The 131,194-nt window shown below is 43.7% G+C and overlaps 1 protein-coding gene across 2 annotated transcripts; it reads right to left on the reverse strand.

Moving 5' to 3' along the window:
• Positions 1 to 23,956: 23,956 nt before the first annotated feature.
• Positions 23,957 to 120,494, reverse strand: Pax3 (paired box 3). Of its 2 annotated transcripts, none has more exons than XM_087564406.1 (9): positions 120,026 to 120,200; positions 118,616 to 118,851; positions 117,208 to 117,334; positions 115,921 to 116,055; positions 55,179 to 55,384; positions 45,047 to 45,212; positions 44,049 to 44,263; positions 26,029 to 26,275; positions 23,957 to 25,538 (listed from the first exon to the last, which is right to left on the reverse strand). In XM_087564406.1, the coding sequence occupies exons 1-9, from the start codon at positions 120,108 to 120,110 to the stop codon at positions 25,504 to 25,506; spliced, it is 1,452 nt and encodes a 483-aa protein (XP_087420532.1). In that variant the 5' UTR covers positions 120,111 to 120,200; the 3' UTR covers positions 23,957 to 25,503.
• Positions 120,495 to 131,194: the final 10,700 nt, after the last annotated feature.

Here is a 131,194-nt window from a genome sequence, read left to right on the forward strand (position 1 = left end):
AAAGTGCTAGGAATCCAGCTAAGACTAGACAGAATAGGGACGAGAGAAGTGAGGGAAATGGAGGCATCGGATAAAAATGGGGTAGGAGAGAAAATTCTAAAGAATATAGAAAATTCAATATTGAATATATTCAATGTGTGGAAAATGAAAGGGAAGTGTGTTTTGGATGATGGCGTGTTCTCTGAACTAGCACTGCCTAAGATTTCAGGTAAATTCATTCAAAAGTACACAATGAAAAAGCAGTAAGATCAGATCCCACATAAAACTACCGATAGGAAAAAACAAAACAAAACAAAACAAAAAGCAAGAAACAAGTCTGTTGTTCCCCAGCAGATCAAAGCAAAGCTCAAAATAAAAATCTACAGCTCATCAAATACCAATGTTGATGGTCTAGGGAGAAACATGACAGAATTCAAGAGAGAATTAACAGCAAAGGAAAACTGTTTTAGAAACGATGGCTGAACTAGACTCAGTAGACACAACAGAGACGCTTTATGAGAAATAGAGGGGGAAGAGGGGAAAGGTCCTCTGTGTGAATTGGGAAGATGAAGTCAAAGGCTAGAAGGTTTTCGAAGCTAAGCAAAGGAAATCCCACTGAGAGGTGGGAGTACGCCCTGAAGAAGAAAGCTGAAAGGAGGGAGTGGAATGAGTATTTTAAAACTGTAATTCTGCAAACATTCCTGGTAGAAAATTTGTAAGAGTCCCAAGAACACGGAACTATTAGAGCAGGGACAATCACACTGTGCCCATCCTAGTAAAATGTCTAGTGTTTAAAGTAAAAGGTTCCTGAGTGCTGTGTGAGTCACAAGGCATGCGATTTTTAAATGGGAGGAAATTAGATTATCATCAGAGTTTTTAGTGGGGACATTTGTGGGACGAGGAAAGGGACTGACGTACTTAGTGCTCTCAAGGAGGGAAGTGGGTAGGCACAAACCGGAGTCTCAAGTGCAGAGAGGTCAGGGAAACTGCTACCGGACAACTGAAGGAAGATAAAGCCCCTCCTAAAAAAAATCTACTAGAAACAACCTTGAGGCAAGCAAAATGACTAGAGACCTCAGCCTGAGGCCTGGGGATGGTGTAACTTAGAGAACAGAGACAAGACAACAAACCCAACAAGAGAAAGATGGCCACGCAAGTGGCTGCGTGTTCTCGCAGTGAAATGTGGGAGACTAAAGACCGGATAGTCTAAATCATAAAAATAACTGGTTTTGGTAATTAGAATTGGCAAAAGCCTTGTTAGTGTTGTTTTTATGAGATCCTTGTGTGAGTCATGTGGGGAAAGGCAAATGAATATTTATGAGATTCTAATTCTGTTGTCTTCTGCATCCCCCAGAAATACGGTCCTTAGTAAAGAAGAAAGGAAGGGTGAGCATAGGGCTTGGGAGTGTGGCACCACGCGGGAAAGACTGCAATACAATGCTCAGACAATACTGACGTGGTAAAGGCTTTACTACCAATACACCATATATTTTTACATTTATCTATTTGGGGGCACGCGGGAGCAGCAGCGTGTATGGAGGTCAGGGAATGACCTTTGAGAGCGGTACTCTACTTTTACCCCGTGGGTTCTGGGCTAAAACTCAGGTCATCAGGCTTTTCTGGGGAAGCCATCTACCTAAGCCAACCTACCAGCCCTTTCCATCTCCCTCTGGCTCAGTAATGTTGGTAATAACACTAGGACTTGTCTCCTGGAATGTCTATAACGCACAAAACAATGCGAGAGCCTTTTCTTTCAGTACATGGTTCCTCTCTATAGCCCTGGCTATCCTGAAACTCGCTACGTAGACCAGGTTGGCCTCGAATTCACAAAGACTCCCCTGCCTCTGCCTCCCAAGTTCTGGGATCTGCGACCACACTTGACTAGAAGCTTTAGCTGACGGTCTTTACTATTATTTTTTCTAGGAATTTTATCTGGGTTAATAAATTCAGCGGGGCTAACTGAAGCCGGTAGCATCTTTCTCTATAACAATAAACGCAATTGTTAAGAAATCTCACACGCTGGCTGTCAGCTGTTCATCCATCACAGCTCATTTAGTTTTATATATCTTTTTTGCCTCCTTCTTCTCCACATGAACTCTCCATATCCAAAGTATAAACACCTAAGCTGTACCGACAACCTAAATCGTTACAGTGTGTTACACTAAAGGAGTAAATAACCATTTATGCACTAAGATAGGAGCGGTCACTGACGTGGGCCACTAGGTCCAGTTCTCCAGCTCACACTGAAGTTAAGCAAGCTGACTTGGGACTGTGAGCAAAACTGATCAGCGGTCATCAGCAGGTGACGGGCTGAACGGAACTGTCTGATTAACCTTCCGCTTGGGCCAAACTGGGCAGTCCCTGGTCTCAGTCACCAGCACGTCTCCACACAACAGCCAGAGCAAATTCTTACAAACAAAAATCCAAAGGGGGCCCTGTTGGTAGTCTAGAGGTAAGTACAGCTGCCTTCCAAGAATCAAAATGGTCCAGCACAACCTTTAAGGTGTAAATGCAATCCAATGTTCCGATTGGCCCACGGAGCCTTGGAGAATGAGGATTTTCCCAGCTTTTCCAAACTCACAACCTACTCTCACCTCTTTCCGTATCCCAACCTGTCTTTACTTTGTTCTCCTCTCCAGGTTTCCGGATCTTTTGTCTAGAACCTGCTTCCCCCGGATCATCACCCAGTCATCTATTTCTTTCATTCAAGCAGCTCGCTTCTCACCAGTGCAGGCACACCAGGTCCAGCCACTCCTTCACAATAGCCCTACCAACCCACTCTTGCTTGGTTTGTCTTTTTATCTTTGTAACTCAACTTGACAACCATGGCTCGCCTGTCTCTTGCATTACTATACAGACTTCACAAGATTAGTCGGGTCTGTGTCACATATCTCTGTCTCTCTGGATCCTAGAAGAGTACTTGACTTATAGTAAAGAATTAACACACACACACACACACATACACACACACACACACGCATGTGTTATATATATCATATATAAATATATAATATATTCCATATATTACCTATAACACATATTATATATTTATATAATTGTATATATTTATAGGGAATATATCATATGTAAATGTTATATATAATATATAAGTATATAATATTTATATATAATACATACTATTCACTATGTCAGATACTCTTTTAGGATCCCAAGAGACAGACAATGTGTAAAACAGACATTTTATATATATAAACAGACATATATGGCTTTGGTAAAGCTGAACTGGAACAATAAGAGAGGCAGGGATGGTGTCACAGATGTGAAGTCCTCTCTATGTATTGGTGTCTACAGTGCAAGGTTCGTTGGTACCAAGTGTGATTCCCACAACTCCTTCAAGATAGACCCTCAAACAAGTTGTGTTCAAAACAACTACAGAGGAAGCCTTGATTTGGCCACCCATCTCAAAGAAGTCATTGTCTTGGTACATGTGGGATATTACAACACAATGCAATTAGCTGATTGGCTTTAAATAACAATAACATTTCATAATGTCCTGAAGGCTTTGGCATCCAGGATTAAAGCAGCAGCAGCAGACTACATCTCTAGTAAAGACCATCACTGTGAATTAGTGATATTAGTCCCTTTGGCCAAAATATTTCCCAAGATCCCCACTTTCTAGTACTATTACCTTTGTGCTTCAATATGTGAATTTTGAAGGGACATAATCATTTTCTCCACTGAAATAATTAAGCCAGGAAACAAAAGACACTGTGCATAAATAAATATTAAATATAACATGCCTTTGCCTTAGCTTAATTTGTATCGAAAGTATACTTTTGTGTATTCATAAGAATGACTCATATCATTAAATAACAACCAATGAGAATCAGAGCAGCTCTGTGTTAGAAGATTCTCGAATAGTTCCAAATCATGGAAAGGAAAAATGTCAGCTTTCAACTCCCCGCTCTCCGTGCAAGGCCAGAACACAGCCCTGTAATTATGTCCTGCAGATGCTGTGCTAATAATTTTCCCATTGCATATGAATTCAATTGGGGGGGAGGAGAGGGATGAGGGGAGAGTTGATACATTTACATATTTGGTGGTATTCCTTCATAGGAAGGCTAAAAACATGGTTTGCTGCCCTGTGTAGACTCTCTGAGTTAATTTCCAAGGAAAGCAAAAACCCATGGTCTTTGTGGCCAGATAATATCAGAAGTGACAAATTCCTTCGAACAATTCACACTCCTGATGTAAGTTGGTTTTCTGCCTTTTCCTGCCTGTAATTTAAAAGAACATAATCCAAGAGAAACAGTACTAGTGCCCCACGATAAATTAGTGGTGTGTTAGTTCCCACCCAATCTTCCCGGACTTACGAAATCAAAGGGGAAGTCACATGGGCCAGGCTGCTGCTTAATGGGACAGCAAAAGTGAATCAAGTTTGGTTTTGTTTGGCTTTTGGAAGTTGATCTTTGTTTCTTTTGCTTCCAACATCACCTGCATTTAGGCAATAATTTTGTCTTACGAGGCTGGACTTAACCACAAAAGGGAAAAAAAGTGTTTGCATCCTTCTAAGATAGGCAGGAGATGTCTAGTTCTTAACACCCATATTTTTGTTTTAGAGTTCAAAGAATCCTTTCTTTTTCAAAGCAATAGTTCTCTGCCGTGAGCTGGTCACACCCTTGTTCCAGTGCTAATTCTTATTAAATGTCTGCTTTTTAAACTATCTTCCTTTGAAATGGCTTTCTCGAAGCAGCCATAACCCAACGAGACACTTGGTGCCCGGAAGAGAAAAGCAACGTGACAACGTAAAGGAAGGACCAAGACATCCGCATATGGTTTGGATTTCGGGTTTTCTCTGCTGCATTTTTTGACTTGACTTTCCCAGCTCCTTTCCTGCCGTTTAGACGTACGGAGAGCTGTCAGGGTCTAGTTTTCTTCTCCAGACTGCAGCTTCCTTCAAGAGTGAGTGAGCTGCTTCCTGTGAGTGTCCTTCAGTGAGACACATTCTTCTCACTCACTGACTTCCAACTCCTTGACTGGGGATAACGGTGTACTCCCAAATCATGAGAACCCAGCGACAAAGTTTCTATTTCCAAACTGAAACTAAAATGCCTTGTGGACCGAAAAAAACATCTCAATGTTCTTTGCAGCCTTACTTGAAACATATTTTAATAATTGAGTAACAAGCTGGCTCCACTCCGAATGTTCTACCAGAAAAGTGATGTTTAAAATGACCAATTGGTCTTACATACGGATAAATTTCAAACAAAACTCTCCTCTTGTAGGATTTTTCCCTGTGGAAAATAGGAAGTATAAAAGCCATATTCTAAAATCTTAGGAATAGACTCAAACTTTTCCTGTGTTCAGCTCAGTTCTCAAACGAGAGAGCCCATAGTATAACTTCAATCAGAAGGAAAGGGAAACCTATCTTTACTTCATCAGATGCTAAAATCCCCCATAATCCTGTAGTCGACAGCATGGGCAAATGTCAGGGTTTGGTGTTTGTTTCCTTGTTTGTTGTCTTATTTTTGGGTTTTTACTTCTGGGAATTTTGTTTGGTTGGTTCATTCCGTTTGGTTTTGGTTTGGGGCTTTGGGTAGTTGGTCGTAAATCATTTCCCACTCCCCCACGTGCTATTAGACGCCCGGTCTCCCATAGATCCTAACTTGTTATTGTATTTTTACCAGCAAAGCCATTCCAAAGTTAATTGTTGTTTTACACAGTAGTGAAACCCTATCACAGCGACAAAACACACTCAGAGCACACACCCCCTCCGTCTTCGAGCAACGACAATACCAGCTGTTCCTGCCAATGACCCCGGTCCTTGAGGCCGAGCACACCCCCTTTGAAGTGGAGCGCACCTCTGTGACCCTCGTGTCCTTCACTTGGAACTGTTTCCCTAAGCCTGACCCTTGAACTGATTGTCTGATGACTAATTCACGTGCTAGAGCAAGGTAAACGGTATCACTGACCCGCCTGCGTTTGTCATTAAGGGTTTGTAGTAAAAAGAGAGATGAAAGAGAAAGGCGTAATATTAAACCAGCAGCCAAACATTGTAGGATATGTTTTGAAAATGTGATATATAAAAGAAACGGGCAACTCACTGTAAATAAGACTTTCAAGTTCTGGGAGAAGACTGAATATAGATTAGCCCTGGATTCTTCACTGGTCCCAGACCACTGGCTACTGGAGCTCAAAGTATACCAAATTGTATTAACATCCCCATGATGCAAATCTCAAAATCATATCTGAAAGATGTAAAGATCAACTGTTTAAAAGATTCTAGGATCTGAAAGCAGGCTGGCCGGCCACCACTCTTACCATAACCAAACCTGGCACCAACACTAAAGAAGAGTGTGTATGCTGACACTTCTGAATGAAAAGCTGCTTGAACCATTAAATACATTGTCAGCTTTATGGAGTTTAGATAACCTCCTCTTTTACTTGGGTCGGCAGAAGATGAAAACTCTGTTTTTAAACTTCTTATTGTGAGAAACAATTGAATTAAACGTTATTTTGTCAGCAAGATTTGCATTTCTATTAATACTGGGAAAGGCGGTTCACAAATGCCACCGTGAAACTTCTTTAGAGAAATAGCAAGGCCTCTAAATGTGGATAACGGGTCTTTGAACAGACTCTAAAGACTGGCTTCCGTAGACTGGACCAATTCTTTTAAAGCAATACATAATGGGAAGTCAAATAAACGGGGTGGGGCAGAATGGTAAGATTAAAAAGAGAGTAAAAGATTAAAAGAGGGAAAGAATATAAGGAAAATTCAAAAGGGAAAAAGATCAAAAAGGGGGATTAACCATGTTACTTGTTGTTTTTCAGAAATTAAAAAAGTATGGTGGATGAGGAGTTTGTTTCCTTTCGGCCCAAGAAAAAAATGCCAATTATAGTAGCTAAACTGCCCGGATCACATATCGATCGGTATGCTTTGGAAATGCGAGAAATGGATGGGAAATATAAACACAGGGCAATAGCTTACAGTTATGTTATGAATTAAGCCAGAAAAATATCAAGATTTAGTCACTGAATAAGCTGCCAAGGTTAATTTTCCCTGATGAATTTGAGCAAGATCAGATAGAAACAATAGTGCGGGAGTCTCCTGAGGCAAGCAGCAGCCCTCTGCCTCCTGGAAGCCAGCTCCTCAGTCTCTCAGGGAGGGAACGCAAAGTAAAGCAAAACAAAACCAGCCTAAGAGAGTGTATCGAGGAGTAATGAAGTCCTGAAAGCCACCCTTATTGAATTCATGTGATCAGTGCCCTGAGTTCTGAGGATAGATCTCTGATAATAAGATAAAACCAGACAGTGGAGTCTTAGTCACTTAATGGTGGCTCTTAGATACCAGGATCTTTGGGCTTTTCTTCCTATATACTTTTGAAGGGAGACATTAAACTACAATGCTCTTCAAGATACACAGGCCGTTTGGCTTGTATTTATTAACCAACCTGGTGAGATTAATTTGGTACATCATTGAACGGAAGATAGATTCTGTTAAATGTGCATGTGTGGGGGGGTGTACTGTGGTGTGGGTGAGTTGTGACATGTGTGTATATGGTATGTGTGGTGTAATGTATGGTGTAGTGTGGTGTGTGTGTGGTGTGGTGGCTGTGTGTGTCTGTGTGTCTGTGTGTGTGTGTGTGTGTGTGTGTGTGTGGTATGTGTGTGGTGTATGTATATACTGTGGTGTGGGTGAGTTGTGACATGTGTATATATGGTGTGTGTGGTGTGATTCTGTGTGTGTGGTGTATATGTAGTATGTGTGTGGTGTATGTGTATACTGTGGTGTGGGTGAGTTGTGACATGTGTGTATGGTGTGTGTGGTGTGGTTCTGTGTGTGTGGTGTATATGTAATATGTGTGTGGTGTATGTGTGTACTGTGGTGTGAGCGTGCTGTGACATGTGTGTATGGTATGTGTGGTGTAGTGTGTGTGTGTGTGTGTGTATGGTGTGTATAGTGTGTGTGATGTGTTTTGTATGTGTAATATGTGTGTTTGGTATGTGTATGGTGTGGTATCTGTGTGTGTGTATGGTGCGTGGTGTGTGTGTATATTGTTTAGGTCATTCATGGTTATCCATTTCTTTCTCCTTTTTTTTTTTTTTTTAATTTTCAGGTAAGGTCTGGGGCTAGAATCCAGAGCTGCATGCCTGCTGGCCAATGTCTCACAACTAAGTGAGAGTCCCAGTTCTTGTATTCGTTATTTATGGGTTTTTTCCCCCTTATCTCTGTATTTCCTCTGGGGTCTGACTTTGTTCTCTTTTTTGCTCTAGTCTATCTAAAACTTAGTCTTTTTGTTTTCTTTTTACTAGTAGATCGTTTTGACTACCAAGTATTTACTGCTTGAAAAAAAAGATAAAACCCTGTAACTTTGCAGAACTGAAAAGGAAAAGGCAGTAAAATAGAATTTATAGAAGAGAAAGAATAATAGGAAAAAAATTAAAGCTATGTGTCGCTCTGAAGCTAAAAAGAAGTCGAAAGGGCTGGATAGGAATGGTAAATTATCTTCTGCAATTAGGTTTGTTTTTTGTTTTGTTTTTTAATGTCCGCTGATTCTACCATTTAGATGGTCCGAACATGACCTCCATGGAGTTTTCTGTGGTGCATGCACCTACCATACCATTTCATGGAACTTTGAGAAGCATTCAAGAGCATCTGCTCCTTCTGTTATAAAAGATGCCAAACTTGGTACTGACTCAGAGGCACTTTTTGTCTTTGTTCAGATTTCTCTTAAAAGAGAAATAGCATCAGAGCACAGCCATCCAGGAAAAGCACTGAGTTGTGTATGAATTTGCTCCCCCTTTGCCGCAGTCAAAGGGCACAAGCTCTCTGCTCCTGCAAGTGCCTCTATAAACAGTTACTTTACCTCCTGCCGCGCCCATCCTGCTCTGCCCTCCATGCAGTAGCTGGGGGAGGGAGTCAGTGTGGCCAAATGCTGAAGGGAGAAAAAAGATAGCTTCAGGCAGGGAGCACAAAGCCCAATGAAAATAAAGCTGCTATCCATAGCCATTCCCCTTCCAGGGGAGCCTGCCCCATGGAAATGGAGGGACCAACGTGCAATTACCAAGAGTTGACTACTTTCTATCCATATCCAACCAGAAAGGGCACAAAGGGGAAATGGCAAGCAGATCACTGCAATGTTATGTGTCAGTCACATATCATGCACTGGTAAATAAAATACTAAAAAGAGAGACATGTTGGGTGTGCTCCTCTGTATATAAGAAATGGAATGGACAGATATTCTCGACTTTGGGGGACTAGACAGAAATGTTCCGTCCTTTCTCGTTAATGCCTCTTCTGGGGCTGGTGACAGTGGAATGGAGTGGATATTCTATATGTAATAAAATAACCAAAAGGAGGCAATGTATATGTTTTCCCCCATTCCTATTTTTAGCCACCTTTTGCTCATGAATTTACTCTTTTGAACGACCCCGTGGGGTCTTGGAAGATGTCAGAAAGCATGGAGTGAGTGAAGGCTTTCATGTCAACCAAGAAAAATAAAGTTGTGAATATCTGGGGAGTTAAGGTTTGAAGAAGGACAACCATGGAAAGAGTGTAAAGGCTCAGGCCTAGGAAGATGGCTCAAGGGTAGGGCGCATGCCTACCATGTATGAGGCCGTAGGTTCAAGTCTCCATGACACAAAGCATGCGTAGACCCTGAGGTAGATAAGAAGCCTGTGTGGTTACAGAAGATTGGAATAAAAGACAGGGAGGCTGGGGGTCAATTGAAACCAAATAGCATTTTGCAGATACTGAAACTTAGAGGAAGAAAACTGTCACATATGGACCATGGTGTGCCTAGGTGTGCATGTGTCCACCACTCAATGTACACATGCAGATCACAAACAACAGTTTGGATGAGAAAGTCATACAAATCAACTAAAGCCACGACTTACAATACATTTAGAAGGGCTCCTCTGGCTGCTGTGTGTGAAGCGGCAGACTGGGCAGGGGGCGGGGCAGGGGATTAGAAGCCAATTTCTTTCAGGAAACAATAAGGAGAAATCTAAGAAAGACTGGGTTCTGGCTCAAACAGAATGTCGGCACCAGAAGTGATAAAAGGTTATTAGACTCGAGACACACATTGGAATGCAAGGTCAATGCTATTTTCTATGGAGAACATGGTGGAAGTGTCCTGTGCCTGCTCGGTGAACACGTGGTGGTAACGTTTGCTCAGACGGGGAATAATCCACTGAGAAGCAAATTGTCACAAAGAGAGGAAACGATGCTTCCGTTTCAGATCCATTAAGTTTAAACTTCTTCATTGGCTCCGGCCTGGAGAGTCCAGGGCCCATGGAACAGAGGCTGTGCGGTTTGTTCTGGTTGATGAGGTATAAAAGGAAGCCAAGCATATCATTCTAGTAGATACACAAATGTGGGCAACGCCACAATCTTCATGGCTACCGAGTAGAGATCGGATCAAAAAGAAAAACTTTAGGGCAACGCTCTTTGAACCAAGAGAGTCTTGGCCCCATCAATGGGTCATAAAATTAACAAGGATCGTGACTGAAATTCTTTTAATGAAAAATTAGTGGGATGGGATAGGATAGAATGAAATATAGAACAGGGAAAAGAAAAGAAACATGGAAGGGAATCCTATGCATACGCCTAGCAAAATCCATAGAGATAAAAAGCTAAAACTAATCATCATAGTGTAGGTGCCAATGACAGCAAAAACGAGATGAATACACGCACAGGCAAATAATACTTCATATTTGCTTATGTGTCTCCCATTTGACTTTCCAGTGGGTAATTTCCTGTTAGGGATTAGGAAGCAGAAATGATACCATTAAACCTTAAGTAATAAACGAATACCACTCCTACAGAATTACACCCACTTCTTCTATAGGATGTGTGTGTGTGTGTGTGTGTGTGTGTGTGTGTGTGTACACCCAAGGGACCCCAAGGTGGGATAATTTTGTACTTCTATATCCATACCCCTCTACTCATATTTTTATGCATTATTCATTTAAGATCATGAAACTAATAAAGCACAACTTTTTCTTCTATAAAATTTAGGTTAAGTGAAAACAGAAAAGATGCCGAAGGAAGTGAGAGCGGTGGCTCAGTGGTTAAAGCGCACACCGCCCCTGCAGAGGGCCTGAGTTCGGTTCTCAGCAGCCCCATCAGGCAGCCTCAACCACCTGTCACTCGAGCTGCAGGGGATCAGAGGCTTCTTTTGAACTCTAAATGCACTGCAGTCACGTGTACACACCCATGTGCAGAGACACGCGAATACACACGATTAAAAACTAAATGCAGAAAAGACAAGAAGACATGCTTCCGCTACATTTGAGGACTGGCTAAGTATTGTCTCCTATCATAACAAGCTTCATGAGACAAGCCCTAGATTCAATCCCTTTAAGCACTCACACAGCAAATGTATCAAACAGCCCATTAGGCTGTAAGCAAAGCAAAATACTCCCAGTCAATTTTCCCGGCAACCCTGGGAGGGATGAATTAATAGCTTCATTTTATCACTGAGAAAAACCAAAGCTCCTAAGGTTTAATGAGTTGCCTATTCAGCTAATCAGTGGGAATTTGGATTACAAAGCGGATCTTTCTGAAGCCAAGGCAAGCTGGTTCTCGTTACATGATGCCATGACGGCTTCATCGAAGTGAACTGTCTGCCTTGTTCATCAAAGAAAGAGATGGCCAGAGCCCTGCTTCTCTCTCGGAAATCAGATGGTCATGAGGATTATAGCACATCTTGTAGATAAACACTAACGTGGAAAGACTATAGAATACAATACAGAAGGTTCTCCCATGTGTACTACGCAGAAACAAAACAATCCAGCAACCCAAACCCGATAGACTAGTGTTTGCTCAGTATTCTATTTGAGTAGCAAACAGGGGTGGGGGGTGGGGGGCACATACAAGTGTAGAGTTACATACACACTTCATCTGTTTGAATATGAACAGAGCATGTTGAGCAGAGCCTCATTTAAGGCTCTGTGTGGGCAGATAAAACAGGAGGTCAATGCTATAAAATAAAATTGCTTTTCGTATTCTCCCAAATGTGCTTCTCAGCTGTGTAGTAGTCACCGGTGCTACAGTTCATGTCATCCCACGTTCTCCTTGCCGTGTGCTGGAAATGCATGTCCCCTGGGTTGCCTGTGTGGCTTGCTTTGGTCTGTAAAAAGTAAGCAGAAATGCTGGGTACCATGTCTGCGCACAAGTTGGGAGAACAAGTACCCAACTTACTACATCCCCTCTCCTACGCCAGCCACACTGGAACAGAGATATTAACAGGGACCTTCAACAGCCCGGGTTCTGCGTCACTGTGATGGGCTAAGCTGTCCTGGAAGCAGCACACACGCAGAGACTGTGGCAAAGGGTCCTCTGACACTGCTATGCTGCTGGGCCGTCTACTGTGACAGGATCACCCAGACATCTTGGCTGATAGGACATAAAAAAGGGATGAATAAAGAGAAACAAAACATAAAACTTAGTCTCACTTCTAAACATTAATGTGATTTAAAATAATGAATCGATTTATTCATTAAATAAGTATTAACTGAGCACCTAATATATCCTTTGGCGTTATACACATAGAGGAAGGACCGTTGAAAATGACAGACAAGAAGCTGGACAGAATTCAGCGGCTAAGAGCACTTACTTTTCTTGTAGAAGACCCAGGTTCATGTCTCAGAACCCATAAGGCAGCTCATAATCTCGTATAATAACTCTAGTTCTGGGGAATCAGATATTCTCTTCTGACCTCTGTGGGCTCTTGGACTCTTTGACAGATAGATGATAGATAGATAGATAGATAGATAGATAGATAGATAGATAGATAGATAGATAGATAGATAGATAGACAGACAGAGATTCAGACAGACGTGCACACACACTGAAAAAACCCTTTAAAATGTATCAAATGAGAGCATACTCTCACATAAGCAAATAAATTAGTAATAAGGTAACAGATAAGGATGCAGTGTTCCTGTCAATCTAAGCCTCATGGTTTCACTGACAGGAGCCAGATGCATGATGGACCTAGAGGGCCAGAGGGCCCTCTGGGAAGAAATCCCTGAGCAGACGGTTAAAACTTTCCTGGTAGCTCTAAAACCACCAGGAAGTTTCTTTAGACTTTCCTGTAGTCTCCAGATTTCTGCAAGAAGGCCTATATTTCGTTTTAAGTCAGAACAGCACCATAAAAGACTAAGCAACGGTGAGTAGAATGGTGGGATAATCGAGGGCTCAGCTAGCAAACCCAAGAGGCCCAGGCTTCCTCCAGAAAGCGCAGGCTCAGATTCAGTTACACCTGCAGATGGAAACGATAGAGACCTAAGTGGATGCAGAAGCAAAAGTTGGCACCTCTGTAAGGAGAGGAGGCCCCCCCAATTGAAAAGCTATCCATAAAACATCCATCAAGGCAGCAGTAAAAGGAGTGAAATGTGTACATGCATAAAAGCAATTGAAAACATGTCTGCCTAATTATACAGACAGAGATATCAGGATGAGTGCTGAAAGGGAGTGAAAAGTGAAAACTGGGAAATCTAGAGTCTCCATCCTAATGGAGGCCAACTCCAGAGCTGTCAAGATGGCCCCAGGGCCAAATGCCACCCATTAGGAAAACATTAAAGAGTTAATACGTCTGCGGGAACACAGGCAAAGGACGAGGGTCTGAGAGAGGCCAGCCACGTGTCTGTTTTTATTGGCAATTGCCCTTTCATATTTCTGCACGAAGCTCTAACTTGATTAAATCATTCGGCAAAGGTCAAGTGGGCTGTGCCTTTTCTGAACGACTTTCCTGTTTTGTGACACAGACTGAGAAACTGGACCATATACAAATCCAAAGACTGAGACATATTGCTATCCAGATGTTGATTTCCGGTGGGATGATATCAGCCATCGGGACAGTGGAGTTTTCCTTGAATTTTTTTTTTTTTTTTTGGTTCTTTTTTTCGGAGCTGGGTACCAAACCCAGGGCCTTGCGCTTCCTAGGTAAGCGCTCTACCACTGAGCTAAATCCCCAGCCCCTGGGACAGTGGAGTTTTACACGATGTCAATTCCAGCTAACTCCTTCAATGCCTGTATGTCTTTGGAAACCCATTTTGCACGTCTTTGGAAACCCACTTTGAACTATGTATCAGTACAAGAAGAAACCAGTTCCTGTGCAAATGGATAAGGATCTACCACAGTCAACACTTTCCCCCAGGTCATTTTACTCCAAGACAACACTCCTTAAGCTGCATAATTCTCTTGGTAAATATGGCTCCCCCAGCCCCCATCCTATTAGGACAAAGGGTTTGAGACTTTGAATGGCTGACCAGTTTAAAGGAGGATCCCAATATTTAAATTCCTGTTATAAAACATTTCAGAAATAGGACCTCATTTTTCTTTCAACATGCCTAACAAGTAGGTAAGGCCAGATATTGCAATTTATGGCCTCTGTGGGCTCTTGGATGTATATGATGTGTGTATATACATAGTCAGACAGACAGCACACACACACACACACACACACACACACACACACACACACACACACACACACGGTGAAAATAAATAGTTTTTAAAATATATTGTAGTGAAGGGAAGAAAACCAGAATATCAATTTTTGCAAATGTTTGAGTGAATGACAAGAGGCCTTTTCTCTCTTACTGTCACCGGTACATTGGCCTCTATGCCTTATGCTCTTCCTCATTAAGAAGCATGGTATTCTGCCTTTTGTCTCTACCCAGTGAGTAAAGAAAGAAAATTAACACATGTTGGAATCACACTACAGGTCTTAGAACTCTTTTAAAACACAGCAAATGAACCCAATTAACCTTTCCGTCCTTGGGGATGAGATTACTCTCTCAGTTTCTACTTGAATTGTAAGTGGCCACTCAGAGACATTACTGGCTAACAGAACATGTCAATTAGCCACAGACAAAGCAGAAGCTAACCCTGCGTCTGGCTGGTTCTACAGCCAACACATGCAGGTCAAGTTTCCTAGTGCTAGTTACCTGGCGTTTCCAATGCTGCCTCCTTCCAGTGCTATCATCCCTAAGGATGGAAGACAGATGTCCCCCCTCTACTGGAAGGCTTGGTCAGTTTCCCATCTCATATAAAATCTAATGCAAGCTCCAGACTCTGGCCTCCAGCCTGGCCAGCCTCAAATAGACCAGAAACAAGGTCCTAAGTTCAGTATCTCAAACAAACAAAACTGTGTCTGAAATCTAGCCACCATGCATATCATGCCCTCTGTCTAGGAGATCACTGTGTTTTCTGGGATCCTTCCTTCTCCTTCCTTGCTTTTGTAGCCATCTCTATCCATGCCAACTTCAGAAGGCAGAAACCCAAGTCTGGTGCCAAAACATCTTAGTGACATTTAGAAAGATTCTTTCCCCACTGTCTTAGTTAGGGTTTTTACTGCTGTGAACAGACACCATGACCAAGGCAACTCTTGTAAAGGACAACATTCAGTTGGGGCTGGCTTACAGGTTCAGAGGATCAGTTCATTATCATCAAGGTGAGACCACGGCAGCGTCTAGGCAGGCCTGGTACAGGAGGAGCTGAGAGCTCTCCCTCTTCATCTGAAGGCTGCTAACAGAATACTGACTTCTGGGCAGCTAGGATGAGGGTCTTAGAACCCACACCCACAGTGACACACTTACTCCAACAAGGCCACACCTTCTAATCCTGCCACTCCCTGGGCCAAGCATATACAGACCATCACATCCGGTAAGGTCACTGTTGCAGGTATCAGGAATCTGTGCCTATCTCTCTGAATGACACGGTTCAAACCGAAGCCATCATCCATGCATGATGCCATCCCCTTGTACACTGGACCATGCGGAAGTCGCTGCGATCTTACAGTAGTCAGTAAATACTCGCTTTGTTTCTCCAGTCACGTGACAGCCAAACAGCTCCCTTGAGCCAGGTATCACTCCTTAGTTAAGGTGTGTTTACCCCATCTATCTATTATACCGCTCCACTAGAGCATCGCTGAGTGGCTGTGTCCCCCAGTGCACCCTTTATCCACAGATTTTTACTTGCACACATTCATTGCTGCAAGCTGGTCTGGTTTAAGGCCTCTGGTTTCTGCTATGCTATGGACACCGGATCTTCACCTGGACTCCTCTATGTTATCCTGCTGTTGCTCTGTGTCGTGGAGATACTGCAGCTTTGAAGATCTTCAGGACCAGCCCCATTCACAGGCTCCAACAGTTCAATCTCACCCCAAGTTGGTTCACAAAGCACAGGAAACTCTCCGTGACATCTTACCTACCTGCTTCCATATCTGGGACCGTGTGCTCCAGGTCAGGCTTGGGAATCTCTCCAGATGCTGTTTAAATGTTAACTTACTTGTGTGCTCATCATTCTGCCTCCCACTTGTTGATGTAAAGGAACAGCTCCCACTTGAGCCACCGCAGCATGGACTCTCAAGACTCACATTTCATTAGAAATCAAATCATATAGAAACTCCGAGAAGACGCCGTCCTAGTCACAGATGTGGAATTGGTGTGTGAACTTGCACTGTGTCAAATGGAAAACTCATTAATTTATCAGTGACTCCAGTGCAGCTTGGACATCCCTTTCTACCGTCATCGAGGCTAACCTCCATCGCCACCCGCATCCCCAAATCCTCTTCTACAGCTAAGGTGGAGCTGTAGGTATTATTAATATAGAGCAATCCCAGCTACCAGAAACTACCCTAAAAACTGACTCCACGTTCTATTAAAGCAGTAACATAATCCCTCACAGGACTCAGAAATCTAGTTTCTCTCATAAGCATAAGCAAGGTGGCGGAGTTAGGCCAGCAGTAAGCGCATGCTTAGAGCTTGCTCAAGAGATAGTCTAACTAAAGCATGGTCTGAGAAAGCATCTACCAACACAAAAATACCCATGGAGACATTGTCAGGCCTCAGGGTACCGTTCATCTCTAGCATAAATGTAAGAGTAAAGGACAAGCAAAAGAAAAAAATGGGTGAGATGGGAACCTAAGCAAAACACATAGTTATACACATAAATCAGTGTGGTGTGTGTGTGTGTGTGTGTGTGTGTGTGTGTGTGTGTGTGTGTGTGTGTGTGAGTGTGTGGTTTGAGGGTTAAGAAATTATTGTTTCCTGTTTGGGGAATTGTGAACAGAGCAGTTTTCCGCAAATAGAAGAAACAGAACACATAAAAGTCTAGTAATTTAGGCTAAATCATGAGAGTCACCAAAAAGTATTAGGAATTATGGTGGGCACATACAGAAATGAGGCTGTGATGCAAGATCTGGCAAAAGTAGCACTTTTGCTTCTTTCTAAGTTTTTTTGCTAAAAAAAAAAAAGAAGAAGAAGAAGACATTTGAAATGTGAGCTGGGGAGACATGTCAGTGTAAGTACTCACCAGGTAAGCTCAAAGACCCAAGTTCAGCTCCCTGGCACCCACTAAAAGCTAAGTGAGGCGCCACGTGTCTGTGATCCTAGCACTGGGGAGGCAGAGACAAGTAGATCCCTGGGCCTCACTGGCCACTCAGTCCAGCCAAGCACTCGGCTCCAGATTCAGGGAGAGCCCATGTCTCAAAGAATAAAGTGGAGAGTTACTGAGGAAGTCATCGACCTCTAGCTTCTGCACACATGTGCAGGTACACATGCATAGCACAAGCATGCATGTGCAGATATGTACACATACACTCAGATACAATACACACACACAGTCCTGAAAACCCCTAAGTATTCTTTGCTAAAGAACGAAAGGAAAAAGTAAAAGTAGAGTGTCCCTAACACCAATAGAGTAACAGTTATGCTTTCTCTGAAACAAGAGGATCGCCTCTATTTTTCAGTTCTAGGTTTAGTTTTGGCATCTCTGAGATAAGGTTTCACTGTGTAGACACGCCAGGTGTGGGACTCTAGTAGGTCAGGCAGGCCCCCCACACACAGCAGGTCCTGCTTCGTTCTTCCTCTTCCTGGATTCAAGGTTAGAACTGCAATGCTATGTGTGGTCATTATTTTCTTATAATTGGAATAAAACCAAATTGATGGAGCTTTTCTAAAGATAGAGGTCTTATTATTATCAAATATGAAGTAATTTAAGCTACCAATCACTGATGATTTGGTAAATAGAAATGTCTGTAAGTCCTTATGAACAGAGACAGAGTGCTCTGAAATATAATTGCTATGTAACTTCATTTATTACTGATTGCTTTTGTGATTTTTACAAACCTGATTTCACTAAGAAGGTTTCACAGTTTCTATATAGTCATGTCTCACCATAGCTTTTTTTTTAAGTGAGTCCCTTCTTCATTGTTAGTACAAAAGAAAACTAAAATTTAGCTTTCATCAAATTCTTTTACAAATTATATTATAAATTCATCCATAGATCAGAGCTGCTTAAATATAGGAATTACGATCTATTTTTCCCTCTCCAACATCTGGAACCTAAAACAGATGTAGTAAATAACCAAAGTCCTAAATAAATGCCTTTTGTGCTGTTTCAATTTTAAGAGACCATTTATATCAGTATATCAGAAAGCCTGAAAGACTAGGGTACAGTTAGAGAACTTGGTGTTTAGATGGATCGCAACCAAAAACAAATACATCTACTACGCTGAAGGCATTCTGTGTATGTCTGGTGTTCTCTCGCATAGGCATACCCTGTCTTTTAATGTTTATATATGTTTGTGGATGTGAATATGTTTGTATAGGTCATGGAAATAGAAATGGGACCATGAGAGAGCAGAGAGTTATTGAGGAAGAGGGAATAGTAATAAAAAAATGTACTATGAATATGAATGTGGAACAAAGGCCACATGGCAGAAGGGGGTGAGAGGTCAGGGAGATGGGGAGAGGGGACATCCAAAAGCAGATTGTGTTTGAAAATCCCGCATGAAACCTAAACCTAATATTTTGTATGCCAATTAAAAGAACAAATGAATAATAGTTTTTAAAGAATTACACATGTACTGCACAATAGCCAAGTGGAAATGGCAACGATATTATTCCATTGAAGAAGTAAGTCGGGAGACTTGACAACTGCCAAAATAAAACTGAAAATGAAAGGATTTGGAGAGAGAGGGACAAACACTCAGATTGCAGAGCAGACTTCTGTCCAAAACCAGACCCTTCCCCTTCCCCTTCCCCTTCCCCTTTTTCCCCTTCCCTTTCCTGCTCTCCATTTAGGATATGGCTGTCGGCTGGAATGTTTGATTCCTCCAAGTTCTAACCAGATTCAGACAATAAGGACCCCAGCAAAGGAAGGCAGGAAGGCAGGAAGGAAGGACTGGGCATTTCTTTCCCCTAGATTTCTTCCTCCTCTTCTTTTTAATGTGTGAGCATCTTTTAAAGTTTTATTTCTTTTGTGTATATTTTGTTTTGTCTGCATGTATGTCTGCCCACAAGAAGAGAGCATCAGCTCTCATGGGACTACAATTACAGACAGTTGTGAGCCCCTGCCATGTGGGTGCTGGAAATTGAAGCCAGGACCTCCGGAAGAGTAGCCAGGACCCTTAACTGCCCTCTCCTCAGCCCCTGGATTTCTCTTCTTGAGGTTTCCTCGAGATGTCCGCATGCCCCCATTAGAGATGACTCCCCCACCCTTTCCCCTCCCTCCCCCTTTCCCTCCCTTTTCATCCTTCCTAAGTACAATCATGCTCCTATTGTGGCCGGCCAGGTAGCTACAACCCTTTATCCTGTGCCCCTTCAAATGTACAAATAATCTCTCTTCTCTTATTGAGATGCCCAATTCAAGCTTTTTGCCTAAATCTGTGGGTTTTGTTTTTATGGGACTCTGATTAAAGCCATATCTTCTAGGCTCAAATACTTCTGCAGGGGGACTCAGCTCCCACCTGTGTTTCTAGAAATGGATTAGGCCCCAAGAGCTGTCTACTCTTCTGAGCCCATAAGGAGGGGATCGGAATCTTCAAAGTTAATATAATCTGAACTATAAAACACCTGAGGAAGAAAGAAAGCCTTTGACATCCAAAACTGCTTTTCGTCATCTACATGTATAACTCTGAGCTCTTACAACCTAGAGACTGTTATCGTATGTAGGCAGTGAGGGCATGTGCAACTTGTCCCAAAGAAGAAGGTCAACTTGGCCCTCAAAAAAAAAAATAATAGAAAGAAAATAGACAGACTTTCCCTTGAGTCAGCAAGGTTAAATATAAAGACTGACAGGCAAGTCTTCACAATCTGGGTAGTTGGCTTAAGAATGGCTTACACTGGTCAGCCCAGAACATTAAGCAGAGGTAAGGAAGGACATTTCATTGTTGGAAGCAAAGGACAGCATGGTGCAGCTTGGAACCCTCCAGCAGAGCCCTTCATCAATGTAAGGGCAGCTGCCCCACAGTGGGCCAGTATTACATTTCCCATAGCTTTTGGGGTCAGCTGAAGAAGGTGACCATCATCGCACATATATGTTCCTTCCCTATGTTTTATTGTCTGCCGTCAAGATCAAAGTGTTAGATAAATTCTTTAGCAAAGGGGCACCCCCACTTCACCTCATCTGAGATCTTTGGAGTCCACACCTCTGTGGATTTTCATAGCAGTCTGGCTGTAAACTCTCCTTGCTCTTCAGTGTGGAAGGCTCAGCCCCAGTCTGATTTCTCTGGCTTCTGCTGTCTGGAAACAAAAAAAAACAGACCCTGCCCTTTGCCACTGCATCTGCCCAAGTCCTTTCTGATTCACGTACTCGGATATCCAGCCTCCAGAATGGTTTCTCTGAAAAGCATTCCAGTAGGTATGCTTTAGCCTTTCCGTAGGTAGGTCCTACATAAGTCATTGCTTACACATTACTTCATATCTGAACCCTCCTTACTGACCTGGCTCATTCTACCTGCAGTCTTCTGACAGCGGGAACTGTCTCGAAGGTACTGAAGCCCTACCTCCCAGCATCAACTAGGAGCTCAGTAAATGTGCAATGAATTCATCAATAAATGTAAGACAGAAATCTCAGACTTGTGTCCCGCAGCACTCAAATAATAAAAAGATCCATCACGGGCAGAATCTTTTCTGAGGCTCAGGTATGGTATGAGTCCTGGGCTACATGAAGTGGGGAAGCCAGATGAACAGGACAATAGTGTGCTCAAGGCTCTCCAGAATGCCACAGGGTCACAAGAACCTGGGAAATATGGCCCCGCACTTCTTGGGGAAGAAGCCAAGCAGGACTGGAGTCCAATGGATCAGCTTTGAAAGCCTCTTGCTGAAGAGGCCATGGTGTGAAAACAGCTCCCTTGACCATCCAGTGGAACCACACATCTCAGGTGCTATCACTGGACCATCTGAATCCCCACATCCTGCTCTCTGACTTAAGAGGAGAAGTGAGGACTTAATGGGGAAGGTTTGATTTGTGTGTCCACATATTCCAAAGTCATTTCTCAAATGTGACAAGGTCAACTTCCTTGGCGATATGCGGATGAGGCTTCAAGGCTTCATCGTGGTCAAAGATGGATCTCTCTCTCTCTCTCTCTCTCTCTCTCTCTCTCTCTCTCTCTCTCTCTCTGTGTGTGTGTGTGTGTGTGTGTGTGTGTTAAACTCAACAAATTTCCTATAGGATCCCCAGTACCCATCAGAAACACTATAATAGGGGACACACTGGTTTTTTAGGCCCCCTTTCTCCAACTGTTTCCCTTGGTCTTTGTATCAATCCAACCTCAGCCTTCGGTCATGTATGAATCAGATGTCCCCTTGTCTAGAGCTCTAGAAAAGAGTTGCTCTTGATTCGTTCTTCGTTCATTTATTCCACAGGTGGGTTCGGGGCGCCTATTGTGGGAGAGACGTGGGGCTAAGCTCCTGGGATGAGCTCGGCAACACTGAGAAGGCTCTGTGGAGAAGGTAAGTGTGGCATAGATCACAGCTGTTCTAGTGAGAAGTCCCAGACAAACACTCTCTCCCATCTCCTTCATACATCTTATCCCAAAGCTAATCTTCAGGTCTGTCAGTGCTTGTCTCTACCTAGGGTCTGTCACATGCCCCGTTTCTTGACACTGGTGCCTTTTTTCTTGTTTGATATTGGCTCTGTTTAACTGTGAGTTGTTGAACACCAAAAAAAGGTTCACTCCTGATAAGTAAGGCCCAATCTTTATCCCTAGAGTAAATTTGCCTCTATAGAGACTCTGGCTCTGGTCCTAGTGCTAATTTTAACTCTAATTGATACAGTGTGAGAACAGATTCTTCTATCCCTTATCTACTCAGATCATTGCACTCACCCATCCTCTCTTCCATTTCTAAATTCACAACCATGGGCCAGGAGCCTTGTCCATTTAAGCATACCTTTCACCTGTGCTTGAATATTCATGTGTGTATGTGTGTGTGTGTGTGTATGTGTGTGTATACACCTCCAGATTGAGTTACAGGAGTAAAATATTTGTGAAATATGATGCCTACTCCTAGTGAAACTGCATAAGAATGGCTCAATAAGCTGACCATAGGATGGCCACAATCTGACAATCTTTAATTCTCATTGTAAGTTTTACTTTCAGCCTTTCAAATGCATGGGAATGGTGATACAATCACGTATAAACAGGAAAGTTAAATGTTAGTTAAATGTCAAGGGTTCAGAGTCCTCACTGTGGCCTGTCCCAAAAGATGAGAGTTGGGACTCCAGCCCAGGGGAGAAGTCAGGCATTCATTTTCTTGGAGATTGATTAGACGAAAAGAAAAATCAGAGCAAGAAAGATCTATGGAGACTTTGAACATGAGAACTGCCAGCAAAGCAACAGCTTCGAAGACATCGGAAATAAGAGAAGGGCATAAAGACATATATCAGAAAGAGAGCTGGGCCACACATGGCAGGTCCTGGGGTCAGGAGGCAGGCAAGAGAGGGCCCTGGGAAGGCCAGCTTCTGTTGTGAAATCCGAGTCCTGGCAGCATGTCTCTCATACACCGAGAATGAATTACTTTTTTAAATGTCTGTTTTCAACTTGGGCTTGGCACGAGACTAGGTTGACATAATGCAATGGGTATTTGAAGCAGCTTTTGGAGAAGTAAATTATGTGGCCTCTTCTCTGATGTTTGGTAGACATTGGGCTCTGCTTCCGTTGCTCCTACCTACATGTGGTGTTAGCACAGCCTAACTTGACAACTCTGGCCCTGGGTCCACTTGACTGTAAAGTAGGGCAAAAGATACCTACCTCACAGGATTCCTGTGAGAACTGTCAAAAATCAAGCATTTGGTGACAATCATCTTTCTTTCCTATGACTACATTTTTTTAAAAAGATAATTATCAGAAAAAGAACAACATGTTTGGATCAAAAGAACAAGTGGAAGCTGAAAGGAATATAGGCATTTTTATAATTTAGAAACTTTTACCTACTGTATTTCTTTAGGATAGTTAAAATCCTACATGTTTTAGATAAGCTGACCAACAGAACTCCCTACCACAAAGTTCTAGAATGTTCTACATCAATGCTACCCAATATAGCAGTTTCTGGCCACAAACAGCTGTCACAGAGTTAAAATGACATCACATGAGACATTGAGGGAATAAGTGAATACGAGAGTTTAGTAGTTACAGTGACTGATCGCAATAAGTAATTGTCCAAATGGGTTGAAACGGTACCTTCAGCCCTCTGCCTCTTCACATTGTAGAGTCACAGCACCAGTGTCTAGTGTTACACCTCACATATCTAGGCTCTCATGGATAAGTGTGGGAAGGAGTGGGGGGAGAAGAGAAAGAAAGGAAATCTACGACAGAAATAGGCAGTGCTATTTCCTTCCAAGGCTGAAATAAGTTGCTAAAACGAAAGTCTTTAAAATAAAATTTTCAATGTGGAGGAATTTGGGAGATGATGTTAGATCCTGGTGTACTGGGGAACACATTTATAAATGAGGTTGAAAGGAATTGACATCTCCAAGAGAACCAAAGATGGGAGACAGAGTAGGAGGGTGCGCTCCTAGATTCCACATCCCTGATGTTGTAAACTCAGCCCTGCAGAGTGGGTTTAAGCCAGCATCTTGTGTTTATATGTAACTCCTGTCGAGGTCACAGGTCCATGTGCCAGGGACCAGCAGGAGGATTGCCCCTGCTTAGTCACCTTTCTCATTCATTCCTCATCCCACCCTCAGCCCCGCCACCCCCACCAAAAAAGAAGCGTTAGGCACGTTTTCATTAACTGTTTATTCATTATAAATAGTAAATATTTACTGCACTTTTTACATGAAAGACATTTTTACAACACATCATTGTTGGTTGAGGCTGCAACACAGAGATACTATGTCTCCTGTTTCATCACCCTTGTCCAACGTATAAAATAACTCAGTTCTATGTCTAGTCCTGCTAACACACTACCTCATTGTTCTTACATCTAAAGGGAATGTATTTGTGTCTACCTCATTCATGGTTCCAAGAATAGAAAGAAATAAATAACAGCACCGCCCACCTTCATCTTCCTCTTAACATTTCAAAACACAGATTTATTGACATCCTAAATGTCACCGCATAAATGCATGTAAACCTCTGTTCCCTACCATCCTTTAATATTGGGTATCACTGTATAATTTAAAAGTACACGAGAGCCACGTGGACATTTCTGCTCAAGCCCTGCCTTTCGTAGAAAAGAGACGAGAATGTAAACGTCACTGCTGTAGAAAGCTTCATTCTCAGACAGAGTCTCTGAGCAAAAAGAGCAAGCAGGATGTGGGTTGTTTAGTAACTCGAAAACATCACTGCATTCTACAACGATGGGTTATGGGCTGCAAAAATAAAAACACCTGCAAAAATATAGTTCTGATTCCATTTCTATCGCCTTGGCCATGGCCAAAGCATCTGTGAGGTACACAGTATTGCACGCTGAAAAGCAGATTATGTGATGGGTGTCACTTCCTCTCGGTCATGCCCTTCCCCCCACCCAGGCTGGCTTCCAAATCAATGTGACTTGGGAAGTGGATGACATCCATCTATCCCCACAGCAGATAACACACTTTTTCTCACTATCTTTTTACAAGACATGTCAGGGACATCGGTTGGCAACTAGGTTATGAATGAAGGTATGACAATTATTTATTGGGGAGATCCTTCACGTCTAGTCTAGCATCCTGTAAAATGGTGGTGTTGGTTTTCAGATCAGTTTCCAGTGTGTCAAAGTCAAGGATTCCTCCACTTCCAATTCATTATGTAAGCAGTGTGAATGTCACAAACTTGGTCAGCCTTAGACATCAAACCTGTTAACTTTCAAGAATTCAATTACAATATATGGGAACATTATGCTTATTCAAACCAGCCTATGAAACTCTCTCTCTCTCTCTCTCTCTCTCTCTCTCTCTCTCTCTCTCTCTCTCTCTCTCACACACACACACACACACACACACACACACACACACACATGGAATGTTTTAGCTTCTTGATCAGCAACAAAGAGTTGGGGACATTTTTGATATGTAGCCAGGTTACGTCACTGTCTTAAAATGGTGCGTTTTATAGCTCTGGGTCTTCCTTGCCTCCCCTGTTTTTTGTTCAAAGAGTCTGAAAGCAACTACTGGAGAAAGAAAATCAATCGCTTTCTTTCGTCTCCACCTCCCCCAAAAGCTGATTTTTTTTAAATTTATTATTTTTTTATTATTATTGTTTTGTTATGTTTTGTTTCTGAGAAGATTCTTCATGTCTAGTCTGTGGAGGCCGGAAACAGGGCTCCATGTGGACAGTTCACTTATGCAATATCTGGCTTGAGATAATGAAAGGCACCTGTAAGGAAACACACGCAGGTTTTTAGGTCATGCTGGGACAATTCACAGTTAGGGGCAAGATCAGCTACGGGCTGACAATGTCATATTTAATACCACGGTATCAAAGGATCGAGACTAATATTTTTATTCCTGAGACAAGTTTGACACAACTCTGTGTCCTGGGCTTATCCCCAAATGATCCTGGCGCTGACCTCATTAAGAACATGTGTTTCTAATGCCAGAGGTTATTTCATTTTGGCCAACCTCCATGTTTTACCTACTGACAATCCGGTTTTCCGTCCCAGCAATTAATAACTGCAAGATGTTATTGACATCAGTTAAGCAAATGATTACACAAGGGAGCCAGTGCTGTAGCAATCAGCTGGCTTTGCCACAAAACTGATACCGGGATGAAGGGCTTAACCATGCCTCCAGTTCCCCGTTCTCAAACAAGAGGCGATCTCTCTCCCTTCCAGGAGGAACTAGCCCCTAGAACGTCCACGGCTTACTTTGTCCATACTGCCCATACTGGTAGCCCGTGACAGGGTCCATGCTGTAGCCTGTGGTACTATAGGTGGGGGGACAGTAGGGCTGAGATGTGGGCAGACTGTCCACATTCTTCATGTGCTCCAATCTCTGACTGCAGCTGGCTGACACCGTGGTCGTGGGTTCCAGGCCCCCAGTGAGAGGGGAGAGAGCATAGTCGGTCTGAGGCTGGTGCGGTACCCCACCGTGGTTGGTCAGAAGTCCCATTACCTGCAATGAGGGGCAGAGCGGAAGAAGTTAAAGTGTGGGTAGAAACACATGGCAGCCCCATACCAGCTTAAGATCTTGAAAGGCCAACTTTTATGTCTTTAGAAAGCCGTTGAGGACCTTTCTCTGAGGGATTTGACCCCGATTCAAAGTGGCAGCCACATGACCTCACCCCATGATAACATCTGAAGGCAGTTTCAGCAAAAGGAAGGGGAGGGAGAAGGAAAAGAAGGAAGGAGAGGAGGAGGAGGAGGACAGAGAAGGAGAGATTACACCATGTCTTCTGTGATAACATCAGCCTGGAATTTCAAAAGAAAAGCAAAGAAGCAACAGAGAGAGGGAGATGTTATATCAACCTAGAGAGAAAACCATCTAATATAGCTCATCTGGATACCCAAGTGATGTGCACATGCGTGCATGCCTTTGTGTGTGTGTGTGTGTGTGTGTGTGTGTGTGTGTGTGTGTGTGTGTGTGTGTGTTTCTGGGCGTTAGACTCAAGGATTGTAGATGCTGAGCAAGTTACACACAGCTACATCCCCAGCCATACAATTAAAAGTCATTTGCATATTTGTGTGTACACATGTACATATGTGGGTTTGTACATGTATGTATATACATATATATTTGTTTGTGTTTATATGTGCATACGTACATGTGGGTGTATGTACTCAGGTATGTGTTTGACTCCTCCCAGCCCTGAAAAAATTAAAAAATAAATTTAAGTCAAGTTTTTGAGCATGTATCCTAAGACCTCCATGTCTCTTTTCACCAAGTTCTCTCTTAAAGCAGCTTCTCTTTGGTCCCTCACTGAGCAACTAGAGATCCTTCTCCCCGTGCCCCCTTGTGCTCCCCTCATTAGGCCTACTCTATGACTTTACTCCCCTAACCCCCGTTGATCTGTGAGACCTGAGAGAGGTGACACCTGCTGCCTTCCCAACCTAACACTGCTTGGAAGCTAGTGCTGCCAAAGGAATGGTGAAAGATTCTCCAAGCAGGCAGGCATGCTGGCCAAGGTCTACAATCCAAGCCTTCAGAAGGTTGAGGTAAAAGGATTGCCCTGAGCTGCAGACTAACCTGGGCTATAATGTGAGGCATCCCGCCCCCCCCCCCCATCAATCTCAAAAAGCCGAAGCAAACCAAAAGATCCTCCAATAACGTGCTTCCATTACCTTCTTTCCTCTTCGACTCCCATCTTGCTTATAAGAAGCGCCAAAAGGGATGGACATATGTGAGGGTTTTTTCAAGGTCAAAAATGACCCCAGAGGATATGACACCTTAGCAAACGGTAGTCATAGAACAAAAGCTCTCAGATCGGCTCCTCGAAGCTTTCCCTAAACTCATATTCAATGGCCCTCCCAATCCTTCCATCATGGATATCATTGGGTAATTCATTCAAAACTAGAAAAGATCGACACAAGAAACTGGCTTCTCCCAAAAGGCAACTGCAGAAGCCATCTATGAGCTTGTAGGGAAACCTCCTTGGAAAAAAGCAAACAGTCCTACTGAAAAGGTATTCAAGTGGGGTACCCTGAGCTGCACAACAGCCCATCATGGACCTGCAATTTAAAAAAAAGAAAAAGAAAGCAGACCACAGTCCACTGTGCTATGCACAAAGCCGCATTTATACACTGGCAGTTCAGGCGAAATACTCCTAGACCTAAGGACTCTCTCACGGTGGGGTTTGAAGTTGCTCCTACACCCCCATGAAGCTCTTTGACTCAGAGTGGGAAAACAAGATCCTGTAACCTCCTTTGGGGAAAGTTTGTGTAACTGTAGAAGTAAACAAAATCTCAACGTTTTAAACTGATCCATCTTCAGTGGGGCCACAAGATAAGCAATCCAGAGAGATGCATGCTGCCTTTCCATCCCAAAGGTCACTCCCCCACCCTACCCCACCCCCCACTGTCCCATATTCTCTTCCGATCACTGATAGGAAGGCAGGTAAAAGCAGAACTTCGCACGCAGTAAATTCAGATTCTGAAAATTATCCCAGGAATCTAAATTTGTTGGCACTATGTGGCAAAATGTGTGGAAAAGTCAAGCATAGTTTTATGTGGTGTCCCAAGCAAATGACCTTAACAAAATGAAATGCAAATCCACGGCCTCACAGCTACAGGAAGACAGGCACCAGAACAGGATTCTCAACCTTCTGCCACTGGGACCCTTTCATACAGTTCCTCATGGTGGGCTGACCCTCAACCGTAAAATTATTCTGTTCCTACTCCATAACTGTAGTTTTGTTATTGTCATGAGCTGTAATGTGAATATCTGATGTGCAGGACATCTAATATGATGTCCCTGGGAAAGAGTCATTTGACACCCCCCCCCAGAGGAGTCGTGACCCACAAGTTGAGAACCACTGCTCCAGCAGAAGGCTTCCAGTAGGATCATGCCCGTGGTTATAAGTTTATAAGTTGTTTTATAAGTTTATAGTGCTTATAAAAGTGTTTACAAGTTATTTTCTTCATTTGAAGGGGGATGTATGCTGTAATAAACTGTGTTAAATAAGCACTTAGGAAAGGCCATTTCGACTCTATCAGTCCTGAAAAGAAAATATTCAGTGGTATCGGGTAAATATCGGGTAAAAGCGAATTCAATTTTAAATGAATGGTGTCTTTCAGGAAGGTATTTTTTTTTTAACTCAGTTCACTGTATGTGACTTTAAGAGAGAGATGGAATATATAGGTACAGACAGAATTTATTCAAAACATACATACACACCTCCCATGAGCTAAACATTTACATTCTCGTGACAAACTTTTAAAAATCCCCTGCCACACATTTCTAGTTGCATAACTTTGAAGGAAAAGATAATATATTTTTTCCAAGGGGAAGGAAACAAAATGGTATTTGTTTGTTGGGGTGGGGGTGGAGGGCTGTTGGTTTGTGTGTTGGGATAGAATCTCTCTATATAATCTTGGCTGTCCTGGAACTCACTATGTACACCAGGCTGGTCTTGAACTCACTGAGGTCTGCCTGCCTCTACCTCCTGGGTGCTAGGGTTAAAAGTGTGCACCACTATGGCTGCCCAGAGTCTTCCCCGGAGGAAAACAACACAACAGTCCATGGTCCTGCTGGTTCAGCACCTTTTTGCAGCATTTGTGTTAAGAAAAGAATTAGAACAAAACTTCACCTTAAGAACTTGGGTTAGCTATTGGAAGATAGAGAAAACACCGCTGTTTTCTAGGAAAATGGAGAGACTGCCTTGAAGACGCTAAAGCATTTGCAGGGTGGAGTAGCACACACCTTTAATCCCAGTTCTCTGGGGGCAGAGGCAGGAGGATCTCGGAGTTCAAACCAACAGGCCTGCTCAACATACTGGCCAAAGCTACATAAAGAGATCTTGTCTTAAACAAACAAAGAATTAACTGCTTCTGGCTTAGGAAAGCCCTTAGCACCACAGCCCAGGGAAGGAATAAAAAGAACTTGAAACAACTTGCCCTTGGTCACTTTCTCTGCCTGAGGAAGCCCCACAGAGTGTCACTGTGATACAAATGCTTACTTTCACTGAGGTCCTTACAACTTAAGGACTGAAAGCAAGGGCCTAAAATCCCAGCTCTCAGGAGACTGAGGCACAAAGACTGCAGAATTAAGGCTTGCCTAAGAGACCCAGAGAAACCTAGTCTCAGAGAAGAACAAAGAGGAGGCGACTGGAGAAGGAAGAGGGGAAAAAACTAGTAAATAATCACCATTATTTTTCTCAGTAATTCATACTGTGAAACCTCGAGGCAGCCACCATTTTAATAACCTGTCATTTAGAAATTAAAATAGAAATCTGTGGGAAGAGGTGAACATATCAATAGAAATAGCACCAATTTTCCTTGACAGAATTCAAAACCTCAAATCTCTACGGAAGGGTCCCGTTACACTTCTATGTCTGTTTCTTTAAAAGCTATTTTATGCTTCATGTGCTTCAAGGAAAACTATGGAAACTTCTTTTTATGCAGGAGAAGTTAGTAAATATGTTTCTTAGCCCTCCCCCAATACGGTCATGGAATGCCACGCGGCCCTTGTCTGTCTAAGAACATCTCCAGTGTGTCTTCTAGGCTTATTTTTTCTATAGCAATTGGTTGTTTGAAGCCTATAATAAAGCCATCATTTGTTGGAAAGTAAATCCCCACACCCCTCCCTGGTATCATTAATAATCTATGTCTACTACAAGGCTGGCTTTTTAATTTTTAATTGAGTATAGGGGGGTGCACAATTGCTTTGCTTTCAAAAATAGTTTTGAAGAAAACAATTTCAAAGCTGCTCCATCCTGCCTCCCAAATGCTGACCACATTTCTAGGAAATGACAGGTAAGTGATGGAGATTAACTAGGAGGAAGAGAGGCTTTCCCATCCTATGGGGGAAAGATGAGGGCTCGATTTGACAGTTTGACAGTATGTGCAAATGCATTTGTGTCTGTACACATGTGCATGCAAGAACGTGTGTGTGTGTGTGTGTGTGTGTGTATGTGTGTGTGTGTGTGTATCTGTGTGTGAGTGTGTGTGTGTGTGTGTGTTTGTGTGAGTGTTTGTGTGTGTGTGTGTGTGTGTGTGTGTGTTGGGGGATGATGAGAGTGTGCCTCAATATGACTATGGAAGTCAGAGGACAGCCTGCTTGAGTTGGTCCTCTCCTTCCACCATGCCCGTTCTGGCAATGGAAGTCAGGTCATCAGCCTCCTTGGGTGGCAAGCACCTTGATCTACTCTCTGAGTGTCCCCACTTTCTATGACTCTTGGTTTTTGCATCCAGTTATATAACATGCCTAATCGAGGAGTCTGAATTAAGACACTCTATTAAGCACAGTTCTAAATGACCCCCAAAGTGTGGCCCAGACACTACCTCTAGCCTGTTTCACGGGTGACCTTTAAAAACAAATCCAAAACCTTGCCGTTCTGGACCCACACTTCTTCCTTCCTCCCGCTCTCTCATCGCCCATTTTATTAGAGACTTTTTCTCTGAAGATCGCTTGCAGCTCATGCTCAAATTTCAGGATTCTGAGTAAGTTGTTTACATCTTGATTGGGAGATTACATGGTTCAGGAGAGAGCAGCTCTCTACAACTGCTCCATGCCGCATTTCTCTTGAATTAATTTCCCTATTGTAAGATTAAATATAAAAGATTAAAAAAAAACCCTATGGGCCAAATTAAGATTTACATTTAAAACAATGTGTCTGGAAAATATTTGTCTTGGCACAGACATTATGGCTTTGCTGCCGTCCCTCCCTCAAAAATGCTCAGAACTTATCAGAGATCTAAAATGACAAAGCAAATTAGAGGGTGTTCAGAAGCGCTTCTTCTAGCCTTGGGAGGAATTCATGCTCCTGTCTTTATTCTTGCTCTCAAGTAATCAGACATTTTTCTGACTTAGAATTTAACAAAACACATTTAGTTAATTTTAAACAAAAAGCTTCAGTGAGTTACTTGTATATGATAGGACACACTTGTTCGGTTGTTGATCCTTTTACCCTTCCCTCCCAAACTCTACTGACTACACAGTTTTTAAGATGTGATTTATCTCCAAAGTAGAAAAAAAAAAGTTGAATGTTTTGTCAACACAGGTATCCCTGGGGTCCATTAACGGTTAAATCTTAGCAAGTGTACTTTTGAGGCTGCAAAAGCTCAATTTTAAACGATGCACGCGGCTCAGAAAACATCTTCAGATTCGAATGCCTTAGGAATTATTCTGCAATTGATTAGCATCTAAATAATTAGATTTGGGTCCTGTCCGTTTGAAAGCTGCAAGAAAGAGGGACGTTGCCTAAAGGCAGACGTTTCTCTTGGGGTCTGCATGGTGACCTCTCACCCAACTTGAGAGCTAGGCAAAGGGGCAGGAGGACGGCTACCTAACTACATAGAGAATCATGGAACCTGCTTAGCTAAGGATGTGGGGTTTTTTGTTTTTTGTTCTTTTTTTAATCCTCAGCTCAGCTCACTTGTTACGCACAAGTAGCCGTGTTTAATGAGGGATGAAAAAGACAACGGGTGCCTTTGCACCCGTGTGTGCCACGCAGACTTCCAAGTTTCATTTGCAAAGTGCCACAGTGGGAAGTGTCCCGACTAAGGTCTACTTCTGTCTAGAGACCAATCGCAGAAATCACATCCGGTTTCTGAATTCCTCCCAGGACCTGTTCCTCACTAGGCTATGGGATAAGTTGACAGCCATGCACTGGGTGGTGTTTTCATCACTATTCTCTTTCTTTTGTTTTCGTTTTGTTTTTTAAAGGGATGGGATCCAAGCCTTGAGCCTCATACATGCTAGGCAAGCACTCGGCTACTGAGTTACATTCTCAGTCAAGCAAATTCCTTTAAGGACTAATGAATGAAATAGAAATTGAGGCCTAGAAATGGCTCCCAAGGGGTACATATACATGCATGGGTATGTGTGTATCTAGTTTTACTTCTAGCCAATGATGAACAGTCACGCCATTTCTACCTATCATCAAAAAATATGAATTCCATTAGAAAAGGTTCAGTCCACCTAGACAAAAAAACAGTTCGCTTGTTAAACACAATAGATACTAGACTATGTTGGACCCACCATGGACATAATAAACCTCTCATATGTTTTAATTCATTTACGCATGCCTGCATTTAATATGCTTTAGGACCATGTCTATAATTAATATGATTTATGAGAAAGGAACACTTCAATATTGGGGGATAAGGCACACATTTTTTTTTCTTCTGTGAATGAAAAATATAAGAAAATAGCCCAAGGAAAAATTGTTGGCCCATAGCGTATTCCGATGAACTGACAGAGCCCTGAGTAAACTTGGGAAGTTAATGATATCCTCTTATCTGACCCTGACACATTCGCAGCATGTAATTTACAGAAGCTCTGTCCGGGGAATCTTGACAAACGTTCCAGAGGATGTCAGGGCAAAGTTCCATTCTAATGCAAAGCAGATGTGGGTCAGACACCCTCATTCATCACTTAGCAGAGTCCTCAACTCTTTCCATGAGGAATAGCATTACCTGCTGTTAACTCTTCTCATTTCGGGGACTTTCTCACAATCGCAGTAGCCCTCTAAAGAGTGTGCTCTCAAACCCACGACCACTTAAGCAACCAGTCTGAGAACACGACTGTAGAAGATCAAACATAGATCAGCTCTGGTCCGAGACGGCTTCAGGATGTGTTTGCTAAATGCTAATTGACCCTTTGGGACTTCAAATTCTAACTATAGAAAGAAAAATCTCTGTGCTCGGGCATCCTCTGGGGCTTTGATGAGATGGCAGCCTGGAATTTCTCTCTAATTTCCTATGAACTAAACCTGCATTTAAAGAACTGCAGAGCGGTTCCACCCTGATAAGCATCTCCCCATGCAAACTTCACTTCACCGAACTTTGCGCACAGCTCAACCTAAGACCCATAAATAGCTTCCAACAACTTAGAAACCCACATCGCCTGCCTGCAACAAGTTCAACTCCACCTCCTCCAGGAAAAGGAAGGAGGAGACCGAGCGTGCACTCCCTTCTCCCTAAAACTCTTCCCTCCACCCAGAGCTCAGACAAGATGGAGGATGGCTTGAAACCTAGTGGTTTTGAGCTCGGGGATCTGTTTAGATCAGAGAATTGCACGCAGACTGCAGCCAAGTGACTAGCAAGGATCTTCTTCTTTCATTTGCCCCTTTTTCTGCCCTGCCTAACCATTAGGAGCCCGTTTGTAGCCTTTCCTTTAAAGTTAGTCATCCTCTCAGCCACCCCCAAGTTCTTATATGGAGACCAGAGAATGTGGGGGGGGAGCATCTGACATTAATTAAAAACACACATTCACCTGTGCAAGAGCGAAACCGTTTTAAAGATAAATGGGGCCACGAGTTGGGTCTCCACCTGTGGTATCAATCGTTCCTTACGTCCTGGGAAATGTTCCTTTAAATGTTGATGGTTTGGCATTCAACACGTTATAAATATAGTCGGGTGACATCCACGGAGGCTAAAACAAGAAATCCTGCCCGAGATTGAGAGAAGGACGGGTTAAGCCTGAGCAGGGGTTTTCCCACAGAGGAACACAGGTGGGGATCAGCTCCGTGGGGGGGTATGAACCTCAGAACAGATTGTAATAGGTTAACTGGAACCTTTTAAGAGCAAGTTGCTTCAGTGACTCGTGAGTATTTTGTATGAGAAAAAGGATTGTTGTTTCTTTTCAAAGACACTCCCATTAGTTCAGCGCTGTGGATAGGCCGCACAGTACCTCACCACAACAAAGAACCTTCCGTTCAGCCTAAAAGCAGTACCTTGTGGTTCCACAAAGCACACTGTATACGAATGCACGTGTCTGTGAGTACATGGGGAGTCGCGTGTGTTTAGAGAGTGGACGCTGATTTTGAGTGTCTTCCTCAATCACTTTCCATCTTAAAAACCTCAAGCTCACGGCGTCCACTCGATTATCGGGATTAGCCTAAAACCCCATCGATCCTTCAGTCTCCATTTCTTCAGCTCCGGAACTGCAGATATGCGCCCTAGTGTCCAGTTTCTAACATGGGTGCTGGGCATAAGAACCCAGGTCCAAATGCTTGTACAGTGAGCACTTTACCAACTGAGCCGTCCCTTTGTCCATCCGTCCACCCCCAAACCTCACAGTCTCATATGTTAAGGGAAATAGGCCCAACTCCTCATGTCCTCACTTACATGGGAAAACTCAAAAACTGCATCTGCAAAGTAAATAGAAGAAACAACGACAGTAAAACCAGAGTATAGCATTTTCAGAAAGGTGTGGGAGAACGGGCAGAGGGACAGCAAGATGGATTATGGGTCCACAGGTTGAAATTGATGTAAAAAAAAAAAGTAATGGAATATTCTAATTATGTTTACCAACAAATAACTGAATATTTGAAAGCTGGATGTTCCCACTATGTCTGTCAGAGTGGTGGGAAAGCAGTTGTGCTGATCTGAACACTACGCAGTGTCTACATGTGTTGAAGGACCACAGAGTACCTCAGAAAGAAAAACGTGATTTTCCAATGGCGCCCCCTCAACAGGCCTCCCAGCTTCCTACCCCTTGCACTGGCCATTGGGACATCACAATCACTAGTCTCAGAAATTCCAGTTTACCAACCTCAAGCTGAATGCCAAGAGCCATTTTTAAATATCGCCCTATACACTGAAAAACATACACCTTTGATGAAACCCAGACAGATTCTTTAGGGGAGGGGGAAAAAAAAAACAAAAACAAAAAACAGTATACAACTAATGACTGAATCAAGTCTTCTGTGTTTGTGACACAAAGCATACATTCAGCCCGTAATTGAATAAATATGCAAGTATTCAGATTTCTCTAGATATTGCCATTTTGCAAATGCAGTAATAAATTAAAAGCTTTGCATCGCATTCCAACCACATATAAAGGGTTGATTCAGACCATAGGCCTTGCAAGAGAGCCCAACATGGCTCGTCTGACTACAAAGACAAACTTCTTGTTCTAGTAGCTCAGTTATAAACTAAGCGATCACACTCAATTTTTCTTTTCCTCTTCAGTGGCTAGAGGAATTCAAATGAGCCTAAGAAAAAAGATCACGGGCCACTGTCTAATCTGTTTAACGCACAGAAGGACAGACAGAGCTGACAGAATTGCTATTTATATCAACTCAGTAGACAGACACAAAAACAAATTCAGCAGAAAAGGTTCACCCGTGGCTCTCTTAGGGAGCATGATTTCTGATGCTGCCACTGGATGTGTCCCCTCCGTCTATAAAAAGGAGATTCTGGCCAGCCTGTTGTCACTCACGACTGTCCACATTTAAGTAAGCCAAAAGGTCACACCTAGAGTCACTATAAACCAGATGCTCATCATGTTTTTAAGGATAGGAGCCTCAACCTGTAGAGTAGAATCCAAGGCACCAGGTTAGTCAGTGACAGCCTGCACGGATTCAACAGAGGAATTAACAGCAGTAATATTCACCAGGGAGCAGAAGCCCCCCTCCCCAGCCCCCAGCAGAATGAGAATGGCTGGAAATACACAAATGCCCCAGAGCTCTTCTGGTATAGCTGAAACGTGTTCATTTATGATCGTAAACAGTCTGAAGTCATTGTAAACATGTGGGGTTTCTCAAGCCCTGGGAATGAGCTCGTGGGCCGCTTTAGAAAAGAACCAGAAAGGTACGGAGGCTTTGGAGGGCAGCCGCTTTCGAACGGAACGTGTCTCCATCCCAGCTTTGTTTGACACCCAACAAATCTCTTTAATCAAAATCACCTCCTCTCCCTTCCACAGATGAGTCCCTGGAAAGTGTGGAGGAAGCGAGGGGTTCCTTTGGGAACAGGGTTGGTGTGGCAGACCACCTGCTTGGCTGGTTCTTCAGAGCAATAAAAGGTAAGTTGAGGGCACAGGATCCGATCAGCAATCTGCGTGTCAAATGCGCAATGCAAATGTCTTATCAATAATACGAGCCTCAAACAGCTTCTGAATATGTATCCAAAACGTCCAGAAAGAAGCAGTTCTCTTGAAACGAGAGCCGACTGACTGTACCAATAGAGGAAACCTTACTGTGTTTCCCCGAAGAAACAGCACAAAAGCACCCCTTGTGACTAGTTTTAGTAGCTTATCTTTAACAGCCAAAGTCCATCCATGTAATAGGCTCATCGGTGGCAAGTTCTTCTTTATATCTTAATGGTCAAACCACCATCCTCCTGCCTCTGCCACTAAAGAGTGTGAGCTCCTGCTGAACTCTGTGGTCAAAGGAAAATATGAGCAGAATCAAAAGCAGTCCTGACTTTAATGTACACATATTAACGCTTAGCCGCTTCTCCCTAATCAGTTTCAGCATTAACAAATGTTTGTCAAAAGAAACTGTATTGAGCGATTGAAATCTAATTTGAAATGGACCATGATAGTCTTAATACATATATGCATGAAATGGAGGAACTGCCTAATAAGCATGGCTGACACCGAATATGCAATTTACATACATTACACACCAATAACCTCAATTTTAACATTATTCTTGTAAAAGCAACTGGATGGGAATTTGAGGTAAAGGCTTTCCTTTGTGAAATGTGAATAAGAACAGAAGTGGATGCTGGCATCTCAGGCCCTCAATCACCACCTCATTCTTGTAGAGATTCAGTCACTCTTTCTGGTTGTGTGTCAGGCCTGGGATAGCGACGCCACAAGTGTGTAACAGTTCAACTGGACTTAGATGGATGGTCAACAAATCTGATGAGATCCGCAGACCAACTCTTTCTTCCGGAGGTGTTGAGTCCTGAGCAGACTTTCAAGCTGGCACACAAATCTTTATGAGAATTTCCCCCCCTCAGGAGATTAGCCATGAAACAGGACAGGTGTATGGGTTATTCGATTACATCTTACCCAATACCTGGACAAAATTTGAAAGGCGGCCTCTGTGCGAAGCTCTGACCTCAGGGGTCTGTTAATAACAGTTAAATGTTCTCTAAAACAAAACTTTTTTCTTTTTGTAATTTAAGCCTATTTTCTTATTTTGTCATTGGCTTCACTCATAAGACAGAAAGAAAGTCTGCCCATCTGCTCTAAACATAATGTGTGCTCATAATGACCCAGATTTATACCAAATGTAGTTTTAAGTGTCGCTGGAGCAGGTCTCAGAATTTATGGCCTCTGAGGTTGCAAACGGGACTTCCTCCTTCTATGAAGGAGAGGGCTTTAAACTGAGTGTAGGAAAGCCTCTTGCATATCAAATGGCTCCATAGGAAAAAAAAAACAATGATATGAGAGTAAATGAATCAAAACCATATGGATCAAATGTTCCCTAAAATGCACAGTTTGAAAAATTATGGAGAAAAAGTACTTGGCAAAAATGTGTTTTCTGTTTTACCAAACCCAAAACATTTGAAGAATCATTTGCAATTGTTGACGAACCCTAAATGCTGCCAAGTTGGCCCGTTTTCATAGATGACAGAACAATAGAGAATTTCCCTAGACCCCCTGTAACCAACCGATAGTGTGTTTCATTCAAGAGCTTGTTGGAAGCTGTTGACAAATCCTACAAAGTTTATAGAAGTAGGTGGACGTGGGGCATGAAATTATAAAAGTTTGTTAGTCTAATTGCCCATGTTGGGAGAGTTGGTTATGTATGCTTTGGGGGTGGGGAAGCACTGAAGGTAGTATTTCATTCAAAGAAAAGCTAATTAAAAGAACATGGGCCACATGTTAATGAGCCTCATGTCTTGAGCGTGTGGTAATATTTCTCTGCAATCCAATTTCCAAGCCAGTGTCCTCCGTCTCTCTCACATATGTAGTGAGATTTTGAATACAGTATATATAGAAAGGGAAATTAATAACCTGTGAGTTCTGTACTGTCATGGCAGCAAGGGAATATAACCTTTCAAACGAAAGTTACTGCTACCAGGAAAAGACCTTAGGAGGGTGAGTTGGGTGGTCTTCTGGGGTGGGGGATGGGTCCTGGAGCCTCATTCTGAGCCCTGTCTCCTAGAAAGGTTAAATATGTTGGACAATTAATCAGAAAGTAAAAAAAGATTGAGATTTTAACCTGCCCTGCCCCTGTCTGACTCTGAGAATCTTGCCTCAAGTCTCCTGACAGATCGAGTCTTTGCTAGCAAATGGGAGGCCAGCCCTCCATTTGTGAAACCATTTGGCCACACTCACAAGACAAGCGGTCAAGGGCAGTAGCCATGCCCATTGAAAACCTCTTACAACATGATGCTTCCCTTGGCAGAGACTAGTAACAGAAGTGTTGGCTTATGTTTACAGAAGAATAACTAGGAGAAGGCAGATAGAGGGAGTGTGGGTACCATTTGGCAAATGATGTGTCTATTAATTCCTTATTAAACAACTAGATGTCAACTGATCATGATGGCCCACACCTATAACTTCCAGCATTGGGGTAAAAAGACTGTGAGAAGTCTTAGACCCACCTAGTATAGAGTGAGAACCTGTGTCTAGAAAAATATAAAGCAAAGAAATAAACAAAGAAAATGCCTTTGCACATTGGTTCCCATTCATACATTCTACTACTCCCTGCTAGTTTGAATAGTCAACAATGTACCAACACTGGTGATACCGAAGAAAATATCAAATAGAATACACAAATATTTTAAATATGCTAAAAAGACTCAACCGAACATAGCTACAATGAATTGGTCACAATAATTTTTTAAAAAATCAGATGAAAAATCTGTATGCTACCATCTATCTCGATTTTTAGAAAGGCTTAAGATGGGGGTTGGGGATTTAGCTCAGTGGTAGAGCACTTGCCTAGCAAGCACAAGGCCCTGGGATCGGTCCCCAGCTCCGGGGAAAAAAAAAGAAAGGCTTAAGATGTAAAAAGAACCCAGAGTCAATGTATGAAAATATCACCAGTGGTTGTCCTGGAAAAAATTCTATACAGTGCTGAGTCTGGCTTGGCCATGTAAGTGACAGTATGACATAGATTCCTGCCCCAGGAACAGAGCTAGCAGGATGTGGTCCTCCAGGAATGTTGATGGTTGCTGTGGGTATAAGGCCTGTTTGTAATATAATGTATATATTTTCCCATTCTTCCCTCTCTGCCAAGGTTAATGACTCCATGATCATCAGAGACAGCCTAAGTCCAGGAGGCAAGGGTATGTCTATGTCTCAGTAAAGTGGTAGAATGCTGTGACTTTCAGGACAGCTCTTAAGGCTGTGGGAAAGAATGCTGAAAACAGTGCAAAATCCAAGGATGCAGTATGAATTGTATATTGAGCTCCACAGATCTAAAGGAACAACAGTGAGACAGCTTGACAGAAAAATACTAAAGAAGGAGATGAAGAGATTTAGGGAGTGGTGATCTCAAAGCAAGATCCTGCCCAGCTAGGTTTTTTATTTATGCTTACAGAGGCAGATGGATTTGAGTCAAGGTCAGCCTGGGACAGAGCTAATTTAGGTCCGGGCGTGGTCAGAATGGTAATATCAGAGTGGTGTCCCACCCAGCTATCTTATTGTCTGTGCTTGTGCTTGATGTCCCTCTCTAAGGGGCTGGGGTCAAGGGATGCTGATTCATGGGATAATCAAAGGGAAACTTGGATAATTATATATATATATATATATATATATATATATATATATATATATATATCACCTGGTTTTGATCTGCAAGAAATGAGCTGTCCAGAGAGTTTTTAGAATATCAAGAGAAAGTTGTCTGAAAGCAGAACACAGAGAGCAATTAAAAGCTGTCTTGATCAGAACACACACAACAGAGAAAGAAAGAGGGGGAGGGGGGAGGGAGAGGGAAGAGGAGAGGGAGAGAACAGTCTGGAAAGACATCTCCAGCAGAACATAGGTCAGCTTAGACCCATGATTCAACTTCGAATTGTTTATTTCACCCCTTCCACATATCCCTTCTCTCAGAACCCCTCTCCAAGCTGAGGCTGGTCCTTGGCAACACAGTAAGCACGAAATGTTTTTATTACTGCTAGAAATTAAAAGATGAGTGAAAACCAGTCAGGCTTATCAAGAACAATTCTAAATTAACCTAAACTTAAAACCTAAATGCAGGGGCTAGAGAAAGAGCTCAGCAGTTATGAGCACTGACTGCTCTCGCAGAGAAACCGAGTTCCATTTCCAACATTCACATGGTAACTCACAAATGTCTGCTACTCCAGTTCCAGGGGATCCAACACCCTCTTCTGACCTCTGTGGACACCAGGGTATGTGGTACACATACATCATGTGGACAAAACACTGAGATACATAAAATAAAATGAATAAATCTAAAACCCAAAACTAAATTCAACTCCTAGCACTGACTTAAAAAGAAAAAAAAAGAGGCCAACTTAGAAAACTAGTCTCTACCAGTATTTTTCAAATGTGAATAAAATTTTGTCTCTGCTTTGTTTTGAAGTGTGTTTCCTTCCCACTCAACAATAGACTAGATTCTAAACCAGCAACCAAAAATCCTAGATTCTAATTTCAACCCCCTTATACTAATGGGGGACTAATCTCCAGTCCTGCCATTGAATTTGCCTGTTCACTAGGTGACAAGACATGGGTGGAGGATGCAGAAAGGCAAGTGGAGAATAGAGAAGTGACAGTCACACCAGTACTGTTCTCAGAATCACAGGATCCAATCCATGGGTCGATAATGGAGTCTCCGTAGAGCAGGACCACCACTCTACTTTGACTGTCTTAGGTGAACCAAATCATTAGACTTGGGTTCATCATAACTTTCTTTATGCTGTTTTCTAATGAAGCCAGACAACCAAGATCACTCTAACATCTTTTAGCTCAATAGAGGCATTGTGGCCTCTATTGAAACAACCAATCCAAAGAGCTGTAGAAATCTGAGTTCTAAAGCCAATTTTCTCCTCGGTTATTTTTCGTAGATGTTTGGATGATACAAAGTCACTCACTCCCTATCTTGTCCTCAAGTTTGCCTAAGGATGCTATTCTCTTTTTCTGATTTGGTGGAAATGCTGTAAGAAATAAGATAGCATGGAACCCTACTGGTGGTCTACAGGAGAAACACAAAATTCACTAGTTACTCATGAATATAAGTATGGAACTGATATGGTGTGCAGGATGAACTAAACACAGGGGGAAGTTGTCTATGGGATTTTTTTTCAATGCTAGATATGAAATGACCCCCACCCGGCCACCAACTCTGAAGTCATTGACAGCTTCCTTGAAGGTGAACGTTAGTGGCCAGATCATCAATTTCTAATGTGTCTGCTTTGGTAATACTTTTACAGCCATATCCCCTGACCATTGCATGCAAGAAACTAACCAGAGTTAGTTTGTTAGTTAGTTAGTTAGTTAGTTAGTTAGTTAGTTAGTTAGTTAGTTAATTCAGAGTTGTACAGAGTTCATGCTGTTTTCATTACAACTGAAGAAAATAAAGTTCTAAGACATTCTGATGGAATCCTGCCTCTCACAGAAGCAGTTCCTGTCGCAGTTTCCTCTCAGGAAAACTTTCAACCAGATTAATCTATTAAAAAGCTGTTCTCTATAGCGCTGGAAGGATGCCTTGACACCGGCTGTTTTTCCAGAGGACCTGAGTTCAATTCCCAGCACCTACATGGCGGCTAACAACTGCTGTTACTTGAGTTCCTGAGAATCTGCCATCCTCACACTGGCAGGAAAAATACCAAGGCACATAAAAATAAATTTAAAAAAGAAAAAGAAAAGGCTGCTCTCTGGCCTCCTCCAAGTGACTGATGTTAAAACTTGCAGAGCCTTTCCCATGCTGCTTGTAAACTCTGGAAGAAGTTTCTAGATGAAACTCTGAGCGTTAAAAAGCTGGCTGTTTGAGAGGAAGCCTGTCATTGTCATGTAAAATCACATCCCCAAATGCCAGCACTTAGAAATCAAAGGAGCTAAAAAGTCCTTCCATTGTTTCCCCTTGTTATTTGCCTGCTGAGGTTTAAAGCCACCTCTTGCTTTTTTTTTCTTTCTCTAAGCCCAGGATGTGCTATAGGAATCTATAAAACTTAATTACATTTACTGTTACAAAAAAGGATTTATGAACTTTTGCCTTGAGGCGGAAATGTTTATTTCATTGCCTTTGCCATCGAGTCTTTTCAACTCCTGTGGCTTTGAACTTCTCAGCTGCTCAGAGTTATCACCATTGCACAGAGCCTGAGAGCTCTGCTCGGAAGATGCACACCACAAGTTGAGGAACCCGGGGAAGGCAAAGATATACGAGTCGTTATTTTGGCCACCCTTTGTGCCATTAAAATCTCATTTTCTGCCTATTAGAACACCCTCTCGGTGCTTAGGCAGCGGTGATCGTCTGTGATTAGTGTGTAATTGACTATAATTGTCTTTTCGGTTTTCATTTGTGTCATCCTGAGCTTCTCTCTGTTTTTCTAACCACCGAGAGGAAAAAAAAAGAAGTAGAGGAAAGATAAAGCTGTAAAAACTCTCACTCTCGGCCCCAAAGAGATCCACGATTGCAATTATAGATTGCAATGCCTTGGTGACATTTCTCCAAATTTAGTGGATGGCTCTCCTTGCCACCTGGGCCAACTGCTCTCTAATAAAATCAAGCTCTCCGTATTTAAACAACTGCTAATAATGTCAAGTTCAGACAGATGCCACATGTAGGAAATTTAAGCATTCCTCTGACGTGCAATTATCAGGGTAATTTATCAATGCAATCCCCCACGAAAAACTCATAGTTCAATGCAAATTAGAAAAACAATTACAGTGTCCAAATATTTATATAGTCCCAAAGACTAGCAATTCTCTTAATTTGTGTTCTTATAACAAATTCATTGTAGTCCTCTTCCGGGTCTCTCTCTCTCTCTCTCTCTCTCTCTCTCTCTCTCTCTCTCTCTCTCTCTCTCTTTCTCTCTCTCCCCTCTCTCTCCCTCTCTCCCCTCTGTCTCTCTCTCTCCTTCCCTTCCTCCCTTCTTCCCTTTCCCTCTCCCCCTCCCCCTTCTCACTTCTCTCTATATACAACTTTCCTACTTCCTCTCCAACAATGAGGATTTTTTACTCAAAATTCTGCCAGATGACCAAACAGCACTTGAAACAGACAAACAAACAAAACCCAAAAGAAAAGAAACCCCAGCAGGTTTGTGAGGCTTTCAGCCAAAGCTCCGAGCTAGGGAGCTAGGGACAGGAAAGACACAAGACAAATGCCTTGACAACTGAGTGTAAACACAAGTCTCCATGATTGCGTTAGAAGTCACTTGAATTTCAAGTCTCAGCTAAAACTTTTGATGCCTCCAGTAGAAAGGGGAGAGAGAAAGGAAGCTTAGGAACTGAAATCATGTGGCTTGTATAAGGAATACATTATGGTTTACATTTGGCAATTCATTATACGGCGGCCTGGGGGAATTGACTGTTTGGTTCTGGTAACGGCAAATTGTCTGTCTAGGAACACAGGACTGACCTGAGGTGAAAGGCCATTGCCAATGGCGGGGTTCATGGGGTTGGAGGGCCCCGATGGAGGCACGAAGCTGTCGGTGTAGCTTGAAAATCCATGCCTGGTGCTGGGAAGGCAGTAGGCAGAGCTGCTGTCTGCATTCGAAGGAATGGTGCTTTGGTGGACAGTGCTCGGAGGAAGCGGCTGAGGTCTGTGAACAGTACTACTGGGATCTGATACGGCTGGAACGAAGAGGAAAAGCAACCATGATGGTCTCTGGTAGGTAGACCAGCAGAGCAAGTTCCTTGGGAAAGTTCTCGCTAATGCTTACCCATCGGTCAGATACTACGTGAACTTGCGACTGCATTCCCAATCGTGCATATGTAAAACCACACAACAAATACAGGTGCATCTGTCTTTGCATTGCCACAAGCACAAAACTATGTGTATCAACGCCAGTGGCACACTTACCTCGAATATGAATACAGATAGGCCATTGGCCTATACTAACAAGCCAGTTTGGGTAGTGAACACGGTGTAATCACTATAGGTACCAAATTTCTCATCAAATGTACTCTTGCAGCACTAACATGAACAGAATATCAGAGTTTCAAGGGTTGAAAACACTGCCTTTCACAACCCCGAGATAATAACCTTACAATTTAAACATTATCGCATTTCCCTCTTGTCCTAATGAATGATGTCTTTACCAAAGCTTACCTTCCCTAAATTACTATTACAGTTACAGTCCTAGAACCTCAGCTGATTGCCACCAGGGGAGGAAAAATCCCATGTTTCTTTGGGAGAGTAGCATTGGTTTTAGAACAATGAAATGATGTTACATCACTTCAAGTGTGGCACAAAACTATTTCTGAGCCGCGGCAGGTATGTGTAGGAAAGGCTGATGTCATATGATTGGCACATCAACAGTGTCAGTGTCACAGACAAAATTCACTGTGCCAAACAGCCAATGGAAAGCAAGTGGGAGTTACACTTTCATTCCCCTCTTTTCTCTTCCTAGATACCTTGTGGAATAGACGTGGGCTGGTAAGAGGTCTCCGACAGCTGGTATGTTGGCAGGGTCGGCATGGCGGTGGGAGGGAATCCCCCCGGAATGAGATGGTTGAAAGCCATCAGTTGATTGGCTCCAGCTTGCTTCCTCCATCTTGCACGGCGGTTGCTAAACCAGACCTATGGATTTAATTTAAAATTTGAGAATTTCACTGATGAAATAATAGTACATTCTTAATGAATGTTTCATGGTAAAACAGATGAAAGGCCCCTTACTGACAGAGGAAATACAGGCAAGGGCCCTCTGTCTTCTGTATTATGTTGGGGTGAAAGGGGAGTTAAATGTCAGGGGGTCAGGAAAGGGGCTAGATGGACCCTATGTGGATTTGCATCAGCTCTAGCAAAGCTGCAGATGACAGTTGACAGGGACAATTGAGCAGGGTTCCAAACAGGAAGTGTCCTTTACTGCTGTTATGAGTGTTCTTTACCCTCATAGCACAGCCTTCCAGGACATCCATGAGACACTAGGACAACCCCACACACCAACACTCACACATATAGCACATGCCCTAAAGTTGACCTGGCCAATTATATACACCAAGCCTTGGGCTATATATGCCTATCATCAGTCTATTTCTGTAGGTCTATAATCAGGGTAAGTACAGGTTCTAGACCAGTGGTTCTCAACCTTCCTAAAGTTGCCACCCTTTAATACAGTTCCTCATGTTATGGTCACCCTCAACCATAAATCTAGGTTCACTGCTACTTCGTAACTGTAATTTCACTACTGTTATGAATCATAATGTAAATATCTGCGTTTTCTGGTGGTCTTAGGTGACCTCCCTGTGAAATGGCCATTCAACCCCCCACCATGGGGTCACAACCCACAGGTTGAAAAACTTTGTCCTATATAGTTATATGAATTGAACAAAAGTTCTTACAAGCAGCGCCGTTTGCCTATCTCTTTCGAATGTGACTCGCCACACGGACCTCAATTAGAACAGATGCTAATGAAGTGCTTCACACAAAAGGGAAGGTCTTTGCAGGGAAACTGGTTTATTGTTTCTTTTGGTACCTGTGTTATATACTGTTATGCTCTGTGTTGAACACCATACAAATCACCCTATCTATGTTCAGAAAAATCGGTTGGAAAATAACTTTTCTACCAGTAATTCAAACCTCGGGTCTTTCTTGTGTCAAAAGAAAAGAGAAAAAGGGGGTTGGGGATTTAGCTCAGTGGTAGAGCGCTTGTCTAGGAAGCGCAAGGCCCTGGGTTCGGTCCCCAGCTCCGAAAAAAAAAAGAACCAAAAAAAAGAACCAAAAAAAAAAAAGAAAGAAAAGAGAAAAAGATGCCAACCAGAAACATAACTGAATGGCTAACATGTCGAATGATACTATATAGGTCTTTAATACACCTTGAGATCTTGTCCAATTATGATTTAAACCTGAATAATTAAAATATAAAACAAAACTTGTAGTAAATTTTTCAGAGTGTGTAAATAATATTTACCACAGGAGAGGATTCCTATCAATTAAAAGTATTAATATTTTTATGCAAAAGTTCACTGAGATTTAACATGGGAGAAAACAGCATTTGAAACTGAAGGGTTAGGAAGTAATGAGAGAGGAGTTTGGGAATCAGGCAGCCTCCTCCACAGAGTCCAAAAGAATGGCTCACCAAACACAGAAACTCTGTGTTAGAAAGTCAAGGAGTCAGAAAAACTTTAAAGTGGGCACAAAGTTTCTGCTCATTTCAAAGTTGGCCATGAATGTCACAAAGAGTATCTTTCTAGGTAGAGGTCACAGTAGAGTGCAGAAAGACTTGACAGCTTGACTAAGAATTCAACAGAGAAAGTCCTTGCCTAAAATACATATGGGAAGTAACTTGCAAGAGGCCATTCTAGCCTTTGACCATGCGGGTTCCAGGGGTTGAACTGAGGTCATCAGGCTTGGTGGCAAGTGCCTTTATCCGTCATTCCCAAATATTAACTTTTAATAATCATTATGTTTCCAAGGGGGAAAGAAGGTAATCCAGTATTTTCCTATGTTGACTAATAATTGAATTAAAGCTTCACTTGACTTAACAAATTCCTACCTGGAATCATGGGACCAGGACCACTCCATTTCAAGCCTGCATTGGTTGTGTTTTCTCCCTACAAGACTAAGCTATTATGACTCCCAGGGGCAACATGGGAAGAAAACCAAGGAAGAGCTTAGCACAATCTGGGTTAGTGGAAGAAGAGTCTAGGGGTGAAAATTCATGCCTAAAAGTCCTTACCCTACCACCCACTTTAGTCAAACTTTACATGATAAAGCTACAAAGATTAATAGACCTTCTGATTCAAGAAAGGCTGTTCCCTCGCTCATTCAAAATCTACGACATGCAGCAGAGTTCCAGGTTTCTGTGCTATCCTGGAAAAAGTGAACTGCTAGATGTCTCGAGGTGATGTCATTAATGTAGTCACTGTCCTGAATTCCAGTGACTTCCCTCCAAAGCTCAGCATATCACTTCTTCAAAATGCACTCTACCAATGCCATAGCCCTAGGCTGAGAAGTAGACGTTGGCTTTGCTCAAATAATAATGGAGAAAGATCACCACTTTCCACAAGGACCTTCAGAAGACAGAATCCAAACAAACTAGGTGGCTACGAATTCAAAGATCATGCTTATTTTCTTTTCCCAAACCGATTCTAATAAGTACTGGAGAAATAGCATAACCCATGAGGGGTTTATTTTTAAATGTTAATGATATAGTACCTGTTATAGCTACAATTTAAAAAAACCTTTTTCTCCTTTTTTGGAGAGGGTCACAAGGATGGGGGGACCATACTTGGAAGGACTGGGAAGTCAATGTGATCGGAGTTCATGATATGAAATTCCCAAATAATCAATTAAAGTATTATGAAAAAAAAACCTGACTGGAAGGAGCTAGGTGGTATAGCTCAATGGTAAAGAATTTGCCTACCATGTAAGAGGCCTCGGGTTCAAACTCAAGCATTACAATTAAAAAACACACAAAAAAACAAACTTCCAACAAGAAGCTTAGAGTTCCCAAAGGAAAGAACCCTGCTATTTAAACTGAAGCTCCCTCTATCCAGAGCTCTGTTTTGGAGAGAACCAGGCGTAGGAAGGCCCGATCTGCTTGTCTCTGGCTATTTAACCAGAGATTTTTAATGATCCAGCCAATGCCAACCTCAGTATTTCTAGAACCACCATGCCTACCAGACATATCACTAAAGGAAAAACATACTGATGATGAAGACAGCGTTCAGCCTGCACCTTGTGTTTTGAAACTCAGTAAACATTTTCAGTTTCCAGTTGAAAAAAGAAAAACTGTCCTTAAAAATGACCTTGACTGTAAAGACATGTATTGACCAAGATGGGATACTGGAATGCTGCCATCAACCTGTACCTAATTGAAAAAGAAACGCCTTCTATAACTCAGCATAGAATCATCAATTCTTAATAGGCAATCAACACAAAACCTACTGTATCGTGTGAAAGTTTACAATATGGAATGATTCCATCCCCAACAGAAAGAGAGAATTATGACCTGATTACAATTATTAATGTCTCTTTATTGGAAGCTGAACAGATGGTCCAACAGTTGAAAACACTGGCTGCTCCTCCAGAGGACCCAGGTTTGATTCTGAGCACCCGCATGATAACTTACAACTGTCTGTAACTCCAGTTATAGAGAATCCAAACCTTTTTTCCAGGCTCCCCATGAGCTAGGCACCCATGTGGTGCACAGACATAAATGAAAGCAAAATGCTCACACACATTAAAAAATGTTTTTAAAGAAATTCCTTCCTATTTTGAAGAGTAGCCATAGCAACAGAAACAAACTGGTCTTTGATGTTCTAAGCGTGCCTTTGGCAGTAAGGCAGAGACCAAGGTTTACTAAGTCAGTTACATAGCTGTTAAGTGTAATTCTTTGGCCTATAAGTCAATGTAATTTTATTCTCCCTACATCCCCTCTCCTGGCTTCCCATTGCTGCTGACATGCTAAGCAAGTGAGAGCAGGAGGCACACATTGACTGACTGATGGCTTACGTCATACACAGTTAATTGCCTGCAATTATCTGTGTGATCTCAAATATGTTAAATATTACCCCAAATCAAGTTTTTATTCTAATTGGTGAATAGCAGCCTGGCTCATTTTGACCTGTCCAAAGTCTTTTTTTTTTTTTGTTTTGCCATTGAGTCTATCAATAAGTTGAGTTACACCTCTTTAAAAATAATGATCTTCGGGGTTGGGGATTTAGCTCAGCGGTAGAGCGCTTGCCTAGCAAGCACAAGGCCCTGGTTCGGTCCCCAGCTCTGAAAAAAAGAAAAAAAAATTATCTTCTTGTGGACTTCTACATTATAATATCCAATGGTTATGTGAGGCAAAATTCAAATCATTCAAAAGCATCATGATAATTATGAGAGGAAAAAATAATGCATTTAAAACCAAGAGTACAATTTTCATAAAATTTCCCTTTGTGATTAGGTATCTAACTTGTTCAGACTCAACCCTATAAGTTGGGGTGGGGAGGATTTCCACAGTGAAAATTTCAGGGATGCTTTTCAGTCAGAGAGGCACGATGCAGACCAGTCGGAAGTCAAACCCCAGCCCCCTGCTTGCCCCCACTCTGACCTTTAATGTTTTGCTTAGTGCCAGTAGAGTTCTGTTCTCTCATTGCTAAGTGAGAAATACACAACCTACTTCAACACACAGTTGTAATCGTTTAAGAGAGCAATGTGGTAAAGCACTTGAAAGAATGTTAAGGAGCTACAAGCTTTCAATAAATGAATCACTACTAAAATCTCACACGAACACTTCTGAGAAATCCAAGTAAATGCAAGCCTGGCTTAGTGTTTTTCGCTCTGTGGTCAGCAGCCAAGGCCTTTTGTGCCAACTAGCAAACAGCGAAGTGCCCACAGAACACCTCAAATAATTGGGAGCCAGTTTGACTTGAATGGTGGCTTAGGTCAAATTTGCTTCCAAGTTTCATGGATTAGTGCTAATTGTCCCATGGTGTGAGCCTAATTTTACCCTTCAATAAATTACTTGTTCCCATTTTGGATTTGTCCTCAAAGGCAGTCTAACCTCCATCATTTCAGATGAGCTATTGCAAATGCAATTTGAAAAATGGGAAGGAAAACATCATGCTCGATCCCTTAAAAGAGAATTCCACAGGACTGTAAAATGCTCCATTAAACACGAGCTTCTGTGATGTGTATGCTACCAGGCCAAGAAGAATAACTGGTTGGTAACTTCAGGACACATCGCTGGTTCCCCAGACCCTATCATTCACTCCCATCTCCTTTCTCTTCCAATGCTCTGCTCTCCCCAGCCCATTGCTGTTACCCAGCATCTACGTGGAGGGAGAGCAGGCAGAGGAGGACTGCCACAGGTCCATGGACACATGTAAGCCCAGACAACTATATCTTAACACATCAAGAGCAGTGTCCTGTGGAGAGAGACAGGTGACCATAATTTGCTTCCATTATGGAGTTCGGGTGTTTTTCTACCTATCCTACCTTCTAAACTATAGAGGAATGTTAGGTGACTTTAGAACCCCTTTGGACTTTCTTGAGAATCTCAAACTTGTAGTGCAGAGGATCCTGAGAAATCATGCTGCCCGATAGAGTTTCCCTCTTTTTCTTATTTTATTTTATTATAGTCTTTAAGTATTTTGTCTTCATGTATATCCAAGACTGTATATGTATGTCCATGTCCTTGGATGCCCAAGGAAGCCAGAAGAGATCATTGATCACCTGGGACTGAAGTTACAAATAGTCATGAGATGCTGTATAAGTGTTGGGAATTGAACCAGGGTCCTCTGCAAGGGCACCAAGTGCTCATAATCACTGATCTGTCTCTCCAACCCCTCCTAGTAGCTTTCAGTTTAAGGATAAGGGAAAGATGATATTTGAAATTATAAAATCCAGAAACACTGTCCCTAGTCAAGACTTATGTAAACAGACAGACTACACACACACACACACACACACACACACACACACACACACACACACACGAAATAACCTCATGTTACCCAGCTCTCTGGAAATCCATCCATATTTACCCTGGTGGCCTTTGAACCCATACTGGGATCACCTGATATAATTTATCCTTTACTTAAAAAAAAAACGAAACTCAAGTGCAAACTCAACAAAATGTGCTTGGCAAACTAGGACCAAAAGCCACTCCTTCTACCTCCTGGTCAAATGCTGTTTCCACAGGTGGCTGTCCTTCATGTCTTCTCTCTTCTTCACAGTAAGAAACTGGCCTAGTTCATCCTGAGAAGAAATGCTTACTAAGCCCCTTGCATACCATACTTGTCGGCAGGAAATTGTCTAGTTTAAACTTTCATGTTGCCAATATTTTGCTCATGAACAGCTACCCAAAGAAGTCAACTAACAATCTGTCTTTGTCCTTGTTTCTGATTTTTTCCTTCTTTTCTTCCTCTTCTTCTGACATTATTTCTAGGCAAAGCCTTTGCCGCACAACAGAGGACCCTAGGGTGTTGTGTGCTTAGATCGGGCAGTGAAAAGACACAACTGTCCAAATGAATTGCTCTGAAACACTGACAAAGGCCCGAGTTATTATAGCTTTAGTTTCATCTCTATTCAGAAGAGACTGGAAATATTTTTCCTCAAGAGGGTAGAACGTGGAATGTGGACATGGTTTGGGGTTTGAGGGTTTGAGGGTTTGAGGTTTGGTTTTCCCAGGTGCCCCAAATTAAAGTAACTCACACTTTCTGGCTATCATTCAAAGTGAGTTGATTTAGCTACTGCTTTCCCAGACCTTCCTGACGCTCCAGCATTTTCTGCTGGCATTTTAATCAGTGATTAACTGCTCCCTTCTTTTTCCTGCTGGGTTAAGTCAAAGATCCATATGCTGGTTGTTTTAGGGAATTTGTTAGACCGTAGATCATAGTCTGGTGCAAGACATGATGCGTCTCAAGGGAACTAAAGAAGCCATAAGGAATGTAAAGAGTCACCGGGTTAAAGCCACATTAAGACAGCTGTTACATTAATGAGGGCCCTGCTTTGGAGGGGAGGCCACCACATAGAAAAATATGAACCAGTCTTTATTGGTTTGATCCCGTGTCCTCTGAAAGTTAATAGGCTATTATTATTATGCTCTGGCCTTCACCGAGCCAGATGAGAATTTGAGGACTATACAAGCTTCGCGGGTTTGAGATAGAGCAGGGATGAACACACTTCAGATTTTCATTCTTCTTTGTCTCATCATTATGAAGTTTAGCTTCTATTCACTCTGCATTCAAAGCTGGCTATGGATCGGTCTTTAGAACCCACCAGTATGCTTGCCCAGTCATAACGTACAAGAGCTAAGTCTTGAAATCGAGGGGACACTCCATGGGAAATCACTGAGCCTCATCGCACACTCAAACTGGGCAATCACAGGACTCTATCAGAAGCAAAATCGATGTGACATGGCTTTTTTGATGTATGTTATACCCATGGTTATAGTATTACAACATAGGAGAACTAATTCATCTCACTAGGATACAAAGTAAATGCATCCTGGTCCATGGCTAAAGAAGATGGTTTCTGTCCTGTGCAAGAGAGGAGCACTTTGTCCCAGTCTTTCTTTCCTCCTTCCTTCCTTCCTTTCTTCCTTTCTTCCTTCCTTCCTTCCTTTCTTCCTCTCTTTCTGTGTGTGTTTAGTGTTCACATGGATAAGTTCATGCATCATGTTCATGTACATATCAAAGTTCAAGCTCGATGTTGGGAATCATCCTCTACCTCTTCCACTATTTATCCACTGAGGTAGACGGACTCTTAACTGAACCCAGAGCTGGTCAATGGAGCCAGTTTGGTGCTAGCCAACTTTCTCAGGTGATGTCCTATCTCCTCTCTCTGAAGCTGAAGTTATAGAATGCTGCCTTGCCCAATAGCATCTGCATAAGTCCTGGGGATCCTAGGGGTGGGCCTCATGCATTCTCAACAAGTGCTTTAACCACTGAACCACCAAGCAATCTCCCCCAATTCAATACCTCCAATGTTCAATTGTCAGTCTCAGGAACCCTAGCATACCCATGACTATTCCCATCACCCTTCTAACCCACCTCCAACTTACACAATCACTACTTACTTTCCACCTCAGAATACTTCTGCCATCACCCCATCCTTGTCAATCCTGTCATCTACTTCTTGCCACAGCCCCCCGTGAGCCTGATACCCTGATAGGCAAGCCTTAATGGGTGTCCTGGGCCCAGCGCTACACCCAGCCTTCCTCTGTTCATACTCCAACCAGAGGGCACTAGTCCCTGACCTCTCAGAATGCCTGGATGGGAGATGGAGTTGTCATCTCATATGTAGCTCAGGCACTGCCAACTTTGTCCCTTTGCTGTGCCCTTGGATGAATATGTGTCCCCGTCCCTGTGCAATGTAGGCCATTTGACCTACTTTTCTTTTTCTCCAAGACTTCATCTTTTCCTTTCCTCCAATCACATGATGCATTTTTGATGATTTTTATCGGCACTTAACACGTCTGCTTTGTTTGTTTGTGATCATTTGTATGCTGACTTCATTGTCCTTATTAGACTGCAGCTTCCGAAGAGAACTACTAGCCCATCTCTTCACCCCTTGACTGTTCTGATGCGACTTAGACCACATGGGAGACTCTACAGTCTAGGGAGACTCTTAAAGACACTCCTTCAATAGAAAGAGTAATGCAGTGGGCATATGAAAGTGTTGATAAGTCTAGGGACCATGTCAACCACTGAGTAGCTCACTGCCAAAAAGCCTAACTTTGACTATGAAATACTGGGTCTATCACCTGGTATTTCCAGATAGAAAAGCTAAAATTATAGAATGACCAAGAATTCTGGAAATCCCTTAGACTTGTGTAATATACCCAAAAACCGAAGGGAAAGTTCACTGCTGATTATGAAAGCATTATTGTACACTCAAGTTAGACATGGCAACTTAAATAGCCTTTTCTAGAAGCCCTCCCAAAGAGATCAAAAGATAATTTGGGGTTGGAGAAATGGCTCGGCCGGTTAAGGGTATTCGAAATTAAGCTTAATGCTGTGAGTTTGATCCCTAGAACCCATTTGAAGGAAGGATAAACTAGTTCCTACGACTTGTCCTCTGACCTCCAGTTACAGACACAAAGAGATTAATTAATGTAAAAAAATAAAAAAATTAGTTAAGCAAGATGGTCCTAGTTTTCTTTCTGTTTCTGTGATAAACTCAACCAAAAGCAACTTGAGAAGGAAGCTCATCCGCCGTCCTCCTTTCAAGAAAGCCACGGCATGAACCTGGAGGCGTGAGCTAATCAGAGACCGTGGAGGCTCACTGCTTACTTGTTTGGTTCCTCTGGCTCATGCTCAGCTTGGACCACTTACCTAAGAATGGCACCACACACAGTGGCTCGACTCTCCTACATCAATGAGCAATCAAGAAAATGTATGCTCATAGACCAATCTAATGGAAGCAGTTCCTAAGCCAGACACATTCCTCTTCCTACATGTGTCACCCTGACAACCAAAATCAGGCATTGCAACAATCTTAAAATAATGCAATTGCTTCCAAACTATCCAATCTGTGAAAGAAGAGAGTGGGTGAATTTTCGCACACTTTCCTAATGGTAAGGCCACGGGTGAAACACTTGGGAGCCGTGGTTTCTATAGCAGCAGGCAGCAAGTAGTGTTAGCTTAGGTAGTTATTTAACTAGCTGAAGCTTCTATTTCCTCATCCACAGACTGGGGATGGGAACTATGTCAACCAAGGGCTTTGGTGATGATTCATGAGTTAATTTGTGTGAAATACAAGACTTAAAATTGGGCCTCGAGCAAAAATAACCACTCAAAATATGTTTGCTATTACCTGGGAACCACCCTCAATAGCCATGTAGTTTCTGGTAAGCTATCAGGATCCTAATGTTGAGTGCACAGGAAAAGAATGAACTTCTGTGTGCTAAAAACATAGCCTCCAACAGCAACCAAAGCCTACAGATCCTCGTTTACGCTAAGCACTGTTGCTAATGTGGTTTTCTTGGCCTCGAACACTTCTTGGCTGTGTTGTAAGGCCAGCACTTAGGAGGCCCATGAGTTCATACCAGCCAGAGCTACTTTGTAAGACCAAACAACGAAAAAGTCCCCGAAGTCTGGGTATCAGTACCTGCACTCGGGCCTCAGTAAGCTTCGCCCTCTGGGCCAGCTCCTCCCTGGTGTAAATGTCTGGATAGTGGGTTCTCTCGAAAGCGCGCTCCAGTTCCTCCAGCTGCTCTGCGGTGAAGGTGGTTCTACTCCTGCGCTGCTTCCTCTTCAGCGGTAAATCAGGTTCTGAGTCAATGTCCGAGCCTTCATCTGATTGAGGTGCGGAGGCTAAAAGCACAAGAGGGAAAGGGAAAAAATGGTAAAGTTGAATCCAGCCACGGTGACTGGAAGCCTGAAGTGCTTGCTGTCTTCTCACGGACACCAACCCTCTTATATCACACTATCGGGCTATTAAATGGTTCTTGATATCTTCTATTCTGTCTCCCTGCAGCAAATCCCCCTTGAAGTATTTGCTCTGAGTATCCGTTATCCTGAGTCTTGGGAAGCGACGGGTCCTAGTCCGTTTTCACAGGCCTGCACTTAGCAGTCATCCGTGTAAGAAATGAAACACATCTCCCTAAGTAACCCAGGCTGGTCTTGGCCTCAAAATCCCTCTGCCTGATTCTCCCAAGTGCTGGGATTCAGGTGTGTGCCACCATGCCCTACCTGGCTTTTAATTCGTTCTCTGATAAATTCCTACTAGTAATGGAGGTGAACAAGTGAGTGGTAAATATAATGACAGGTATGTATAAAATGTCATAAGGACACCAAGTACTTTTGTATGCTAACTTTAAGTCTTAATTTAAAAAAGATACTATCTTTTAAGTAATTGTGATTTAAAATATTTTATAATTGACTTAGTACCTAAAAGTAATGGAAAATAGCAAACTTTTAAGGATTCCCATATATTATAAATTCCAACACTATTTTAAAAAAGAAATCAGTACCACATCACTAGAAACTGGGAAATGCTTTAAGGAGAATTTCTGTCTTATTAATGGTAATCTCAAGAACTAATCCAAACAGGAGACACTGTCTGGTGAGCCATCCCCAAAGTGAAGTTCAAAGTCTGAGTCTCTGCTGAGGCAGAGGAAAGTCTGGATTAGCTGCCTGACTGCAGGAGCCCAGGGCAAAAAGGGAACGGAGGCCCCTTGTTCAGAAGTTATCACAAATTTCAAGAGAGCCTTAATCAGTGGTCAGACTCTTCTCAGTACGCTGCATGACTGCACAGGACCGAAGACCCTGAAGCTGCCCCTACCGTGGCTTCTCCCAAAGCAGCCTATATTTTCCTATATTAATGTCGGGGGTGAGCTTTATAATTTAGTATACAAGTGACTAGAATAAGAAGTGGGGGCAGAGAATGAGATAGAAATGGCATGAACAACCCACTTCTTTTTGGGGGGTAGGGAGCAAGTGGCAGGGGTTTGTTTTAGCCCCCCCCCCTTTTTTTTAAGAATTTTGAGACAGGGTTTCTCTATGTAGCCCTGGCTGTCCTGGAATTCACTCTGTAGGCCAGGCTAGCCTTGAACTCTACCTACCTCTGCCTCCCAAGTTCTGGAACTAAATGCTTGAACCACCACCACTACCTCTACCTACACCAGTACCACCACTGCCACCACTGCCATCACCGCCACCACCGCCACCACCACCCCCAAGCCAGTTCTGAATTCTTAAAGGAAGAAGCTATAAGAAGAACTTGAAAAGCGTTGATGCCATTTCTAGGCCATCATTTGATGGGGAAAGAGGTAGTACACAGTTGCCCTTGTATATACTAAGACAGTGTTAGTGCCTGTACTGCAAATTCATTCCCACAACAGAGGACCTGTTGACCTATAAGGAGAGGTCTCTGTGATTAGAAGACATTCAAGACCAGGGCACTACAGGGGTGGAGAGTTGGGGGGGGTAGCTGTCCACAGCTATCAGGGACAGAGTCTCAGACATGAGCAGGAGCCACAGCAGCTTTGCACCTGAGCACATTCAAATGCACCCTAAAACCTCCCCAAAGAACTGGGGGGCAGGGGTCAGCCTGCTAGAGAAGGGATTGAGATGTACTGTGGCAAATGGATACACCAGGATGAAGACTACAGAGTCAAGTCAACATCAAGGCAGGGGTGTCAAGATGGTCCAGTGGTTAAAGGCACTTGCTACGTAAGCCTGACAAACTGAGTCTGATCCCCAGGAATCAACATGAAAGGAGACTTTACACAGTTGTACAGTTGTCCTCTGACTTCCAGGTATGCACCTGACACGTAAGCATTCAAACACACACACAGACACACACACACACACTATATATATATATATATATATACATAATATATATATACAAATTAATAATTTTTTGTAAACATCAAAGTAAGTTATTTACAACTAGTCTGGTAGGATCAGACAAGTCCTTGGAAAACACAATGAGGTCTATATTTTTAACTCCTTGTCCTTTTGAGGCAGGGTCCCACTGCTTAGCCAAAGCTAGCGCAGTCAAAGCTGGTGTCAAACCTTTAATCTTCCGGCCTCAGCCTCAGCCTCAGTCACCTGACAGCCAGGATCACCAGTGGATGTTACGATGCCAAGTTATGGATCTAAGTTCTTTTTTTTTTAAGTTTTATTATTTACATATCTGAGGGTGGGGAATGGGGGCGCTGGAGTAACAGCACACACGTGGAGGTCGGAGGACGACTTCCGGGACTGAGTTTTCTCCTTCCACCATGTGGAAGATCAAATTCAGGTTGTCAGGCCTTGGAGCCCCCTCTCTGGATCCAGTATTTCTAGTTTCTTAGAACCAAATCTCATTCTGTCCTACAGAGACTCAAACTTTGCTGTATTGTAGGACAAGTTATAAGCTTCCCAAAAGGTGAAATGAGTCCCCGGGCATGATTTTACATTTTTCTAATATTTTAATACTTCTATATTTAATGCACACCTATGGACTTTGAAAGGAGGAAACAGCAAATTAACCATTAACTTAAGAAGATACAGCTGGGAGCAAATACACTATAAAAGTAAAATCTTCCTATACGATACATTTGGTGTGTGTTGTATCATACGCTTGCTTTTTCACTCACTCTTGCCCTAATTTAATATAAAATCGTCTCAAGCTCAGGAGATAAGAAGACAGGCGTTGGATGGCTTTAAGGACAAATTCAAGCAATATTCCACATTACCGGTTTTCCCTCTCAGAATCCCCAAGCATATAAAATGCTTCCTGCCACATTTTACCCACAACCTGCACTTTCTCATATGTATGTTTAAACTGTAAGCATGACACTCCTAGAGAGACAAATTGCCTGTTTCCCCAAGAAGGCAATTCATTTCCACAGACTGTTTTCCTTCCCCATTCCAGATTTCTGTTGTCCTGATTTCTCTTTCACAGTGGATGTAGGTGAAAGGCTTAACAGAGTTAAAAGTCTTTCCAGGAGCTTCCCCTGCCTGTGAGAACCCTAAATCTTCTCGTCTACATTCTGTTACTCTGCTCCCATTAGGATAAAGGTATGTGGGAATTTTCATGTTTCCTTGGAACTCTCTGGGGTTATTAAATCCTCCCAAGTAAATATGAGGTGCCATACACTGTCAAGTCAATTAATCAAAATCATCTCTGCTTTCTGAAGAAAAAGATTGCTTGGATGTGTAAGCACCACCAAGAATTAATCCTGAGGGTCAAGACCACCATGTTTTACCTAACAATCAATATCCCCAGAAAATAAATTCTGTGAGTTCAAGGCCCTCTCCCTGACTTGCTCATGTTGGGGACCTGGTACTCAGTAGGTGCTTAATAACTGCAAGTTGAATAAATAGAGTTACATGGCAAATTTTCAGTTTCCCTCTGACTCTGATTTCTCTGCTAATCTACTTCTGTAAGACAGAGACTCTGTTCTCTGCTAGCCTCCCAATATCTATTTAGAGGTATTTGGGTCTATAAATTCTTAAAAATTATTTTCAAAGGTGTCTAAGTATTTGTACAGATCTATGTGTTTTGAGAACGATTATTAATTTTTACAAAAGAGAGAGAGAGTGTGTGTGCGTGTGTGTGTACGTGCGTGTGTGTGTGTGTGTATGTGTGTGTATGTGCGTGTGTGTGTGTGTATGTGTGTGTGTGTTGAGGAACCACCTCAAATTAACAATTGAAGAATCCCAGAACTTCTTAACTCAACAGGACAGACTTTTCTACCACAAATAAAATTCTCTAACTAGCTAACAAATCACTACTTTTGCTTCTAAGCTGAAGGAGAAAGGGCTAGACATCAGCGTTTCAGAGACAGAGAGGAAATCATTTCCTTGATTTCTCGACTGGAAAATTATTTGAACCAACTGATCATTTTTGGCAATACAAAGCCACATTTTTACAGGCTAATTGTAACTTCTCCCCATCTCTAAACCCCAAAAGGATGTGGGCTTTAAAATATGTAAAGTCAGCAATCCAAGGTTAATTGACCAGCTAGGAAAATCTAGCTCTTTCTAAGACGGAAATACTACCATTTCTTCTGTTACTGACGAGAAGTAAAACTTAACATTTGTACAGAGCCAACCTAATTCACAACAAGCAAGTGCATTTGCATCATTCAATTTTTACTAGGAGCAAATCTCACTTTGAAGTCCCAATTTTATAGCACATAGAGACTCTTTTCTTGTAGTTCATCTCTTAGCTACATTCTGCGTTGTCAGGGTAGAAGAACAAACTCAATAGTAGGTAGGTCCGACACACAATATGGAAAAGAAAGCAAGGCAAAGCAAGAAAAAAGGCAGCTTGATCTAAAGAAATAGAAGGTTTTCTCCTCCTCTTCCTCCTCCTCCTCCTCTCCCTCCTCCTCCTCTTCCTCCTCCTCCTCTCCCTCTTCCTCCTCTTCCTCCTCCTCCTCCTCCTCCTCCTCTCCTTCCATAGAACGCCTGAGGCTGTGACTTGGTACCTAGATAGGGAAACGTCACAGCAATAAATTACTAAGCTCTATAAACTAGTTCTATATGATCTCACTGATGCCGTCACATGCAAAATGCATTCTGTGGCTCATTAGACAGATTGTTTTCAAGGTTCAAATTTCAGAATAGCTCTCATTAAAATAATACACATCTGATTGCATCGCATTGTATGCATGGCCTAAGGTGCCACGGTTATCGCTTTGAACTGTAACACGATTCACAGAGTCTTCTAAACCTCCACCCTGAATGTCACTTCACTGTGAATGCTTTTTTGTTTTGTGTCTTTTGACTCTGCCCCCAATACCCATCCACAGTCCAGCCTCTGACTTCCACATCGCTTTAGTGCCATTTCTCAAGGGGCCATGCATCAAACTTTTTAAGATGACAGAAGATTTCTCTCTCCCTCCCTTTCTCTTGGCAAACCAAAGACTTATCACCTTGGGCAGAGCAAAAGAAATGGAGAACCCTGGGGTTATTCAGCTCAGGCAGCTAAAGTTTGTTTTTTTGTTTTTTGTTTGTTTTTTTTTAAGATTTACTTATTATATATAAGTACATTGTAGCTGTCTTCAGACACACCAGAAGAGGGCATCAGATCCCATTACGGATGGTTGTGAGCCACCATGTGGTTGCTGGGAATTGAACTCAGGACCTCTGGAAGAGCAGTCAGTGCTCCTAACCACTGAGCCATCTCTCCAGACCCACAGCTAAAGATTTGTCCCAGACCTGTGTGACTTCAGAAGACAGACTTCACTCTTGTCACTTGGTGTACTCTAAATAGCACGCACACACACACACACACACACACACCCCATAGGTATACACACACATATACACACATATACACATAGACACAAATACAGACACACACACATATATATAATATACAAATATATACACAAACATGAACAAATGTATATGTACACACATACACACATCACATGCACACACATACACATATACACACATACACACGTATACAAATGCATACACACATACACAAATATGTACATACATACAGCACATATATAAATATACACATAAACACATACATATATACAGACACATGCATACACATGCACAAATGTATACACACACAAACACATATACACACATACACACACACACACATACAGACACACACAAAAACTATCTTTTTGAAGAAACATGGCAGAAATGAATCAAAATAGGAATTTAGATGCCAATCATTTAGCTGACGATCACTTTTGTTACTATTCCCCTCAAGTTTTCAAACACTGCCTGAAACAAATAAAGATTGGCAGAAGTGGTACACCTTCACTAACACTCCACACCAAACACAAGACTTTCCTGACGGAATTCAGGTCCCGGAAGCTTCACTGGGTTCTTTAAAAGTTCAAGGTCTAGGTATTTTTAAAAAACAACAAAATTCTTAAGAAGTAGACCTATTTTGCCAAGATATTGTATCGATATGAAATGAAAACAGCTTAAACTTCCAGTCTCCTTAAATGGCGTCACAAACCATTTCCTGGTCCTAACTCCGGAGGCAGCTTGGAATCCAGCATTAGCCACAAACAGCTGAAGTGATTATTCATTTATCTCTTTATTAAAGTCTTCTCTGCAGAGTAGTTATTACTGTATCATCATCATATCATCATCATCATTATTATTATTACTATTATTATTATTGCAATGGGTTTGGTAAAAGGTTATTAAGAGCTGGATAATCTTTCAAAGAAGAGAGAAACAATAAAGAACTTGAAACACACAGGGACATCCATTAGTTATTTAATCTAAATACACACATACATAAATGCACCAAGCCTTTTGGAAAGTATACCCCCCTTTCTCAGTAAGTGGGTGTCTAACTCGATATTTTTATAAATTCATTGTGCCTTTGCCTACCTCCAGCTAATTTTGCATTTTCAGAGGCGAATTTTCAGTTATCCTGTTGATTTCACATGAACTCCTAAAATTGAACTTGGGGGAACGAATGTCCTCACTAAAAGGAATAAAGGAGTAAGACAACTGTCACACCCCACTGGAAGACAAATTCTTCCCTCAGAAACAAAGTGAACTGGGAAGAGAAGGCAAAAGTATCACCACCAGTGGCCTGGCCGTGAAGTTTAATTAAAGACGGAATTAGAGAATTAGAGTGTGTCTTTGTCCCTTAGCCCCTTGTGACCTCTTCTGTAGCCTCGGGAAAGATTTCATCCTAGTTAACACTATTATATATGAAATCTTGCCTCAATTTTATAAGGATTTAGTCATATGGAATTCTGTGATTATTGGTTTCTAGACAAATATAATTCAGAGATGGGAGACAGGCAAAAAAAAAAAAGGGAAGAAGAAAAAGAAACAAAGTAATTCACAAGCATGTATTTGGCTTACTGTCTGCCTTCTCAGCAGGCCCTTTTATTCGAATAATTAAAGACTCAAAAGATGACGGCCATTTAAACTCTAGGTTTGCCCTAGATATAATACAATGGGATTTACAGACAAGGAAGAAGGTGGGGGCATCTCTGGAAGCCCAACTTCATAGTCATCCTTCATTTCCCTAAGATAGCCCCAGACCAGACCCCATCAGGCTTTCCCTTGGCTTCTATCTGTCCGGACTAATCTTGTCCCCTTTTTAGTCCACTGATAAAAGGACAAGATAAAAATAAGAATACTTTCAAGGGCTGCCTGAATCAGTTCACACAGTGTGTCTCAGGGTAACTACAGTATGTTCTGGAAAATCTTTAGCAGACCGGCTACACCTCTTGCCCGATTGCAGGATCCCCGTTCTGTGGACCAGCAAGCCGTTTTCAGGTCTGGTGCTGCCCCTTTACACTGAGAAAGACGTGAACGACCTCTCCCGTGTTTACTCGGGTGAAAGTCAGGAACGAAGCAAGACTGATACTCCCTCGGCGGACCCAGAGTAAATGACAAATGACGTTTTCCCTTTGTGATCTTTGAGATTTTTGTTGACTTATTTGGAGGCTTTTGTTGGATCCCAAGAAATGGCCTGCGGCTGAGTCCTATTCTAGCGATTTCCACGGTCCATCTGTGGAATCCATCAACAGGGCATTTCCCCTCATTCAGGGTTCTGACACCTGCCTGGCAGGGTGCAGGAGACACAAAGAAAGCCAGAGTGGATGAGAAAGGGGAGGTTGGGTGTTTCTCTTTTTTTCTTTCTTTCTTTCTCTCTCTTTTTTTTCCTAGAGAAGGGAGGAGGGGGAGTTTGAAATGGAGGCACAGTAGGGGTTAATCCAAGCCAGTTCAGAAGCGTCGGCACCTGCAAGCTTCTCTTCCACATTAACTCACAAGCTACAGAGTAAACCAGGACATTGTTTTTAATGTTTTTAAACTGTACATATGTCAAGAAAATAAAGGAATCGTACTTCTGAAAGGAACAAATCAAAAATTTGAAAACGGGGTTGGGGGAGGAAGTAAGAACAAGAAGCAGTATATGATTGAACAAGCCACCAAGCAATAAATTATTCTTTCCAGAATTCTTATCCTAGACTGGGATTCAGATGACCCACCTTTCAAAGTTTTTCTTAGCTTACGTTAATTATACATAATAATTGGTTTCACTATATTTTCATATATAATATTATATTTTGAAATTTTTCAGGCCCCATTACCCTATTCACCCCCTCCCACTCCTGATAACTCCCTTCCTCTTCCAAATTAGTCCCCCCCCCCATTTCTCAGCTGATAGGCAAAGAACGCTGGTTTAATAATCTAATCAATGGTTTCGATGTGGCAAGCAATGGTTAGTTTGTTTTTAATTTCATATATTCTTTCTATCCCAAATGTGATTTTTAAAAGGATTCTTAGTAAATTTTCACTCCTGTGTGTGTGTGTGTGTGTGTGTGTGTGTGTGAGAGAGAGAGAGAGAGAGAGAGAGAGAGAGAGAGAGAGAGAGAGAGCGCAATAGAGCAATTTGCAGGACTTTCTCAAGGAAATATTCAAGAGCACTAAATTTGATTAAGACCCTGCAGTCCGTTACCTACCCAGGTCCTGCCCAGTCCCCGGTCTTTTGGCCTGTGTAAATGTTCCTGGATCCCCTTCCTCTCAGAGCCAGGCACTTCCCTTCGAAGCTGTCGCCTCCCAGCATGAGGTCATTAGAAGGGAAATAAGCTCCTGCCAGGTTGGGGCTAATCAAAATAACACAAATAGACCCTGACACTCAACAACTCCCTCAGTGCCCGCGCCCTGGGAAGAGAGTACAGATTGGTTATGAATATGGTCTGATGCACATGGGTCCAGGAGGACACCCTCCCTCCCCGCTCCTCTCACAAGGAGAGATTTCAAGTGCACAACTTGCGCCCTTGGGTGTTTACTTAAGATAAGAGTTAGCAAACAGACTAGCAGGATAGCCACGTGCCTCTGAGACTGAGCTCTGAGGCTCCAAGCACACCTGTGTCCTAACAGGTCCTGAGGAAGGTGCCTGAGACACCCTTCTCTAGGTGGCGGTCTCCACCATCAGCTACCACCTGTCCCTTGGCTTCTTAAATGGCTTCCTCTGTTACAACGTTGCTGGATAGAAAGATCTGTGTCTAGTCGTTCATGCATCTGCTGGTCTCTGCTAATAGTTAATGTTGATGGTTGGAATGCTCTTCAGGTAACACTTTACTGGAGGAAGTGACAATTGGTCAACTCCTGCCTATTAAGCACTTCCTTTCAAGGGTTCAAAGCAAAGAGAGGAAAAAAATCTTGATTGGTTTAGGAGACACTGACTCAATTAGTCCAGTGCTACTTAAATCCTTTGTCTTGGAGGATGCAGTGATGGTGGTGGTGGTGATGGTGGTGGTGGTTGTGGTCTGTGTGTAAAGAACTCCATTGGCAACATGAAGCCAACTACCTCTCCACAGAATATCACTTCTCCCTCCACATGACTTCTATATGGTTTTAAATAATAATAATCATTTATAAAACTACCTGGTAACTGCCACCAGAGCCCCTCAAAGAGAAAACGAGACTAAATCCCCCCCCAAGAAAATGTGTTGCTATTCAATTAGGAAGACTGATTAGTTAACTAATTAATCTGCTAACAGCTTTCTAAGAATAGTCTCCCACGATAAGAACTTTCCCCTCAAGAGCTTAAGAGTCAGTCATAATTAAAATTGAGAGCCGGGGCTACAACGGGTATCCAGGCTCCCTCCCAAAGAGCTGCTAGCTCATTCTAGCTAAGAAAGGTAATTTGCACGCTAACTGGGAACAGGAAAACGGTACTTCTGAAAGGCAAAGGGCCAAGTGACTTCTGTTTACAATTGCCAAGAAAGAGGCCATTATTGGCCATATGGGCCACAATTGCCCTCTTATCACAGGCTGGCCATCGTGTCCTTTGGGAGCTGTTAATGAACTGGGTAATTGAGCTGCTGACATGTGTTACCAAAACAAAACAATAGGAAGAAGAGACAAATGAACATTTTATTTGCCAATCAGAGTAGGTTCAGCTTTTCACTGAGCCTCGGCTAAGTGACTGGCTAGATGCGTAAAACAGTGCATTGAAAGCCGGCAGATGCAGGCACAAGAATAGTTAACTGACAGCTTATGGCCCATCTGTGCTTAGCATTTTGTTAAAGAAATTACTTGATTTGCTAAGGAGACGACTCGTACAGCTGCCCCAGCGCACTGCGTTTGTGAGATATAAATCATTAGCTAAACTGTCCCATGCTTAAAATGATAATGCTTATTAACAGTTATGTCGGGACACTGTGTCAGCCCAGCTTGATGCAGTTACTGCTGACTGAACTGGGACAACCCGTAGGATCCAACAGAATTTGTTTGGGAATGAGGGGGACTCATCATCGGGACAGCAGACGTTTTTAGTCTCTTACGAATAAATACATTTCTAAGGTGTCACAATGAACCCCGCTATACTCTCTGACGCGGAACACAAGACCATCCTCCATCCAGTTGCAATGCATCTGGAATCCACTTTTGCCTTCTTTTTTCAAAACTGCTGGATGGTAGACATGTTCTCGTTTTGTACTGTTAAACCATTAATTTCACTGATGATAGGAGAGAAAACAAACAATCCCTTCTGGAGGCGTCAAATTCCCAAACGTACTCTACTCCTTTGGAGAAAAAGATTTTTGTTTCTTCTCCCATAGTGGGGAGAAAAAAAAAAGAGCCATATTGCAAAAGACCAGTTTCAAAGGGGATTTAGCGGTTGTTTTTGTTACCGTGGTCGAATTGAAACCACATTTTTTTCTGGTCCAAGTGGGCTCATTCCTTGCCATGTAGGACGATTTACCTCAGAAGCCGTAGACCACTCTAAACTGGCGAACTGGAGGCAGAGCACAGATCTCAAAACCCTTTGGGGGATTGTTTCCTCACCCAGTTGGGTAAACTGGCTAGTTGGTATCTGACCCTGTCAGACTCTCAGCCGGATCCTCTGTGTGTACCTTCTTCTGTCATCACCAAGCTACAGATGAGAAAACAATGAGGTCCAGAGAGAAAACCAAGGCTACCCTAACAGAAGACCCTCTTCACCTTATCGTTTGAGCCGGGAAGGATTACGGAGACGATTGTGGCCAAGGTTGTTATTTTTCTTCCTTTTCTGGTCTTGACTCAGAAAGTCGTCAACCCTAAAAATCAATTGGGAAAACGTGGACAGGAAAGGTGAAGGGCGAGCACGGCGTGTTTGTGTGTGTGAACGCTGTGCTCAGTGCAGTTACCGAGAAAGGACTCTGACTATGAAAATCAAACCTAAGTTATGTTTAGAGAACTTAAAATGAGACACAGTGCGTTCGTATTTTCCACTAAGTACTTTGCCGTTGTGTACATAAACCGCTTCAAAGCCAACAAGTAAACGAAGGCTCAATATATAGACTAGGTAACAAGTTACACAGAGAACCTTTCAGGGGGTAGAAAACAAAAGAATGCTTTTGCCAACCCTTATTAAGACAAGACTACCCAAAGACACACAAAACCCCACAGCCTGATCCACACGTAAGCTTGGCCAGGATTAGCATGACACAAGATGTTTGGAAACTAGAAGAAAGACAGACTTAAAAAGAAAGTTAAATACTACTCCAGCTTTGTGTGCCTGGGGAGAGCTGTGCAAAGGAGAGAATGAGTGAGTGAACTAAAGTGCACAGCGCATCTTTGACAAAAGTGCAGAACCAATATTAAGAAGCCCTGAGGCCATGTGTTTCTGAGGAGCCAAGGGGGTCACCCCCAAATCACACATCCCTCAACAAACATTTATTGGATGTTTACGATGTGGCTGATATCCTTACTCCCAGGGATGTAAATATGAATAATTTATGGACTCTAAACTCAAAAAAGTGGATTACCTTTCCTAGGGCCAAAGAAAGAGCATACAGAAGAGAGAACAGAGCCATGTCCCGAGGCAACAGAGACATGAAACAGTCCTCTCAAGGCTGAAAAACCTAGATAGATACATTGTTTATTAAATAACAGAGCTTTAGATTTTGTGAGCCTAAGATCTTTAATATAGAGATCAAAAATAATGTGCCCTTACTGTAGCTGACACATCCCATATGGCGTTTTAAGATTGGCTCTTTGCTTTCCCTTCTCTCCTGGGTTCTGTAGAGAAGGAAGGGCGGTAAGCATGGGGATCTTGTTTTTGAAAATCCGAACCTTATCTGGGTCAATTATTGCTTGTTGGAAGATAGCAAGAGGTAATAACCAGACATAAATGAAAAAGGAAACTTTCTTCCTGGAGGAAACAGAGAAAGTTCGGCTTAACCTTCACTGTCAGAGGGATTAGAACAACATCGACGACGTCATCATCCACAGTCATGCCTGGGTCTGCACTGTGAGGAAAACAGTCCAGAGGGGCAGGGAGGGAGGGACATCAGGAGAGACCCATGGTCCCTGAGTGCACCTCCAGAAAGTGCCCCGTTCCAGTTGGGAGGTGGGCTTTCAGACCGGTACCAGCCCACCAAGGCTCTGTAAAAAGCCAGGCAACCCAGTCAAACTACTAAATGGATAAAGTGAAGAACTTTATCCAAAGTGGGAATGGCCACTTTGAAATGCTGTCTTGTCTTTGTCTCCGGGCAGCAGGCACAGTGATGCCAAGCTTAGAGCAAGAAAGGCTGCATGTTGTGATGGCAAACTCACTACTCAGGACACGGGCAAGGGTGGTTTAAATCCACAGTGAAGCGCCTCTGGTCTGAGGTAGGGGCAGCGTCTTAGCTCTCTGAACTAGTTTTCTTATCAGTAAGATAAGGCTTCAAACACCAGGTTCAAAGGCTAGCTATCAAGAGAGTTTGCAAAAACCCAAACAAAAAATATACATAAACAATAGTTTCTCCGTGTGCTGAATCCTCAGACAGTCCCCTCGCTCTCCCTTAGCGGGAGCAGAAAAACAACATGGAAACAGTCCCTAAATCCCGACACTGAGAGACAAATGAACACTGAACTTTGACAGCGTGCGGACAAGCTCCCAGGTGTGTGGAATAAGCTCGTCCGATCTCATGCTGTTCCCTCTTCTGAAGACCTGACCACGGACAGCCAATCTGGGTGCCTACCAAGGCCCTGCTCATCTCAGACCTCATCCATTCACAAACCGGAAACGGAAGCCAAGCTTTCCCAAATCCACCTGGCCTGGGCCAGACGTCTGTGCTTCAGGGTCCGGATTAATGAGGACAGGAAAAGAAGTAAGTCCCATTACCCAGGTAGCCCAGGACGAGAAGCCTAAACTCAGCGGAAAGAAAGCAACCAGTCTAAAACAGACGAGGTCCAAGTCCTTTTATGGCGATATCTGTTTTGGTGTTTTGGGGGAGGAACCTTAGGCTTGAGGGGTAGTTCTATTATGATTTTGACCTCGGGCAGGTCGCTGTTCTTTTTGGTTTTGAGTGGGTTTGGTTTTGTTTGAGACAAGTTTTCATTTTATATCTATTGAAACGAAGCACAATTTCTATCTGATCGTTCTGATCAGCCACCGCAGCCACTGTGAATGGGGCCAGCTGCTCAACTCCAGAAGGCGAGGTGAAGACTAGTAGCGGCCTTTTCGTGAGTGGCACTGGCAAGACCATTTCTATCTGTGTTGTCTTCTTAGACAACATCTTGTAGAACAAGAAGGAAGTGGATGTGTGCAAGAGGGAAAAAGAAAGCACAGAAGGAGGAAGGAAGAAAGGAGGGGGGAGGGAGAGAGGGAAAAAAGGAAGGAGGGAGGGAAGGAAGGATGGAGGGAGGGAGGAAGGGGGAGAGGGAAAGAGGGGAGAAAAGAGAGAGGGATGGAGGAACGAAGAGGAAAAAGAGAAAGGGAAGAGAAAGTGGGAGAGGAGCAGAGAGGAGGGTAAAGGATTAGAGTCTTTTTCTTTCTAGTAAATGATAATAATAATAAGGCAGTAAGTAGTTTCGGCATCAGTAGACTGACCACAGCCATTTATTTTCTCCAGTTTCTGAGAACAACTCTTCTGAGGTTAGCACAGCCTGCCTCTTCCAAAGAACTAGGATTAGAAGTGAGAGAGCTTGATGAGTCCTGTCCAAAAATGGTCCCATCCATAGCCTCCAGTGACTTGACTCTAGTCACCCAGGGACATATCAGGACAGAAGCCAGAATTCAAAGATGCCACTGCGTGGTGTAGTTTACACTTGAGTCTCACTGTTCATCTCCCAGAGTGTCTTAGCAAAATTATAAATTATGCTGTTTCACTATTTATTCTGTTCCCATGTTATCTAAAAAAAGCATAATAAAAGAAAATCCAGGTGTTGTCTGAAAATTAGAAGCAACAACAGCAGATTGTAAAACAACTAGAATGATTGTAAACTAGATGATTAAATCACATAAATGCATGACTGGGTAGAGGGATAACAGAGCCCCACAACATAGGGTCAGACTAAACCACTGTGTTTTTATCTACTCTTTGCTTTTGCATACATTATTAATAACATGTAAGTTTTTAGAACTTTCTTGACAAGGGGCACACCTAAAAACAAACAGAAGTCTTCCAGCAACCAACAAAAGAATTCATCTTTTTTATTTTAGGAAGAACCAAAGACATGTCCGAGTGGGTGTTAGTGTTTGACATTTTAACCTGAGTTTTGAGACTGCGGAAACACCTCTCTCCTATGTCCCCAACACCTACAGCTGCAATTACCCATACAAATGGGATATCTACTCACGGTAAATATGGGCAGCGAGAAAGACACTTCTGTAATGCAGATACGGAACCCATCCAAGTAAGCATTTTTACTCACCTCTCCCAACCCTCCCAACACACAGGCCACAGCTTTAAAGCCTGACTCATCAGAGGCGGCTGTTAATTACGGCCATCCCTCCCCACCCCCCATCTCTAGCAGGGTTGCAATTAAGTGGGAGGGGTGCTTCCAGCCTCCTTCTTCAGAATAGAAGGAGTCAGAACAGGAAGAGTGTGTGAATGGCTGTGTGTAAGCCTGGACCTAGTCGCTGGTGAAGAACTGCCAACTGGGGTGCCGGAAGACAACAGCCCCGATAATTAGCAACATAATTAAACGGCAAGAGGAAAACCAGGGAGTGACCACGATTTAAAACTGCTTTCTATTGCTCTCTCAAGACACCCCTGGTTTATCCTGAGGGCTGCTCGCCTTAAAACTTTCAAAGTCACTTCAGGGATTGTCAGGAACTCTTCCGAAATCATACATCGAACCGCAACGTCGAGGTTTGGTAAAGTGAAAGAGAACCCTACCTCCTACTTGAATCTCCCACCTTCAGATTCTAATCTCTAGCTGTCTCCCCTTTACCTCACAGTCAAATCAGTATTTTCCTTGGACCGAGTGGCGAATTGACTTCTATTCTTTAGTCGGCAGTGGCAAGTAACTCCTCCTACCAAAGAAGCCCCAACACAGACCTCAAGGAAATAAATCCAAGTACATTGCACGGGGCACCACCCCCACTGTGTTTGTGAATGAATATATACATCGTCTCGATCGTTTTTTTAAGAACTAACCTTAATAAATAAGGTTATTTTTTGTTTCTATTACCTAAAGTTTTGTTTCCCATTAGCTCTTAAAGCTCTCATCTTGGTTTGGGTTTTTAAAATGAAGCTGATACTTGGTGTATTTAAAATAGACTTGCTCAAAATCTCAGCAAGTCAGCTAGATGATAGAGTTACAAAAATAAACCACCTTCACTCAAAACACAGCCAGAAATTATTTGGGGCCCTCTATTACTTTGTATCAATCACAGATTTTTTTTCATTCAGATCCTACCTATGGTCAAATAGTGATCATTAATAATCAATTTTATAAGAAATAAAAATTAACATATGAGTATATCAGCTTTAAAATATAGGGGACTAATAATTACTGTAAAACTGAGCATTAGATAAAACTTTTGGTATGGTTTTAATTTATCAGTGGACCAGAACAAACTGACTTCCAGAAACCTGTGTGTGACTGTCCAAAAGACCAAGGCTTGGTCACATCTTGGCTCCTGGCCTGTCCCACTGTGTCTCTAGCTCATAATTTTCTTTCTGCCTCTCTTTATCACAATGCCATAAGGAATCCACGAAAGCCTAGCTTCACAGTCCTACCTGAACTGACCAGCCATTAAAGGCCCTTTCTCTCTCCTCCCCTTCCTCCCTCTCTCCCCCCCCCTTTCTCCCCTCCCCTCTCTCCCTCCCTCTAATGCTCCCCACCCCACGCCTGCCCCCTTTCCTGCACTGCCAGGAACATTAGAATCTCCCATGTGTCTGCCAACTTTCCTTCTTCATTGAACTGTGACTAAAACTTACATGTCAACTCTTGATGCGACCAGGTTCACTCCTCTGATTGGCCGCTTCCTTGAATTTGTACAGGGGTTGGGTATGTGTCCCAGGGGTTCTTGTTTCATTTTCAAGAGTCAAACAGTCAGAGGTCAGCAAAGCAATGAGGAAGTTTGAGGGGAGGGGGACCAACCACGGAGCACTGCTCCCTGCTCTCGGGTTTGGAGGGAGCTTGGCTCCTTGTTTGCCAGTTGAATAATTTTTGCAAACTATTAGAATGATCCGAGGTCATTCTAAGAGAAATGGCTTTGCATGTCCGAGCTCCCTGGCTGTTTTGACTGTACAGTGTCAGAGAATTCCCAGAAGAGGGCCAGGCTGACGGTATCATGTGGCATCAGAGAAGGGGAGTGCTCCATTCTAATCTTTCAGAGGACTCTAGTTAAATTTAGCAGCAACCTGAGTTACAGGTACAGACACTCCATTTCAGTAGCTACCAGTGAGGGGGAAGAGTGAGGATGTTTCTAGAACAGTCACAAAAGATGCTTCCCCTTACCACCGTGTTCTCTCCTTAAACTAAAGAGGAGGTAGGTACGTGAGCCTTTATACGGAACAGAGAATAAAAACACCAGGGGCTGAATGTGGTGGTACCTTTCTATAATCTCAGCATTAGGGAGGCAGAAACAGAAAGATCAGGAGTTCAAGGTTACCCTAGGCTATCTAGCAAGTTTGAGGCCAGCCTGGGCTAAGAGACCCTGTTTTAAAAAAACAAAAAACAAAAAACAAAAAAATCCCTAGAGGGAAGGAGACCTTCTGACTTAAGACAGTTGCCTGTCTTTGTCACAGACTTCTAGTTTCTTTCTTTGAAGAAGGGAAGATACCAGCAGAAGCCACTTTCCTGACAGCCCTTCCCTGGAGGAAACTGTCCCTTGTCTCTTTTTCAACTCCAGTTTTAGTTTTTAGGGATGGTTTTTGCACCAACCTCCAGTATCCTACATATCTGTCAACAGAGATGCGCTTCTTCTATTTCAAGACAAGTTGAAAAGCCCCATTCTGCTATCAGAAAAAAATCCATGTTGAATTGTGCTGTGTTGTATTTGTTTTGTCTGGAGGGGGTGTTAAAGCTTTTATAATTTGTGGATCCCTTTTCAAGGAGGTAAAAACTGGCATCTGGCTCAATCTCATCTGGATGATCTAGTAGAAACCTGTCACTAAATAAATAGCAAAACAATTAAAAGAAAACAAAACTAGATTCCTTTGTCATACTGTCCAAAAGTTCACAATGTGACGCTTTATAAAAAGCCTTTGCATGAGTCCAGAAGAAACCTTGGCCCACAAGAGTCCCTAACATTTCTGTTTTCTTTTTCCCTTTAGTTTATTTACTTAGTTGAATGGGTATTTTGCCTGCACGTATGTCTGGGCACCATGTGTGTAACTGGTGCCCATAGAGGCCAGAAGAGATCACTGGATTCCCTGGGACTGCAGTTACAAGCAGTTGTGAGCTACAGGTAGGTGCTGGGGACACTATCCAGAGTCCTCTTGAAGAGTAGCCCACTTTTCTTTCCCACTGAGCCATCTCTCAAGCCCTGACATTTTCTTCACAATAATTCCACCTCTACTCTTGAACTTTGGTGAAGCCAGATATTCCCTGAGTCAATCAATCTTTTGTACCATGGACACCGTGTAAAATGTCCCTAAGCCATGCTCTCCTGAACTGCACCACCAAAGAACAAATACAACTAGGTCACCCATGTTTGTGATCATGCCTGTCCTAGGGCCTTCCCAAGGGAATATTGCTCCTCCTGTTCTACTGAAATGAAACCTTGGAGGTGACCACAACCTTAGCCTATGAAGAATGGATACCACGTAAGCCATAGGGAGTTCATAGAAGTAATGAAATCTGGCAACCCACACTGCCTTATGTAACCTTACAAAAAGATGTGGGAACTAGGAACAGTGGAAGAAACGCTTAGGTATAATGATGTTTTCCCAGAATTACCCCCAATGGGCCTGGTTCCTTCCAACATACTTTCTTGGTGCTCTTTGTGCCTTCCTGGAAATATAGCTCAGCCAGGCAATCTGACATCTACATACAACCACATCTACTAACCAGGCTGTGGCAACAGGATTGTTTGACCTCAGGAGCTCAGTGCCATAGTGGGTGACACAGCAATATAATATCTCTGAAGGAAAAGAGAAGAGAGAAGGAAAAGAAAAAATATAGCTGAAATGACCCGTGGAAACATTCTGGAATCATTTGTTCATTTTTGTAATGAATATGGGTTACTTCTGTAATAACGGGGTAAATTTAACATGTTAGCCAGTATATATTTTCTTTTTTCTTAAAGATTTATTTATTTAATGTGAGTGAGTACACTGTAGCTGTCTTCAGACACACAAGAAGAGAACATTGGATCCCATTACATATGGTCGTGAGCCACCATATGGTTGCTGGGAATTGAACTCAAGACCTCTGGAAGAGCAGTAATTGCTCTTAATCACTGAGCTATTTTTCCAGCCCTATATTCTTTTATATATAAAAGTGAACTGTTATTGCCCCCATAAACTTCAAATAATTACGATTGGAGAATGCTTCGCTGGCAGAACAGAGAGTCTGCATACAGGATGTCCTGGGTGCTAGAGCGGCTATGGTAAACACTAACGAAAATTCTATGAATTCTATGAATGTCTTCACAGCCACCTTGCTTGAGAAATATCTACACCACAGGGACTATGTAGAAATATCATCAGACATAGGCCAGACATACCTCAGAAACTGACAAAGAGGAGATGGAGCAATTACGAAGTTACAAGAGAAAACATTATTCTTGGTTAAATGGTTGGCTGATTCTGACACAAGAGCTATAGAATTACACTTATTAAATATGACCACCTGTGTCTCCTTGACTTCCGTTTGAAGGTGTGGCTTTATTCTTGTTCTGTAGATTCTGGAGTGTCAGGCACCCCACACAGCTTGGCCCCGACTGACAGGAGCTCAGCATCCCCACACCTCAGATTTCTAAGCTGACAGAGAACCCATTCTCAAATATCCTAGCAGTTCTGGCGTGTTACTTTCTGAAGAAAATGCATTCGCCATAGAAATCCTGAGGTGCATAGTCACCCTGAGAGTGCTGCATCCCGGCCATATATTCTGACCCTTCCACTGCACTCTGAGGTATCCCTTTGCCAGTATGGTGGAAAGAAGGAAGGCTGTGGGTATCCATGTGAGCTCCTGGGAACTTTCAGAGGATGCCGTACTATAAAGCCAGAGGAGACCAACAGAACACTGACAACCATTACTGAAACATGGATGTGCCTCCAGAAAACCAAATAATGCTTTTAAGATAAACAGGTTAGAGTATATACCACAGATCAGCCAAACATGGCCCGCTGCCTGTCAACATATCACTCATGGATGGCTCTTACATATCTTAAATTGTCAAGAAAGAATAACACTAATCCATCAAATCTGAGTGCCCATCAAGGAAGCTCACTAACAGACAACCATACCTGCTCATATACGTATTTTTTCATGGCCATGCACTATGACAGTAGAGAGTCATATAGCTCAAAGACACCAGAGACCAGACAGAGAGTGTAAAAATATTCACTCCACAAACCTTGACGGAAAACATTGACTTAGCTTATAGGATGGCAACATTTTGAATGCTTACTGTGCTCCGTGAATCATGCCATGTGCCTTTTCAACTTGCCTTCATATAATCTTCAAGCTGTCAGCATGATTACTCCTCATTTTAGGAGAGTGAACCGTAAGACTCATATAGCTATACAGTTATCATATAATGGAGGTAAAAATGGACGTGACATCTCACTTCCGTAGATATTTGTGAATTCCAGAGTCATTTACACTCCCCCTTCAATCCCATCGGCACAGCCATCATCCCCCAGCAGACAAGCTATGGGCTCACACTCCCTCTTTAATGCACAATGCAAGTCCTGGACGCTCTCCAGTAGGTACAGAGTATAGACCAGCCTGGCTCTGCTACCGCTGTGTTCTAGGAGAGATGAAACTACAGATTTCAGACTAGATTTTTTGTTCTCCCATGAAGGGTTAAGTCTCTGTGGTGGTACTCAGTTTAATTAAGCAAGTACAAAGCTTAGCTCATGAAATAGTTATAGCCGAGATTGGTACTATCAGTCAGTTCTCAAGCAGGATCAAAATCGGGAGCCTGCCAACTCAACAAGGCGTCATGGCATCAAGGCACCATAGCTCTCAAGGCATCATGGGGTCTGCGGGGCTGTGTCCCTTCTACTTCATGCTAGCTTCTTTGCTTTGATTTTAGACCCTTGAATTGTCTTGGAGTTCATTGATCTTCAGCATAGATCGTGAGCTACACCCTCCCAGAAATACCAAACTAGAGTTGTCACCTCCCTCCCTAACCCTATCCCCTGATATTCCATACGGTACACTTCCGTCAATTCTTACCAAACAGCCACCATCAGGCTAGCAAGCTTACCCGTCTTCGTCTTCGGTAAACAAGGAAGCTAGAGGAATCAAGCAAGCCAGGAAGAACTGTGAGACTATTCCCAGGATTCTATTCTCGACTCAGACACTCAGCTGGGCAAGTTGCCTAAGCTACATGGCCCCCAGATTCCCAGCTCTGAGGGAGTAATAACCCACTGGTAATCATGAGAAATTGCTTTCCTGGGTTAGAAATAGCCTTTGAAACATGCAGAGTAGCAAAGATATAAAATAAAAGCAAACTATGAAGTTGAAGTATCGCATATATATCCTGGGCTACTAATTAAATTAGTAATTTAACTTTGCCGCCGCACCCTCTAGACAGTTTAGGGTATGGTTTAGGATCTGCAACTTTGTGCTAACCAAGAATCTACCTACATGAATAACCTAGATGAGACATAATCCAAAAACATCAAGGAAGCAAGTTCTTCATGCTATACACAGAGTCCAGGGAACAGGACACAGCAACACACATCAGACACAGCTTAAAGTATACATCTTTCACCCCCAAAAGACTGGAGCAGGGAAGGGGTTGAGCTCTTCGTTCATTCCACTGTGCATTTTTTCCTCTGAATTCAAATTCATCTATTCGCCAAATTTCCTTACCTCCTTCCCATTTCACATCCCGCTCTGTGCAGGGCAGTTATGTAAAAAAAGAACTGAGCATTATATAGCCCATAGTCTAGTCTATATCAATTTTTGTTCTTATTTCCAGAAGCCTCTTCCAGGAAACGTCCTTTGCAAATAGTTTCCCCCTCTTAATGAGTAGTTTTAAGTTTTCAGTCAGACCTGTTAGTTGGGGAGCCAGACAGTGCTGGGACTTCTGATCCCATCTTGCTCATCATGTAGATATTATTTGCCTCAGAGGGCTGAGCGGCTTTCTGCTACACTCTTTTCTCTCCTAACTGTTTTTTACGTTGTTTTGGAGGCACGTGTTTGCACACACTTCTCCAGCAGCCAACATCGTCCCATGTTTCAGCCCAGCAGCCTGAAGTCAGCATCTCAGGAGTGACCAGGAAGACCTTTGGAAACCTCCCTTTCCCACAGTCACCCACGCTAACAAACCTTGAACCTTTTCTTGAATTGACATCTCCACCATTTTTACTCATGATACAAAAGAACACCGGCGCTGCTTGAGGGTGAATCTGAGATCACCAGTGATCTCTTTCTTTTAGGCCAGGTTCATTTATATACCAGCCACTTATTGTATACGTTGGAGTAAGCGGGAGCACATGTCCACACAGCACATACGTAGAAGTTAGAAAGCAGCTTGTGGGAGTTGGTGTGTCCTTCTCCCACGTGGAACCTGGGGATTGAACTTGGGTCATTGGGTTTAGCAGAAAGTGCCTTAACCCACTGAGCGATCTCCCTGACTTCCAGAAATAGTATTGTTGAACAAGGACCTCAGAGATATATGCTGCTGCTAGCACTTACCTAGAATCTACCAAGATGATGTTCTGAGCATTTTGCATGCAAGCACGCACACTCACTCACACACATGTGCATACATTGGGGTCTCTTGTACAACTCTTAGGTCCCTAGATAGGCACTGTCCTATCTAGACATTGGATTAAGCTGCATAGTGGGCCAAATTCTGGATCAGGGCTGGAGCCTGGGGGTTGGGGGCTGGGGGTCCCCTTAGCTGTCACAGGCTAGCCAAGAATGCTTGAGCTTAGTTCCTGGCTGGATCTGTCAGACTACAGCAGTCTGGCCACAGTCAGCTTAAGCTACTTTACAGTGGGCACCAGGATGTACTGAGGAAGACTTGTGCTTGCTAGACTGGGCTGTGGTGGTACATGCCATTAATCCCAACACTCCAGAGGCAGAGAAAGGCTTATGAGTTCAAGACCAGCCTGTTTCAGGACAGCCAGGGCTACACAGAGAAACCCTGTCTTGAAAAACAAGAGAGAGAGAGAGAGAGAGAGAGAGAGAGAGAGAGAGAGAGAGAGAGAGAAGGGAGGGAGGGAGAAATGAAGGAAAAAAGGAAGAAAGAGGAGGAGAGGAAGGAAGAAAGGAAGGAAGAGGAGGAGAAGAAGGAAGGAGGGAGGGAGGGAGGGAAGGAAGGGAGGGAGAAAGGGAGGGAGGGAGGGAGCTCCAGAGGAAGGGGAGGAGAAGGAGAGAGGGAGGAAAGATGGGTGGGTGGTGGTGGGGGCGGTGAGGAGGATGGGGCAGGGAGGGAAGGAGGAGAAAGGGAGGAAGCTCTATGCCATGCTCACTGGCCAATCCATCCCCCCTTAATGCTGAGCAATTTTGCCTCCAGCCTAGAGCTAGAAGACCCCTGCAGCCCTTCCTCCCTCCCCCAGGCTTACACGGAGCAAGCACAGCCCTTCCTGATCTTTTCTCCCTCCCCACTCCCACAGAGACAATCCCTCAGGCACAAACACCCCCTAACCTCCTCCAAGTCCTTCAACCCAGGAGGCTCTTTGATTTCTCTGCTGAGAGGAATTAACTTTTCTTTACTGGTAGCCTGAAAGTCTCATTGTCTCATGAATACAAAATTAAGCGCTGTTTAACAGCGATTTTTAAGTTAACAATGTTTTTTTTTAATTTCCTTTTTCTAAACAACAAAAACAAAACGCCTTCAGATGAAAATGAATGTGCTATACCAAATGCTACGCTTCCCCACACCGCTTGTTTTAAGAACACTAACCTGACTTTGAGGCAAAAAGTAGTCACTGAAGAATGGCTTCCTGCTTTGAAATTTCTTGGGCTATCCCAAAACTCAGTCCCACCCCTCAAAGGACACATGTGGTCACGCCCATGTGATCTCTCAAATGCACCCTGCCATTGTAAAATAGTTTTGTTTACTAAAACTAACTTGAGATAGTGAACACAAAGAATACAATGGGAAAATATTCTCTTGGGCACGGCATACAATGAGTTCTTTTACGGTAGGAGAACACAGTAAAATGGAGTATGAATTTCTCTTCCGCATACATTTGTTTATTCTGTCTTGTATTTTTGAGACAGGGTTTCACTGTGTATCTTTGGCTGTCCTGGAACCAGATCTGTAGACCAGGCTGGCCTCGAACTCACAGAGACCACTTGCCCTCTGCTTCCCGGGAGCTACCACCACCCCAGCTCGCTTTAGTATACTTTTAAACTGCCTTCACGTGGCTTTAATTTCTCTATGTGACCAGCTCATTCTGGGCACACAGGAAACGCTTGCAACTTGGCACTGAAATTCCCAAGGCACCTCACCAAATAGCCTGTTTGTCCTTTGCTTTAAGTTCCCAGAGCCGGACATGAAGAGCCAATCAATAGCACACTTGAATGCTTCATACATGGCGATGCTAAAATAACTGTTTTCCTTGGCTGGGTGTGGTGGCACACCTTTAATCTCAGCTCTGGGAGGCAGAGGCAGGTGGATCTCTGTGAATACAAGGTCAGACTGGTCTGCATAGTGGGTTCCATGACAGCAAGAGCTGTATAGAGAGGTCTTGTCCAAAAAATAAATCAGGAAAATTATTATTATTGTTGTTGTTGTTGTTGTTATTTTGTTGCCTCAACAGCGTGAGTTTCACAACAGCCAGGGCTACACAGAGAGACCCTGTCTAAGAAAAACTGGGAGGAAAAGTATTGTTATTTTTTTATTATTATTTTCACTTTGCCTCAACAGTGACTGAAAACCTTGGAACCCGCCAGTTCACAACGTGTTTTAAAAATAACTGTTCTTGGTCTTTTTGCTTTTTGTTTTTTGTTTTTAATCATATTCATTACAGAGACTTTTATGATTGGCTTGCCACAGAGGAAGTGCCCGTTTTCTGGACGGTGCTTCAAAACCGTCTTTCATTCTGTGTGAAAAAGGGTAATCTAAAGCAATGTCTCTTGATAGTAAAATAAAAAAATCACCAACATTAAGAAAAACAAGAAGAACCCACGGTTTGGGAGGCCCTCTAGTTCTGAAAACAGCACAGATCTCAGACACCCGGGATGGGACGTGTTGCTAAGGCTCTGGAAATGGGCCATTCTTAGTCAGGCAGGAGCTTTGCCCTGATCCCTGGGAATGTCCTGATCAATCACTGACACTCACAGCTCTCCTACCCCACCACTGTGGGGGACCTCAGATGAGGGACAGAACACAGAGGACAGGAAGAACTGTTGAAAGGACAAAGAATATTCTAGAAATCCCCCCTTCTGTCCTAAACCTGACTTGATTTTCAAGGGTACTGTCAAGCACAGCTCTAGTTTAAATAAAACCCACGTTAGGATTAATTCATAACACACCACTCAGTTTTTGGTTTGGGGGAATTTTTTTTAAGAGGGAACTATCATGTTGGAAAGAACAATATACCAGTATATTTTTTCTGCTTCTCACTGAAACCTTAGAAGAGGTAGTCATGCTTCCAAGTCTGAATAATTTCATCTGCAAAATAGAAATACTATTTACTTCAGCCTTGTGGTGAGGGTTAAATTATATAATGCATGTGAAATTTTATTTTTATTGCCTCTTATTAGATTATTATACATGAGAACATTTTTGTTTTTATTATTAAATAATATTTAACAAACCTCATAAGGTAATTTGTGTTTCTATCTGAATATTATTAAATAATATTTAATAAGCCTGATAGGGGAATTTGGGTTTTTCTAACCTGAATACTTGGCTGCAAATTTATTTCAGTACAGAGCTTATATTCAGAGCTGGAATGATTCTGCCCCACCCCCTTCCATACATACACACTCCTTTTCATTGACCTAGAGATAAACTTTGACCCTGGTGTTTGATAGTCGCACTTTTTCTGAAGAAGCCTTGTTCCTCCTAAGAACAGCTTGATCCCAGAATCAGGAAACTGACATCCTTCAGTGTTTTCTTCCCTCCTCCTGTGGCTAGCCTGCCAGCAGTTAACCTCTAGACTCAACTCCTCAGCCTTGTGTACTGTCTACAGGGAGACAAAATCTGGGGCACATGAAGAATTTCTTTAATCTGAGTTGTACTGGGCACTGAGCACACCTTTCTAAATCTGTGGGTCTGAAACTCACTTCTTTAAGAAACTATCACCTTTCTAATACTGCTCAGACACACACACACACACACACACACACACACACACACACACGGGGGATGGTGGGACAAGCACACAGAGTACCTGGAAGCAGTGAACTTAACTTGTGTAACAGAACGTCATTGTTTGAATAAGCCCATTCCCCACTTCCTGATAAGTTGTCCTGAGGTGGAAATTCCTAATTCCTGGAATCACGTTTCACAGGCGTCAGGAATCACATTGTTCCTACATGCTTTATATCCAGATCAAAAAGAAGAACTGAGAGTTCGAGCAAAGTAAATAAGCACTTTGCAGGCAAGAGGTGACCTAACAGCCATCAAGACGTAACAGTGCAATACCACCCAACAGCTGTTTCGAACATTAAAATAAAACGCTTATAACAGCCGGTCCGAACACCGAAATTAAAGTGAGGAAAGAAGAAAAATTGCAAGCGATCATCTTTTTAGGACCATTTCGAACGCCGAGTCTACAGCAGTTTAAACGGGTTTCCTTTTATTGTCTGTGGAGGTAAAGCTAAAAAAAAAAAAAAAATCTTCCCTGAGTTTTGCTTTAGCATTGGAAGAGCAGGGGATAGAAGCCGCCCATTCCCTTTCCTTGTGGAGAGTCACTCTCTGTTTCACAGTAGAGAGTGAGACTCTGTCCTGCCAGCCCCCAGCCTAACCCCAGGCTAGTCATGGATCTCTCTTGGCCTCACTTTCTCGAGTTTAAAGTAGGGAGAACAGCGTCCTTGCCCATCCCGTTGACAGAGCTATGCAGGAAAGACTTATAGAAAGAGCTTTATGGCTGCGAAGTGTGCGGTCTCGCAGAAGTGTATGAGTTATGTTTTTACATGCCATTCAATAAAGAAACCAAAAAAGTCAGGCAAGATCACTTTTAATCCCAGCACTAGGGAGGCAGAAGCAGGCAGATTTCTAAGTTTGAGGCCAGGCTGGTCTACAAAGTAAGTTCCAAGAGAGCCATGGCTACACAGAGAAACCCTGTCTATAAACAAACAAACAAACAAAAATCAAATCTCATTTGCATGTATATATAACTATTTCGAGTTGAATGGAATTTTTATATCTGGCAAAATAATACTGAATTACACACACACACACACACACCACACACCGCACACACACACACACACACACACCACACACACACACACACCACACACACACCACACACACACACACACCACACACACACACACACCACAAACACACACACACACACACACACACACAGGAGTCATCTAGACTTCATATAAATAATTAAGAAAAGCTTAGGTTTTAGCCAGATATATTTAGCATCGAATCCCTTCTAATACAAAACAGGATATGTAAAGCAGTTTCAAGCCAGAATTCTTAAATTTATAACAAGTCAACTTTAGGCTTAGATTCTCATCTCAATGTACAGTTTTAAAGGAGTACCCAGAATGACAGCAACAAGTCGCTATCTTGCCAGAACCAGCCAGGACCCAGCAGGCTGCTGAGACACGTCCCCAGCAACTGACGTCCTGTTTCCAAAGGCCAAACGTTTCTTAAAGGGCCTTTGCCAAATCTGAGACTAACTTGTTAAATCCTTGAAAACAGTCTAAGCTTCTTTCCTTAACTTGCACACTGACTTTGTCTTCCTAAGTTTAATAACCAGTCAAGTCTAGCAAATTCACTGGGCAGAGGGAAAAATCCTTTCTAGAGCATGTGTCATTTGCACAGAGCGTTATCCCCGATCCTGCAGACTGAGGAAAGGGAACTGGACCATCCATCTCTCGAGCTGTCCTCCTCCTCCTCCTCCTCCTCCTCCTCCTCCTCCTCCTCCTCCTCCTCCTCCTCCTCCTCCTCCTCCTCCTCCTCCTCCTCCTCCTCCTCAGAGGCATTGCAGCAGCTGAATTCCTTCCTTAACTTAAGCAGAAAGAAATGAAACCTTCCTGTTCTCTCGGTGAGTTCCTGATATGCTAACATTTCTGTCCTGGGCCAGAACGCTGGCCTAAAACCCTGGAACACTGCACCTTTGCAAATGCTTTTGAGGGTTCAAGTGCTTAAAAGTTTATAAATTAAATAAATGATATAAAAGCCATGAGCAAGCTGGCCTGTTCTTTATGAATACACACTAAACGTTTGGTGTATGCCTCCCTTGTTCTCAGAGAGTGACTTTGAGCACTGCGTGACAAATGAATAAAGCGGGTTAAACACGCGTGGTAATCCGAGGTTTCTCTCCGGTATAGATATCACGGCTTTGCCCCGCCTCTGGGATTTACAGTGAAACATTTTTACAAAAAGACAGTACTTACATGGGGGAAATATTTGTAATAGAATGACATTCCCAATTTAGGAGATAATTTTATTAATTTTTTCTTTTAGATAACAGACCTGTATTTATTTTCTCAGCATTCAAATTCAAAGATTCCCAAACTCGTTGGAAGTAAAACAGCACACCTTTCTAACAGCAAACTGTGGGGCCGGGAGACAGCTCAGCAGGTAAAGTTGCTTGCCTGATGACTTGAGCTTGATCCCCAGAGTCCCACAGAGGAGAGAACCAACCCTGGCAAGTTGTCCTCTGAGCTCCACATGTGTACTATAGCATGACCAGCCCCCTCCTCTGCACGAAACGATTAATTAACTAAGTGCTTTAAGAAAGAAGAATGAATATACTGTGGGCTGGGGCTCAGTAGTAAAGCATTTGCATGGCATATGCTAGGCCCCGGGTTTGATTCCCCAGCCTGGTAAAATTAATTCATTAAAATAAATGTGCACAGAAAGACCTTTTGTAAACATAAATTAACTCAAAAACATACAGGAAAAGGAAAAGCACTAGAATAGCTAAAAACCATTTTGAAAAAGATAAATATAAGGATGGAAAAATGGCTAAGTTAGGAAAGTTTGCTGCGTAAACAAGAGGACCTTAGTTCCATCTACAGAACTTATAAAAAAGCAAAGCAATAATAATAATAATAATAATAATAATAATAATAATAATAAGGTAGATATTCTTAAGGTTTTCTGGCTTCCACAGACATTTACACACACACACACACACACACACACACACACACGCACACTTTTCAACGAAAAACAAGCATAGAGGAGTCATATTTCCAGAGACAGACGGACGTGAGCCAATGGCACAGAACACAGAGCTCGAAGCAAACTCACGCAAGCAAGACAGGTTGGTGTGGACAAAAGTGCAAGAATGAATCCGTGAAGCAAGAGAAGGACTTTCTACGCACGGCGTTGTAACAATTAGACAGCCACACACAAAAACACATAGACAGAGTCTGCCTGCAGCCTTACGGCACATAGCAGTCAACAGCTGTGTGTCATAGACCTGGAATCTGTGTTGTACAGGAAAGTCCTTCAGAGCCAGGGCTAGGAAAAAAAAAAAAAACGCTTAGACACATAAAACCACAGCCCACACGTCAAAAGGCCAACGAGTTAGACTTTATCAAAATGAAAGTTGAATTCGTTTTCTAAATTTTAATGATTATTATTATGTGTTCACAATAATGGGGAGGGGGTGCCACAAAACCTGTGTGGTGGTCATGGGATACCTTTGTAATCTCTGGAGGTTTATCCTTCTGCCTTTCCATGGGCTTCAAAGACCAAACCAGGTCAGCGCGCATGTGCAGCAAGCACCTTTACCCACTGAGCCATCTTTCCAGTGCGCATGTGCAGCAAGCACCATCACCCACTGAGCCATCTTCTCAGCCCTTGAATTCATTTTCTGTTCAAAGGATGTAAAAACAAGATAGAGACTAAGAGAAAACATTTGCAAGGCCCATATCTAACGAAGAGCCTGTAGTGAAAACACAAGAATTCCCAGACCTCAACAGTAGTTTTTACACGAACGAAAGAGCGGGGCACAGTAGGGCAGTGGTCCCCAACACTTGGGAGGCAGAGACTAGAGGATCAGGAGTTCAAAGTCAGGTTTGGGCTTATAGTGAATTTGAACATGGGAACCACGAGACCATGACTTGGGGAGAAAATCAAAAACAAAATAAGCAAAGACATTCAACAACGTTTTCACCAGAGAAAACGCAGAACACGGCAGAACATCTTAAGGGATGCTTTGCACTGGGACTCATTGGAGCCATCAACGACAACCACAGCCACCCACCACCATGTGCACGTCAAACCGGTTACCACTGAAACCATTGAGAAGAGCAGACATTGGTACTGATGCTATGAGCTCTCTTCGTGTGTTGCTAGTAAAAGGAAATGCCAAACTAGCTAAAAACAGTCACGAGTTTTTAACAGTTAACATGTGACTCCAGGCTTTGACTCCTAAGAAGTTAATTCACATAGAACCTCCACATAGATGGGCATGGTGACCTGACTGACCCCAGACTGGAGATAACTCACATGTTCCTTAGCTGGTCGAGGAAGAGACAGGCTGGGGCACATCCCCAGTGTACAGAATGCTAGCCAGTGATGCAAAGGGTAGAGTGTTAGTAGAGGTAATGACATGGACAGATCTCTAGGCAGTTATACTGAGGAATGGAAGTCAGTCTCAGGAAATTATATATGTTATGACTTAGCTCATACCATACTCTTACAACAAAATGACTCTATTGGAGAACAGAGAAACCATTCCCCAGCAGTAAGGACAGAAGGAGGGTGCAATGTGACGGAACTGTTCTCTGGTTGTTCTGACGGTGACAGTGGCACCTGCAATTCTTATATATTAAGTTTTTTAAAAAATACATGTATACACATGTTCGTTAACAATATTCATACTAACCCAAAAGTAGACGTAGCCCAAATGCTCACACCGACAGATGAATGGATGAACAGTTTAGAATCTACAAATACTGTCCAATGGAGTAGCACTCAGCCGTAAAAAAGTAACGGACTGATACAGCCCCCTCATGAGGGAAGGCCTGAGAGATCACCTGAGTGGATTAGGAGGATCACATGCTGTCTGGTTCTATTTCTGTGAGAGCACCAGGGTACCTATATCCATAAGAACCAAACACAGACATAAGCAACTGGGAAACAGCTGATTTAATGGTGCAAAGCTTTATTTTAGAGCAGCAAAAATACTTTAGACAAGTCGAATGCATAGCATACAGCACAGGGAGTAGTGTACAAACCCCAGGAAATTGTTTAGTGTTTTGTTTTGTTTTTTGAGACACGGTCTTGTCTCAAAATGCATAATCCTCCTGCTTCCACCTCCTCCTTAGTGCTGAGTTTGGAGGAATACGTCATCACTCACAGTTTACACAGAGCTGGAGACTGAACCCAGGGTGCTGTCAGTGCCAGACAAGCCCTCTCCCACCTGAGCTACTTCTGCAGCCTCGGTTGTTCCCTTTCATGTTGCTTGACGTTATACAAATTCCACCATGATACAACATAATCCAGAAAGTCAATTTCACTATGGTCATCTCAAAAGTCCAATTTAAAGCCACGAGAAGATGTTACTTTACAAAAAATTAGTAAGTTTGTGATCCCATGACCAGATTAGCATCATGAACAAAGCACAAGACAAGGGTGGAAGTTAAGTTGCAAAATTCCAAGGAACCTCCCACCCCCCAAAATTCAGTCTTCCCACAATTGGAGACATCTTGTCCCAGTTTATAAAGATTAAAAGAAATAAGCCTGGTAGTGTGGTCCTATGACCCAAGTTATCTTAGAGGCTAGCCTGGGCTACAATAAGAATTGAAAGGGTGCTGGGATGAAGCTTGGTGGTAGAGCCTGACATTTGAGCACTCCTGGGTTCAATCCTGAGCAGCGTAAAATATAAATTAAATTGTATCTGCGTGTGCTTATGAGTTTTATTTTCTTTTCAAACAGCACTTGATCAATTACAAATGTTTAAAGTTTCCTGCACTAGACCCAGTTTCTCTTTATAAAGCATGAGTGTGTATTAGAATGCATCACAGATCTGTTCTGTACACAGTCCGAATGGTATTTTTGGAGCATATTTTGCTTGTGAAGGTTAAGAAACCTGAAGACAGGGTGTCTCTAGTTCTCTGCATTTCCCACATAGACCAGGGGTCCACGTCTCTGTGCCCTTATGCAGGCTCTTCCCTCAGCCTGTGATGCCTTTCCTCCTTAGAGTGTCTTGGGTTGATTAAGTCCTGACCATCCTCTTCTCCAACTGAGTCTGAGATCTCTTTTCCATTCGAGGAGGGTTGGGGGGAGGTTGCCCTGTACTCCCATGATGCCTCGGGCTCTAAAAGTACTGAACCACAGAGGCTGCCATGAGATGTTCATGTGACTGCCATTCCCTCAGGGCTACAGGCCATAGAAGGGAAACAAAGCTCATTCATTCATCTTCATTCTCTCCAGTAACTGGCACGGAGCAGGCTTTCAGTACTCCCAGTGGGTCCCTGGGCTCCCCTGCACCTTTATTAACACAGTGGATGCTGGCATCTGGGCCCAGTTTCTCCTTGACGCAACTTCCATTGCCATTGCTTTAACCTAAACCCTGATTCCCCAGGTTCTAGGCCACCTCTGCAGCTCTGAGTTAGCCTGCTGCATGCCCCTAAAACTCCCAGCAAGATTTTGCTTCTCCTTCAAGACGCTAAATGTTCCAACGCTCAGCAAAGGAACTTCAAATAGCCCCCCAAATAGGCCTAAAGACTTGGTTCATCCGAATATCCACAGAATGTAACACACCAGCTAGAACTCTCCATTAAGGCCATGAGAAAAACACATGCAACCAACCAACCCAGTCAGTCCTCAGAATTTGTTCAATAAACCAGGCAAGTCCAACCTCAAAGTGCTAGGGACAGTTCATGGGAGATCCAACAGTTAGTTATTTGTCTAGAAGGCTGTAAGATTTGGGGGACTCTAAAATTAATATAATTTACAAATGCAAACCAGGTTCAAAAAGTGAGTACTTGGGGCCCGCAAGATGGCACTGCAGAAAAAGGTGCTTGCTGCCAACCCTGACTACCAGACTTCAATCCCAAGAACTCACATGGTGGAAAGGAAGAACTAATTCCCAGAAGCTGTCCTCTGACCTCCACATGTACTCCAAAGCATACACCTGGCACACACATACACATCCATGCTCGTATTCTCTCTCTTCTGCTTGCTCCCCCTCCCTCCCTCCCTCCCTCCCTCCCTCCCTCCCTCCTCTCTCATATTTCTAAAAGAGAAAGAAAGAAAATTGAATATTTGTTTACTGTGGGAGAAAAAGCACACTAAGTTATCTCAGCTGCCGTTGTGCGTCTATCACAAACGTCCACCCTGGAACACACACCGGCCTCTCCTCCCATCTGGAGCACTCCACAGCATCAAGCCAACTCTCAGCACTCTGAGGGGTTCCCGTGTACAAGAGACCCCAGTTGAAGCTTTGTTAGCTTCCTGAGAAATCTACACGCCTCTGACACCTTTTCCTATCGAGTTATCCTGGTGCTGCCAAGCATGGCCCCGTGAACAGTCTCAGGGACTTCTGTGTAACTTTTCAGGCAAATACTGGTAATTGCTCCACTCCATAGACCAGCTGAAGAGGCTTCGGGTATACTCCTTTGAACAGACCCTTTGAAGGATTTTCTTTTTTTTAATATTTATTTATTTATGTATATGAGTAAACTTTAGCTGTATTTAGACACCAGAAGAGGGCGTCAGATCCCATTACAGATGGTTGTGAGCCACCATGTGGTTGCTGGGAATTGAACTCAGGACCTCTGGAAGAGCGGTCACTGCTCTTAACCGCTGAGCCATCTCTCCAGCCCTGAAGGACTTTCTTAATGCCAACCGTCCTCCCAGAAACCACCAAGCAATTGTACCATGTGACACTGAGTGGAACAAATTCTATAATGGGGCAAATCTGCCTTCTGCGTCCATGTCACTAAGCCCTACACTAGGTGTAGTCATCAGCCTGTCTCATCTTCCGTCTCCTTGTCTGTGAACAGGAACCTGCGTGATTGCTATTGTCACTTAGCACTAGATGGTCCCCAGACCTAATAATAAACATATACCCAAGGGAGATGGGAGATAGAGAAAACTCTCTCCCACTCTGATTTGAAAGAACAACTAAAACCATAAAATCCCAGGGGCAGACGGATTCAGAACTTTCCCATGTACCTCTGATGAGCCACTGACAGAACGGGAGAGTTGGCTTTCCCTGCTAAAGCCCATGAAAACACATGACGTTGAACCTTTACATGGTAGAAATCACATGAGCAGGGACCATAGGTGTCCTCTATAAGCCAGATGCAGGCATTTTTTCCCAAACTCACCAAAGCACACACAGAACAAATAGCAAGACTCTGCTTGCCCTCGGTCTCTCCTGAAGAGCCTTGGTCCTTTCAGACAACAGTTGAGAGAGGAGGTTAAGACACAAGAGGGTACAGAAAGGATCCAAGTACTCTTCCTAGATTCCTCTCCTTACAACAAACATGGTTGGTTTGTGCAGGGAAATGAGTAAGAAAAAAGCAAGACAAGGGAGTTAAGGGTGACAACTGTTGGTTTGCAATTCACTCAGGAGGAGCAGAGGGAGACACCAGAAGCCACACCGTGCCACCCACTTTGCTGATTGCAATATGCACAGTGCATGAGTATTTTCAGCATCCTGAGGTAATGAGCACTTAGGATCTTTCCAGATATTATGATCCTCAGTTATCCTTTAAAATGGAGAGGAAGGGGGTGCAGGAGGACAGGAGGTTTGGAAGTATAGCTCAATGACAGAGTGCTTGCCTGGCATACTCAGCCCTGATTCTAACCCCTTACCCACACACACACACACACACACACACACACACACACACACACACACACACACACACTGCTGGACGGAGGAAGGGAGGGAGGGAGAAGGAGGGACGGTAGGAGAAGTAAAAGAAAAGACCATCCAATTGAGCTATGTGTTTTTAAAACATAAATAAAAGAAATTTTCTAAGTTACTGCTTTAAAAATAGACAGGCCAGTGGTGGCACAAACCTTTAAAGTCCCAGCACTCATGAAACAGAGGCAGGTGGAACTCTGTGACCCACAATAGTGAGTTCCAGGACAGCCAAGACTACATACTGACTATCTCAATCAATCAACCAACCAACCAATCAGTGTATTCTTCAAAACATGGTTTCCATGACCACTAGTGATGAAACCTTCCCAGCTTATTCTGGGTCTTGTAGCTGAATTTCCCCTTGTATGGTTCAGCATTTCTTAGCACTCAGGCTATTTTGTGCTGTGTTTCTCTCCAAGGCAGGGAAGGACAGGTGATTCCTGGCTGGTTTAGCAGCTACGGGTCTGGTCAGTGTTACAACGGCCACACCTTCTAGTACAGATCCTTGTTTGTGCTAAACTGAGGAGAGAAGATCATGTATTGGCCAATCCTACCAAGCAGATGAAGTATAAAAGTTGTATAGACTTCTTCCCATGATTTTGTGCTCAATGTACACTGAATGACCATAAAATTGGAAATAGTTTGCTTTTTTAAAAGAAGGAACGTTTCAAACGCTCGCAAAAGGTAGGTGGGTGAACACGCAGACCATCAGATAGATTATATATACTTCAGTAACAGACTTTTTTTTTAACAGAGACAGGGACTTTTATATTAATAGCTTCATTCTGGTACAGCCTGTCGAAGGCTGCACAACAGATCCTTCTGTTCTATTACTGTCCCTCCAAACAAAACCAATCATGCATAAATGTGACATCAAACACCAACCCCTAACAGCCAGGCTGCAAGGCTGCAGGGGCCTCTGTAAAAAAACAGAAGCAAACACACTGCAGTTTGCAACTGTAGAAACACACTCGACTTATCTGCAGACATTTGTAGGGGCACTCCAGTTTTGCCTCTGTCCTACACACACACACACACACACACACACACACACACACATACACACACACACACACACACAGATGCCTGGGGGAGTCTGGAAGTCCTTTTCGAAACTCGAAACTCGCTCACACTTTCAAGGCAGTGCTGGGTGTGTGCTATTCTTTTGTTTGTTACAATGACCAATAAAAGTGGAATGCAAAAATATCCTCCCTAACCCTAATAGTAGCCAATCAGACCTCAGTCAGAGCTCCAGCCCTCCTTCCTCCCCACCCCCATCTCTAGGTCACGTATGCAACCTGCACTTGCCAGGAGGACTTTCTAGCTGCCTGTCCCCAAAGGCAGACACATCGAGCAAAGCTCAGAACTGAGTCTCCAACTTCACTCCACATCACTTTGCCACTGTGGCAGAAAGGATGGATGTATTCACCTAGTCCATTCTACGATTGGAACATGGCTTTTTTTTTTGGATGGGCAAATGTGTTTGTCTTTAAGAATTGTTCTAGCAGATTCTGTGCACATTTCAGTCAGCTCCAGATGAAATGAGTTAAGCTCTCCCCCGGCCTCCTAATGTTTGAATGTGCCATCCTCGGACCTATGACTAGGGACTTCAATGCCTCCTCGGCCTCCGCGCCCTCCCACCCCCTCCCACTCCTTTATGTATATATGTTGCATAATTATAGAGTAGTGGGCATTTATCACCTCTTCTGGGCAGTAAGCAGAAAGACACACAATACCATTACTTCCAGCTACTGCTTTTCCCAAGATAATTAGGTAACGCAGTGGAAGAAGGCTCGTAAGCCTAAGGCTGCTCAAGTTAAGTGATTGACACGGCTCTGTCTGGCTGCTCTATTAACTGTTTCATTTTGTTGCTATTTGCAGTTTGCTTGGCTAATACTCCGAACAAATACAGACTGTTTCTTTAGCCCCTTTTTTCTCTTTGACCTTCTCCTGCCCATTTTCTTTGACTCTCTTCAAACTGTCTTGAAAAGGCCCTGTTGAATGCGCAGTCCATCAGAGGCCCAGGTCCGTCCCTACCCTTGCCCTGAATGCCTTACTTCAAAGATGGGCCGCATTCTTTAATTGGCCTTTGAATTAATATCAAAGGGTCACAATGCGAGTGCCAAAAGAGAAAGGGGCTTTAATGAAGCAAAGAACCGCCATTCACTTGCAGATAAGCACATTTTTATGCTTGAATGGTCACCACGGCTAAAGGCTTGGTGAGGGGCAGGCTGAGAGGATTTTTTTCCTTAAGTAGTGATTAGTTCAAACAAACAAGAGTAAACAAATTAAAAAAAAGTCTACAAACAGAGACAACATAAAATAAATAATAAGCCGAAATCCCAAACGGCACATCCCCTCTCACAAATCCATTAAAAAAAAGAAAGGAAAAAGAGAAAGAGAAAGAAAGAAAGGCTACAATTCATTAGCAAATCCATCCACCATTTTTAATCCCTTATATCAACATTGAAATTCCAAAAAAAAGTGCCTGAAAGCATTGTCATTCTGGAATGCTGAGAGTAACACAGAAGGAAATATTATGACCTTAAAAGTCTTGAGGAAATATAATTTTTTATAACATATCCTAAGGTCCAAGATATAGTGACTTTTGATATGAGCAATTGTGGCTAAATTATTCACACTTGATTCTTTTATACAGAGGACTTTATTTGAGCCCAAAATAGTAAAATTTCCATCTATCATCTATCTCTCTATCCTATCTATCTATCTATCTATCTATCTATCTATCTATCTATCTAAATATCTATCTATCTAAATATCTATCTATCTATCTAATCAATGTGGGCCATATTTTCTGTTTTTCCAAAGAAATCAGTGGTTAGTGGCCACTGTTGTCCTTGTGCCCTGGTAATAATGCCACTGTACAAGCTACGCACAAACCCACAGCACCAGAGGTCAATGTAAGGTAAAATTCAGCTCAAATCATCATGATTACAGAGTGAAATAGTAAGCCAGCCTTCCTCTCCCTCATTCTCCTTCTAAAGGCATTGTTGATTAAGGAAAGAACACAGTCCCAGGGAAATATCATCTTAGCCATAGCTTGGACCAGCATCCAGTAAACCCAGCTACACCCAGGTTGGCCTCTTGTAGACAAAACACTGAGACTGACCAAGACCTAGCCCTTTGTCCCTTCCCTGGATGCCTTGGCAAAAGAGTTTATGTGACTCTCAATGATACACAAGGAAGGACCTTGTTTCAATGCTTCAAGCAATCCCCAAAAGTACATTGCCAATTTTAAATTCTGGCACACCACCTTGCCAGTTTTTATGCTAAAGGAGAGAAGAGAGAAAGAGAGAGCTTCCTTATCTTAGGAGAAATCAAAGGCATTTCTTCCTCAGTGGTTCTATTTTCCATGAGCTTGTCCATCTGCTTCAGAGTTGCCAAAATGAAGCGAGAAAGGACAGCAAATAAATGTCAGGGAGTCAGCCAATCTGCTTAAGTCTCCAACTTATCCCAAGAAACTCCTTCCTGCCCTGCTAGGCCTTCCAATCTTTTGACAGGAGCCAACAGGCATCAAAACAATATACAAATCAAAAGACTTATTTTTGCCCAAATCTAGACTCTCAGAGGCTATTTCTCCTATCCCAGTGTTCTGCCTGCTGTACGCCAGTATACTGTTTTGAAATAGGGTACTGCCAGCCCCAGCTACAAGGTCCCATCTGTACAGGAGACAGAATTAGTTCAGTGTATTTTGAACGGACCAGGGGGAAAAAGCTACTTAACCCTTGTTAAACTGGACTTGGAGGAAGTGTGAAGGGAAACCAGTCAGGGACCAAATCCTGTTTCATAAAGGCCAAAAGAAACAGCAGATTTCAAGTAAATAGTAGGTCTCTATTTGTTCAAAGTTTGTCACATGTCTGCAGTCATGAACACATCACAGCAATATCTAAGGGCAAGGGAGAGAACACTGCCATCTCCACCCTTGGGGAGTCCAGCTCACAAGGGCCAGTGACTTTCCCTTGATCACAGAGCTAGTCAGAGCATGAAGTAGGTCAGACATCAGTCTTTAGCCCGGCTATCACAGAGTCGGAGTTCCAGCTCATTTGCAGAAGTAAATGCTAACAACCTGGTATTCTGTGGTTTCTCTACCAAAATCCACAAGTGGCACAAAGTCAAAAACACTGCAAATCCAACGTAATGAGTTGCACAGAAAGGTATTTGGACCACATATTTAGTGCTTGCCCAGAGCACTACAGTCATGTATACCTAACTTGACCATTGATAATGGCGATTCTGGGCTCTACTGAATAGAACTTACATCTTTCTAAGTGCTTGTTTGTTCTGTGTTTTGTTTTGTTTGTTGTTGTGGTTGTTTTTAGATGTGGTCTCATGTAGCCCAGACTGGCCTCAAATTCATTATGTAAGTAAGGATGACCTTGAACTCCTGGTCATCCTGTATTAACTCCCAAGTGCTATATCCACCGTGTTCCACCAAGCCGATTTATTCAGTGCTAGAAACTAAACCCATGCACACGGGTTAGGCAGGTGCTTTACCAGCTGAGCTACGTCCCCCAGCCCTGGGCTCTGTATTTCTTAAAAGTGCCATAGCCAGTATCTAACATCATTTTGATTCTTTGAGTTGAGAAAATTAAAAGGTTTCACTTTAATTTTGAAGGGCAGAACAAATAGGGCAATATGGTTTGATGTCAGATGAAATAATACAGTTTAAAGTTTGTAAATCCGAATGGCCCACTCAGGGAAGCTACCCAAATAATCCATTTATTTCTGACATGGCCATCAGTAAAATCGAAGGGCATTTGATATCGAAGTAAACTTTATTCTTCCAGAGAACTAATCATTCCTGGTGAAGACTGTGTCTCCTCCAGCTGGCTTCCAATTCGCAGCTTGGAAAGAGTGCTTCTGAAGCTCCATGGGAAATAACTCTCCCTGAGACTGAACCTGCAAGCTTCAGTCATGCATCGGGAACAGTTCGGACGTCACAAGGAGCTGCTGGAGAAAAAGACTTTCCTAGACTTCAGGGTTAGCCTTGTCCAGGCACCCACTGGACCTCTCCTAATACAGACTTTGCTCTCTCCACATTCCTGGGTCTTCATCCAAAAGCCCCTCACTCACCTTACAGCACGCACCCTAGCAGACAACACTGACCTGGGGATCTGATGAGTAGAGAGTGGTTGAGATGACCTGCATGCTGATTGCCCGAGGATCCTTCCTGTTAGGATTCCAAGGCACACTCAAAAAAATCTCCCCACTTCCATCACAAACAACAGAATCACCCTGGAATGTGTACACTAACAGCCTTGCTCCTTTTTCATGTAAGGCTTCCTCCTCAAACCTTACCACCCTTTCATCCCAGCACAAGATGGCTTGTCCAAGCTGGGATTAAGCGTTATGTCAAGGAAAGACGCTTAAAGGGGAAGAAAACTTGAGTCTCTCCGAAGCTCCAGGAGCAGGCATCCTGCTGTAGGCTTCAATGGACAACATTTGTTATGAAATAGGGAGAATTTGCATAATTTTGGGGAAGACTTTGTTTTCAAAGCCATTCTGTCTTTCACCTGCTCGGGCCTCTACCGTGTATGGCTTTGGTTAACTTTTGTTGATGGAGGCTCATGTTTAACCAACTGTTTTTAATTTACAAATTAAACTTGTCAGAAGTAGAAATCCTTCCTTGGAACTATTCCAATATGTCAAGAATTAATTCTAATGAAAACGGCATTGCCTAAATGCAGGATGGCCAGCCACTTACTTTATTTACACAAAGTCCTTCTCAGTTTCTTTGATAGAAGCAGCTAAATCTTTTCCCTCTTTCATGTTTTGTCAGCACTTGATTCCTTTGTCCCTTGGCTATTTGCCTAGCTGTGGACAATAAGGAAGGAAGAATAGAAGCAGATTGTTGGAATGGCCCTCAATAAACCTAATTATGACATGTTGACTGCCTTCACCATGACACGGTCAGGGGACCCAGGCTTATTCAATTACCCTCGCCAGGTTTCTCTTTCAGAGCTGAAGTTATCCTCTGACTGTTTGTATTTCTGAACAGTATTCATGTTCATTGTGAAAGAAAATCCCCTGGACTTGGAGGGGTTTTAAAGTTGAGGCTGTTATTGTAGCTAATTTTTATTAACGGAATGATAACATGATAAAGAAACAGACCTTTGTTATGTAATAAGAACAAATCAGGGTGTGCTTAAAGTTACACCTTTCTTTCCTTTCTCTCGAGCCAGCCTGGCGGGATGTGGAAGCAGAATTAATAAACAAAATAATTTTTTCAACCTGCGCATCCTCTCACACAAGGCGAACGGCGCACGACCGTGACGCTATGATTCCTTTTTTTTTTTTTATTTCGAACAATAATAATAACCACATGACTTTGACATGCTGGCGGGGGAGAGGGGCAGTTTATCTTTTTCTGTCCTCTTTAATCACCAAGAAGTCCCTTGCCCCATTAACACCAGAGAACATAAGTTCATCGGGACCTTAATGCCAATAGCTGTTTCTTCAGCAGCTGGACGGAGGTAGGCGAGATGGACACTATTTAATTAAACCTCTGGCTGCTGCTTAGAGAAACTCTTCCCTCCTTGAAAGTGTCCACTGGTCACGGCAGAGGTGCCTGCGAAACTGGTATATGAAAAGCTTGGTGTCAAGTGAACAAAAGAATGTGGGGGGGAATGAAGAATGACAAAATCCATCCCCAATCCATCCTACCGTTTAAGTCTCATAAAGGAATATTCGGTTGTAGTTACAGGAATGCGAAGCCTAGCAAAGGCAGCTGGTGGATGGTCCCAACACTTCTGGATGGTTTCTTTTCCTTTCCTTATTTGTTTGTCTTTTGGGGGGGGGGTCTCTCGAAAAACATATTGTCCCCTTTAGGTAGTTTAATATTTCTTGGGACTACAGGAAAAAAAAAAAGTGACTTCAACAAAACAAAGCAGATGCCGGGATGTTTTACAAAGTAGATGCCGGAATGTTTTAAAAGTCGCCCCTCGATTCACTTCCCTGGCTAAGCACTGCCTATCATTCTAACAGAAGCCCAACCCAGACGTATTTGCCCTGTGAGTGAATTCAGAGTCTGGTATTTATTTGGTTCCTGTGGAGAGGGCCTTTAAAATCTGATATGAGAAATCTATTTCACAAAAGGGTTCAGGAGATAAAATATACAGAGCCCTTGATGCTTGGAGAACGTTTAGAATAAGTGTTAGCCACCCGGGTTCTACTCTACATGTCCATTCCCTCTAGGTATCTAATACTCAAAATGACATAAACACTTAATCTGAAAAATATATATATATACATATATATATATATATGAGCATATCATCTAACTTTAGGACTTCCTGACTTCTTTAGCTAGTAAAAAATTTATATTTGCATTTATAATTAATTGCAAAAATAACTTTCATAGTGCATCTTCCCTATTAAGTAAAAATAAAATCCTTTAACAGCAAAGAAAATACTGCACATTCCACCGTGGTCTAGTTAAGTGCTCTCCCCCCAGTGCTCAGATGACTTTAATCAGAATATAACTCCTGTCTAAAGGAAGGGGGCAGAAGAAAAAGAAAAGAAAGAAAAGACCTGCTCTTGCTACTTTAGAGTGGAAATGTTATTAAAATATCCAAGATGTCTCAATATTCTAACTTGAAACATATGTATTTTTGCATTCCCTAAAATGTTTTAATGTTTTTATATAGTTAAACAGAATAACAACTCTTCTTCGAATCTCAACTAGCACTTCCCTAAGAAAACATGAGAGGGAAAAAAAATAACTCAAGGAAATCGAATACTCAGATCAAGTACCGCGCGCGCCACCCCAGACTTGGCACGGCGTTATGAATGCTGCCGTTTTAAAAGTTATACGGTTATCTCGCTATTCAAACTGTATTAAGCAAATATATGCCCCCACTCTCACAAATGTGGCTTCCAGCAACCTGTTGGAAGCCAGTCTCTGTATCAGTGTAAAGCAGGGGCTCGCTTATGGATCAAAAGGGGGGAGTTCAATTCATTTGATTGTTTTGATTCGTATGGAGTTACTTTAAGAAAAAAAAAAAGTCAAGCATTGCCTAGCAGTGGCTAAGATCAGGTTTCTTCTTTAATCTAAAGGTCGAGCACTGCCTTTTACTCTTATCAAATAAAAAAAATTTTAATTTGCAATTCAGAGCTCAAAATTGCAATATATTTGATCTCAGTACTGGATAATCAGTAAGAAAAATAGAAATAAACTCTCTCATATGGTAAACGGTAGTGCTTATTATTCTGGTTGGACAAGGGGTATATTTTCTCCTAATAGTCTCTCATTTTATAACATTCAGCCTCGATTTCAAAAGATTAGTAAATACAGCGACATTTGCTTACAAGTGTTTCTACAAACCTACTTAAGATAAAGAAAGAATACACAATTTGAACCAGAGATATCTGATACATCAAAAAGTTATACATGTAAATATTAAAATTTCAGAATGCGACGTGTGTTTTTTTTTTAATCATTCAGTCTTTGCAGCGAAGGATTGAAACACGTAAATTTCTCTCCATTTTCAAAATATACAGCTTAAAAGTCCATATGTTAAATGTCGACTGTTGAAATAAATTTCCATAAAAACAAAACGATAAAAAGGTAGAGGGGAAAAAGAAACTTAATAAAATCTCCTCTTGATAGACCATGACATTGTGCCTTGTGCTATTTTCAGTCCAAAAAGAAAAGGTCTTACATTCTTCCCAAGTTTCTATAATGCTCACAGCAAGTCCCCAAAAAAAGAAAAAAAAAAAAGAGTTTTTAAATTTTAAGTGATTTCTTCTTTACAAATTTTTTTTCCAAATTGTTTTGCGTTCATTGATGCAAATACGATTTTCAAAGAGCTTTTGGATGTGTATCTGTGTATCACAAAAAAAAGAAAAAGAAAAGAAAAGAAAAATAGAGAAAAAAGGAAATATTTCTTTGCCCAGATTTGTTTCTGACAACAGTTTCGTTCACTCACCTAATGTACCCTTAAAGTGGTATAGAATCAGGGTAAGTGATGGGCACCCTTGCCTAATACCCCCTCCCCAACTTTCCCTCTCCCTTCCTCCTCCCTCCCTCTCTTCCTCTCTTTCAAGATCATTTCAAATACTGACTTGGTCAGAGATCAGAAACCTCCATGTCCTTGGAAACAGAAAGAAATCACTAACTTTCTGCAGAAGGCAATACCATTTTCATATAAATACAGAGTTTTAACAGCCTCAAACAACACCTCAGATTTTCCCAGCCTCTTTTAGAAGCCAAGTTTTGTCAGGAAGAACAAGGAAGCACGCATCCCTTGTGTGGACAATGAGAGTTGTCTGACCACATGTAGGAAGATGCAGAGTCATGCCTTCGCAGCTTCTGAACCTACCTGCCACCCTCTGGTACCTGAAGCCATCCTGGCCCCACCCAAAGACAAGACAAGATAGCCACTTGCCTGGGACATTGAGTCATGACCTCTTCACCCTTGTCCTGAACACCAGGATACCCCACTAAAGTAGCTGCCTAGGTCTACTAGAATTGATGGTGGTGGGACATCGCCACAGCCACCATTGCCTGCCAGAGTTGAAGGCTTCAGCTTTCATTTGGTCTTGTATTTGTATGCTCCAAGGAGTAAGAGACTAAGGGCCAGGGAGCCATCACAGCAATCTAGTCATAGAAATATTTGCAGAGACTACGAATCTTTGCACAGCATCTACACAGGGATTGACCACCTTGACCACTAAGGGAACTGGCACAGAAGGATTCTGCCTGCTGGCTCTTCTCTAGCGAGTGAGGACTCCTCATCTGCGTGCAAGGTGGCAGTCTCAGATATCTCTGAGGGGTTCTCTGTGAGCACCAAGGAAAGACACATGGTAGAAAGGCATGTGGATAAACTGCCTGACTCATGCTTTGGCCCATTGAGTTGACAACACAAGGCACATGATAGACAGAGCCAGGCCAAAAACTCAACAGTCACACACACACACACACACACACACACACACACACACACACACACACACACGGAGGGGGCCAGAGCATCGACACTGAGATGAATCTGTCCTCTCGTGTGACTGGGCTGTGTTCCTGCTCGCCGTTCAGGTGCTAGCCATCTCATCCCACCTCTGCTCAAGACAGCAGATGCACCTCTGTGGGAGCTATAGCATTTGAGACTTAGAAGCGCCGGCCTTGAGAAAGAAACCCATCACATTCTAGGGGAATTAAGACATTGTCGGGATCCTTGTCAGAGCCGCCGCAAAGGGGCTGGCATAGGTGTAGCTCCCCATGGTCACCAGCTCTGTGGAGAATCCACCTCTGGAGGCTGAGGATGTGGCTTAATTAGTAGAATGCCTACTCAGCGTGCACGAATTCCTGGGTTCAATTCTCAGCGACCATAAACCAGCCAGAGCACATCTGTATCCCTAGCACTCTGAAGGTACAGGCAGGGGACTCCGGTTTGTATGGTCATTTTTGGCTACACTGCAAACTGGAAGCTAACCTAAGCTACATAAAACCATGTCTTGAAAACAAACAGTAGAGAGAAAACCCACTTCTGACAAGCGTCCCTCCTAATAGAGGTGATCTATTGTTAGAGTCCTACATCCACTGACCAATATTCATAGACCATCAACAGAATCGAACTACCGAAGCTAAGACCCAATAGGAGCCTATGATAAATTTAATAGTACATAAAGAATAGACCAAAAAAAAATCCCCCACTGTTAATCCAGAGCCTCGTGGCTTGTGTCCTGTAAAGTGGCGTGCTTCTGAGGGTCTCCGGAACCTAAGCATGTAGCTTGGTTGGTAGGAATGCCTGCCTAGTGCACTTGAAGTACCGTGTTCAGTTCCCAGCATCCCATAAGTCAACATCTGGACTCTAGATCCCAGAGGCTCTGGTGCTGTGAGCCCTTCTAGGCTGCTGCATCCAGAAAGAATGCCCCTCACATCTTTCTTAGGCCTTCTGAAAGAGAACAGAGGCATTTCCTCAGACCTCTGGTAAGTGTCCTGGAGCCATTGAAAGTGAGAGTGAGCGCTCAGATCAATTTGGCCGCCTAGGAAAAGCTTTCAGATGGGAGACAAAATGAGTTCCACACTGTGCATTCCTGATCTATGGCTCTGAACCTGGAAGGCCAGGCATGCTTTTTCCTGGCCCAATAACTGCCAAGGAGACCAGAAAACCAAAGCCGAGGCCCCCCTGACACAGAAGGTGCGGGAACACCAGAGTGGAGCGTTCTTTGGGGTCAACTTGTCTCCCCCACTTCTTGGACAACTCAGTGGGACACTGCCTTCTGGGGCCTCCCCACCATCAATGAGAGCTCTCTTGGCTGAACTGATCCTGTCTGCACACATTCAGTACAGGATCTGTTGAGAGGGGGAGCATCGGAAACGTATTCCTTGCCTCCTCCAGAGGCTTGTCTCCGTGGACACCTTTAATCTCATCTTTCCTCCATATTAAATTGGCCAGTCCCAAGATCCCTTTGCAAAGTGATGAAGCCTCTGACAGCTGAAGCTGTTGAGTTTCTATGTGAACAAGGGCAAGCTGAATGGAAATGGATAGGTGTGCTAGGCCATTGTGGGAGAAGACAGGTGGAAGCAGGGCAAGGAGAGAAGGGAGGAGAGGGACCAGCCCAGAAACTGGCCACTCCACCTACCCAAGGTCAAACCACATTCGGTGGATGAAGGAAATCATTTTCAAACATCTTAGGGGAGGAGGTTAGGGGACAGGGAAATTCTCAAACACACCTGTGAAAAAGCTAAGCCTGTTTGAGGCCACAATTTCCTATAAAAACTATCTGAGTAATAGTTCATTTTATATTTCCTGAGGTTCTTCCAAAAGGATCTTCCATGTACAGAAATGTCAGTGTGAAAGATCAGCACTCTCTCTCCTCCTGGTTTTAATGTGGGTTTTTACCTTTAAAAAGTAGAAAGGATTCATTTGGGGTGAGGGAAGTCATTAAAACAGTGACACTAAATTATCATCATTGAGTAAAATGGTGAACATTAGCCAACACAGATGCAGATGAAATTCAGTTCTGAGTAGTATTTGTAACAATGAAAAGGTTTCTATCTGACCAAGGTATATGCTGGCTCCCCAATACAAATTAAGTCTGACCTCTGACTCATGCAAGAATTACATCCCCCTACACTACTGGCCACTTATGGTATCTCCTAAGTATACACTGGATTTGTCTTCATGGAAACCCAAAAAGACAGCACAGACGAGAAGAAGACACATAGAAGTCAACCTTCATTGGACATGCTGGAAGCCTTGAAACTCTTGCCGCAAATGGGTGGTGGTTTGAGTTTCTATTCTGACCTTCCACTAGAACCATGTCCCTATCTAAAGCAGCTTTCCCAATACCAGAGAATCCCTCTCACCCAAGCACACTGAAGTCTTGTTCTTAGGGATTTCTGACCTGAACTTTATCTCAAGTCATCCTTTTGCCCTCTTCTCCCAGACAAGCACAAGTATTCAGAGCTTGGCAGGACCAGTGACCACAAACAGACATTGGCTTCCAGTAAGAAACTATAGAAGTTGCTTTTCTACTGCTTTGTAATAAATGTGTATTGCACACAGACACATACCATGAATGTGTCCTGTCTGCATAGCACCAAGCAGTCCCCCACCTGGAAGGCATCCACCCTGGATGAGCTCCCAAGTCTTAGTTTTGCTTTGGAAGATTACTAGTCTACCCCAGGCATTGCAAGGATCCTACCACTTTATCTGTTCTCCTTCCTAGAATGGATTCCCATTTAGAAATAGTCTGATAGGATGTCAGAAGGCCCTAAACATTCCAGACACTGAGATCTCATCTACTTGGGAATCGTGAAGCTCACCACCTCAGAGATGAACTCATGAGTCCTTTTCTATTCTTACAAATTTCTGAGAATAGGCGTGGGGAGATGACTCAATGGGTAAAAGTTCTCGCTTTGTAAGCATGTAGACCTGAGTTTGAATCCCCAGTACATACATTTATTTAAAAAGCCAGAAATGCTTTCATGCCTACATGTGCATGCTTACAACCCCCCAGTACTGAGGGATAGAAACAGGTGAACCCCAAGAGCGTGTGAACAAGCCTAAATGGTATCTGGTTGATGGGAAAACCTGTGTCAAGGAAATAGATAAAGCATAATGGAAAACACACATATGGGAGCATTTACTAAACACTCAAATATATGCAACAGATACACCACACACCACACAGAGGGGGGGTGGAGAGAGAGAGAGAGTTAACAAATTGAAAGCAAGAGTGTCTCTCCTAAGGTTTGAGAAATGGCTTAGTGGTTAAAAGCACTTGTTCTTGCAAGGAACATGAGTTTGGTTCCAAGCACCCACATGTTGGCTCACAACTACACTCCATCAGGCTCCCTTTTCTGGCTTCCATAGGCATCGGGCACATATGCAGTGCACAGACATGCACACAGGCAAAACATTCATGTACATAAAATAATAATAGAGTTTAAAAAATAATTAACTCTCCCCAAAGGCATCTTCTCAGGGCTATGAAGCTAGTCCCCTAGAAGCTGACTATCTTGTCTCTCTTTACCTACAAATAAAAGCATTTCGAGGCTTGGTCAAATATCCAGAGTTTCATCACTCTACACACAGTGGCCCTGAGTCAATCCACTCTGTATGGTCTAAGTTTCCTGAGAAGAACCTTGCAACCACAAGGAAACACATCAGGATCTTCCTTTGGGGATTAGGCACCTGAAGACCTTCCCTCCTACACAGGGAGCTGGATACTCTTACAGATAGAATGAAATGCCAAAGAAGATGGGCCTGATTCAATTCAAATCAAGAACCAGCCAGGCTGGGAGAGGGAAAAGCCTGCTTTTGATTCTTCTTGGCTCTCTGCAACTGCCCTTAACACCAAGCCAGTTCATACTGCTTAACCAACCACTTCAGATCTCACAGGCAAGGCAGAGGGAAAGCAGAGGGGATCCAAGAAGCTAGTGGTGTCTCTCTCAGCTTGCAGAATGCATGCCTTTCTGCCTTATGCCTACGGTGTGAGCTGAGCATCTTGGGATGGACAGAGAGTAGTCAAGAGAGAAGTTTTGCTTTTCTTTTGCAGATTTTGCTTTAGCCAGTGAAGACTTTAATTTTCAGAAGCCTTTTCTTCTCCTGGCCCTTTATTTTTTCCTGTTACTAGATGGTCTGTCCCTAAGGAGGGGTGGCTTGAATAATTGGTTCACAATACTATGCACTGCCATCACCCCCATCTCTGGGCTTTGGGGGTGTCTTGTCTTTCCTGGCAAAGCTGGGGCACCGTTCTCTTTGGCTTGACTCAGACTAACTCCCAATTTAGGGAAGTCTGAGCAACTGAGTTCCCAAGCATAGGATTTAAGGGGAAATAGGCCAAAATAATTTGAGAGAGGTAAGGTATTTGGAAAAATATAAAAAGTCTTTGGTGTGTACGAGGGGAGCAGATACATACTCCTTTAAAATGTGCAACATTGAAAGTCAGCCATTACCAAATGAAGAAACACCAAGTCAGCACTTCTCAAAGTTAGCTACAGCACTAACAGTTTGAAGTCAGACTTGTGACTTCAAACCCAGCTTAGAGATCCTCAGAAGACAATTTCTCTTTTATAGCTTAATGGTTAAAATTAAGTTGCTTCTAATTTTTATAAACTGCTCAGAATGTCTCTAGTACAAAACAAATGTAAGCCAAAAAAAAAAAAAAAAAAAAAAAAAAAAAAAAAAAAAAAAAACTTAACACCAGGAGACTGCTTTAGATAGGAGTGAAATTAAATAAAGTTACCAAAAAAGAATTTTAAAAGGACCCAATAAGTAGGAAAAATTGCTTAAATTTAGGTTTTCTGTTCAGGGAAAGAAAGGAATATTGGATAAGTTTCGAGAAGGCATCACTGCTAGTGGGACGAGCAGTAATTTAGTAGTTATTTCAAAACTTCCACCCACAGACTTCGACGGAGGGAAAACGTCTCGTCTGCCTTTCACAGGGTCCCCCCGCAAGGCAAACACACTCCCACCTTTCAAATGTTCAGCCTCTCCACCATTTGCTCTCCATGCACAACCCAAATTCCATCAAAGCTCTCAAAATCACAAATGCCATCCCCTTATTTTATAAATAAACTCACATCTGTGCCAACTGGTGCTGTCACATTGGAGACAGTCTGACTGTAAATAAATCAATCTCTGTCAATACAATGGAATACTATGCAGCTATACAAACAGGGCTCAGAAAACCCCCTAGAAGAGTAATTTCTGAGACATAATGTAGAGTTAAAAAAAAAAAAAAAAGAGGTAGAGAGGTAGAATTGCATCGACAGAGAAAATTGCCATTTCTGTAAATGGTTAAAAAAAAAAACATATGCACACACGAGGGACAGACGGAGGTAGAGGGCAATGGCATGTCTGTTCATAGTTTCCAGAAAAACAAGGTATTGATTGATATCTAGTAGGCAGGGCAATGAAAACATGTTACCCTGCTTCCATTTATAGCTTTCAGAATTCGTACAAAGCAAGGGTTTTATCCGCCCAAAAAATAAATATGGTGGTTCGAAACTATAAATTGACTGGGAGTCTGTGTCATCGGGAGTGTGAGCTTGTCAGGATCTCATCTCAAGACTGGAAGCCTGTCCGTGGAGCTGAGACCTGGCTCACAGACCCTAGAAGTATCCTCGCATCTGAAAGCCTTCAGGGGGGATAGAGGGCATCCAGAAAAAAAGGTGGCATGCTCTCCAATAAGTTTTTATCAGTTTACGGGGGCCCTGGCCAGCCAAGGAGCAGGGACTGCCTGCTGTGCTGTCTAAGCCGCAACAGCTGCGTAAACCGGCCATGCCCCAGGTTGACCTATTTCTGAGACAGTTCAGAGCAGTGCATGCGGGGATAAGAAAACAACCTTCCATGCGGCCAGGGCCTGCACAGTCATGAGGCTCCAGCCAGAGACAGGGGCAGGAGCTCTGGGTCCCCAGAGCCTCATGACCAAGCTACTTTCATTTCATTCACAGTGCGTACCAGTAAAGCAGGACACACACACACTCCCACACGCATGTGAGCGCGCGCGAACACACACACACACACACACACACACACACACACACACACACACACAGTGTCACCACCACTTTTGGGTGCGTGTGGGGTTGAATAGAAGGAAATCAAATTCGAAGGTCATTATAATTTATCCTTCATCTTAAGATGGCTACTTTAGAAAGCTTCCTAAACACGTCTAAACTCCAGTTTTAAGAAGGATCACGCACAAAACCCTGAGAATGCACCGGTAATCTCACCTGCAGAACTCCGAGAATATTTAAGAGTGGGTCGGCTGAAAGGCACAGTAGTGGGAAATGGTGGGGAACGGCACCAATTAAACGGGTTTCAGAATTTCAGGAACAAAAAATCCATTGGGATCAACTTTCACAAAGCAGTTGGCCTGTCTTTGAGCAGGCAAAATAAACAAACAGATAAACAAAAGTTTGCAAACAGCAAATTCATCTGAGAGAGAACAGCAATAGCCTGGAACGGAAAAGGAATTAAATATCCTTTGACATTCTGTGAAATTTTTAGAATTTTGTCATTTTTCAAACCTATGAAATCAATGAAGTTTTTCTACTTACTAAACAGCTACCTGTGGACTCAAGTTGCTGGCATGGGGAAAGTGCAGTGTGTGGAGTGTGTGTGTGTGTGTGTGTGTGTGTGTGTGTGTGTGTGTGTGTGTGTGGAGTGTGTGTGTGTGTGTGTGTGTGTGTGTGTGTGTGTGTGTGTGTGTTTGGGCTTCATTGTTGCTAAGCCTTGAATTAAGCTTTTAACTGCCCTTGGGCAGAGCCCATCTGCTAGTCTGTGGGCTGGTCACTTTCTCAGCATGTTTAGAGGTTTTTGCCCCCTACCCCACCAGGACTTTGAGCTAGGATAGATGTAATTTGTACTCGACCATCTTGAACACTTGGAAAGTGGCATGACGCACCTCCTCTCTCATGAGCACCAAAAATGAAGTTCAGTAAGTCACACCTAAATAGTGTGAACTGCTTGGTCTCAGTTTCAAAGACTCATTGGTAAGGCAAGTACGGGCCCCTTCTACTCCGGGCAATTTGTTCTTTTAGAGCATAGAACCATATAGAAAACTACTAAATCAGACAGGAAAAAAACACTCAATGCTCAAATGACATTCAACCAGGAAACTGTCCAGCGGAGGCTTCAGAACAAAATGATGGCTACCATTTTCTTTACAATAATATAAATTACACCAATTAATTTTCTTCAGTTCACATTAAACTCAGCTATGATAATTGAGGGAAACAAAGACACCCTTCAGATACAATTTTCTTAATGATGATGAGACATTTGAACATAAAACTTTAGGATACATGTTTGAGACTTGGGGACGGGAGTGAGTGATACAATGCATTCTGGAATAGTTGATCCCTGGGTTCAATCCCCAGCACCAGAGAAATTAAATAAACAAACTCCACATTTATTCTAGAACTTCATGCTAAGAAATAAGAGGATATATGACTGCTGGCTTTTTAATATATCTACGTTAGTCATAAAAAAAAAAACCTTACAAAATGAAAGTGCTGACTTTCTTCTAAAATGCAACATGTGACCATATCCACATTCACTAGAAAAACAGAAATAAATGTAAACGATTCCATGCTATAATACAAACTACAAAGTAAGTGACTTTCTTAGCTTATTTACTTGTGGTGTCCATCCAATGGAATAAAACCAAGCACATTTAATGCTACGGTCATTTCTAGAGCCATACTTATTAGTTTAATTTTTTAAGAGCTACATTTAAGTTTCCATAAATCTACTTTCTGAATTCTTATTACGATCTCATGAATTGTTCGTTACATGCTGAAAATGGAGCTGTAACCCACTTCCTCCTCCTTGCTGGTCAGTGCTAAAGAGACTCCCTTACTCATTGCAAAGCATTTTAATCAGCTATTTCTGAATGGAATCTGTCGAGTCCGGTCCAGAACAAGCAGAATTGGCCCCTAGAATTGAGAACTGGTATTAATATGCTATTATAAATGCAACAAAACTGGACGGCTAAAAGCCCATAAGAAAATTTAGCCAGGGAATTACTGAAGGGGGGCGGTCCACGGACAGAAACATAGAGTAAGATAGAGTAAGTTGGAAGCTTTGTTTTATTTTGTTCTGTTCTTTTTTTTTTTTTCCTGTCACGAAGTCTAGCCTCCATAGGAAAGATTGTTTGTCACTGCAGTAAAAACACGTAAAATTTCAGATGACGTAGGCTGACTTGCTTTGGCCCAATGTGTAGTGTGTGTTCTTCTCTTTTGCTTTACCGAAAGTCCTGCAGTGGAATTTTAAATGCTGTAAACTTCTTGTTATTTGCCATGTAAACTAATTTGCCTTCTCAACAATTTCCCTTTTGGGAGACAAGTATATCACGTCAAGTTCTAAATTTTACCCAGGTGCTCCTGATTGAAATATAATTTCTGTTTTAAAAAAGAGAAGTGGCCATTTAACGCAACAGAAATATCTGCTCCTTTTTTTTAAATCAGGAACAAAGGAAAGCCAGAAATCGAAAGTAGGAACGTATAAAACCTATGTGAATATTCTCAGCTTCGTTTTCATGTCTCCCTTTGACAAGGGCTTTGACAAGGGCAACTGTCTAAGGCACCGATTCTCAACCTGTGGGTCGAGACCCTCTCAGGGTCAAAGGACTCTCATAGAGGTTGCCTCAGAAGAGCAGAAAACACGGATAATTTCATTACAATTCACAACAGTAGCAAAATTACAGTTATAAGTAGCCAATGATGGTTTGGGGTCACCACAGCGGAAGGAACTGCATTAGAGGGTCTCAAGGTTAGGAATGTTGAGAAGCACTGTAATGTATCTCAATCAGTTGGACAGTGGGTGACGACTGCTAGTGTCACAATGAGAACTGGAAATGTCTCATTGTTTCAGTTTTTAAGCCCAGCAGACACTGATGGAAGGCAGCTTACTAGAGGGGCAATATTCAATTGACAGCAAAAACTGCCCACTGCAGCAGTGACAGAAAACAGAGGAGAATGTCTGATTTCCTGAAGACTGGTGTGAATGGGGCGGGGGAGGAGGGGTGAGGTGGGGTGAAGGTGCTTCCCCCCCCCAGTAGGACAGTGGTTCTCAACCTGTGGGTCACGACCCCTTTGGGGGTTCAACTGGCCCTTTCGCAGGGGTTGCATATCAGATATCCTGCATATCAGATACTAACATCATGATTCATAACAGTAACGAAAATACAGTTATGAAGTAGCAACAAAATTAAATTTATGGTTTGGGGGGGTGACCATATATGAGGAACTATATGGAAGGGCCCCAACTGCAGGAAGACATGGGGCAGCCATAGGGCAGTCCTCCTCCCATGTTTATGGTCATCTGCAGAGAGAATAACAAGGTCGGAAGTTCTCTTTCATTTTCTCTCTGGGTACATGACACATAGCAAAGTTTATAGGGCTTTAAATGTTGCTGCAGGGTTTTAGAAGTAGGCTCTTGGAAGTACAGAAGAGCCTAGAGAAATATGCTTAGTGTGTCTGGATTCTCAAAGTGTCATCTAGTGGTTAAACTGAACTTTCAGAATTAGGATTTCTCCTCCCACCCCCACCCCCACCCCCACCCCCACCCCCCAGAGCTGGGGACTGAACCCAGGCCCTTGTTGGGCAAGCGCTCTACCACTAAGCTAAATCCCTAACCAACCCTGCTGCAGGATTTTAAATAGAACAAAATGGAAGAGAGAACCTGAGCAGGACCATAGTCCCCAGACACAGCCAATCTGTTCTTAGATCGGCAATCCTGTCTTGGTACTAAGATCAGGCCCAACTTGAATCTGGGATCTATGGTTTCCCTGGCAATGTCTGAGCACACTAACTGTCAAGAGGAGAAAGTTACTTTAACTCTGTATGTCTATTAAAAAAAAGAAAACCTGCACGCATATGTAAGAGACAACAACGCTGTATCTGACTCAAGAAAGGCGAACCATCACATACTTGAGCTGACTTTAATTTGCAGTTTGATCAATGTCAGGTGGTTATGCTACATTGTAATGATTGATTGGTTCTGCTAGTGTGTACTTAAACGTAGATGAAGTATTAATAAATAAATTGTGAGTTAACATAGGGGATTCTGACATAAAATATTTTAAAGCATTTATAAGTGTGCCAAATTGCCCAGTACATGTCAAGATTCACCTTGCTTAAGAATGAAAAAACAAATAATAAAAAATATAAACCCTTATAAAACCATTATTTAGAATCCAAATGCTCACTGCAAAGGAGTTTTCAAAGTCTCATATGGTGGCACATACATGATGTACAGTGAACTATCCAAAGCCTGACTCTGGCATAAATTGTAGAACCTCAGAGTAATTTGTTGGAATTTGCAAATTAAGCACAGAAATGGTATATTTCCAAAGGAGCCCTTGAAAGAATTTTTTTGCCATCATAAAAAAAGGAAAAAAACCAAGGCAAACATATTAAATCCTTAAACAAACAAAACCTAATGGTTGATCTAAAAATCAACAATTACAGAAGTCATGATGGGATTCAGGTGTTTTTTCCAACACTAAGTTCTGTGCTGTTACCTCAAATTCTGATCCCTCTCGCAGAGAAGCTTCCAGGAGAAGTATGTCTTTATAAAGTCCAGGACCAACTTAATTCTTAGTGACCAATAAATGCCAACAACATACATTGCACACACTAACACATATTTGCTCCCATATTGCAGAGATCTAAAAACACACAAGAGAATCGTCTAATCATCTGTAATCACAAACTTATTGCATGTGGCACATAGGAGGATACAGCCTCTATACCTCACAGTGCAATTTATTTTCTGTCTAATTTTACATCTAAAAAACCTGGTATCGTTCCTACAGAATATCCCAGCCAGGATGGCAATTACACTGACAAAGTCATATCTAGAGAATTTGCCATAACAAGATATTAGCTCCCCTTCCCCCTCCCTAAAAGAGAATCAACTTGATATAAAAAGAAAAACAAAAACAAAAAAACAAAACCACCATCTCAGTCTCAGACTCAGTTCTGAACATGAAATCGACACAGGATAATTGAAAAAACACCCCATGATCCTTCTCTTTCTCCAAGGAGAGTGTGGTCAGTTCCTCCTTAGAGATTTCAGAGGAAAAGGAGGATTTTCCAGAACAGATAAATTGAAATGATCCTGCTTTGATCTGTGTGGTAAGAAGCCCCAACAAAAGAAGGTGGCCACTGAGGGGGCTGAGCTCCTTTTAATGGATGACAGTGGTATCACCAAACAGCTACTTAATCAATATTTGGCCAGAGCTACAGAAAACACCCCTTTCAGATTTTAATTCCTAGTTGTAAAACTCCTCTGGAGCGGCCGGCTGGTGAGATAAGACTCGAAGCTCACTGCTTAATTACCCTTTGGTGGCTGGAGGGTTACATGGCCCGGTATGTTCTTCTTCTTAATAGTTCCTTAATCTCCATTTACTGAGGTGCATAAATAAGTTACCTGTCGTAGGGTGGCACTGAACTGAAACTTGCTGGGACCCAGGATAGGCCAAACTTGTCACTGAGCTTTTCACGTTTCTAGCCATGCATTTAGTATAGATCTTGAACATTTAATCTATGATCAAGAGGGATTTTTTTTGTTTTGTTTTGTCCTCGGAATATTCATGGATCTTGAAACCGCTAGGGTTGGGTGCAATGCTCCTAGTCACTTGATTGATTTCTGTATACTCCGCTCGCCTGAACCGAGGCACACTTTCTGGTTCCGCCTCACCGCCCGAGTGGGTTTTATGACTCAACCCTGGGGACTCTTAAATGACCCTTCAGTAATTATTACACACTGGAAGCCCCTACCTCCTGTTCCGGTGCTATCAACAATCACATCAAACCTCCAAAATCAACATGTGATTTCAGGCATTAATTAGAAAATCGGCATGTGTTCAATAAGGCCAAAAAGTAAGCATACAGCAGTCAGCCCAGTCAAATGAGAAACTTTAAAACATGCTAAGGGCAGACTACACAAACACACACACACACACACACACACACACACACACACACACCTCCCCATTGTTTAGACTAGTATGTTATTGCAATATGGTGACCCAATTCAAGTACTGTCATCACCAATACTTTTAAAAAAAAAATGAGGACTTTCTCTGAGAGTAATTGCAAAGGCTTCAGAACTTTAAATTTTCACTCCTGGTCCAGATATGATGCCGAGAGCAGACTCCTGGTCCTGATAAGTGGTTGAGATGGTCAGGAAGTGCCCAGCAATAAGAGATCTGGGTCCACAAGTCTGTGATCCTACGCCCCATTATTTTAATCTGTGGGAAAGTTCATCCCGCGCTACCAAGCCACCAACAATTCCTTTCCCTACCGACTTGGAAGAAGCAAGTGGCTTTGCCTTTCACAACATGACTCCCTTCATTCGAAAGTGCTTTCCGCACTGAAAATGAAATAGTCTAACAACTTTACCTTTTTTAAAATTTTAATAGATATACATTTTTAAATCTGACGTCATCTGTTATTAATTCCAGAAAAGAGCATGACTTTACACACAAAACGGTCTGGAGAAAAACTTTTGACACTTTCATTTTCTGAAAATAATTTTAAAAAGAGAGAGCCCCCCCCCCACAATTTGAAGAAATGTGAGGGGAATATCGGCTGCCAGTGATCCTGTGCCCGAATTCTCTGCTTCACCCCTACAATTGTTGTAAACCTCCCACGCTTATTTACGTTTTTTTTCCTAAAGGGGGAAAGAGTCCGGTGAAAGTGTGTCTCCAGTCCCAACCAAAACATCAATTTGGCAATCTGGCCTCTTTCCCCTTGCGCTCCCGCACGGCCACTTCAAAGCCAAGCCAACAAGTCCGTAATTGTAATGTTGCATCTAAATATTTAAGCGAGAGTCTTGCCGTCGCGTGTCCATCTACAGTCCCCGTCTGTCCGGTAATTCCATTACCGCACAAAGCAAAAATGTTGCCCAAAACTCACAAACAGGAAAAGCGTCACCCTGATGAGAGAAAGGGAGGGGGCTGGGAAGAGGAGGAAGAGGAGGAAGAGGCGGAGGGAGCTGGGGGGGCTGGGGAGGAGGAGGAGAAGGAGAGGATGATGAAGGAGCAGTTTCTATCGATTAGTCACCGCTTTTGTGTTAAAGGCTTTCTTTAAAATAAGAAAAAAAATGGGGGAGGTTGCAGAAATTTCACTAATGTGAGCCTCAGGCTAGGGAGGGTAGGAAAAAAAGGAGAGAGAGAGGAGAAGAAGGGGGAGGCGGGCTGTGTCTAGATGAAAGTGAGAGGGACATAAAGGAGGCAATTGAGTCGGCTGCAGCCGGGCGAGCTAAGCTGCGGGCCGGCCGGAGCGCGGGGAGGGGCGGCGCGGCGCTTTGGCGCAGGGCGCAGCAGCGGGGGCCCGAGCTATTGTGGCGGCGCCCGCGGGCCCGCTCTGCCGCGCCGGGGGAGAAACAGAGGCGCCCATTGAGTTGCCAGAGCCTGGGGTGCCTAAGCTCGGACTTCGCTGGTCCGGCTGCGCCTGCTCCGTCCGCGCTTCTGGTGCTGGGGCCGCGGTGAAAGGTCCCGGGCCGCGCACTCCTTTTCCCACCCACCAGGGTGTTGGATCAGGAAGGATGGACCCAGCAGGGGTGCATAGCTTTAGGTCGCGTCGGGGCGCGAAGCAGGACGCACTCATTGCTTGTGGGTTGGACGAGAGGAAGGGAAAATTGGGAAAGGCAGAAGGGACAAGATCGTTTAGGAAAAGGGACAAGATCGTGAAAAGAAGAGGGTATCTCTGACCTCTTTCTGGGTGCCTTTCTCCCTGCATCCAAGCGTCTGCCAAGCAGACCCCAAGCCCAATTTGTGTCCAGGAAAGCCAGTCTCAGCAGCAGGTACCAGGCCCATCTGGCAAGAGCACACGGCAGTGGTGGGACACCCGAAAGTCCCTCCTCCGCCAGCTTTTCCCTCCCCTTTGCCAGGAATCAGAGAGCCCTTTCTCAAGCTCCACTCTATTTTACAAGTGGGAGAGACTTTTGATGCCCAAACAACAGAGGGGGAATATTTGAGGTTTCTAGACTTCAAATTGCATCTTACTCTCTTCCTTTCCCTGGGCCCCTCTTGCCCTCCAGGGTTCATCCGGAAAGGAAGCTGGAGGCACTAAAGGGACCCAGGCTGCGTCTTCCTTGACAACCCCAAATTAAATTAGACTTCAGCTTCTGAGGGAGGGGCGTGTGTGTGTGTGTGTGTGTGTGTGTGTGTGTGTGTGTGTGTGTGTGTGTGTGTGTGTTCAAGGACACAGCCCCCACTGGGGGAAACACTCTGATTTTAAAAATGGTAGCAATTGCCCTTGAATGGCAACCGGCCCAGCTAGACGACCCAAAAGACTAGAAACATTTTGTAGGTGAAATGGCCACTTTTTCCACGCTAGAGAGTCCATAAAACTTCCTGGCTCGGCAGCTACTGGGGCTCATTGAATAATTCATCCCTCATTGCAAGCTCATAATGTCTATTCTGGGCCCTTTGTGGGGCTGTTTTCTCTTCTTTTCTCCTTGAATTATAAAAAGGTTGCCTTCCTTTGTTCACATCAAGCTGCTCTGAGCTGCAGCTTTGTCTGGGCCAAGCTAAAGTGTGAGTTTCAATGGACTCTCCAGGCTTTGTCTCCCAAGTTCATCTCCAAGTGTAGATTGTGTAGAGAAGGCCTTCTTTGTAAACGCTGGAAAAGTTGTACAAATGTTTGACCAGCTCATTTGGGACGTTTTGTCTCCTGGGCCTCAGTTGTTGCTGCTGGGAGCAAGCGGCTGGTCTGCCTGGCTGCCACTTCTAAGAACAAGTAGCCAAGCTATGGATCCCAGCAAGGCCTCTCCCATAACTTAAGGCTCTTCTAGCCTCTGTTACGGGAGCCCATCCCGCCTGGGAGAAGCCTGGGTCCTCAGCCCCCAGACTTCTTGTAACCCAGCACTTCTAGACTGCAGGTGGGGCTGGAATAAAAACAAAGGTGACCAGGAAAGCATTTCTCCTGGCTTTCACAGAGTTTACAGAAGCCCCCCACACCCGACCCTGCCCACCGGGGTAAAGACAGAGAAGCAACAACCTGTGCTGTCTCCCTGCTTGACCTCCTTTCATTTGGGATGCCTTTTCCTGATGATATGGATGTCCCAGAGCATCTGGGCTTCCCTCTATCAGAAGCTGGGCATTTGGTTAGGAACATCTGCCTCTAGACGGTGAAGATGCCGCTTTCCAATTAGTTTGTAAAGCAGCTTTCCTGAAGGCTAGAATTGTCTCAAGGCTACACAGTGAAGGTAAAGGAATAGATACAGGGCAGTCTGTGGTACTAGATCTACCAAGACACTCTCTTCCTCCTCTTCCATTTCAGAAAGCCCCTAGTGGAAAAAGGATTCTTTCTTTCTGGAAACTTTTATGTTTGAAGAGGACTCTCCAAACAGGTAATAGGGAAACAGCCTATAATTCTCGATTCCCTAGAGGGAGATTTTTCTCTTGGTGCTGACAGATCACAGCCAACAAGGACTGGGTGGTCTATACCCCTGGGGGGGAACAGAGGGTGACATCACTAGGGACTCAAGGACACAGATCCTTTTAAGATAAAACCCACCACTTGGGTACAGGAGGTTGCCAGACGCACTCAGGTTAAACCTCATCCCTCTTGAAAATGAATGAAAAGTAGCCAGCTTGTGTCCACACCGACACACACATTTAAAATCAGCAGGAATATGGCATCTTTATGCTCCCACTGCCCAAACGAACCAATTCTTTCCCACATGCAGTTTTCCCAGAGCATAAAATCTACTTCAGTTTCCCAGATTTCATTTGTTACCCCATTCTCGGCCCATATAATGTTTTTCAGAGAAGTTTAGTTTCCACTCAGAAGTGTCCACCTGCAACTCATTTCAGGACTAAAAATGGTGGAGAATAAAACTCATGTGGCTCAGAGGTACAGCACTCTGTATGAGACGAGCATGTATGAGACGCTGGATTCGATCACCAGAAAATTAAAATAAAAATTAGAATAGAGAAAATCTTAGTACCAAGTACCTTTCTGGCCTTTCACTTGAATGTCTTTTCCGATAGCGGTGGCTGTGACTGAAGCCGGAGATGCAACCGCAGACCACAAGTCTAAAAACCAGCGCCCGTCGAAGCATGTGGCCCACTGGGCCCCCTTACCTCGCTCACTTAGGATGCCATCGATGCTGTGTTTAGCCTTTTTCTCGCTTTCCTCGGCTTCTTTCCTTTCTAAATCCGCCTCCTCCTCTTCTCCTTTTCCAAATTTACTCCTCAGGATGCGACTGATGGAACTCACTGGGGACAAGAGGAGGAAGGGAGCGCACTCGAATGAGAGGCACCGGGAAAATGACCTCAAAGAAACCTCAAAGGCCCAGCTAAGGCATTCAACCTTCTCCCTACCCTTGAGCAGGGCTCACTGCTGTGTCCTGCATCTGTGAGCATCCGGGGACCTTCTGCTTTCTCTCGGTCTTAAACTGCTTCTCTCCTCGTCTTAAAAACCCTCACACTTTCGTGGTGTTTAAATAACTTAAACTGGACATGAAACCTGAAGGTCTTGCACCTCCAATTCAGTACGAGAAGCGTCCTGTCCCTCTCTGAGAATCGGTTGGCTACTTGTCTCTGAACACTCTAAAGAGACGTCTTCCACCAGCTTCACCCTTCACCGTCCCCCCCTCCCCACCTGAGGACCTGCTCCCCCGCAAAGGCCTGGGAAGAACCACCGAGAGCCTGTCGCCTGCAAATCAACTTGTTTTGAGGATAGAAAGGGTTTAAAATTTCAACTGCAAGAATCATTCCCTATTGTAAAAATCAAAAGAAAAATGCATTCTCCCGATTTATTTTTTCCAGATTCCAGTCTGGTAAACAAATCCATGCTCTGAAATATATCGTTCTTACAGAGGGGGAGAAAAGGGAGTTTCCTTTTAATTAAAAACAAACTTTTCCCGCGCGCAGGCCCAGCGCTGGTCCTTCTTTCCCCTGGACCTCTCCCAAACTGCCATGATACTGGACAGACCCTGGAACTCTTGGGGAAATCGCACCCGGCCGAATTTTCCCCCCTTTTGCTCCTCAGACAACTCTCCGCTGGTACCGCTTGGATCTCCCTTCAGTGGAAGTTACCAAAAACATTTGTTTCTTTTTAGAAGGGAACATCAATATTAATAATCGTTTGGCCTGCACCCCGCATTTCCTTCCCAGCCTTTTTTTTTTTTTTTTTAGCAGAAATCCATTTGCGGGGAAACCTCAGAGGTTGTCTCCCAAGCCGCCACCCTGGGGACCACCAGATCACCCAGTGCTCCATAAAACACTAAGAATGTCTGGCTTGTAAATATTTCAGGACAGCCTCCCAATAGCCAAGATAGATAATTGGGGCGACTTTATGGCTGGCACGGTCCGTTGGAGTACAAGACTGACGGCCGCACCTCCGGGAAAAGTTAATGGACCCAGTACCTGAGGGCACAGTGTTCCGATCACAGACAGCGTCCTTGAGTAATTTGTCTCTGATTTCCCAGCTAAACATGCCTGGGTTCTCTCTTTTGTATTCCTCAATTTTCTTCTCCACGTCAGGCGTTGTCACCTGCTTTAAGAGAAGAGACGGGTGGTGTGTTGGGACCCAGTATTCCGAGCCAGACGTGGTGCCCCAACCTCATGGCTTTTCTGATGCTCCTTCCTCTATTCTCTGAGAATGTCCCTCTGTTAGCCAGAGGACTTTTAATTCCGTTTAGAAAGGAGATGACAGGGAATTATGCCACTCGGGGCAAACTGGACACCCTCCACCTGCCCAGAGATTCTCAGGACACCAGATTAAACTGAGAAAGAAAGAAAAAAAATCTAACAGCTTGGAGGTGAGGGAGGACTGTACTTTGTAGTCCCTAGAAAAACTCACCGAATCTGCACAAAAACGAAACTAAAAGGAGAATGTTTGAAAGAACAGCAAAAATAAAATAAAAATAAAAATAAATAAATAATAAGTAATCAAATTAGGTAGGTTCCATAGAGATCAGATCTGAGCTAAGGAAGGATTTGGGTGACATTTAAAAGGCCATGTATCTAGGTTCTTGGGTTGTTGTCGTTGCTGCTGTTTCTAATTAGACAAACATGGATAATTTGAAAGGATGACTCTTTCACCCACTTAAATAAAAACTGTCTCCTAAGATTCTCAGATTAGGAGAGAAAATGGGAAAGGAGAGGGACCGTGTTTGGGAGTCTTCAGTGTGCCATAGCCCATTTGATTTTTGCCCCCCCCCTGGCAACTAGAAAAAAAATCATACCATCATACCGGCTTTCCTGCATAACCCAAAGAGAAGACCCTGTATGATCTCTTCCTGCTCCCTAGCCAGCAGGACTTTCTTGCTTTTTAAAAAGAAATCTAAATTAAGTCGAGGATCTCACCAAACTGATTTGTTTAATGAAGTCAAGGGGTTTATTTACACACACACACACACACACACACACACACACACACACACACTCCTGACTTTTGACTTCTTGAGAATAATTTGCAGGAGAGTCCGCATTGGAAGTGGATGGGGGTGGAGTGATTCAAAGCTGAGAAAGAAACTATTCAAGAATTAACCGAGATTTTTAACTTCATACTAGGAAGGTAGTGCAGAAAGTGGGGAGTTGGGAAGACTCTACAGGGAAATAGGAAATCGGGGAAATAAGGGTCCAAAGCCTTTTTCAACGTTCAAGAACTACCAGCAACCATAACAACTGAGTTCTACACACACCTACACACACACTTCTTAGATTTGAAAACTACCGCCCGTGGAAAGTCTCTTGCTCTCTCTAGAACCTGTCCACTCCCCACCCGCTGGACCACAGGCCCTAAGTCCACGAAGCCAATCCCCGGGCTCACCTTGGGCTTGCTGCCGCCAATGGCGCCAGGTCGGATGGAGCCTGTCTCCTGGTACCTGCATAAGATCTTAGAGACACAGCCGTGGGACACGCGAAGTTGGCGAGAGATGACGCAAGGCCGAATGCCGTGGTGGGCCATCTCCACGATCTTGTGGCGGATGTGGTTGGGCAGAGGCCTGCCGTTGATAAATACTCCTCCGAGCTGATTGACTCGGCCCTGGCCGAGGGGTGTAGACACTGGGAAGAGAAGGCGAAAGAAAGAGCCCAGGGGAAAGTCATTTAGGAAGAACAGAAAGCAGCAGAAAGAACCTGATTCTGCGTCCTTCTGGCCAATTCGCCTGTGACAGTTAAACACAAACCACCAGGCTTTGGACTCCTACTCCCGGACCTTTAAGATTATATTTATTTAAATAATTATCCAATGCAGGGGCATATAATTTTTTGGGAATCAAGCGATTGGCTCCGAGATAAAGGCTGCAGAGAAACTGTATTTTCTCTTTTTTGGGGGGGGAGAGGGGGTGCTGCAAAGTGGAGGGAGACATAGGGCTGATGTCTAAAATGTCTTGCAATGGCTGTCTCAAAATCCTGAGAGGTCTTTAGTGTTTCCGGATCAGAGTGTAGTAAACAAGGGTCGGAAGGCTCCCGAAAGGAGACACAGGTGACAGCATGTATCACCTGTTACACTTCAGAACTAAAAAACAGCAGCGAGCCTAGCTGTGGACACCACAGCCGAAATAACTGCTCTTACACTTTGCATTTTACTTTGGATCGAGGCGGAAGGGCTCCTCCAGAACCCCAGGCTTTTCCTAAGAGTATTGGTCGGGTTCGTGTTTGCAACGATTTCTACCTCCCCCGAAATTTCCCAGCACCTTCAAGCGAACCGGAGCGCCACTGCCAAACATTTTAGAAACTTCGAGATGCCACTTGAGTTTAATGGCATTTAACTAATCAGTGCTAAAAACTTTCAATTAGGAAGGGCCACCTCAATTTTTTACAGCAGGAAAATTCTTGACGAACTAACAGGAGTTATTCCAAGGTGAACGCAGCCGGAAATGTTTCGTAGCAACTTTTGGTGGACAAAAAGAGAACTTGCTTCCGGCGCTGCGAAGCTTGTCCACCTTTCTCGCGGCAGTAACTCCAAAACAGCCCAGCAAAGTGGAGCGGGCCGAAGCAGGCCAGGCAAGCTCCAAGACCTTGGAGTGAGCATAGTGCTCCGTTTGCAGCCAGAACGCGAAATGGGGCTTCTCCCGCTCTCCTCGAGAACCCCCTCCCCACTTTTGCTTCTGGGGTTGGGAAGTACCAAGGGAAGAGGCTGAGGGTAACGCACGACCGGAGGCCCCGGAGACTAGGATTGGGGTGCGGCAGCCAATCCCAGGCCCCAGGATCCGGATGAGCTGAGGCCCTAACGTACCTTCCAGTGGGAAGCCGCTGCGTGGGTAATTCTGCCCCGGGCCGGGCCGCATCATCCTGGGCACAGCGCCGGCCAGCGTGGTCATCCTGGGGGCAGCCTCGCTGGCAAATTATATCCAGGTGAAGGCGAGACGGAAAAGCGAGCACAGTGCGGCGGGTGACCCTCGGGAACTCTCCGGATCGCGGAGAGCTCCTCCCCAAAAAAAGGCAGGAGAGGGAGGCGGGGCGCGGGGAGGGGGCGCTAATAGCTCCAAGTCCACTGGCTCCAGAGGAGTCCCTTGAGTGCAGGATCCCAAGCCCAGGGCGGACAAGTTTGGTGCGAGTCTAGCAGATCGGCCCCTCAGCTGGGGCCACTGGCAAAGGTGCTCAAGGCACCGCGAAGATCGGGGGAGGGAGGGTGGTGACGAGGCAGGAGTACGTCCCAAGTCTCCTCCCGCCTTGACACGGAGTGCAGGGATCCGGACGAGGGAGCATTTATTAGTTCTTTCACCCAAAGCTAGATCAGGAGCCCTGAGCTGCGATTGGCCGATGAGGAGACCGTCCCGGGTGGCGAAGACACGCGCTGATTGGGCGACAGAGGCTACTTTCTCTTCCCATCCCTGACGGTGCCCAGGCCTCCGCCGACCCAGAGTGGGACTAGCTCTATGCCGCTTCCCGAGAGAGAAGGGTAGACAGGTTGAAACTAGGAAAGGCAGCCTGGGTGTCGAGAGCCGTGAAGATGGAAAGGGGCTCGTTGTGTCCCTGTCACTCTAAATGTGCTTCTGTCTGATCTCCTTGGTTTTTCTATTCCTTCTGTCTGTCCTAATCTCTTTCCGCGTCTCTCCTTGGAAACTTTGCTATATCCGTCCCTCTTTTTCCCTCTATCTGCCTCTGCTTTTCACCTGCGGATTTCTCTTCGGGCTTACTAATACGGAGGTGTAGCAACTTGGAAATGGGCACAGAGAATCCCGGATGTGTTTAGTTTTCCCTTCTCTGGTCTGCCCCTGGGCCTGAGCTTACTATGTGAGTGAGCCTCCCAGAAAGGCATCTCTCAGGAAGAGTTCAAGATGTGCCCAGAAGGTTCTTTTGTCTTTCTTAGGCTGGGAATGAAAGATAGGTGGTGTGGTCTTAGATGCATACCGAGGAGGTTAGTCCTGTCCTGGGCTACAAGTTGCACACTGAAATGGGAGAGTCAACTCCTTTTCTTGGTTTAAAAAACCCGTCTGAGAAGCGGGGACTTTAAATCTCCACATACAGTTTGATCCCCGATGCACTTGCAACTATACGTTGAGGTTTTGCCCCGGTGCAGCGTTTGTTCTCAGGAATTTATTATGGCATTCAGACTAAACTGCTGGAAAAATAAAAGAAGCAAAGTCTTGGCTAGGAGCTGAAGTGTCCCCAGCAGGATATGACGCCAGGAGTGTTGTAAAGACTGTCTGTCCTTAGAGAAGGTACCATTGTGCCTAGCCTTTTATTTATAACTTGGTAAGTGCCAGCGAACTCTCCTCCTTCACACCCCCCCCTCCCGTGCCAGCCCCGCGTTCTGCGCTGTTCTTTATTCCCTCAAGTCTATTCAGGGACTGCCACTCTGGGGCCGAGAGGTATTCAGGGCCTTAATCAATCAAAAGGATGAGAACCAGGCAGGTTTTTTCCCTTTGAAATAAAGGAAACAATGACTTCTGGGCTTCAAGTTCCCTTTTCCTTTTATGATATTTGAATTTTTCCTGCCCCTGAATCCTCCACCCCTCTTTCTATGTCCTTCCCCCCCCATCTCCTTTGACAGTTTTGATGTGAACTCAGACCCCCAATCCTACTTGCCCACCCCCTAATTAAGGCAAACTCAAGAGGGGGGCGTGCGTGTAGTTGTTCAAAGTCCATGAGCTGGCCCTTTAAGAGTTCACTCCCAGTAGAGAAAGCTGGGTAGCTCTTTGCTCCCCCTGAAGTCAAAAGGGCTTATTGACCCTGGGAGCAGGGCGAGACAGGCCCCTAGAGACTCCAGAAAATGTCTGGACACCCTACCCCCACCCACCCACACTTGGGGAGGAGCATTTGAGTTCACAGTGGAGAACCCAGAAGCTGTTTGCTCACAGAGCTGTTTAACCAAGTTTTATATAAAATAATTCAATTTGTCAAAGCAGGGAAACTTTCTCACTTCCTACCCCCTACCCTCCAGCCCCCCACCCCTGTCTGAAGTCCTTCAACGTCTGGGTGCTTGTTTTCTAAAGCACCATACCCATGGCATCAGGGGAGTCAGACCTTTCCAGGTTGTTTGCCCTCTCGAAGTTGAGCAGAGCCGAATTTAGTGCTTTGTCTGGTCAGCTTTAATCAGTGGAAGAAGGAGGAACCCGAGGTGTATTTCAAGTGGTTAAACTCAAGCTGCACGATCAGTGAAAAGGGACCCCTCCTGAGGATTAGAAATCTCTGGGACTGAGTCTCCTCTATTTTTTTAGTCCAACACTCCCGTGGCATGACCCCAACTCTCCAGAAGGCTGATCTTGCTGGGCAAGGGCGATTTGTTTATAATGGATGGCCGCAGACACCTTTCTGGGTTCAGAAACTCCTCTGGAACACTTCCACAGAGTTGAACAGCTTAAGGATGCCAGTTCAGTAGCGCATTCATGCACTACGTACCACCTGCTAGGAAAATGTATACTCGGATGCAGAGAGGGTGGGGTGAGGGCAAGGGCTGTGACTGAGTTTTTCTCCCACCCCCAACACCCAGCACTCTCCAGTTCACATCCAACCAAAGGATAAAAGACACCTCACCTCCATGTAGACGTCCCCAGGGGTTGTGAAGGCACTGAGTGGATACAGCAGATGGGCCATTTCGGAACCTCCATAGGGTAGCCAAGGCAGTGATATTCGCTGAGAACAGGAGCACGCAACCTGCCAAACCAAACCAGGCAAAACCAACTTCGAAGAAGCCCCACAAGCTGCATGGTCAGGCAATTCCTCATTCCCAAAGATTTGGGCCTCCCCCTAACACCCCTCCCCCCAGATGCGTCTGGAAGCTGAAACCACCCCATCCCAACTGCCTACAGTAGGAGTCTCCATCCACCCCACTCACCCCAACTACAAGTCACTTGGCTCCCAAGTCCAAGTCCAGGAGCTGAGCCTGGCCGCGGTACAGCCGGTGATTGGACAAATGAGTGCTGGCAGTAGGTGTAGGAGGGTGGTGAACCCAGGTTTGGTCAGCACTGCTCAGGCTCAGAGCAGATCACGCATGTGTCTAGGGAAGTCCCTGCAACAGTGTTGCAAACACTCCCTACATCCATCCCTGACACCTACACATTTTTTTAAAAAAGGAAATTTGAGTCTTGAGGACCAAAAATAGTATAATTTAACCCCTGCAGCAAGTGGGGATGAAGAAGGGGGCATTGTGGTTGACTCTTGAATTCCTTACACATACACACACACACACACACGCACACACACACACACACACACACACACACACACACACACCTCTTAAAAGTGTTCCAAGTAACAAAAATTAGACTGACATTCGAAGCCTGAAGACTATACTTAATTCTTAGTTCCCAGGTGGGTGTGGGTCTGGAGATTTACATCCCAAAGGACTCAGGGTGGCTTCTGCCCGGGTGGCAACTCTGTTCTCTACGTTTTTTTTTGTTTGTTTGTTTGTTTTGTTTTGTTTTTTTGCCTTACTTGGGGATGGATTCCATGCATGAAGTTCTCCAGGCCTTTATTCCCGGAGGATGCAAGTCTTGAACGGGAATTATAATCTATGCAATAGTGTTGAGAGGTAAAGTTGAAAGGAAGGTGGTTGCTAAGGCTACTGCGTCCTTTCTGCTGGGTCTAGTGAGAGAGTCGCTGAGAATGGAATGGGCACACGGGGGTAGGGTGGGGATCGAGGTCGCTTGATTGCGCCTCCGGGCGGCAGGAGGCAGTGGGACAACTGTGGAGGAACCCTCAGTCCTACAAAAAGGCTGCTGATCACTCCCAAGGATTAAATTAAAACTCCAAATTCCAGGCGTGAGCTTTCTGACCAGATGCAGGATAACCTGCTGGTGAATGTGTGGGGTAAACTGGTGGAGTCCCGCTACTACAACCACATCAACGACGGTCAGTTCGCGCCCCACCTCCGCAGTTATTTGTCAAAAACCTGGGCGCCCCGCTTCTCCCCATCAAAACATCCAGCAGAGTGAGCTCGGGTTTAGGAGCGAGATGCGGATCTGGGCACAGCATTGAAATGTGTGGGCCAGCCACAGCGGATCTGTCCCTGCCATGCCCCTGTAGCGAGGGGGCCTTGGGGAACTGTGAGCGGGTTCACAATAAAGAACATATGGTTTGTGGGAAAGAAAGGGTAGAGGAAAAGGAGAAAGGAAAGAAAAAGAGGCGAGGACGAGAAAAAATTCTTAAATTTGAAAAACTAACGGAGCAAGGCAGAAACTAAATCTCTCTAGTCTTACCGAAGTTCATTTGCAAAACTTATTGTGAACACTGATGATGGCGATCTACCACAGCTGGGGGCGTCTTGCAAATTAACAACAACAACAACAACAATAATAATAATAATTTAATATTCTCTGTATGTGTTGGTGGGAGTAGATTAAGGAGGAGGATTTGATATCTAAAAGAGTCATTTTGGTGACTGCTCTCTACCTGTAGGTCATGCTCTGGAGTATATGTAGTTGGGGGCGGGGACAGAGGGGAAACGGCTTTCCTTAGCCTGAGGACCCACTGGTACCCACAGCAAGCTGGACCGCCTTTGTGCGGAGGCAGGCGGAGGGGCTGACAGCGGCCAAAAGCAGGGCTAGGAGGAGTGAGTCAGAGAAGCGGGGTCTACAACTGTTTCTAAGGAGGACTGTTGACTGGAACAAAAAGGTAGGCAAATGAGCCTCTCAGGAATTCCCGTCCCAGGGTGACGGGACTGTAAATCCCCCCAGCAGAGGCTGGCAGGGTGGTGGAGTAAGAAAGCACCGGTGAGGTGGCGGGCTAGGCCTATCCTTGAGATGAGTACAGACCTGTCTCTGACTCATTCCCGTGCCAGCCGGCTTCAGGGCGGTGGGGTGACACCACCCCTCTGCCTCTAATCCTTTCAACTCACAGGAGACTGTGACCCAGGTGATTTCAACGGGAGGGATGACGGTCCGTTGATCAATAGGATCGAAGAGAGAAAACTGAAAAAGTTCAAGCACGGGGTGTCCCCGCCAAACCTGGGCGCTCGTCACAGGGGAGTTGAGGCTGCTGGAGGCCGCGGGCCCACACTGTGCCCAAGCTCTCGTGACTCTCGGGCTTTAAAAGCAAGACTGGAGCGGGAGACGCCGCAGTCAACTGAGCCGAGGAATCCAACACAACAGGTGGAAGAGACAGGGTTCCCAGCTTCCAAGCTGGGTTCGATCTGGCCAAAGACCTGCGGGGAGCAGGCTGGAGCTTACAGGGATGACCGGAAGCTGCCCTGAACACCTGCCTAAAAAGACTCACAGCCAGAGATGCTCCGGGAGCCCAGACTGAGGCGACTAGGTTGGGCAGGGAGGGACTGCTGTTTTCAGGGTCCAAGGTTTTTTTTAAGTGGAGAGGAAGGATAAAATAGGATAAAGAAGGGGAGGGAAGAAAATAAAGGGGGCCTGGATACCTAGAAAGAGGAAGAAAGAGAGGACAGGAAAGGTGGTGGTGGGGGGGTTAGGACGCACCGACTGAGAAAATCAAACAAGAATCACCCAGCAGTGGTGGAATCACTAGGCTTGACTTAAGTCCTAAGTTTCTTCCTAGACCATTTCTCCATCCCTAGCTTTTTCCTCCACAGCCTCACGACCAGCACCCCAGCCACCGTCCTAAGAAAATAACCACTCCCTTTAAAAATATATATAATTTATTTTTCTCAGGACAAGAGTGAGAACAGAATTATTTGAATCGTCAGCTTGGGGCCAGGAGAATCACGAGGGTAACTCTGAACAGATGAAAACTGACCCTGTTGGACAATGGAACGAAGAAGCAGCCAGAGAGGCGCCAGAATTCAGCGCGTGCAACTGCGGTGCAGATGCCGCAGGCAAGGCCTCCCCAGAGAGTCGTCTTGCAGATAGCTGTCCTGGGTCCTCGAGGTGGCAACTCACTAAAGTCACTGTCGAAGGCTTGCCTCTTCTCCTGAGGGGGGTGGGGAGGAAACGTTCCACGAGGAGTATTCCAACTCCCAGCGTAGAGTCAGAAGTCAAGACAAGTAGCCCCAAGAGGAATGCGCTTCAGAGAGCCTTTCTTCTTTCTTCTTTTCTTTTCCAAACGAAATCTAATACTATCTGGCTGCAAAAATATATATCACCGGCTCTGAGTCTGAAAGATTAACATTGGGATACGTAGGAAATGTAATCTGCATGGCTAATTGATTCTCAGCGTATCAGTTTAAAGGATAAAGATCGATATCTGCATATGATGGATATTGTATTAATAGGGACATAAATAAAGGCCGAGGAGTCGTTACCGAAACCTTTGAAGCTACTTCCTGGCTCTGCCCGCTTCTCCGGGCCACGCTGTCACCCCCACCTTCTGCTGAGCTCGAAGTACTGGCTTATTTCACTGTCCAGGGAGTGGGGCAGTCAAGAGGAGTCAGCGTTCGAGCCAGAGAGAAGTTTTATGCAGCCAGGCTTTAGGAGATAAAGGACACTTTTCTCCTGGGCTGGTGGAAACGGACTGTAATACTCAAGGGTGGCATTTTAGCTAAGTTTACTTCACCAGCGTCCCTAGAAACACAGACAGGCTAACACGCAAGGAGCGGGTTTCTATGTAAACTTTAGCTTTAGGATCAGAGAGCCTGTGCTTGTACACCTCGGTCCTGGCTCCCAGAACATCCACTAAAGACCTGGGAAAAGCCAGGAGTGGGTGATCCAGGGCGGTGGTAGGGATCCAGATTGTGCTCCCTGGGTGAGTCAGGGATAGCTCTAAAGGCTGAGCGTGGTCTGCATGGGGCTGGTGAGTGCCCCCTCCCCCAGGCAAGCCACTCTTCTGAAGAAAGGGAGGCCCATCTAGAGCAGAGGGCCCTGAGGAGAGGTGAGCTCCGGAGAATAGAACCTCCTAGAGAGCGGAGCAAAAGAAGGGAGGTAGGGTACTCCGATCCCTACACCCTCCACCCACTGATTGCCAATTAGTCTTCAGTGCTATTGGCCTCCTCCACCACCGAGCTTGTACTGCCTAGAGAATATTCCCAATGCAAATAAATCACCCTCGGCTCCCCCCTTCTCCATTAATTAAGAGAGACGTTCCGACAAAACGAGTGTAATCTTTATTAATTAATTACTCAGCCCTCAGAGCTCGGCTCGCATCAATCACACCCAAAGCGAAAGTGCGGCTCACGCCAGATCCTTTCCCAGAGCACATTTGGAGGAGGCGGCCAGTAACCACTGCTTTCCTCTTTCTGAGCCACCTCTGCAACGGAGGCGATCCGAGGCCAAAGGGACGCAGCTCGGGTGACCCGACTAAAAGGCCTTTCCTAAGTGCCCAGGTCTTCTTTGCCCCTAGGTTCTTGCCGCCTGGACCTCCATCCCCCACCCCACCTCGCCTCACTCCACTGGGCAAAAGCACGTCCGTTCAAGAACGTCCCTTACTCGGTTGTGCGCTTGTTTGAATGCACAACTATTTCGGGAACCCCCTATCCATCCGTGTCCTCTCTTCTCTCCTACATCTCCAGGTTGTCTCCCAGCTTCTGTTGTGGGGAAAAACAAACAAACGAATGAACCACCACCAGCAGCAGCAGCAGCAGCAGCACCACCACCACCACCACCACCAGCAGCAGCAGCAGCAGCAGCAACAACAACAACAACAACCTGATAGAAGACGATTTTTCCAAGGCCAGAATCCTGGAAGAGATGGATCCTGGGAGATTCAGACTATCAGAGAAAGCGAAGGCCCAGTCCCATCTGTCTCTTCATAACACCTGTGAGATCTGCCCTAAATAGTGAGGTAGTGGAGTTTCAGAAGATATAATCATGGGGCTGGGGATTTAGCTCAGTGGTAGAGCGCTTGCCTAGGAAGCGCAAGGCCCTGGGTTCGGTCCCCAGCTCCGAAAAAAAGAACAAAAAAAAAAAAAAAAAAAAAAAAGAAGAAGATATAATCATTCAACGACTTCTGGTCTCCTAGGGACACAGTTCGCTCGGTGAGGTGCCTGTGCTGAGACCAAGGCACTCCAGTTCTTAACAGAGAGAAAGGTCTCAGTTTCCAGGTAGCCATGGTGGAAGATATGGCAGGGGTGCGGTAGGGTGGGGGTAGGGGTTGGGGATCACTGCAGACTCTGGCACTTGGTTCTTGAGGAGACAGAGAGAGACCCTAAGTGCTTATGGAGGAACGTTCTGGTAAGAATAGTCTGTGTGATCTCTCTTCCCAACCTTCCTGGGTCACTTGAGGTCACCTCCCCCCCCCAGTTGAACTCCATTCTTCCAACAGCATCCTAACAAGTCATGCCCTCCTGTGTCTTGAGTCTAGACTGGAGAGTCTGAAATTTCTCCACTTCTGTAAGAATTAAAGGGTGGGTGGGGGTGTCAGGACCCAAACCACAATAACGACCTCCCAGAATCTTTCTTCCTGTATCCCAAGGGACACTTCATCTGTTCCTAGTTGACTGTCCTGGCTTTGCAGCCCAGTAATAAGCACTATGTGGAGCCCGGCTTTGGAAGTCCAGCTTAAGTGTGTCCCCAGGATTGCTTGGCTGGCCTTACAGCATTCGCCTTACAGCATTCCTTGCACACTTTGGGTCTGATGTTCCTTTTGGAGCTTCCCCTGGTGGTAGAAATGTCTAGCCTCTCTTTAAAGAGGAGTCGCTCTACCCTGACCCAGAGCCTTAGCTTCCTCTGTCTTGTAGAGAAACATACCCTGTGGCCTGTTTTGAGCAGCCACTGGCTGAAAGGCTGTGAGGGAAGAAGGCTGTGACTGAGTGGGCGCAGTCACCAAAGCTAGCACCACCCTCCTCTGTTTGCTCATACCTGGAATCCCTTCCACCCCCCTGCCCTTCATTGATCAGGTCACACTTAGGCTACTGTGCCTTCCTTTACCTTCTCAGAAAGTTCTTAAGGAGGGACTCTGTTTGCTTTTTGACAGGTAACCTCCTGAACCACAGGCAGTCACAAAATATGGGTATTTTCATCTCTTATCATGATCCCCACTGACTGTAAGTGGAGTCTTCATCTGACAGAAAATAAAACAGAGTTCAGGTCCTCACTGCCCTGGACCTGTTGCTCTCATTCATTAAACTGCAGGGAATTCTCTGCAGAGAATTCGGAGAAGATGGACATCCTTAAAAACCAGCCCTCGGTCTTCTGGGTTTCTGAGATGAGCAGAGAAGACTCCTGGAGAGTTGGGGAACACAGGCGGTGGAGAAGACAGCACATAGAGCTTGACAAATTATTAGCAGAACAGCTTTGGAATTACAGCATCTTAAAACAAAAACAAACAAAAAACAAACAAACAAAAACCTTGGGCATTTGGGATCAAGGAGGAGGGAGTAGAGACTGAATGGCTCACCCAAAAAGAGGTACACTCTGTCACAAACAATCCATAAAAAAGTCACACTATCCTGGGCATGTATCAGCAAGAAGAACAGAAAACTGGAGCAGTTTCATGTAGAAAGGTAATCGTGATATCCCCAGAGCTGGAAAAGTCATAATAGGCAGAAATGTCACCTTGTTGTGGAATGGGCCATCTCTGTAACATCCAACAAAATCACATTAGGGGGCAGAGCTTAAAGATCCAAAATGCAGAAGAGCAGAGCCAACCCTGAGGTTTCATTAGAGGACCCAGGAAGACAGGAGCCCCACCCAGAGACTTTCAGGAGCAGGATGTGAGAATGGGCTGAGAGGGGGAAGTCAGAATCTTCTCAGGCTCAAAGTTGTGCACGAGCGCGCGCGCGCGCGCGCGCGCACACACACACACACACACACACACACACACACACACACACTTGAAAAGCTATTCCTAACTGCAAGAGGAGAGCCCAATGGGCTCAGACTCAGCCAGACAGAATGACCGACTGTTCTGTCTGGAAGAACAACTGGCAGTATCTGGAGATAGAACTGATTCCTGGAGCCACTCCTGCATGCCCAGGGGATCCACAGCTTTGGGATAGCAAGAACCCTGAGATGAAAGGACCATCTAGAAGGAAAACATGACAGCCACATCACTGTGTCCTTAAATCTTTCACAAAGAATTAGCTTGATAACTCCATTTGCTTCACTCTCAAGATTAAGAGATTCCTATGTTTAGGAGAGAGAGAGAGAGAGAGAGAGAGAGAGAGAGAGAGAGAGAGGTCAGACATTAGTGGCAAGGTGATGCATACCTTTAATCCCACCACTCAGGAGGAAGAGGCAGGCAGATCTCTGAATTCCAGGACAGTCTGGCCTATGTAGAGAGTTCCAGGACAAGAGGGCTACACGGTGAAACACTGTCTCCAACAACAACAACAGCAACAACAACAAAAGATAGAAGATGGACGTGGCCATGCTAAACCATGAAATACAGTCTCTTGGGAATAATGAGTGGATGTGAATAGCATGAGAAGGACATATGAATGATATCTCTCCTTGGAGCCCTCACCTGGTGATACAAACACTGGGGAGTCAGAGCCAGTAGGATCAGGACCTCAAGGTTAACTAACCTAGGCTTCCTATTGAGTTCGAGGCTAACCCGGGCTAGGTGAAACCCTGTCTCAACAACAATAACAGCAATAAAGTCGAGTCATAATAAATAAAACAACTTCCAATACCACAGCCTGATAAGTCACCTCTTTGGCATTCTCTGTTACCCAGTCTCAGCCTCTGTCCTATTCTTTAAGACTCAAAGACATGTCCAGAGTCCTGGCATTGGCAGCCTAAGAGCTCAGACAGCCTGGAATTCCCTGGTCCAGCTGCCCAGGTTCCCTATCTCGGCTAGGTTAACCGTCTCATCTCAGCAGAGTTGGGGGAACTCACCTGTACTGACAACATTACTCAAATTATAATGGTGATATGCTTAGTGATTGCATCCTCTATGCCGGCAGTGTTCTCAATTCACTTACAGCTCAAAACGACTAGTTAAGCCAGGGTAAAGAGCACAGAGAAGCTATTGAACCTTTCCAAAGTCACACAACTTGCCTTGCTTGCCTTGCTGGGGCTGTAAATAATTTTCAAAACATTTATTTGTTTTGTTTGTTTTGGAGATGGGGACTCACTTTGTAGCTCAACCTGGCCTAGTATCTATCATCCTCCTGCCTCGG

The sequence above is a fragment of the Rattus norvegicus genome, chromosome 9 (assembly GCF_021556685.1).
Source record: "Rattus norvegicus strain SHRSP/BbbUtx chromosome 9, alternate assembly SHRSP_T2T, whole genome shotgun sequence".
Classification (NCBI taxonomy): Eukaryota; Metazoa; Chordata; class Mammalia; order Rodentia; family Muridae; genus Rattus; species Rattus norvegicus.

Bases quoted from the DNA above. Each gene is read 5' to 3' on its own strand.
- Pax3 (XM_087564406.1), bottom strand. From the start codon at position 120,110: ATGACCACGCTGGCCGGCGCTGTGCCCAGGATGATGCGGCCCGGCCCG. The intron at 117,335-118,615 runs GTGAGCCCGGGG...CTCTTAAAGCAG, and splicing joins TTGGCGGCAGCAAGCCCAAG to GTGACAACGCCTGACGTGGA. The intron at 26,276-44,048 runs GTCAGTCCTGTG...CCCTCATTGCAG, and splicing joins GCAATGGCCTTTCACCTCAG to GTAATGGGACTTCTGACCAA.